Source organism: Elgaria multicarinata, chromosome 2 (assembly GCF_023053635.1).
Source record: "Elgaria multicarinata webbii isolate HBS135686 ecotype San Diego chromosome 2, rElgMul1.1.pri, whole genome shotgun sequence".
NCBI classification, from domain to species: domain Eukaryota; kingdom Metazoa; phylum Chordata; class Lepidosauria; order Squamata; family Anguidae; genus Elgaria; species Elgaria multicarinata.
This window is the reverse complement of record NC_086172.1, coordinates 177042333-177155699: the sequence shown is the minus strand read 5'-3', so window position 1 is coordinate 177155699 and position 113367 is coordinate 177042333. Positions and strand designations below refer to the sequence as shown.

Genomic DNA, 113367 nt, shown 5'->3' with positions numbered 1-113367 from the left:
TATTCATCTGAGCATGTGAAAAGAGCCTCTGTGCATTCAAGTTTCCATGTACAGGGTGCACTCTCTGTGTAGCTGGAACTCTGCTTTTACAAATGAAGTGCGTAAGTGAAATGCGGTTGTTGCTTTTCCAGGCTGCCCAGTTACACAGAGATCCTTGCTCCACATATACGCGTGAGGGCTCTCTTCATGCGTTCGAATCATGCATAGTGTGGAGAATGTGGAAAGGGAGACATTTGCCTCCCTCTCCCATAATATTAGAACCCAATACAGTATCCCATGAAGCTGATGGGTGGGAGATTCAAGACAGATCAAAAGGAAGCACTTCTTTACACAGCGCAGAGTTAAATTATGGAACTCACCACCACAAGATGTGGTGATGGCCACCAATTTGGATGGCTTTAAAAGAGGGTTGGATAAATTCCTGGAGGAGAAGGCTAGCAATGGCTTCTAGTCCTGCTGGTTGTGTGCTGTCTCCAGAATTCGAGACAGTAAGCCTGTGTGCCCCAGTTGCTGGGGAACATGGGTGGGAGGGTGCTGTTGCACCATGTCTTGCTTGTTGGCCCCTGGCTGGCTATCTCCAGTATCAGAGACACTATGCTATGAACACCTGTTGCTGGGGAACATGGGAGAGAGGGTGCTGTTGCACTTGTGTCCTGCTTATGGGTTTTATTTATTTATTACATTTATATACCGCCCCATAGCCGAAGCTCTCTGGGCTAAGTTTCCCATGGGCAGCTGGTTGGCCACTGTGTGAACAGAGTACTGAACTAACTGGACCCAGCATAGCAATTCTTATGTATATGGGTTGTGGGTGTGCAACCTATTGCTGTGATCTCCCTCCTGGCCTGATATTTATTTTAATCTGTGAAAAAGGAGTCACGTTTGCTCCATCATGCCATGGAAAAACTTCATTGACCGATCTTTGCATATCAAGCCTGTGTTAGAGTTCCGGGAACAGGCCAGGCCTGCTTTCTTAGACTGCAACTTATTCAGCAAAAACTTGTTTCGCATCTCACAACTTCTCTTTGATACAGGATCATCTAATTCGATGACTTTTTTCGTGATAATTTATTTGTCCCAGTCTTCAGGGCTGTAGTAATGCACATTATCACATCTTGGACTGCGCCCTTATCTGGACAGAGATAGCCTAGCTACAGTTATGCTCTGATAACCTGTCATTTGGATTACTGCAATGCGTTATATGTGGGGCTGCCTTTGAAAATGGTCCGGAAGCTTCAGCTGGTACAAAACAGGGCAGCCCGTTTACTAACAGGGACTGGCCGACGAGACCACATCACGCCAGTCCTTTTCCAGCTTCATCGGCTGCCAGTCCAGGTCCGGGCCCGATTCAAAGTGCTGGTATTGACATTTAAAGCCCTAAACAGTTTGGGGCCAGGCTATCTGAAGGAATGCCTCCTCCCATATGTACCTGCCCGGACCCTAAGGTCATCCTCAGGGGTCCTTCTCTGTGAGTCCCTGCCAAAGAAAGTGAGGCAGGGGGCTACCAGGAGGAGAGCCTTCTCTACTGTGGCACCCCGGCTGTGGAATGAGCTCCCTAAGGAGGTTCGCTTGGCACCTACATGATATGCTTTTAGACACCAGGTGAAGACCTTTTTATTCTCCCAGCATTTTAACAGTCTATAAATAAATTTTAACTCGGTGTTTTAAATTTGTAATTTTGCATTGCTGCTGTTTTTATCTGGTTGAGCTTTTACATTGTATTTTATATTATGGTTTTATACTGTTTGTTTTATACTTTGAATGGTTTTAATTTTTGTGAACCGCCCAGAGCTCCGGAAATGTAATAAATAAATAAATAAATTGGACAAAACTTTCTTGGTGAATTATTGTTTGCATCATTATTTGCCCATGTTTAAATACCTAAATGAAAATGGTTCTCCACTTCTGTCTTCATAGAATAGCAGAGTTGGAAGGGGCCTACAAGGCCAGAGTCCAACCCCCTGCTCAATGCAGGAATCCACCCTAAAGCATCCCTGACAGATGGTTGTCCAGCTGCCTCTTGAAGGCCTCTAGTGTGGGAGAGCCCACAACCTCCCTAGGTAACTGGTTCCATTGTTGTACTGCTCTAAGAGTCAGGAAGTTTTTCCTGATGTCCAGCTGGAGTCTTGGCTGCCTTCTGTCAGGGGAGGCATCGGTCTCCTCCCTCTACTTCCAGTCACGGAGGAATTGGCATGGAACATGATGGATGTGGCCACGGCGTTGGTGAAGTTGGCTGAACGTGGCAAAGGCTGCCCACGCCAATCTTAAGAAGGCAGCTGTTTCCTTCCGACTCTTAACGCAAGAAGGCCGGGGGGTCGTTTTACAGAATTCAAATGGAAAAACACACTTAAGGTTATGGAGATTTGTTTTTAATGTTTTAAGCGACGACTAATGTGACATAAAACGTAACATTGATTCAGGAAGAGAAAGTTGCATGTGCGGTTTTAGGTTCCAAGCAAGGTTTTTTAAACTATATCTAAATACTTTAAACAATAATAAAGGTTTTATTGGGCGCTCATCTTGCAATTCCTGTACATATAAATAAGTGTATCGTTGGGGTATCATCTTGTAGCCGACCCAAGGGAATAAAAGCAGCCAAAAGGTTGCGCCAGAATTCAATCTTGAGGGTCTGCCTGACAATCTGAATTTGGCTCCATCACAGTCCACACATCAGGAAAAGGAGTAAGGAAGGGGAGATGTGAACAAACTCCTGTCGCAGGCAGGCTCCTATTTCTCGGTGGAAAAGGCCCTTTTCATCAGAGGCGGAGGCGTTTTTCCTACATCAAACATCATTTCCAAAGGAGGGTTACTGAGGCAACACCAGTCAGGGATGCGGCCAGTCTGGCTGTAGTATTCCTTCGATACCGAACGACTTCCAAGGATGTCCTGGAGGGCTCCAAAAACGGCTCCTGTTAGTGTGGAACAAAACACAGGTTGGTTGGTTTTTTCCCCTCTTGGGACAACAAACAGGACAGTGGCAAGAGATAAAATACAACTACCTCACTGGGCTTTTGTGAGGATAAAGGGTGCTGGGGGCAGGCAGGCAGGAACGCCATGTATGCTACTCTAAGCTCTTTGAAGGAAAGAGAGCTTCGGCTATTGGGCGGTATAGAAATGCAATAAATAAATAAAAGGAAAAGGGAAGGGGGGGATGCAATCAAATCCATCAATAAAATTAAAATAGGAGGCTTCTCTTGGTCACCCAAGGCTAAGCGAGAAGGTTACATGGCCTGGAATTGTTCAGCTTGGAAAACGAAGGCTGAGGGGAGACATGATAGAGGTGTACAAAATTATGCACGGTGCGGAGAATGTGAATAGGGAGATTTTTCTCCCGGTCTCAAAATACTAGAACCCAAATGGGGTCATCCCATGAAGTTGATGGGTGGGAGATTCTGGACAGATAAAAGGAAGGACTTCTTCACACAGCACATAGTTAAACTATGGAATTCGCTACCACAAGATGTGGTGATGGCCACCAATATGGATGGCTTTCAAAGGGGGGTGGATAAATTCCTTGAGAAGGGTACCAATAGCTGCTAGTCCTGATGGCTATGTGCTACCTCCAGTATCCGAGGCAGTAAGCCTGTGTGCACCAGTTGCTGGGGAACATGGGTGGGAGGGTGCTGTAGCACTTGTGAGGTTCCCATGGGCAGAATGCTAGACTAGATGGATCCTTGGTGTGATTTAGCATGGCTCTTTTTATTCTCCCAGCATTTTAACAGTCTAGAAATTAATTTTGACTTTGCTGTTTTAAATTGGTATTTAAAATCTGTAATTTTGCATTGCTGCTGATTTTTATCTTGGTTGTGCTTTTATCTTGTATTTTATATTATGGTTTTATACTGTTGTTTTAGACTTTGAATGGTCTTAATTTTTGTGAACCGCCCAGAGAGCTTTGGCTGTTGGGCGGTGCAGAAATGCAATCAATCAATCAATCAATTCCAGCTGGACATCAGGAAAAACTTCCTGACTGTTAGAGCAGTGCGACAATGGAATCAGTTACCTAGGGAGGTGGTGGGCTCTCCCACACTAGAGGCCTTCAAGAGGCAGCTGGACAAGCATCTGTTGGGGATGCTTTAGGGTGGATTCCTGCATTGAGCAGGGGGTTGGACTCGATGGCCTTGTAGGCCCCTTCCAACTCTGCTATTCAATGATTCTGTGAAATGTTCATCTGAACACAGAGCATGTGACGCCTCTGTATTTATCTTCATATAGGTTCATTTCAGGGCTGGAGTTATGATCCCCCTGTAGAATTAATCTCCACATTAATCTGCAGGTATTTCAGACTCACCTCCCAACCAGGCCACGCAGTTAGGCTTGGCAGGTGGCGTGTGCACTCGGAAGGTCTTGGAGGCCAGCGTCTCCTTGTACTTCGGCTTCTCCACCAGGTATCTTATTTCCGCCATTAACCTGTGCAGGAATCCTGGCAACATGGCGGTGCCGCCCATCACCACCAAATTCTCAGCCAACTGCTTTCTGGTATCTATCGGGCACTGGAAGAAGGAAGAGGAGGAGATGGCAGATAAAAGCAGTTCAGCAGTTCACTCCAGCCACAAACTAAACAAGATCCATTGTCTATGAGACTAGGAGGCAGGTTTGCCGGACTGCCGTGAAAAGGGAAGTTGGCTTCCTGTTCTAACGGTTCACGGGTCAACTAACTCACCGTTCTTCACCTGGTACAGGGCCCTGCCAGTTTCCTTCCTTAGTAACAGGTATGGAATTTACCAAACTCTTGAGGCTAGAAGCAATGGTTGAGGATCCGAGTGGAGCGCCTACTGCTGTCAGGGCAACGTAGGCACAGTTGGCAACTGGAATTAGAAGCCTTCTCTGGCTCCCTTTGTATCTTAATGGATTATTGGGCTTTTTAAGACCAAAGGAACTCAGAGCCACACACAATGCCCAACGTGGCTGCAGCAGTAGGAGAATCACTTGCTCCATTTGTCTTCCTAAGTGCTGTTGGGTGAATATATAGGAAAGGTAGGGGATGTTTCCAGCTCAAGGGTCAAATTCCAATCTGGGAAATAATAATAATAATAACAATAACAACAACAATAATAAATTTCTTACCCGCCTCTCCGATTGGATCGAGGCGGGGAGCAACACTAAGCGTAAAATACATAAAATACTGATTAAAAACATGGTCTACACTGTTTAAAAACATCCTAAAAACATACTAAAATATCCTAAAATTCTATTGGATAGGCCTGACGGAAGAGATAGTCTTGACAGGGGCTATCCTTCTTGAATGCTAAAAGACTGTCAAGCTGACGAGTCTCCTCCGGCAGGCCATTCCACAGTCTGGGAGCGGCAGAAGAGAAGGTCCTCTGGGTTATGGTTGGCAGCCTAGTTTTGGCTGGCTGAAGTAGATTCTTCTCAGAGGACCTGAGTGTGCAGGGCGGATTGTACGTGAGAAGGCGATCCCACAGGTAACCTGGACCCAAACCAGGTAGGGCTTTAAAGGTGATAACCAACACTTTATACTTTGCCTGGAAACTAATTGGCAGCCAGTGAAGAGATTTTAAGACTGGTGTAATGTGGTCACCCCTAGATGTTCCAGTGACCAACCTGGCTGCCATATTTTGAACTAGTTGAAGTTTCCAGACTAGGCACAAAGGTAGCCCTATGTACAGCGCATTGCAGAAGTCAAGCCTTGAAGTTACCAGCGCGTGCACTACCAAGGACTCAAGAGCTGTATTCCATCTGTTGGTAAGTCCAAAGGCAAATGGAGCGGCCAAAGGCAGAGAGGGTGGGGCGAAAATGTGATTCTTGCTGATTTTAAACCGACTCAGAAGTAAGGAGGACTGACTCAGCCAGCAGCACTTTATACTCAGAAGTAAGGAGGACAGGCTTCTGCATGTCTACTCACAAGCAAGCAGGAGAGAATCACTCAGCAGTTCCCTCCCCAAGGCCCAGCCCCTCTCCCCAACAGGAAAAAGCTCATACTGCCAATCAGCAGATAATGGAAAACAAGGGCTTTCCCTGCTGGAAGAGGGGGCAGAGTGTAGGGGAGAAACTGGCGGGCTGGATGGGGAAGACCCACATAGGCTGCATTCACAGGACGATATATAGTGATTGCTCTCTTCCCCGCCTTCACCAGGATTCACTTGCCCAGAGAAGGTGGAGGGAAGCAAATCAGAATAGGGAATGGGCACCCACCCTCATGGAAACCGCATGGATGCCTGGAGGTTCATTGTGACCGTTAGCAATGCAAGAGCAGCAGACGGAAGGAGCAGCTGTTTTGGTGGATATGCATGCTTGTCAATATTACGATGGGTTTAGGGGAAGGAATTTATTTTTGGTGGAGCTGGACAGGCAAAAGAGAAGCAAAATGCCCACCAATACAACTTCTACAAGTTAGAAATGTAATAAATACATCATCATCATCATCGTCATCATCATCATACCTCAACAAGAGAGTCCAGTATTAAAGTAGCCACTGATTTCTCCTCGTTATCCTGCTCAAAGAGTATTTCGACAACAGAATCTCTGTTGGCAAGAAACAAAAGGCGGCTTTGAGTAATCCAAAAGGAGAATAAAGCACCGTTTCTATTCAAGAAATTAGAGGACACCACCCATCCCCTTGCAGCTGGGTGAAGGAGAAGGCTATCAATGGCTACTATCCCTGATGGCTAATTTATTTATTTATATTTATTTATTTATTTATTCATTACGTTTCTATACCACCCAATAGCCGGAGCTCTCTGGGCGGTTCACAAAAATTAAAACCATTCAAAGTATAAAACAACAGTAAAAAAAACCATACTATAAAATACAATATAAAAGCTCAACCAGATAAAACAGCAGCAATGCAAAATCACAAATTTAAAACACCAAGTTAAAATTTATTTATAGACTGTTAAAATGCTGGGAGAATAAAAAGGTCTTCACCTGGCATCTAAAAGCATATCATGTAGGTGCCAAGCGAACCTCCTCAGGGAGCTCATTCCACAGCCAGGGTGCCACAGCAGAGAAGGCCCTCCTCCTGGTAGCCACCTGCCTCACTTCCTTTGGCAGGGGCTCGCGGAGAAGGACCCCTGAGGATGACCTTAGGGTCCGGGCAGGTACATACGGGAGAAGGCGTTCCTTCAGATAACCTGGCCCCAAGCCGTTTAGGGCTTTAAATGTTAATACCAGCACTTTGAATCGCGCCCGGACCTGGACTGGCAGCCATTGAAGCTGGAAAAGGACTGGCGTGATGTGGTCTCGTCGGCCAGTCCCTGTTAGTAACCGTGCTGCCCTGTTTTGTACCAGTTGAAGTTTCCGGACCATTTTCAAAGGCAGCCCCACATACAATGCATTTCAGTAATCCAAACGAGAGGTTATCAGAGCATGGATCACTGTAGCTAGGCTATCTCCGACCAGATAAGGGCGCAGTTGGTATATCAGCCTAAGCTAATAAAAGGTGCAGTAAGCCTGTACACACTAGTTGCTGGGGAATATGGGCTGGAGGCTGCTGTATGCATCATGTCCTGCCTTGTTGATCTATGGCCGACGGCTGGTTGGCCCCTGTGTGAACAGAGTGCTGGACTAGATGGACCCTTGGTCTGATCCAGCAGGGACCTTCTTGCGTTCTTGCTTATCCAACTGTTCTGAAAGGAACTAAACTAACTTTAGGGCACACTGACAGGATCAGATACGTTGCATCCACCAGGGTTCCCCAGCCTTTTTGGGCTGGCGGGCACATCTGGACTTTGTGAGCGCTCTCACAAAATGGCTACCCTGGTAAGTGTGGCCAGTCACAAGACCCTTATTAAGGCAAACTGGTGAGGCTAATAGAGAAGTACGTTGTCCAACAAACCTAAGTACAAGGTAGAAGTGGGGTTTGAGCTCTAAAACACACACACACACACACACACACACACACTCTCACACACTTTTGGAACTAAATAAAGATGGCAGTGGGTAGTGCTTCACTTTGCAGTATGGCAGCCTCCCATTTAAAAATAATAATTAAAACAATCATTTGTCCTTGCACAACGAGGAGGCACTGCACAGATGTCGCCTGGTACAAATCTTGCCCCAAAGCGATATATTGCTGAATGACTTCCAAGGATGAAAGCGTGGGGTAACTTCAGCCCTATTAGAGTGGAGCTGTTCACACAACACACTAACCCCACCCTCAATGGTGGAGTATGGGCTGTTTCGAACAGCGGGTTGTTTGTAGAAACGTGGGTTAGCGTGTTTAACCTGTTGGTTGTTTTATTATGGTTTTAATTTTTTGTTGAACCGCCCAGAGAGCTTCAGCTATTGGGCGGTATAAACATGCAATAAATAAATAGATAAATAAATAAATTGTCTGAATGCAGACCCAACATCAAACCCCGGGTTCTCAAGGCAGCTTGAGAAAATAAGCCACACTGCATGGTGAAGGGGGCACAAACAGAGTTCCAGAAGGAGAAAAGTTCTGGCAATAACCCAACACCTGCTGCGTTCAGACAACATGCTAACTTACAGTTCAACAAACAGTCCATGGTTCAAACAACCTACCCTCCACCACTGAGTGTGGGTTAGTGCACGGCGTGAACAGCCTCTCTAATGCAAAAAATCTGCTGCATTTCTAACCTTATTGCTCCATTCACATGCAAAATCTTCTCTCCATCCAGTGGATAATCTACATCTGGGGGTGGAGCTGGACGCTAGAACAAACGGTAACAGAAAGTGAAAAGTTAAAAACAAACATACAATGACTTTCTTCTTCTGAATTGGAAATTCAGTTTACCCCTCCCCTACCTCGGCGGTGCCGTCCATATTGAACTTCGCTGCCTGAATTTTCAGCCCCCGCTGGAGATCGCTCACAAAACAAGTGCGGACTTCAGAGAAAGAAAAAGGTCTTTAGATTAACCTCCATTGTTATTTCTATTTATTTATTATTTATTTATTTAGAATATTTATATACCGCTCCCCATTGAAAAATTTCGGAACGGTGTACAAGGTAATAAAATGAAAATAAAAACAGAATAAAACAGTTAAAACAAAATTGAAAAAGAAGCAAAAATCAGAAATCCAAGGCTGCATGTTAAAGAAAGGCTTCTTCGAATAAAGATGTTTTCAGGAGGCGCCGAAAGGAGTACAAGGTTGGAGCCTTGTATTTCTATCGCCGTCTTAATGTGCAAAGTGCTTTACAAACCTCCACCCTGATCCAGTGACCAGTTCTGGATGTGGGAGTTTCCAGTGCGTGTGTGAATTGCACAGAGCCCTCATTCACTTCAATGGAGGAAGTTGTGGGAATAGATCTCCTCCCTTCATTGGAATGGACTGTGGAACCTCCACAAGTGCAGGAGACTGTCAGACGGGGTGCAGGTCTTTAAAAATGCCACGTGAGATTTACCAGGGGGGGGGGGAATCAATTTCCTAGGGGCGTCCGGCTCCCTGTAAAAGCTGTGGGTCATATTTGCTTGCCGGAACATTCCCCAGTGAAGCTCCCCCGGCCCTCTTCTCAAAGACTGAGAAACTATGGAATTCACGACCACAGGATGTAGTGACGGCCACAAATTTGGATGGCTTTAAAGGGGGTTGGATCAATCCCTGGAGGAGAAGGCTATCCATGGCTACTAGCCCTGATGGTTGTGTGCTATCTCCAGTATTCGAGGCAGTAAGCCTGTGTGCCCCAGTTGCTGGGGAACATGGGTGGGAGGGTGCTGTTGCACCATGTCCTGCTTGTTCATCCCTGGCCGATGGTTGGTTGGCCACTGTGTGAACAGAGTGCTGGACTAGATGGACCCTTGGTCTGATCCAGCATCAACACTCTTTCTCATGTTCTTATGAGTTAGGAATAAAGCCTTGGATATATTCTCCAGCTATACAGAACCTTTTTCAGCCCAAGGTCCAAATTCAATTTCAGAGGTGCTCTCGGGGGCTGCATGGTGGGGCGGAATCAACTCCCCAAAATATCAAAAACACCAGCATACTTCAGCTTAAAGCTCTCGCTGCTTTTCTCATGTAACTAAGCCTAAAGAAAGGCATTTTAATCTTTTAGAATGGGGGAAAATGCACAAGGCTAGGAGACCACAAAATGGTTGGTAATTGGGGGTGGGGGTGGGTGGGAAGGGATGGGGCCATGGTCCTAATGGGCCAAATTGAGACACCCCCCACCCCAGAGGGCTGCAAACGGCCCACTCTAATTTTGGGTTCTGCATGTAAAGTTCAAACTGCTTTGCAAGATTCCAAGCGGGAAAACTAAAACATTACTCCACGTTACAGAACGTCTGAGGCTGCAACATTAACTGCTGCTATTCAACTCAAGTGGACTTCAAGAAAGCCATCCAGCCATTTTGTGACTAATGAGGAGGAAAGCTAAGATTTGTGTGAAGAAATCATACCTTTTATGTCTTCTACAATGTCTTCTGGAACAGAACCTAAAATACAGGAAATCGTTTAGTCCAACACGTGTGGAATTAGCAGCCACAGAACCCAAACACAAGCACACTAAGAATTTGGTACCAATAAGCAGGAAAGTGCCGTTGCAATAGAAGTTTAAAACACACACACACACACACACCAGTCTAACAGAACTGCAGGGTCTGAAACTTTGCATTTAAAGATTCCCACGCAACCACCAGATTGTGCGACAGAAGGATAATGTTTTATCTGGGAATACATTGAAATCAAGTGCATTGCAAATTCTCCACCCTTTCTCAAATTAACAAACATGTCTATTGTTGGAAGTAAGATTTTTTTTGGGGGGGGATTTATTGGCCCGTTGCTATTGGCCAATAAGTCTTCATGAATAATATTTGTACAGGTTTTCATGGAGATGGGATGGGAGGTGGCCTGCTAATCATATTTTACTAATGCTGATCAGCGAGACGAGGAAGAAAGAGGGTTTATGTAATCCATCCTCCCTCCCAAAACAGAACAAATGAGAAGCATCCCTCTCGTATCAGTAAGGATAAGTTACCCATCACGGAGGGCAGGCTCTGTCCTTTGGTGGTTCCTGTATCCACAGTGCTCTGCTCCAGCAGCTGGTACACCAGCTCTCTAAAGGATTGGACAGTAGGCATTAGTTTAACGAAGAGTTGACATTGCTTCTCTAGTATTTGTCCAACATGACGCACTTGTACAACAGCTCATTCCCAGCTTTATGCTGTATATGAGACACATATCCGTTACCAGCCGGCTTTTGTAAATATTTCACAAAGGGCGACGTGGCAACTTGAGCATACGCGCAGTGATGGTTCAGACAGAACAGTTTCAATCCTCCCAACCAAGGATTGAGGTAATGCTCCATCTTATGAATTTCAGCCTCCCACTCCCTGGGGCTTGCAGGCATGGTTCGGAGTACCCAGTCCTACAGATTACGTTTGGGCGGATTGGAAATGTAACATCATAAGAACATCAGGAGTGCCACGCTGGATCAGACCAAGGGTCCATCTAGTCCAGCACTCTGTTCACACAGTGGCCAACCAGCTGTTGACCAGGGACTCACAAAGCAGGACACGGTGCAACAGCATCCTCCCACCCATGTTCCCCAGCAACTGGGGCACACAGGCTTACTGCCTATGATACTGGATGTAGCACATAGCTCTCAGGGCTAGTAGCCATTGATTTATTATTTATTTATTTATTTATTTATTTAAGGATTTCTATGCCGCCATTCAGCCAAAAAAGGCTCTCATGGCGGCTTACAAAAGTATTTCTTGACAGTCCCTGCCCACAGGCTTACAATCTAAAAGACATGACACAAAAGGAAAGGGGATTGGGAGGGAGGAGGAGGAGGGGGAAAAGGAAAGCAAATTCAGGCACTACAATCTTAGTTGGAAAGTTCAGCAGTTACAAGTGACAGCAGGAGGGAGGGGGCTCTCAGCTGGAGCTGGACCCAGGCACGGTGGAGAGGTGCCTGGCTGCTGCTTCCTCCCTCACTGGTGGCCTCTGCAGAGACAGTTGGTAGCAGGAGGGAGGGGGCTCTCAGCTGGAGCTGGACCCAGGCACGGTGGAGAGGTGCCTCGCTGCTGCTTCCTCCCTCACTGGTGGCCTCTTCAGAGACAGTTGGTGGCAGGAGGGAGGGGGCTCTCAGCTGGAGCTGGACCCAGGCACGGTGGAGTGGTGCCTGGCTGCTGCTTCCTCCCTCACTGGTGGCCTCCATTGATAGCCTTCTCCTCCAGGAATTTATCCAACCCTCTTTTAAAGCCATCCAAATTGGTGGCCATCTCTATATCTTGTGGTAGTGAGTTCCATAATTTAACTATGGGCTGTGTGAAGAAGTCCTTCCTTTTGTCCCTAATCTTCCACCCATCAGCTTCATGGGAGGACTCCACTGGGTTCTAGCATTTTGAGAGAGGGAGAAAAATGTCTCCCTATCCACATTCTCCACACCAAAAACTCAAAATCAAATCCCTGCGGTATGGATGCTTTGACAAAGCACTTGGTGCCAACTTACTTGTGAATGGCTTTTCCTCCCAATGGAAGGGCGCCCCAGCAGTTGAGAACTGGAATTCCTTCATAAATCTGCATGCAGCTAAGGATGTTTCATTGATTGTATTTATGATTTCAACAAAGCCAGATACAAGCACCACATACCATACACCCACTTTTGCAAATAACAGCCTAACCACAGGAGAAAATCCACTTTGAAGGAATGGTTATGTTTTTTTTAGTTAATCAAGAGAGCTTTTACTCTCAAAATTAACACCTGCATCCTGATCTTTACGCTGTGGGGAAATGGGGGGGGGGGGGGGCGGGGGGAAAGAAAAAGATACAGGTAGGACCAGACTTTCTGTATAGCCACAATCCAAGACCATAGCAGAGTTAATCCCAAGGGTCAGGAGAGACATCAGGTGGCTTGGAGCGAAAAGCACCGAAGGGACCTACAGGGAACACAGAGTGACAAAGTTACACACCGCGCAGCATGGCCTTGTCAACAATAGGTCACGTGAGGCAAATTTTGTCTCCTTCTTTGACAGGGTAACTACTCTAGTGGACCAGGGGGATTTCAGCAAAGCTTTTGGCAAGTTTCCACATGACATTCTCATTGACTGGAAACTTCAATTAGTCCAAAATATGGCAGCCAGGCTGATCACCGGTACACATAGGGGTGACCACATTACACCAGTTTTGAAATCTCTTCACAGGCTGCCAATTATTTTCTGGGCAAAGTACAAAGTGATGGTTATCACCTTTAAAGCCCTACATGGTTTGGGTCCAGGCTACCTGCAGGATCTCCTTCTCCTGTACAATCTGCCTCCCACACTCAGGTCCTCTGGGAAGGATCTACTTCAGTCAGTCAAAACTAGGCTGACAGGTATTACCCAGAGGACCTTCTCTTCTGCTGCTCCCAGACTGTGTAATGGCCTGCCGGAAGATATTCGTCAACTTGACAGTCTTTTCGCATTTAAAAAAGCAATAAATACTGATCTCTTCTGGCAGGCCTATCCAGTGGAATTTTAGGATGTTTTTAGGATGTTTTAATCATGTATACTATGTTTTAATCAGTTTTTATATGTTTTATATTCACTGTTATTCCCCGCCTCGATCCAAGTTGGGAGGTGGGTAAGAAATAAATTTATTATTATTATTATTATGGACCAGCTGGTAAAGTTTGGCTTGGATGGCACCACAGTGAGGTGGGCCCACAAGTAGTTGGCTAACCGCACTCAGAGAGTCGCCATTAATGGCTCTATACCAAGATGGAGAGCAGTAACCAGTGGTGAACCACAGGATTCTGTCTTGGGGCCAGTATTATTCCATTTTTTAAAAAATTAATGTCTTGGATGATGGGATTGATGAGTTTATCGAATTTGCAGATGATACAAAACGTTATCTTTTTGATGCCAGGTCAAGACTTTTCTTTTTTCCCAGGCATTTAGCAATATGTGATGAGGTTAACCGATCCCGGATTTGTTTTTAGGTTTGGCAAACAACTTATAGTTGTTCTTAGATGCACATTCTTGTGTGTACTGTATGTTTTTATGGGTTTAAATTTTGTATATCATTTTTAATTGTTTTAGTCTTATGTAAACCACCCAGAGAGCTTTGGCTGTGTGGTGGCATAGAAATGTAAATCATCATCATCATTTTCAGCTATAGCAGATGCTTGAAATGCATTACCTCAAAGTACTTGAATAGAACCTTTGTGAGTGTCTCTCTAAAATGGGAAGGGCACAGCACGGATTCCACAATCACAACACGACGGTCACGGGGGTTCACCAGCAAATGCCTGAAAAGTTAACAAATGAGACCAGAGAGTTGAATCAAATCCGGTACCTGTTCTTCCACATTTTCATGTAAAAAGTTATTTCTTACTCGGATTCCAGGAGACAGCGGTTTCTAAATGTAGCTGCAAACCTATGCACAATTACATGGGAGTAAATCCCCTGTAACACAATGGGACTTCCTTCTGAGTAGACATGCACAGGACTGCACTGTTAATCCACAAACCGAAGGAGACCACAGAGAATGTGAGCAGAGTCACAGGTTGGAACGGCGTCTCTTGGCACAGAGAAACATTTGGATCACGTTCTTCCTGTCAAATGACAGATTGCATTGGGGTGGTGGGGTAGAGCAACTTGGGGTCCTCCAGATGTTTTCGATTACAACCTGGACAATGTTGAGAAATAATGGGAGTTGTAATTCAAAACATCTGGAGGGCACCAGGTTGTCAGGTTAGAGGGCAGCCTTCCTCAATCTGGGGCGCTCCAGATGTGTTGGACTGCATCTCCCAGAATGCCCCAGCCAGCTGGCTGGGGCATTCTGGGAGTTGTAGTCCAACACATCTGGAGCGCCCCAGGTTGAGGAAGGCTGGGTTAGAGAGAGATTGTAGCTCAGTGGTAGATCACGTGCTTTGTATGTAGAAGGTCCCAGGGTTAATACCTGGTATCTCCACGTAGGACTAGGAAGGAATCCTTTCTGAAACGCTGGAGAGCAGCTGCCAGTCCGTGTCCACAATACTGGGCTAGATGGATCAATGGTCAGTATAAGGCAGCTTCCTATGTTCCTAACTCCGTATTACATTGTTTCCGGACACTTCTTTAGTGCTGTTGTTATGGCTGTGACCTTCTGAGAAAGGACACTTCCCTTACTACAGTATATCAGATGGTAACTCATCCTAACCTAGCCTAGCTCATGAGACACAGCACGGAAGTGACACAATTCCTGTGTCTTGGGGCTCATCTACACCAAGCAGGATATTCCACTATGAAAGCAGTATGAAAGTGGTATATAAAAGGCAGGGACCACACGGCTGCTTCATAGCGGTATTGAAGTGTACTGACAACTGTTGGGGCCCATAGACACAGACCATATACCACTTTCATACCATTTTCATAGTGCTATATCCTAGCCTAATCTACACCAAGCAGGATATTGCACTATGAAGGCAGTATATAAAAGGCAGGAGCCACACGACTTTATATGGCTTGGGTCCAGGTTATTTGAAAGAATGTATTCTCCCTTATGAGCCTGCCCATGCTTTAAGATCTTCTGGAGAGGGCCTTCTTTCAGTCCCACCATCTTCACAGGCGCGCTTGGTGGGAACATGGGAGAGGGCCTTCTCGGTGGCTGCTCCAGTCCTCTGGAACTCTCTTCCCGGGGAAGCTAGGCTGGCTCCCTCCTTAATGGGCTTTCGGAAGCAGGCTAAAACTTTTTTGTTCCAGCAGGCCTTTGGAGAATAATCTGGCCCTCCATCTATGTTAATATCTTATAATTTTGTTGTGTATTTTAAACGTTTATGGTTTTGTTCCCCCCCCCCAATGTATGTTTTAAACTTTGTAAGGCCGCCTTGAGGCCCAGCATTGGGCAAAAGGCAGGATACAAATAAATATAATCCATCTGAGAGCCCCCTCCCTCCTGCTACCAACTGTCTCTGCAGAGGCCACCAGTGAGGGAGGAAGCAGCAGCCAGGTACCTCTTCACCGTGCCTGGGTCCAGCTCCAGCTGAGAGCCCCCTCCCTCCTGCTGTCAACTGTAACTGCTGAACTTTACAACTATGATTATAGTGCCTGAATTTGCTTTCCTTTCCCCCCTCCTCCTCCTCCCTCCCAATCCCCTTTCCTTTTGTGTCATGTCTTTTAGATTGTAAGCCTGTGGGCAGGGACTGTCAAGAAATACTTTTGTAAGCCGCCGTGAGAGCCTTTTTTGGCTGAATGGTGGCATAAAAATCCTTAAATAAATAAATAATAATAATAATAATATAATAATAATTTATAGAGGTACTGAAATACACTGACAACTGTTGGGGCCCATTGACACATACCATAGACTGCTTCCATACCACTTTCATAGTGTTATATCCTGTGTGGTGTAGATGTGTCAATGGGCCCCAACAGTTGTCAGGGCACTTCAGTGCCACTGTAAAGCAGTAGTGTAGATCCCGCAGTGCGCTTCAATACCGCTATAAAGCAGTCGTGTGGCTCCTGCCTTTTATGTACCACTTTCATAGTGGAATATCCTGCTTGGTGTAGATGAGCTCTTGGGCTAGAGTTCAGAGAACGGTTCAGGCCCGAATGTCTTCCACACTGTGAAAATACAGGCTTCCGCTGGCCTCAGGGCAGGCGAGGAACGGGAGGAAGCCTCCGCCTTTGACGTAAACAAGTGTGGCTCCGTGCGAAGACACTTTGAAGCCTCTACTCAGATGCCGTACCAAAGCCTGTGCAATCCAAATGGAACGGGAAACTTCGCCAGGCTTAGTACAAACATTACGGTATTTTATTGCAACGTGGTACCTAAGCAATCTCTTTTCTAGTGAGTCCTTCAGCTCAGTGCAGCATCACTTACCTGAAATAAAGCATGTGGATAAACTCCTTCAGATATGAATACAACTCTTCTGTATTAATGTTGCATTGAACAACTTTGATGGGCTGTGAAAGGAAAAAAAGTCCACCTGAAGCAATTTTGATTTAATACTGTCACACAGATATTGTACTTGCTACTTAAATAATAGGTTTAGAACTAGGTTTGTTCAAATGAGAATATCATGAATTTTTGCTGCACACGGCTACTTTGGGCTGCATTAATAGAAGTACAGCTTGCAAATTGCGCAAGGTACTGGTTCCCCTCTATTCGGCACTGGTTAGGCCTCATCTTGAGTACTGTGTTCAGTTCTGGGCGCCACAATTCAAAAAGGACGCAGACAAGCTGCAGCGTGTTCAGAGGGCAACCAGGATGATTAGGGGTCTGGAAACAAAGCTCTATGAGAAGAGTCTGTAATAACTGGGCCTGAGGGGAGACATGATAGCACTCTTCCAAGGACTTGAAAGGTTGTCACACAGAAGATGGCCAGGATCTCTTCTCCATCATCCCGGAGTGCAGGTCACAGAATAATGGGCTCAAGTGACAGGAAGCCAGATTCCGGCTTGACATCAGGAAAAACTTCCTGACTGTTAGAGCAGTATGACAATGGAACCAATTCCCTAGGGAGGTCATGGGCTCTCCCACACTCGAGGCCTTCAAGAGGCAGCTGGACAACCATCTGTCAGGTATGGTTTAGGGTGGATTCCTGCATTGAGCGCGGGGGGGGGGGGGTTGGACTCGATGGCCTTATAGGCCCCTTTCAACTCTACTATTCTATGATTCTAAGACTCAAGTTAAGCAACCAAACCAGTTTGATGTCCTCCTCTGCTATGGAATCCCCCTTGGGGCCCATCTGTACTTCTACGCTATAAGATTTTCATGGCTGTTAACGATGCAAACAACCCGACACACACACAGTCCAAAGTCATCCTGTGAGCTTCACGGCTGTATGGGACACTAGAACCCAGACCTTCTGAATCTGAGTTCAAGCCTCTAATCACTATACATCACTGGCTCTCTTAACCTTCCAACAAGCGTTTAACACATATCAAATTGAGGCCTACCTTTGCAATGCCAGGTTTCTTTATTTCACTAGGAATAATGCATCTTGGTCCCGTTTCTCCCGCAAAGCCACATCTGGAAAATTAAGGTTACATGATTAATGCATACATTTACTATAGTTGATAGCTGTGTGCTATCTCCAGCATTCAAGGCGGTAAGCCTGTGTGCATCAGTTGCTGGGGAACATGGGTGGGAGGGTGCTGTTGCATCATATCCTGCTTTGTTGGTCCCTGGCCAGTGGCTGCTTGGCCACTGTGTGAACAGAGTGCTGGGCTAGATGGACCCATGGTCTGACTCTGCCTAAGGCAGCTTCCTGTGTTCCTAAGGATGGAAACAGGAGTGTGTTTCAGCTGGGGCTTAATCTCAGAGCCAGTCTCAACTACTTCATGGCCAGGACAAATGAAGCAGTAATGAAGAAGAGAGTGATCTAAATCAAAATCTAGAGCTTCATCTAGAGTATTGCGTCCAGTTCTGGGCTCCACAATTCAAGAAGGACGCAGACAAGCTGGAGCGTGTTCAGAGGAGGGCAACCAGGATGATCAGGGGTCTGGAAACAAAGCCCTATGAAGAGAGACTGAAGGAACTGGGCATGTTTAGCCTGGAGAAGAGAAGGCTGAGATGAGACATGATAGCACTCTTCAAATCCTTGAAAGGTTGTCACACAGAGGAGGGCCAGGATCTCTTATCGATCCTCCCAGAGTGCAGGACATGGAATAACGGGCTCAAGTTAAAGGAAGCCAGATTCCAGCTGGACATCAGGAAAAACTTCCTGACTGTTAGAGCAGTACGACAATGGAATCAGTTGCCTGGTGAGGTTGTGGCCTCTCCCACACTAGAGGCCTTCAAGAGGCAGCTGGACAACCATCTGCTTTAGGGTGGATTCCTGCACTGAGCAGGGGGTTGGACTCGATGGCCTTGTAGGCCCCTTCCAACTCTGCTATTCTATGATTCTATGAAAAGAGGCAGCTTTGGCAGGCCCAACGACCTACACATGCTTTCCCTCTCTCTCTCTCTTTTGCATTTCCCCCCAGAAGATACCCTGCCATTGCACATTTTAGGGAGAGGCATATGGCTTCTATAGCTAAAAATGGTATCAAGCAGCAGAGCTGTGAAAGACCACTTTCCGCTTGAGGGCCATTGGCAGTCAGATAAGACAAGACTGGGCTATGAACAGATGGGCTTCACAATCTGTACTAGGCTGACAATCTGCTGCGGACTGATGGAATATCAGAAGCCACATTTTAAGTCCCTCTGTTTAAAAAGCAACTTGACATTTAGAAGGGAACTTTGCAGGGTTGGTAGGTGTCCAGATGACATGGTCTTCCACTCCTAACCTTCCCGTGTTTTCCCACTTCTTTCGTCTTTTTACTTACTGCAAAAAAAATACGTTAAGGAGGAAAAGACAGAAGAGCTTTACAATGTCTTCTAATTGCTAGCGCTAGGACCCCTCCATCTGGAAGCACCCCAGGGCCTGGACGGGCTGCCTCCCCTCCCCTGCCCACTCATTAACCACTAGGCATTCAAACCCCCTGAAGGAATGAGGAAAAGCTGCAGGGAAAAAAATGACACCCCCACCCCAGCTTCCCATTTGTTTCCAAGAGGACTTCCAAGCAGACAACAGTTCCTAGTGCTACCAATCAAAAGACATTGTACAGCTCTTCCATTTCCCCCTCCTCAACAGACTTTCTGCAACAAGACAAAAAAGGCAGAACTATTAATAAATGGAGGGTGGGAGTTGAAATCCAATGTTAGTCCTACTTAAAGTAGACAAACTGAAATGAACCTTGTTAAATATGGCCCTTTCATATCATTGCATTCAGCCCCTGGATCACCCAAAAAATTATATATGAATGATGCAATATCTCAAGCATCCCAGGAATTTCTGGGAAACGGGGGGGGGGGACTTTTCCAGGTTTTCCCCCACACCCACAGTTCCCCCCTAGGGTGACCTTATGAAAAGGAGGACAGGGCTGCTGTACTTTTAACAGTTTCATGGAAAAAGGAATTTCAGCAGGGGTCATTTGCATGCATGCAGCATCTGCTGAAATCCCCTCTTCATCGCAAGTTAAAGCTGCAAGAGCCCTGCCCTGTAGCTAAAACGACCAGATACAAAAGAGGGCAGGGCTCCTGCAGCTTTAACTGTTGTGATGAAGAAGAGGGGATTTCACCCGGTGCTGCATGCATACCAATGACACCAGCTGAAATTCCCTTTTCAATAGCACTGTGAAAGATACAGAAGCCCTGTCCTCCTTTCCATAGGGTCACTCTATCCCCCCCAACACACCCATAATAAGTCTTCACAACTCTATTAACCACAACCAGCACCATCTTCCATCTTTAGGGTGACCCTATGAAAAGGAGGACAGGGCTCCTGTATCTTTAACAGCTCTATTGAAAAAAAAATTTCAGCAGGTGTCATTTGTATATATGGAGAACCTGGTGAAATTTCCTCTTCATCACAACAGTTAAAGCTGCAGGTGCCCTGCCCTCTTTTAAATCTGGTCACTCTAGTATAGCTCCTGCAGCTTTAACTGTAGTGATGAAGAGGGAATTTCACCAGGTTCTCCATATATACAAATGACACCTGCTGAAATTCCCTTTTCTATGCAACTGTTAAAGATACAGGAGCCCTGTCCTCCTTTTCATATGGTCACCCTAGTTTATACAACACATGCAGATGGGCGGTGCGATCCCAGACATGCCTCCTCAGAGGTAAACCCCAGTGAGTTCAATGGGGATTGCTCCTTCCTAAAGTGACCCTATGGAAAGGAGGACAGGGCTCCTGTATCTTCAACAGTTGTATTGAAAAGGGAATTTCAGCAGGTGTCATTTGTATATATGGAGAACCTGGGGAAATTTCCTCTTCATCACAGCAGTTGAAGCTGCAGGAGCCCTGCCCTCTTTTAAATCTGGTCACTCTAGTATAGCTCCTGCAGCTTTAACTGTAGTGATGAAGAGGGAATTTCACCAGGTTCTCCATATATACAAATGACACCTGCTGAAATTCCCTTTTCTATGCAACTGTTAAAGATACAGGAGCCCTGTCCTCCTTTTCATATGGTCATCCTAATTTAACTAATAATAAACGAAGAAATGGGCGGGGGGGGGCAGCCCCAGAGCCCTGGGAACCCCACAGCAGGGAGGGGCGGAGGGGCCGAGGCCTCTTACTTGGTGAAGGCCGCGCCCAGGTCGATCACCACCGCGGTTTTCTCGCCGCCGCTCCCGAGGCCCTCGTAAAGCGGCATCGCATCGGCTCCCTCAGAAAGAAGGAGGAATCCGAGCCCCCAATGTAGTGAGGGTGGGAAGGGAAGGAGGGGCTTCCCTGACTGCCGGCGCGCGGAGCTGATTGGCCGAGAGAGGGCGGCGGGGTCCTTCCATCAGCGACGGCGCGGACCTCCCTCATCACGAGGGCTGCCCCACCTCCCGCCTGGCCACAGGAATTATTTTTTTGTTTGTTTTTGCGGGAATGAATTGCCGTTTTTAAGACCCTGACGTGTTTTTTGTTTCTTTAAATTACGTGTTTTATTCATGTGCGCTGCCCTGAAAGGCGGCCAGGGAATGTTTTAAATAAATAAAAATATTATGAGCTCTCTGCTGCAACTTCCTTAATTTCTTGCAGAGCATCTTCTCAGGGAGTGGTACAGAGCTCTCCTTATCAAGCATTCTTTGGCTCCTTCCCCCAATCCCATTTCTTCCCATGCCATGCATGCTGCTGACAAGCGGACACCAAATTATTTAAGGTGGTTGTTAAAACACAAAGGGATTGTGAAGAGCTCCAAAGGGATCTCTCCAAGCAAGGAGAGTGGGCCTCCAAATGGCAGATGCGGTTCAATGGAAGCGAGTGTAAGGTGATGCACATTGGGGCAAAACAACTCAACTTCAAGTATAACCTAATGTAGGGTGACCATATGAAAAGGAGGACAGGGCTCCTGTATCTTTAACAGTTGCACAGAAAAGGAAATTTCAGCAGGTGTCATTTGTATATATGGAGAACCTGGTGAAATCCCCTCTTCATCACCACAGTTAAAGCTGAAGGAGCTATACTAGAGTGACCAGAATTAAAAGAGGGCAGGGCTCATTTTACCGACTTCGGAAGGATGGAAGGCTGAGTCGACCTGAGCTGGCTGCCTGAGAACCAGCTTCCGCTGGGATCGAACTCAGGCCATGGAGAGAGTTTCAGCTGCAGTAACTGCCGCTTACCAAACAGCCAGTATCATACTGCCTTTATACAAATCTATGGTGCAATTTCACTTAGAATACTGTGTACAGTTCTGGTCACCACACATAAAAAAGGATATTATAGAGCTGGAAAAAGTGCAGAAAAGGGCAACTAAAATGATTAAGGGGCTGGAGCATCTCCCCTATGAGGGAAGGTTGCATCAGCTGGGATTGTTCAGCTTGGTTCTACACCTTAAACCAGAGTAGTCAAGAACCAAAGAGGAAAGCCTGGCTCTCCATTCCAAATTCTATTTTTGAAGTACAGCGAGCACCTTTTCACATGACTCTGGGCTCACTAGTAATGGCTTACCCAGCTGTTTGGCCTCCCCGCTCTCACCTCTATCAGCCTGAGCTGAAAGAGAATGATGTCCACAATGTGTTGTGGAGTGTGCCCAGTGTGGGCTTACATGTGATCGTGACCATCCAGGAAGTCTAGTCTTTTCTGTTCCCTTCTTCTAAAACTGTCACTTGAGGCACAGGTGAACTCAGTGGCAAAGAGCACCTTTTATCAGCTTAGGTTGATATACCAACTGCGCCCTTATCTGGACAGAGATAGCCTAGCTACAGTTATCCATGCTCTGATAACCTCTCGTTTGGATTACTGCAAGGCGTTATACGTGGGGCTGCCTTTGAAAACAGTCCGGAAACTTCAACTGGTACAAAACAGGGCAGCACGGTTACTAACAGATTGGGCCTCCAAATGGCAGATGCGGTTCAATGGAAGCAAGTGTAAGGTGAGGCACATTGGCAAACTCACATGTGCATCCAGTGAACCCAGAATAACGGGGGCATTTTGCAGAGGTGTGGAGTGTACATGGCAGGCTTTACATTTCAACAAACGGTGGAAATGAGCTTGATAGCTCAAACACAGAAGCTTTATTGATATAATGTTTACAGAACGAACCCATGGATGGGAACAGAGAAAAGATGGAGGTGGTGAATTAAAGAGCAGCGCAGGCACTAGGGAAAGCGTAAACGGGGAACTCTTGGTGTTAGTGGCAAAGCCTGGGCCACGCAAAGGACACTGGTTAGACTTCGGGCATGTCTACACCAGGGGAGGGAAGGGGGAGGATCTCTGGTACGCTGATCGCGAGGTCCTCCCCCTGGGTTCACACGCGGTGCGCGATGTCCAGGGAGGAAGCAGGATATTGCCCCCGCCATTTTTTTAAAAAAGACAGGAGCTGGAGTGCACTTGCGCTCCAGCGAAAAAGTAAGTTAAAAAAGAAAAAGCCCCGATCCCACTCCCCACCCACCCCTGAGGGACCTGGATTCCCCCCAGCTCGGCTCCTTCCTTCTGACAACCACCGCTACTTACGGGGAGAAGGGAAGAAGCCAGGATGGCTGTGTAAGGGTTAACCGGACCTTGGGACTGGCATGTCTTTTAATTTGTGAATTTTATGGTTCCATAGGAAGGGAGATAAGAACCAGGCAGCTGTATGGGGGAGAAGACTGGAGCCAAGCCGACTGTAACTGTCCGCTTGTCCTTGAGTAATTAACCGTCCCGGGCAGAGGTGTGAAGAGACTCCACGCATCAAAGCTGAAGGGAGGGGGGAAGGAGTGAAAAGAATAGTATAAAAGACATCCCTGTGGAGGGAACAGGGAGGTGTCGGCTGAGTTCGGTCTGGGTGACGTATGAATTGTAGTTTTAGTTTTTAGCTTGCTTGCTCTAGGTTCTTACATATATATGCATGCTTTTATAGTTTTATTCTGCTAATCCCAGGTATTCCTACCCTTTTCCTAATAAATGGTCTTAAACCTCATTTTGTGTGAGCCGTGAGTGTCTGTGCCTGGGGATCCGTGCTAAATCCAGTCAAGAAGCCAGAAGGTTGCTGGGCGCTCTTCCTTTACAGGCTGCCCACACCACCTGCGGTCCTCGGGATCATCCCAGGACCACAGGAAAAATCGGGCTAAAATGGCCTGCCGATATCCCGGGGATATGGAGGGATCATCCCTCCCTTCTCCCGGAATCCCCCAGGCGTCATGTGGACGCCCAAAGATGATCCTGCGATGATCCTCAGGATATCGACTGGTGTAGACATGCCCTCCAAAGACAGGAGGAAGAAATAAAGTGACCAAGTAGGTTTAGCTTGTTTTATTTATTTAGTTAGTTATTAATTATTTCTATACTGCCCAATAGCCGGAGCTCTCTGGGCGGTTCACAAAAATTAAAACCATTCAAAGTATAAAACAACAGTATAAAACCATAATATAAAACACAATATAAAAGCTCAACCAGATCAAAACAGCAGCAATGCAAAATTACAAATTTAAAACACCAAGTTAAAATTCATTTATAGACTGTTAAAATGCTGGGAGAATAAAAAGGTCTTCACCTGGCCTCTAAAAGCATATAATGTAGGTGCCAAGCGAACCTCCTTAGGGAGCTCATTCCACAGCCGGGGTGCCACAGCAGAGAAGGCCCTCCTCCTGGTAGCCACCTGCCTCACTTCCTTTGGCAGGGGCTCGCGGAGAAGGACCTGAGGATGACCTTAGGGTCCGGGCAGGTACATACGGGAGGAGGCATTCCTTCAGATAGCTTGGCCCCAAGCCGTTTAGGGCTTTAAATGTTAATACCAGCACTTTGAATCGGGCCCGGACCTGGACTGGCAGCCAATGAAGCTGGAAAAGGACTGGTGTGATGTGATCTCGTCGGCCAGTACCTGTTAGTAACCGTGCTGCCCTGTTTTGTACCAGTTGAAGTTTCCGGACCGTTTTCAAAGGCAGCCCCACGTATAACGCCTTGCAGTAATCCAAACGAGAGGTTATCAGAGCATGGATAACTGTAGCTAGGCTATCTCTGTCCAGATAAGGGCGCAGTTGGTATATCAGCCTAAGCTGATAAAAGGTGCTCTTTGCCACTGAGTTCACCTGTGCCTCAAGTGACAGTTTTAGAAGAAGGGAACATAAAAGACTAGATTTCCTGGATGGTCACGATCACATGTAAGCCCACACTGGGCACACTCCACAACACATTGTGGACATCATTCTCTTTCAGCTCAGGCTGATAGAGGTGAGAGCGGGGAGGCCAAACAGCTGGGTAAGCCATTACTAGTGAGCCCAGAGTCATGTGAAAAGGTGCTCGCTGTACTTCAAAAATAGAATTTGGAATGGAGAGCCAGGGATTCCTCTTTGGTTCTTGACTCCTCTGGTTTAAGGTGTCTTCTCAACGGGTCCTGTGTGTGATTGGGCTTGGCTTGAGACCCTGAAACCCTAGGCCAGTGGTTCCCAAAGTGGGCGGTACTGCCCCCTTGGGGGCAGTGGGATTGCATAGGGGGCGTTAAGAGGCGGGGGGGGCAGAGGGGTGCTCGAGGTGGTCTTTTCTGTACCAGGAGTTTTGGTTACAGAAGGAAATTTCTGACTGCTATCCTGCATTATGGAGAGCGGTTCAGAAGCTCCTGGTTGCATTTCTAACATCATATTTGGTGGAATGTGGTTTTAGTGTGGTCTGCCTACTTCTCTCCAAGCAAAGAAATCGACTCCAGATCACTAAACGTGGCGATTTAAGACTCATGTTAAGTGACTTTAAACCAGAAACTGGTATCACTTCATCAAGCCCAGCCATCACATTAAGAATTTACAGAATAGTGAGGTACTCTACCCTAGTTACTAAATGTGATATCTAATATTCTTGCTAAATGACTATCAGACTTTGAAAAGATGATATCACTGGATCAAGTTCATCAATTATGTTTAATTGAATAAACTAAAAACATGTAATTGGATTTTGAATAAATATTCAATTCATTGTTACTGTTTTGAATTTTATTGTTACTATCTTCCTTAATGTGTTGTTGAAAACCGCTATTCTGAATAATGATTTTTATAGTGTAGGGTAGGGGGTGCTGGGCATGAGTTTGTGGAACCAAGGGGGCGGTGACCTGAAAAAGTTTGGGAACCACTGCCCTAGGCTGACTGAGGCCCTAGGCTATATCCACTGGAAAAATACATAAAGCAAATCATAACGGTAACACTGCTTTCTCTCCCAATGTGAGGCATGGCTCCCTGAGATTCTAAGAGGCCCACAAAAGGTCAGCGACCCCTAGTAGTCGCGTATCCAGTACAGAATCTGTCCCAGGCAGAGCGTTTGCGCTTGCAGTGCGACTGGGTTGCAGGAAAGGAATGGAAGCTACCGGAAAGTGTTCCTCACATGCTTTGGAGAGCTCCTTTGGAGTTCTGATTAAACCCGGAGCGGATTCACCGCCCCACTGACATCAAAGCCACCAGCCCCCACTGATGTCCTCATGTCCTGCTTTGGGAATTCCCAGAGGCTTCTTGTTGGCTACCCTGGCAAACAGGCTAGTGGACATATTAAGAACGTAAGAAGAGCCATGCTGGGATCAGACCAAAGGTCCATCTCGTCCAGATCGGCCTGCTGTCTGATCCAGCAGGGCTCTTCTGATAGTATTTATATGTTCAGTCTGACATTTTGTTCGTTGGCTTTAGGGAATGGCTGTGGAACAGTGGGACTGTTTTACTCTGTACAGCACCATGTACATTGATGGTGCTATATAAATAAATAAATAAATAAATTAATAATAATAATAAGTAAGCTTCTAAAGCTTACTTGCCTTAATGGGTTCTCCCTTACTTGTTTTTACAATACCTTGCTTGGCTAATTTTACAACTCAGTAAGTAGGACAGAAGAGGAAAAAATAACTCAGAACTACAGAGAATGGACAGATGGTGGCATAATTTTAAGCTCAGATTCTGTACGTGTGTGCGTGTGTGTGTGTGTGTGTGAGAGAGAGAGAGGAGAGTCTTCAGTGGTTTACTTCTGGGACAATTTTCTTTATCTCTGGTCACTTATTTACTCCATTGATTTTATATACCCTTTAAACTCTGCTTATCGCCACTCAGCCCAGGAAGCCAGAGACGTTTCATTTTAGGCTTTCGTCCCAGAACTTCAGCATTACTTGTGTGACCTTGGGCAGGACGGAGAAGTGCTGGGGAGTTTTTTTTTTTACTCAGCAGTTCTGTTTCCCAGGTCATGTCTGCTGTATAGAAGTAAAAGATTTTCTGCTCCTACCGTCAGCAATGTAGAGCCAATGTAGCCGAGGAGGAAAACTGGAATTTAATTTTTTTTGTGATCAACAAACATTGAAATCGTAAGAACATCAGCTGCTGTGTTTCAAGGGGATGATAGAGGCAGAGCTGGAGGCATAAACTGGCTTGCAGGTTCTGCTTTGTTGGCTGGGGATAATGGGAGTTGCAGTCTAACATGTATGCAGGGCACCAGGTTGGGAAGGCTTGTGTAGTGGTTAGTGTTGGACAGGAAACCTTCTCCAAATTGGTGTCCTCCAGATGTTTTGGACTACAGCTCCCAGAATTCCTGACTATTGGCTATGCTGGCTGGGGCTGATGGGAGTTGAAGTCCAAAACATCTTTAGGATACCAGTTTGGGGAAGGCTGCATTGCGTTCCTTGGAGGAAAGGTGGGATATAAATAAAATAAATAAATACTCTAGTGGCTAAGAGTGTAAGCTGTGAGCAAGCCTCGAGTTCAAATCTCAACCTTGAGCAAACCACAATTAACCCCTCAGTATGGGTCTAATAATACTGGTTTAACTCGAGAGCTCTGTTCTAAGGATTAACTGTGGAAATGCCAAGTATTTAATACGTATTAAGAATATATAGCAGACGGGGAGTTTATGAAAATCACTACAAAATATTATTTGATGTATTACTCTACATGTTTACCCTGGAGAAGAGAAGATTGTGGGGAGACACGACAGCACTCTTCAAATACTTAAAAGGTTGTCACACAGAGGAGGGCCAGGATCTCTTCTCAATCCTCCCAGAGTGCAGGACACAGAATAACGGGCTCAAGTTACAGGAAGCCAGATTCCGGCTGGACATCAGGAAAAACTTCCTGACTGTTAGAGCAGTACAACAATGGAACCAGTTACCTAGGGAGGTTGTGGGCTCCCCCACACTAGAGGCCTTCAAGAGGCAGCTGGACAATCATCTGTCAGGTATGCTTTAAGGTGGATTCCTGCACTGAGCAGGGGGTTGGACTTGATGGCCTTATAGGCCCCTTCCAACTCTACTATTCTATGATTCTACACGTAAAATGCTGGAAAATCCCTACTAAGTGTTCCCCAAGAGTTAAGGATGAGCCTCGTGTGGCGCAGAGCAGTAAAGCAGCAGTTTCTGCAGATGAAACTCTCCCCACGGCCTGAGTTCGAACCCAGCGGAAGCTGGTTTCAGGCAGCCGGCTCGGGTCGACTCAGCCTTCCATCCTCCCGAGGTCGGTAAAATGAGTACCCAGTTAGCTGGGGGAAAGGTAATGACGGCCGGGGAAGGCAATGGCAAACCACCCCGCTATAAGGCCTGCCAAGGAAGCGTCAGCGAAAGCTGGCGTCCCTCCAAGAGTCAATAATGACTCAGTGCTTGCACGAGAGGTTCCTTTCCTTTCCTTCCAAGAGTTAGGGAACAGAGGGCCGGACATGTTCAGGATGTGTATGTGTGTGTACTTCTGTCTGCATTTATCTGTGTATGTTTCTTAATAAATGTTGGGACAGTGATGTTAACGAACTATTCACCGGACTGACTCAGTCTGTGACAGCTCCGGCTTTTCTAATTAGACTAATGAGGTGAGAGTGCGTCCAGAGCAAAAGATCTCACATTGCACCAAGTCCTGCTGGGGTAAAGAAACAGCGGATGCGTTCTCATTGAAAATATGAATCTGTTTCTGAAGTTAATAGGAACCCACCGGTCCCTGGGAAGGCAGAGAACAGGACTAAGGCAGAAACTTGGCAGCCCTTATATTTGCAAAGCCAGAGATGAATGACTGGGATAGCTAACATACTACAACAGTTTTTCCCAACCTGGTGCCCACCAGGTGTTTGACTGCAATTCCCATCAGTCTCAGCCAGCATGGCTATTGGCCATGTATCCTACTTTACAGAGGAACCTCTCTATTTCAAGGCCAGTCCTCTGTTTGAAGGAGTGCTCTGTTTGAAGGACTATCCAGTACCAGGACTTGTCTATACGCTCTATATTCCCCCATCATGGCTGTGCAGTTGCGCCCTGTTGCTGATATGACGCAGCAGCCAACTCTCAGCCACATTGTGCTATTTCCCGCAAAACTGCGCTTTTCCGATGTCTTGTTTTATCGTGACTTTTTACATTGCTCCTATGTCACCACATGGTGGCTTCAGTTCGGATTAAGAGAGTAGGCGTAAATTAGGGGCGGACCCCAGTGCAGGGTAGGCGCAGGAATGCAGGGCAGGGGTGCAGGTGTGACAAGCCTAGTAATTGCCAGCTTAACTATGCGCTCTCTGAAGGAGGACTTCCTTTTATCAAATAACTCGAAAACAAGGCAAGGGTGATGACACCACGCAGAACGCCACAGGCCCCATGCTGCAAAACTATGTACGCTTTCCTCTTCCCTCCCCAGCATCCTTTCCTTGCATGTTGTGCCTTTTTTATGCTGCAAGCCTGTGAGGGGGGAAGAGTCTTGTTTAACCAATTGCACCTAAGCCACTCCAGGAGTCTTTTCAGCTGAGAATAGAGATGTGAAGGCTTGGGGAAAAAACTTTTTTTTCCTGGTTTTTCTGAAGCCTTTTTTGGTTTTGGTTTTCTGAAAAACTGAAAAAAATGGAAAAAAATGAAGACAAAACGGATTACGGGATGTTTTATTTTAGCATGATGAATAAAATGCTTAATTCAAGGTGTTCAGATATTTACTTCTCCAAATGATTTCTAAAAACTGTACAGTATCAGATTATTACAATTTCTGTACATTAAGGACAAGCAAGGCCTAGGTTGTAAACTGAGACTACAACTCTCAAATGCAAGAGCGAGATGCATTTCTGCCTCTAAGGGGCACTGCCACTATTAGCGGAAACTAATAGTGATAGCTATTGGTCAGGAAATGAGTCTGATTAAATGTCATGCATATTCGCTGAATCTTGGTTGGTCTTCCCTCCTTTTTCTCAGTTCTTTTTATGGGAATGAGGGCTTTATGTCTTGACACTGGAGGACTAGCGGAGACATAAATAATTTCCTTTGTTACTAATGTTGGTGGGTTCTTCTGTTGTTTTTTAAAATTGTTTTTTGCCTGCTCTTCATAAACTGGCAGATCCAAAGAGGTTCCTTACAGTTCAGGTGTTCCTAACAGTTCAGGAGCTTGGAGCTCCATTTGTTACCCCAAAACTGTTAAAGATACAGTTTAGGGTGGATTCCTGCACTGAGCGAGGGGTTAGACTTGATGGCCTTACAGGCCCCTTCCAACTCTACTCTTCCAGGATTCTATGACCCATTGCCTTCTTCAAGATGGACAGCACCATTTAGACTTCATAGTAAGAGTTCTAGCCCTATAGACACTGAGACACGGGGGGGGGGGGAATAAATTGGACTTACTGGGATGGTTTTTTGTCAAATGAAGGCTAGAAGGGGTGGGACGCAGATGACGTCATGAGAGAGGGACCCGCAAAAATCCATGAGTGCCCAGTAACGAATGTCCAATAAAACACTCGTCTAATGGAGCTCTTACTTACCTTCAGTAAGGAGGCAGCATTTAGGATGACATGAAAAGGAGGACAGGGCTCCTGTATCTTTAACAGTTGTAAAGAAAAAGAAATTTCAGCAGGTGTCCTTGGTATGCATGCAGCACCTGGTGAAATTCCCTCTACTTCATCACAACAGTTAAAGCTGCAGGAGCCCTGCCCTCATGACCAGATACAAAAGAGGGTGGGGCTCCTGCAGTTTTGACTGTTGTGATGAAGTAGGGGGAATTTCACCAGGTGCTGCGTGCATAAAAAGGACACCTGCTGAATTTCCCTTTGCTCTACAACTGTTAAAGCTGCAGGAGCCTGGTCTTCCTTTTCATATGGTCACCCTAGCATCATGTTCCATCAGACCATGCCCTGGCTGCACATAAAGCATTGGGCTGTACAACTGGGCTCTGAACTCACTTCAAGTGAAGTGAAGTGGTTTATAGGCTCGGAAGAGCAACACAAATAACAACAACAACAACAACAACAACAACAACAACAATAATAATTCTTTCGAGCCAGTTACCTAGGGAGGTTGTGGCCTCTACCACATGAGAAGCATTCAAGAGGCAGCAGGACAGCCATCCGTCAGGTATGCTCTAGGGTGGATTCCTGCACTGAGCAGGGGGTTGGACTCGATGGCCTTGTAGGCCCCTTCCAACTCTTCTTCTTCTTCTTCTTCTTCTTCTTCTTCTTCTTCTTCTTCTTCTTCTTCTTCTCCTTCTCCTTCTCCTTCTCCTTCTCCTTCTCCTTCTCCTCCTCCTCCTCCTCCTCCTCCCCTTCCTCTTCCTCCTCCTCCTCTATTAAAGGCCTTTTAACAGACACTAAGGATGCAATCCTATGCAAGTTCAGTCAGAAACCCACCCACCCCTATAACTTCCAGCATTTCCCAGCCAGAAACACTGGCTAACAAATGCTGGGAGTTGTAGGACTCCCCCCCATCCCATCTAAACATGAATAGGATTGCACCCTAAAATAGGATGACCCTATGGAAAGGAGGACAGGGCTCCTGTATCTTTAAGAGTTGTATAGAGAAGGGAATTTCAGCAGGTGTCCTTGGTATGCATGCAGCACCTGGTGAAATTCCCTCTTCATCACATATATACAAATGACACCCGCTGAAATTTCCTTTTCTCCCAGACTGTGGAATGGCCTGCTGGAGGACATTCGTCAACTTGACAGTCTTTTAGAATTTAAAAAAGCAATAAAGACTAATCTATTCCAGCAGGCCTATCCAGTAAAATTTTAGAATGTTTTCAGGATGTTTTAATCATGTATGGTACATTTTAATCCGTTTTAATGTGTTTTTATATCATGTTTTTATACTGTTTGTTTTATATTTTGAATGGTTTTAGTTTTTGTGAACCGCATGGGGAGCTTCGGCTATTGGGCGGTATAAAAATGCAATAATAATAATAATAATAATAATAATAATAATAATAATATGTTAAAAATACAGGAGCCCTGTCCTCCTTTTCATAGGGTCACCCTATAGCCTAAAACATGAAAACATTTAAAATAATTTTAAACAGCTAGAAAACAACCAAGGCCCTATCATTATTTGCCATCAAACGCTATGTTGTTGTTTGTACTGGAGAAACAGCTGGGCTATGTCTCTCCACCAACTCCTCCATCACAAAGCGGAGCTAGAAGTGAGCAGGTTGAGGAGGGCATCTTTATTTATTTTTTGCGGGGTGGTGTATCGTACTGCTGTCTCTGCCCAATCTGTGAGCCAGGGAAGGAGCGTCTCATGAATATGAAAAGCAGCCGAGCGCCCGCCTTCCCTTCTGCCCCTGCCTGCCTGCCTGCCTTTTCTCCTCCCAGTCTCCTGGCCATGAAGGCAGCAGCAGAGCAGCTGAGAGCAGGCTGCTGAGGGCCACCAGGGATCTCGTCCTGGGTACCAGCAGGATGCTGCCCAGCTAAAGGGATGCTGGCCGCCCAGGTAAGGCAAGGGCTTGGACATCTTGGCTGTTTTTGCCAGCCAGGGAAGGTAGCCCGCAGGACCCAGGGCCCAGGGGGAGAACTTGGCTGTCGCTTTGCCCATCCTCAGCTAGGAGCCAAGAGACAATGAATGAGGCGATGAGCGTCTGGGTCTGGTTGGGGGTGCAGGGGGCTGGGGTGTGTGTGGCTGAGCCAGCAGGCCTCTCTGGGGGGAGGCAGGGTTGCTCTCTCCCACCCCCCACCCCGGCCCCTCTTCATCAGCCTTGAATGCCACAAGAATCTTGGATGTTCTTCTTTGTGCCACAGGAGCAAATGGATGTGTCCACAGACTTGGCTGTAGCTGCCTGCCTGCCTGCCTGCCTTTTGTTGGGGGATTTGCCTCCCTCCTCCTGCCACCTCCCCCCACCTCCTCTTTCTTGTGCAAAGCTCGAATTTCCCTCAATTCACCCGCTTTGATTTCATTCATTTCTCTCTGGGTCAGCACCCTTGTGGAATTCCATGGCTAAACGGTTGCAAGCATGTGCAAAGGCAACCTGAGAATCTAAACCCCCTCTCTCTCCCTCCCTCCCTCCCTCCCTCTTCCTTTTCTTTGGGTTATTATTTTTTTTAAAAAAAACTTTTTGTATATTGCAGAAATAGGATTGAAGGTTACTGCTCTTGACTGCTGGTGTCTCTCTCTCCAGAGCCACAGTTTTTGTGCGTGAAAGAAAAATGCTTGATTTGTAACGGTCGAGGGATTGATCGAAACAGCCGTCCGTCCGTGTGATGGGGTGGATGTTGGGACAAAACTTGATACTATTTGCCGTTTGCCTTTTGTGCGGAGAGGGCCAGGTTCCTCGCTACATCCCACTTCGAAAATAACATAAGGTGGCACTCTGGCGCAACGCTATGCTATATAACGCGAGGCACATGTTCTGTTCTGTTGCTGTCGCGATGCTTTGGAATAAAGGGTGGTCTTTTGTTGGGAAAGGCAAAACTGTGCACCAGGAATTCTGGGGGTTATTTGTTGACCTGCAGCCTGAAGACCAGCCTTTTACGTTGTTTACTGCTGGGTGAGGCTATTCCTGCAACAAATACAAATCACCAGATTTTCAAGAAGGGAGGAGGATGAGGTGTCCATGCCTAGAGGTAGCCGGTTTGTAGCCGGTTTAAAAATATTTGTGCCCCTGAGCCCACCCCAGGCTGGATATCTTTGGTGCAGAGATGCTATTCGAAATGGTCCTGTCACAGTTCCAATCTGTTCGCAAGATTGAATGCAAATCCCCTAACCATCCCTCTCCGTTATAAATAGTTTTTGTATATTTATTTATCACATCGGTGTGACACCTTTTCTCCAAGCATTCTGGATCAGTATATGTGGGCGGGAATGTGTGTTTGTGCATTGGTGTCCTGCTTTATTTTCACAACAACCCTGTGAGGTAGGCTATGACAGTAATTTTGCCTAATGTCACCCAGGGAGCATTACAGCTGTGTAGGGATTGGAGCTCAGGCCTCCCTGGTCCATGCTGGATACTCTTATCTGCCACTGTGCAAAGGTGCACTTAGTATTTTACCTGACAAGGTTTCTTGGTGAATGAAGTAGGTCTCCTTAGGTTGGCGTAGATAGTTATCCAGGGTGATCTGGTGTTGTGCCTCCGTTTGGGATGGAGGACGACACAGAGCAGCTGAGGCTGAGAGTGTTTTGGCAGGAGCCCAGAGTGCAGGACACGGAATAACGGGCTCAATTTTCAGGAAGCCAGATTCCGGCAGGACATCAGGAAAAACTTCTTGACTGTTAGAGCAGTACGACAATGGAACCAGTGACCTAGGGAGGTGGTGGGCTCTCCCACACTAGAGGCCTTCAAGAGGAAGCTGGACAACCATCTGTCAGGGATACTTTAAGGTGGATTCCTGCATTGAGCAGGGGGTTGGACTCGATGGCCTTGTAGGCCCCTTCCAACTCTACTATTCTGTGATTCTATGATCCTATAAGCAAGCAGAAGATAGCTTTAGCTTGTCCCAGGTGGCCTCACTCATCCATCAGCCTGGGCATAAAGTCAGGCCTCAAACCCAGTTCAAATGCTGGAAGCATTTGTTGTTTCTGCTTATCCATAGCAGTAGCATTCCTGCCAGCTCCTGGACTCAGCTTGGACTATTCTTGAACCCGGAACAACTTCAACTATTCTTCGGCGTGTCCCTAGACCTGGTTTTGTTTTCCTTGGCTTCAGACGGATATCTTTGGCTTATTGACCTTGGACTGTTTAATGACCCACTCAAGCAGCTGCTGATCTTTCAACTCCCATGATTCATGACACCTGGCCTAGACCTAACCCAGAATTCCCCAATTTGGTGCTCTTAAGGTACGTTGGACTGCAAAACCTCTGCCGGGTGCCAGCTTGGAGAATCCTGTTCTAACCTTCTCTCTCCGACTAGCCCTGCATGTGGCTCATTGGCCCTGGGAAGCCAAGTCCCAACAGTGGGGATGCATGTATTGTGTTAAACCTGTCCTGTTTGTGTTTCACGGATTGCCAGATGTCTGTCATTCTATTGTCGGCTCATTGACAGAATTGGATTTTTCTTAGGCGAACGTTGTTTGTTCACAAATGCACACTTGTGCGTTAGCGCAAATCCCGCCCCCTCAAGTAAAAACCTGGTCTGCAAGTTCGCAGAATCTGTGAAACTTGGAAAAAAGCGGAATCCGCAGGTCAGATTTGCAGAAATCCAGTCTCATTTGAACCCATTGCAAAATTCTCCAACATTCCTACCCAAAACACAATCCTTCTCCATGCCCCAGTAAACAGGAGACTGCATGGCCTGCCCTGGTATTGACTATCAGGGACTGAGCAGGAAGGAACCTTCTGTCCTTGCAAGTATTTTGCTTCCTTAGGGTGCAAACACTCAAATGCATGTAAGGCCCTGGGCAAAAGCCCCAGCATCTCCAGGTAGGGACAAGGAAAGACCCCTGCCTGAAACCCTGGACAGTCATTGCTGCCACTCAGTGTTGATGATATTAGGGTAGATGCACCGAGCGTCTGATGGTATAAAGCAGGTTCCTCATTTCCTGTACTCAACTGATACAAGTTGTGAAGGCTGCTGTCTTAGATGATTTTGAGAATGGGTTCGGACGACACAATAACCTATGGTGTTATTATTATTATTATTATTATTATTATTATTATTATTATTATTTATTTATATAGCACCATCAATGTACATGGTGCTGTACAGATAACACAGTAAATAGCAAGACCCTGCCGCATAGGCTTACAATCTAATAAGTTGTAGTAAACAATAAAGAGGGAAGGAGAATGCAAACAGGCACAGGGAAGTGTAAACAGGCACCGGGTAGGGAGAAGCTAACAGTATAGAGTCAGAACAAACTCAATATTTGAAGGCTATAGGGAAAAGAAAAGTTTTTAGCTGAGTTTTAAAAGCAGTGATTGAGTTTGTAGTTCTCAAGTGTTCTGGAAGAGCGTTCCAGGCGTAAGGGGCAGCAGAAGAAAAAGGACAAAGCCGAGTAAGGGAAGTGGAGGTCCTAGGGCAGGCGAGAAGCATGGCATCAGAGGAGCGGAGAGCACGAGCGGGGCGATAGTGTGAGATGAGAGAGGAGAGATAGGCAGGAGCTAGACCGTGAAGAGCTTTGAAGGTCAGCAGGAGAAGTTTATATTGGATTCTGGAGTGAATTGGAAGCCAATGAAGAGATTTCAGAAGTGGAGTGACATGGTCAGAGCGGCGGGCCAAGAAGATGATCTTAGCGGCAGAGTGTGGACAGAGACCAGCGGACTGATGTGAGACGAAGGAAGGCCAGACAGAAGAAGGTTGCAGTAGTCCAACCGAGAGATAACCAGTGCGTGAACAAGAGTCTTGGCAGAAGAGACAAACGGTTGGTTATTGTGTTGTCTGTCAGGGCTTTTTCACACCATGATTGGTTATTTGGCCAAAATAACCAACGCTGCACAGAGTTGATTATTTGAACAATCATTGGTTATTGCAGTGTGCGTCAGGCATTGTTGACTCTTTCGTTGCACGGTTGGTTATTTTCGGCGACTACAGAGTCCCCTGGCAAGAGCAACCAAAACGGCGGCTGTCACGCTCGTCCAGCCAGCAGAACTCACAATAGCTGATGGGATACCAGCAGGAGGACTGAGTGGGGGAGAGAGGGTGGGGAATGTGTCAACCAAACACACCGTTGACCAATAGTCAACTCAATGCTGGCCTTAATCCACACCACGGTTGATTATTATCATATTGTGTGGGGAGTACCCCCTTGATAATTAACCATAGAGTTGACTATTAACCCAACATTGACTATCGTGTTGTCTGAATGCAGCCTGAAACTTCAGATTCAAGGAGGAGGAGAAAGCTAAGATGGTGGCCCTATCACAGCCTTCGCCAACCTAGTGCCCTCCAGATAAATTCATAGGAATACAAGAAGCTGCCTAGCTCCATATTGTCTCCACCAGCCGTCTTCAACTTGGCACCTTCTAGAAATGTTGGACTACAAGTTCCACCATCCTCAGCCAGCATGGCCATTTGTAAGGCTGGTGGATACTGACTGCCAGTGAGTGGCTCTCCAGGGTTTCAGGCAGGGTCCTTTCCCAGGCCTACCTGAGGACGCTGGGGCTTGAACCCAGGACCTTACATGTATTTGAGTGTTTGCATCCCATCCCGAACTCTGTGGAGGAAAGGAAACTCCATAAAATAATTGAATCTAGCCCGGAGTTGTGTGGCCATTTTAGTAAAGGCATTCACTAGTGTTCTCCCCATGACAGTCTCCTGCCACTCACAAAAATGTAAATGATCCATCCAACTTTCCCTCTCTCATAATACTAGAACCCAATGGGGTCATCCCATTTATTTATTTATTTATTTATTTATTCCCTTTTTATACCGCCCAATAGCCGAAGCTCTCTGGGCGGTTCACAAAAATTAAAACCACAATAAAACACCCAACAGGTTAAAAACACAATTACGAAATACAGTATAAAAAGCGCAACCAGGATAAAACCACGCAGCAAAATTGATATAAGATTAAAATACAGAGTTAAAACAGTAAAATTTAAATTTAAGTTAAAATTAAGTGTTAAAATACTGAGTGAATAAAAAGGTCTTCAGCTGGCGACGAAAGCAGTACAGCGTAGGCGCCAGGCGGACCTCTCTGGGGAGCTCATTCCACAACCGGGGTGCCACAGCGGAGAAAGCCCTGCTCCTAGTAGCCACCTGCCTCACTTCCTTCGGCAGGGGCTCACGGAGAAGGGCCCCTGTAGATGATCTTAAGGTCCGGTCAGGCACATATGGGAGGAGGCGTTCCTTCAAATAATCTGGCCCCAAACCTTTTAGGGCTTTAAATGTCAATACCAGCACTTTGAATCGGGCCCGGACCTGGACTGGCAGCCAATGAAGTTGTAAAAGGACTGGCGTAATGTGATCTCGCCGGCCAGTCCCTGTTAGTAAATGGGCTGCCCTGTTTTGTACTGAAGCTTCCGGACCGTTTTCAAAGGCAGCCCCACGTATAACGCATTGCAGTAATCCAAGCGAGAGGTTATCAGAGCATGGATCACTGTAGCTAGGCTATCTCTGTCCAGATAAGGGCGTAGTTGGTATATCAGCCTAAGCTGATAAAAGGTGCTCTTTGCCACTGAGTTCACCTGTGCCTCAAGTGACAGTTCTGGATCCAAGAGCACCCCCAAACTACGGACCCGATCCTTTAGGGAGAGTGCAACCCCGTCCAGGACAGGGCAAACATCACCTCGCCGGACAGATGAACCACCCGCTAACAGCACCTCCGCCAACAGTACCTCCCATGAAGCTGATTGGTGGGAGATTCAGGACAGATAAAAGGAAAGGACTTCTTCACACAACGAAGAGTTACACTGTGGAATTGACTACCACAAATGTAGCGATGGCCACCCATTTGGATGGCTCTAAAAGGAGATTGGACAGATTCCTGGAGGAGAAGGCTACCAATGACTACCAGTCCTGATGGCTACATGCTTCCTCTAGTATCAGAGGCAGTAGGCCTACGTACACCAATTGATGGGGAACACGAACAAGATAATGCTATTGCACACATGTCCTGCTTGTGGGTTTTCCACAGGCCGCCGGTTGGCCACTGTGTGAACTGAATGCTGGCCTAGGGAGCGCCATGGGCTGATCCAACATAGCTAAAGAACATAAGAACATGAGAAGAGCCTTGCTGGATCACACCAAGGGTCCATCTAGTCCAGCACTGTGTTCACACAGTGGCCAACCAGCCATCAGCCAGGGATGAAGAAGCAGGACACGGGTGCAACAGCACCCTCCCGCCCATGTTCCCCATCTGTCAGGGATGCTTTAGGGTGGATTCCTGCATTGAGCAGGGGGTTGGACTCGATGGCCTTGTAGGCCCCTTCCAACTCTACTATTCTACAATTATGTGATGCCCAACACACACACACACATGGACAAATATAGTCCTTAGCTAGAAGTTTTTCCTGATGTCCAGCTGGAATCTGGCTTCCTTTAACTTGAACCCGTTATTCCGTGTCCTGCAGGACACGGAATAACGGGCTCAAGTTAAAGGAAGCCAGATTCCAGCTGGACATCAGGAAAAACTTCCTGACTGTTAGAGCAGTACAACAATGGAATCAGTTGCCTGGTGAGGTTGTGGGCTCTCCCACACTCGAGGCCTTCAAGAAGCAGCTGGACAACCATCTGTCAGGGATGCTTTAGGGTGGATTCCTGCATTGAGCAGGGGGTTGGACTCGATGGCCTTGTAGGCCCCCTTCCAACTCTGCTATTCTATGATTCTATAACTGGTGCACACAGGCTTATTGCTCTTCTTACGTTCTTAACTTGCTTCTCTAGAATCTAGGTACTCTAAAACAAACCTTGTGTTTGGAGATTAATGGGGCCTGGTGGCTCACTTAGGCCTAATCTACACCCAGCAGGATATTGCACTATGAAAGCGGTCTATAAAAGGCAGGAGCCACACCAAGCAGGATATAGCACTATGAAAGGGGTCTACGGTACGTGTCAATGGGCCTCAACAGTTATCAGTGCACTTCAATACTGCTATAAAGCATTCGTGTGGCTCCTGCCTCTTATAGATCGCTTTCATATTGCAATATCCTGCTTGGTGTAGATTTGGCCTTAGAAAGACATCCTGCTTCCTCCTCCTCCTCCTCCTCGTCTGCCTTCCTTTGCAGACTCCACCTAAACAGTCTTAATTGGGAAGTGCTAAATAGGGCAGGAGAAGTGTGGAAATGTTCTGCCTTCCTCGAGGAAAGGCGGACGTGTGACGTTGGGTATTATCGATCTGCTAATTTATGCAATATACTTGCCTCCATCTTTTTCCAATTAGGAATTGCTAAGGAGGAAGATTCGCAAGACGAGCTGACATTCGTAACCCCCTGCTTATTAGAGACCTGAGAGATTTTGGATTATTTTAAATCGATATGGGCAATTCAGCCCTCTTTTTCTTCTTCTGCCTCTCTTCTTTGCAAAAGGACATGGCTCATCCCCGTCTGTGCGCCCTGTAAAAGAGTTATACCCATGTTCCCCATGCTCCTTCAGCCTTCCCCCATCTGCCACGTACCTCATCTTCACAGCATCCCTGCAGCACACAGTCCTTCCAGCCCATGATATTTTCTCTCGCTCACGTTAATCAAACTGACCTTCCACTTCCCTCAGAGCAGTTGAGCTGATCGCCAATATTCCAAACCTGACCCTAGCAGTTAGAACACAGGTCTCCCTGAGCAGATGGGATGAATGTGAACATTCTGTGACATCACAACCATCCAGCCAGTGGCAGGGCCGGCTCCAGAGGGTGGCAAGGTTAGGCCTTTGGCAGGGCTCCAAGACCATTAGAGGGCCCACGGCCCAAATGTGCCATCATCATTTCCACTTTGCACAGAGTATTCAAGCAGTTCTGATGCAGCCTAGGAGAACTCTCAGCTAGCATGTCGTGCATTTTCCAGGTTGGGGGCTGTCTCACTGGGGATCCCATTCCCCAGAGCCCCCAGAATTGTGGGGCTGGCTCTGGTCAGTGGCTTTGGGGGCCATGGCCTAATCTACAACAAGCAGGATATTGCACTATGAAAGCAGTATGAAAGCGGCATATAAAAGGCAGGAGCCGCACCAAGCAGGATATAGCAGTATGAAAGCGGTATATGGTATGTGTCAGTGGGCCCCAACAGTTGTCAGTGCACTTCAATACCGCTATAAAGCAGTCATAGAATCATAGAATCATAGAATAGCAGAGTTGGAAGGGGCCTACAAGGCCATCGAGTCCAACCCCCTGCGCAATGCAGTCGTGTGGCTCCTGCCTTTTACACACCGCTTTCATACTGCTTTCATAGTGAAATATCCTGCTTGGTGTAGATTAAGCCTAAGTCATATGATTCAGGCTTCAAGCTGAAAAAAGTGGCATGCTGCAGCCCTCGTTGGTCTGTACTAATTCAAAATGCAGGAGGACCAATTTGAGAGCTTCCTCAAGTAGAACCCCCCCTCCCAATGTGCAGAAAGCTAGCCTTTCAAGGAGAAGTACCCTAACCTTGCCTTCTCTCTGATGTCTGAGGTTTTTTTTAATATGTTCAGGGAGATTATTGTTTTCTTTTTTATAGAGACATGTCTTAGAATTATAGAATAGTAGAGTTGGAAGGGGCCTGTAAGGCCATTGAGTCCAACCCCCTGCTCAATGCAGGAATCCACCCTAAAGAATCCCTGACAGATGGTTTGTTTGTTTGTTTATTTATTACACTTGTATACCGCCGCCATAGCCAGGGCTCTCTGGGCAGTTTAAAGAAATTCTAAAATTAAGATAAAAACGAGTATACAAAATTTAAAATTCTAAAACACAGAACATACACACATAAAGCATTAAAACTGTTAAAAAACTAAACATGTGGGTGATTAAGATGTGCTGCCATATGCGTGGGCAAAGAGGAAAGTCTTAACCTGGCGCCGGAAAGATAGCAGCGTTGGTTGTCCAGCTGCCTCATTCAAGAGATCAGATCATAGAATCATAGAATCATAGAATCGCAGAGTTGGAAGGGGCCTACAAGGCCATCGAGTCCAACCCCCTGCTCAATGCAGGAATCCACCCTAAAGCATCCCTGACAGATGGTTGTCCAGCTGCCTCTTGAAGGCCTCTAGTGTGGGAGAGGCCACCACCTCCCTAGGTAACTGATTTCATTGTTGTACTGCTCTAACAGTCAGGAAGTTTTTCCTGATGTCCAGCTGGAATCTGGCTTCCTTTATCTTGAGCAAGATAATCTTTATCTTTAACATAGCAAGAGGTTTTTTAAAGGATTGCCGTTCTTTTGTCTTCTAAGCCGTGCTTAAATTTAAATTTCTTCCCACCTTCCGCCCCTCTTCAGATCGGCCTTCCCCAGATTAAAAGTGAAAGTGCTCTGACGAGGCACAGAATTAGATATTTTAAGTGCCGCACCGACGGGTGTTTTTGACGGAGCCTGCTGCCAGCGGGCGGCATGCGGAGAGATGGCAGCTGACAGCTGCCTGTCGTCCTCTCCGGCACCACGAGCCAACGGAATGTCATGTTCCTTGAGCCGCAGGGATAAAGGTGTTTACGGCGAACATATCGACGCAGCTCCGTTCACTAAGGGACGAATTTGGGCGCTGGTGGTGTCATGGCTCCGGTTGCAGCAGCTCAATCCTTTCCCTAAATCCCATTTTGTAGTCATTCTGCTCCATATTGGAACTGTATTGGGGGTGGGTTAAGCAATGCTGGGAGAATTTATGATGCCAGAAAGCCAACATTCCTTCCTCCCCTATTTTATCCTATTTATTTATTCAGTCAGTCGATCGATCAATCAATCCAATCAATAACTGTGCCTCCTTAATCTGTGAAGGAGAAACAGGCAGAATAGCTGCACAAGACCCTTGTCGTTGGTAGCACTAGGAGCCCTCTGTCTGAAAAGACGCCCCAGATGGTTTCTCTTGTGAGATGCACGTGCTGTCATAGAATCATAGAATAGTAGAGTTGGAAGGAGCCTACAAGGCCATCGAGTCCAGCCCCCTGCTCAATGCAGGAATCCACCCTAAAGCATCCCTGACAGATGGTTGTCCAGCTGCCTCTTGAAGGCCTCTAGTGTGGGAGAGCCCACCACCTCCCTAGGTAACTGATTCCATTGTCGTACTGCTCTAACAGTCAGGAAGTTTTTCCTGATGTCCAGCTGGAATCTGGCTTCCTTTAACTTGAGCCCATTATTCCGTGTCCTGCACTCTGGGAGGATCAAGAAGAGATCCTGGCCCTCCTCTGTGTGACAACCTTTTAAGTATTTGAAGAGTGCTATCCTGTCTCCCCTCAATCTTCTCTTCTCCAGGCTAAACATGCCCAGTTCTTTCAGTCTCTCTTCATAGGGCTGTCCTGTTTCTCCAAACCTCCCGCCTACTTGGGAGACAATAACGAGGCCTGCTAAGTAATCCACAAAGCTTTACTCAAGCAATAAACATCTCTTCCCACCTGAAGAGAGTCTAATCTCCAAGAACTTTCCCACTAAGCAAAACCATGCAAACCAAGCAAGACAACTGTCCTTTCAAGAAGAATGGAAAGTCGTTTCCCAAGACGCGTTAACTTCAGAGAGACTAGTTCTGAGGCAGCTTCTGACGGGATGCCAGCAGGGCAGACTTTCTCTCGCCTTCCTTTAGCTCTGCCTGTTTTAGTCTGCGGCATACTCTCGGATCGGCTAACCTCTCCGTGATCTCTCCCTCGGAAGAATGTTGGCTTTCCACTGACTGTGTATCGGTTGTTATTGAGGAGATAAGCTCTGGAAAGTGTTCACTCCCAGCTGGTGAAGTGCCCATGAGCACTTTCTCCCCCACTGGGATAGCCTGGCCTGTGTATGGCACCAACTCCTCTACTTCAGTGTCTGATTCTGACTGATCACCTGAAATACCTTCTTCCAACCCAGGGGGAGCAGGGCCAGACATGACATGTGCAACAAGCCAAAGTTTAAACGGCTTCCCGCTGCCCTCTTGAGCCTATCTTATTTTATTAATTTAAAATAGTGCTATGGCATTAAAAAAAAAGTATCCTAGGCAGTGTACAAAAAACAACTTCCTAGAAAAAAATGCATAATTTAGATGATAATCATTTGAACAATTCAAAAATCAAAGCAGCAGCAATAAAACCATAAAATTACAAATCATAAAGTCCATTAAAACCTTTTCTGAGCATGTTGGTTTTAACTGGTTTCCTGAGTGAGAGTAAGCATAAGAATCTGCCTGATCATGGATCAAGTAATTAATCCATCTAGCCCAGTATTGTCGACACTGACTGGCAGCAACGGTTCTCCAGGGTTTCAGGCGGGATTCCTTTCCTAGCCTTACTTGAAGGAGCCGGAGATTGAACCTGGGATCTTTTGCATCCGAAGGTCCAAACACTGATGCCTCCTTGATTTCTCACAGAGAGGGTGCCACCATGGAGAAGGCCCCGTCTTCATCTGATTTTGCTTTGCACAGAAGAAGGCCCCTGAAACCTTTTTCAAATGCCAGAAAAAGCCAACAGCTTTTTGGGTGGGGAAAAATAGGATGTTTAATGCAATAAAAGAACTCCTGTGCGTTTCGGACCCTTAGGACCTCCCTCAGGATAATCTAAAAAAACCCAATATATAATATTTACATATGTCCATCATTATATATCACATAAATCATATAAATGTACATCATCATATATAATTATAAAAGAGGAACACATCAAGAATGAGCGGCTCAAAACACAGATGCACACTTGTATGAGTTATGTGATACATAATGATGGACATTTTGAGTGTATAAATATTTTGTATTGTCTTTTTAGATTCCACTGAGCCCAGCAGGGTTCCCTCCCAAGTAAACATGCATCGTATTGGGCTGCACATAAAGAACCATGTAAAAGTCAGGGGATAGGGTTAACCTAGCCACAGTAATACATGCACTGGTAACTTCCCGATTAGACTACTGCAATGTACTCTACGTGGGGCTGCCCTTGAAGACGACCCGGAAGTTGCAACTAGTGCAAAATGCAGCAGCTAGATTTCTGACTGGAACATCTCATAGAGACTGTATAACGCCAGTCTTAAAAGAATTGCACTGGCTGCCAATATGTTTCCGGTCGGAATTCAAGGTGTTGGTAATGACGTTTAAAGCCCTGAACAGCTTGGGACCTTGATACTTGAGGGAGTGTTTCTCCCTATATCTGCCTGCCCGAGACCTGAGATCTGTCGGAGGACCCCTTCTCCATGCCCCACCAACATGACATAGATGCTATTGTGGGGCATGGGAGAGGGCTTTCTCTGTGGTGGTACCCCTGCTGTCAAATAACCTCCCCCTGGAAGCCCAACTGGTGCCGGTACTGGCTTTATTTTGGTGCCAGGTTAGGACATGGGTTTTTAACAGAGCCTTTGATGGCTAAATCCACCAGCCTGCACACTGTCTTGTTTTAATTGGATTTTACTGTTTTAAAATTTCATATTGGTTTTAATATATTAATGGTTTAATTTGTTTTAGAATTGTAGATTTATTGTTCTGTTTTATCTGTATGATTTTATCTGTACACCACCCTGAGATCCTTGTGATATAGGGCGGGATGTAAATGTTTTAATAAATAAATAAATAAATAAAAGAGCTTTCTTAAAACAAGCTCTGCTCAATTTTTCTCCCTCTCTCAAAATACTAGAACCCGGGGGTCATCCCATGAAGCTGATTGGTGGGAGATCCAAGACAAATAAAAGGAAGTACTTCACACAGCGCATAGTTAAGTTATGGAACTCACTACCACAAGATGTAGTGATGGCCACCAATTTGGATGGCTCTAAAAGGGGGTCGGATAAATTCCTGGAGGAGGAGAAGGCTATCAATGGCTGTTAGCCCTGATGGCTGTGTGCTATCTCCAGTATTCGAGGCAGTAAGCCTGTGTGCCCCAGTTGCTGGGGAACATGGGTGGGAGGGTGCTGTTGCACCATGTCATAGAATCATAGAATCGCAGAGTTGGAAGGGGCCTACAAGGCCATCGAGTCCAACCCCCTGCTCAATGCAGGAATCCACCCTAAAGCATCCCTGACAGAGGGTTGTCCAGCTGCCTCTTGAAGGCCTCGAGTGTGGGAGAGCCCACCACCTCACCAGGCAACTGATTCCATTGTTGTACTGCTCTAACAGTCTGGAAGTTTTTCCTGATGTCCAGCTGGAATCTGGCTTCCTTTAACTTGAGCCCGTTATTCCGTGTCCTGCAGGACACGGAATAACGGGCTCAAGTTAAAGGAAGCCAGATTCCAGCTGGACATCAGGAAAAACTTCTAGCTAAGGACTATATTTGTCCATGTGTGTGTGTGTGTTGGGCATCACATAATCGTAGAATAGTAGAGTTGGAAGGGGCCTACAAGGCCATCGAGTCCAACCCCCTGCTCAATGCAGGAATCCACCCTAAAGCATCCCCGACAGATGCTTGTCCAGCTGCCTCTTGAAGGCCTCTAGGGTGGGAGAGCCCACAACCTCCCTAGGGAACTGATTCCATTGTCATACTGCTCTAACAGTACGTCCTGCTTGTTCATCCCTGGCTGATGGCTGGTTGGCCACTGTGTGAACAGAGTGCTGGACTAGATGGACCCTTGGTCTGATCCAGCAGTGCACTTCTCTTGCAGCCCGTCTCTTGAAAAACGGGTCCTCCTGCTTATCCAGTGAAGAAATGCTTCCGATGAAACTGCCCAGAGCAAAAGGATCCCACCCGGTTGACTTCCCCACATGGTTGGGAGGGGGCTGTTGCTGGTAGGGCCATATCGGGGAGTTTAATTAAACACGCTAATGTGCAAAGAGACACAGAAATGAGAGCTCTGGTTTGTTGTTTCTCGTTCCTAGGGCTGGTCCGCCTGCACCATTTGGTCTGCTCGTATCCATGCAAGTGCTTCCTCCAATATGAGCCGTCTGACGGGGTTTCCCGCGTGCCTCGCCATCTGCCTTGTTCTGCTCAGCTCCGGCAGCCTGCCGTGCCTCGCTTTCCGAAACACGGAGGGGAGGTACGTCGGGCAACTGCAGCAGGCCTCGCCCTCCGGGAGCAGCGTAGAAGGCATCGCAAACGCGAGCGCATCAAACCCAGAAAGTAACTTCAGTTCGCCCGCGCAAGCCGCCTCCGAAAGCCTGGATGGCGCCGCCGTGGAGCCACCTGGGAGGTCGTTAAACACCGCCACCACTGTTAAAGCAACGCTACAATCCATCCCGGGCGTTCACAGCCTCGCAGGAGACCAGAGTTTGGATGTTTACACCAGTGCAGCCCCAGGGGTCAGTGAAAGCGAAAGGCGGGTTGGTTCCAGCGGGCCCAATAAAGAGCTGGATCGGAACGGTCCACGTGAGGCTGTGCTCGCCGCGGTCGTGACGGCCCCAGACCCTAGCGTCACGGGCGGTGTACTGAGCAGCACCGCAAGAGAGGCGCCGCAGGGAGACCGCGGTACAACTGGGCCTCTTTCTACAGAGAATTGGGAAGGGGATGTTTTTACGGCTGGTTACCTGGATGGAGGAAATGGGGTCGGCTATTCAGGTACGCCCCAACTGCCCACGCAAGAAAGGGTGTCAAGTCTTCCTGGTATGACCGCAAGTGACCACACCGCCAGTCCCTTCCCTCCAGCCGGTCAGTCATTCGATTCTGAGCAGGGGCCAAATGGAGACGGCCCCTTGATATGGACAGGCACGGGGACGTCTGCCACCCTCCCATTATTTCCCGCTGATGCCGCCTTCCATTTGGAAGTGGAAAACTCCAATGATCGGGGGCTTTTGAGAGGTACCCCCAACACCGCCACAAGTGCGGCCACCACCTTGCCGCAAAGTGACGACTGGGATGATACAAAACTGGACCCCGCCGGTCAGGCGAGAGCCATGTGGCCCGCGGTGGAGAATGAGCACTGGACGGTCACGGAACTATCTCTGCCTGTGGGAGGAGAGGAAGAGGAAGATGATGTGAAAAAGGGGCCACCGCCGAGGTTATTGCCAACCGCGGCGAAAGGAAGCAAAGATGATCAGCCCTGGTCAGGCCGAGCGCCTGTGCCGGGCGAAGACCTGACCGCACTTTCCGCAAGCCCCAACCCCGGCCATGCCACTAATCCGCCAGCACAGGATGAAGACCCTGCTGGAAGCTCAGTAGAAAACGCCGGCCTGGCTGTGACGAACCATTCCCAATGGTTTCCAGAGACTGCAACTACAACAGATGTGACCAAATCAGGTGTCTTCCAAACCCCGAGATATCCACAAAGAGGTAATTCTGTCCTCATCTCTCCTCCTGGGATTTTCTTCTTTTTAGAGAACGCTTAGATAGGGTGGCCCTATGGAAAGGAGGACCGGGCGTCTGTATCTGTAACAGTTGTATAGAAAAGGGGATTTCAGCAGGTGTCGTTTGTATATGTGGAGAACCTGGTGAAATTCCCTCTTCATCACTGCAGTTCAAGCTGCAGGAGCCCTGCCTAGCTTGACCGGATACAGGAGTGCACGGGATGCAGACAACATCATGAGAGTGACCTGCGAAAATCCATGAGTGCCCAGTAATGAGTGTCCAATAAAACACTCATCAGTAAGGAGGCAGCATTTAGGGTGACCCTATGGAAAGGAGGACAGGACTCCTGTATCTTTAACAGTTGTATAGAAAAAGGGAAATTCAGCAGGTGTCATTTGAATGCATGCAGCACCTGGCAAAATGCCCTCTTCTTCATCACAACAGTGAAAGCAGCAGGAGCCCTGCCCTCTTGACCAGCTACGGAAGAGGGCAGGGCTCCTGAAGCTTTAACTGTTGTGATGAAGAGGGGATTTCACCAGATGCTGCATGCATATAAATGACACCTGCTGAAATTCCCCTTTCAATACAACTGTTAAAGATACAGGAGCCCAGTCCTCCTTTCCATAGGGTCACCCTAGCTTAGAGCAGCCTTCCCCAACCTGCTAACCCCCCCCCCCAGATGTGATGGACTCTTCAATCCCCTCATTCCCAGGCAGCACGGTCCTTGGCCCAAGGGAATTTGGCCTTTCTTGCAAGCTATCTCTGTGCTGGTGGCAGCTGGTGGCTCTGATGTCAGTGGGGCAGTAAATCTGCTCTGGGTTTCAGTCAGAACTCTAAAGGAGCTCTCCAACGTGCTCCAAGATCCCGTGCCCCACTGACATCGCAGCCACCAGCCTCCATTGCATAATCTTCCTTCCTTCCTTCCATGGCCTCGATCTGTCCAAACTGTTCAGAAGGAATTTGATGTAAATGTGTCAGATCCTCTCCTTATGTGTACTGCTCTTGGTTTCATTCCCTTAGAAGACATTTGGCACCAGGTAAACCAAGGCCCTCCAGCAAAGGAGATCGTTACCTTGTCGTGGTGCCGGAGCTTGAGCACCTCAAGGATGCCATGAGCTAAACCGTGAAGGGACACCCAAGACAGGAAGGTCATGGTAGAGAGGTCAGACTAAATACGATCCCTGGGGAAGGTCATGGCAACCCACCCCAGTATTCTTGCCGTAAAAACTAAATGGATTGGTACAACAGCCAAAGTTTTCAGAGGAATTCTATCACAGAGGGTTTCTGTGTGCAATGCGGATTCCTTTGGTTATAGGATGTGACCTCGCAAGGTGAGACTAGATACTACATGGATTGGGACACAAACATGGGGGGTAGGGATACGTTAACCTTTTAATGCCTTCCATGAATCCAAATGTTTCCTTGGTCAGCAAAGATACACCAGTCCTTTATTGCCTTATGAAGCACCTAGTAGAGGTCTCCCTACCAGTGTTTAACCGTAGGGTGACCACATGAAAAAGAGGACAGGGCTCCTGTATCTTTAACAGTAGTGATGGAAGAGGGAATTTCAGCAGGTGTCCTTTGTAGGCATGCAACACCTGGTGAAATTTCTTCATCATAACAGTTAAAGCTGCAGGAACCCTGCCCTATACTAGAGTGACCAGATACAAAAGAGGGCAGAGCTCCTGCAGCTTTAACTGTTGTGATGAAGAGGGGATTTCACCAGGTTCTGTATATACAGGGTGACCATATGAAAAGGAGGACAGGGCTCCTGTATCTTTAACAGTTGTATTGAAAGGGGAATTTCAGCTGGTGTCATTTGTATATATGGGGAACCTGGTGAAATTTCCTCTTCATCACGACAGTGATACAGGTGCCCTGCCCTCTTTTAAATCTGGTCACTCTAGTATAGCTCCTGCTGCTTTAACTGCTGTGATGAAGAGGGAATTTTACCAGGTTCTCCATATATACAAATGACACCTGCTGAAATTCCCTTTTCTGTGCAACTATTAAAGATACAGGAGCCCCGTCCTCCTTTTCATAGGGTCACCCTATGTATATATTCAAATGACTCGCAGGAAAAACATGTTGTGTACCAGGATTATCATTACCAAACTACTCCTTTAATTTAATGATATGTATGAATCGGAAAAAGTCAACATTTGTCCGAAAGGCATTATATCTTGGGATGGGCACAAAATTCAAACCCAAATTCAGAACGCTTCTTCCATCTTGTGTTAATATCCGATCTGAAAGGTTAACAACTAAGTCCTGTTGCATCCCCTGTGTTGGGGGCGGAATGCAGCTTTAACTGTTGTGATGAAGAGGGGATTTCACCAGGTGCTGCATGCCTACCAATGACACCTGCTGAAATTCCCTTTTCTATGCAACTGTTAAAGATACAGGAGCCCTGTCCTCCTTTCCTTAGGGTTACCCTAGATTTATGCAGAGGGGACAGAGCAAGCTAAAGACGTCGTACCTGTATCTTTTCCTACTTAGCTGTTTCATTAACCTAGTTCTCACGGCACTGTATCGGCTCTTCTCACCCTCGCTAAAGAGATGGCAAGAAAAGGGATAGGCCGGTCACTCCTTCTCCAGTCATTAAACCTAGGGTGACCATATGAAAAGGAGGACAGGGCTCCTGTATCTTTAACAGTTGCATAGAACAGGGAATTTCAGCAGGTGTCATTTGTATATATGAAGAACCTGATGAAATTCCCTCTTCATCACAACAGTTAAAGTTGTAGGTGCCCTGCCCTCTTTTAAATCTGGTCACTCTAGTATAGCTCCTGCAGCTTTAAGTGCTGTGATGAAGACAGAATTTCACCAGGTTCCTCATATATACAAATTACACTTGCTGGAATTCCCTTTTCTATGCAACTGTTAAAGATACAGGAGCCCTGTCCTCCTTTTCATATGGTCACCCTATTAAACCGGCCATGCAGAACCTGTTGCAGCCCACGGGCCAGATTCCATTCTGAGAAGCTCTCGGGGGCCACATTGCAGTGGTGGGTGTGGCTAAAGGCAAAAGGGGGTGGGACCAAAGATACTAGTCTGTTGCTCTGACTGCTATTAACTCAGCCTTAGGAAAGGCATTTCAAGTGTTTATAATGCGGGAAGGAACGGGATGCAAGCCCCCCCCCCCAAAAAAAACCCTGGGTGGTTGTGGGGAAATGGGTGTGTGTGTCAGCAGTAGAGGGTGAGAATGTCTAGTGAATCCCAGAATAGGCTGACCATATGAAAAGGAGGACAGGGCTCCTGTATCTTTAACAGTAGTGATGAAGAGGGAATTTCAGCAGGTGTCCTTTGTAGGCATGCAGCACCTGGTGAAATTCCGTCTTCATCTCAACAGTTGAAGCTGCAGGAGCTATACTAGAGTGACCAGATACAAAAGAGGGCAGGGCTCCTGCAGCTTTAACTGTTGTGATGAAGAGGGGATTTCCCCAGATGCTGCATGCGTATAAATGACACCTGCTGAAATTCCCTTTTCAATACAACTGTTAAAGATACAGGAGCCCTGTCCTCCTTTTCATAGGGTCACCCTATTTAACCCATCCTGCCGTCTTAATGGGTTTGCTTATTATTGTTTTTCCTTTAATGCAATTCTTGCATTAAAGGAATACTAGGTCAAAATTATGGACTCAGGCCATTACAGCATAATCCTATTTATGCCTACTCAAAAGTAGGTCTCACTTTATTAGTGATTGTAAGCTGCCTTGAGTGCCATTTTTGATAGAAATCAATTAAATAAATTAATAAATACTGCTTTAAGCAATGAATTGGCATGAGTCAACTCATTGGCCCTGTTCAGACAACACGCTAAACCAAGCAGCTTAACCACAAAATGGTTAACGGAATGCATTCACCTTAATGCATTCCATTAACCATTTTGTGGTTATGCAGCGTGGTTTAGTGTGTTGTCTGAATACGGCCATTGGGGGATTCCTCCAATGAAACAGTTAGGGTCAGTTGTTTCATAAGGCAATACAGGGCCAGGACAACAGAGGGATCTTTGCTGGTCCCAGGCCCTCCATCCTCCCTACTGGGATTTGGGCCTGAAGCACCAAGGAAAAGTGTGGTTTCATGGAGGGCAAGTTGTAAGCAAACTCCATTTCTGACATTGCACAACATTGTCCCTGATTAGGGCGACCCTATGAAAAGGAGGACAGGGCTCCTGTATCTTTAACAGCTGCATAGAAAAGGGAATTTCAGAAGGTGCCATTTGTATATACGGAGAACCTGGTGAAATTCCCTCTTCATCATTTCAGTTAAAGGTGCAGGAGCTATACTAGAGTGACCAGATTTAAAAGAGGAAAGTGCACCTGCAGCTTTAACTGCTGTGATGAAGAGGAAATTTCTCCAGATTCCCCATATATACAAATGACACCTGCTGAAACTCCCTTTTCTATGCAACTGCTAAAGATACAGGAGCCCTGTCCTCCTTTTCATAGGGTCACCCTATCCCTGATCACGGGGCCTTAGTGTCCCAATTTCTTGGCTTTGTGGAGCTTGAGCAAGTTGTAATGCGTAGATTTCTGCTTCCTCTATGTTTCAGTCCCCCACCCACCCCAAAGTGTCCAGGGTAGGGGACGGAGCTGTTTCCCATGCCGTAAAACATTCTGGGGATTTTACATCTCTAGCTGGATACCACCCTGACAGCATGGAGAGAGGAGAAACGTTTGACCTTCAGGATTGGCTTTCCGGAGCAATTACTGCTGATGTCGTGGGGCTTGTGCAGACAGCTCAAAGTTCTGCAGCCTGGCTCCAATGTCGTGGAGTGGTTGCTGTTTTTTTGGTTGGTTTTATTATTTTTTTGCCGTTCAGGCACTGCAGGTCCTGGCGATAGCCGCTTGGAGCAAAGTAGATGCGAGTAAAGGAATGGTTAAAAGTAGCCCATCAGGAGGGGTGCCTGAGTCCTGACGGGCCGCTGAGATGGAAATTCGCTCTGCTCTGGTGTGGCGATTCTGGAGCGTAAGATACACAGAGCCGTGAAGGGAAACAGATTGGTGCATTCTAGAACTGTCCTTCTGCAGTGGGGGGGGGGGGGGGCTGCAGCAACGGGGATCTTTCGTCAGCGTTTACTGCGATGAGAAACAACACGCAAGGGCCAAAATTAGGGTGACCCTATGGAAAGGAGGACCGGGCTCCTGTATCTTTAACAGCTGCATAGAAAAGGGAATTTCAGGAGGTGTCATATGGGGATATATGGGGAACCTGGTGAAATTTCCTCTTCATTACAACAGTTAAAGCTGTTTTAACATTTTCCATATGCACTCTCACATGGTGATGGCTGTTTGGCTAGTGTTGTATAATTCCTAGAATTTATAATTTTGCACATGTCTTTTTCTGGAAACTGGTCATATTTCTTGGGACGATCGACTTCTCGCTTCTTTCTGCAATCTTGACAGCAGCTCAACCGTCACCAGACCATCAAGGCAAGACACATAAATAGGGGAGCCGCTCATAGAATCATAGAACAGTAGAGTTGGAAGGGGCCTATAAGGCCATCAAGTCCAACCGCCCGCCCCACCCCCACTCAATGCACCACCAAAAAAAGAGGACAAAAGAGGACATCGATTTGCATAACATTTACATATGCAAATTGATGTGTATAGGTGCAAATTTAGAAAGAGCAACTGTAATTTAAATGAAAATGCAATACATCTCACCTTCATGGAGAAGATTGGCTCAGCGAACGGTGGATGGACAACTGCAAGGCCCAGGTTGCTTTCTGGCTGCATGGTTCTTTGAGTTTAAAGCCGACAGCCCTTCATATACAGAACTGCCTTCTGCCAGCTCTGCAAAATGGAGGACTGCCCTCTGCAAAGTAGGACACCTGGCCACCCTATGAAGATCCAAAGAATATTTTAGCACAACAATCCTAGCCTCGAACCCATATCTGCTGCAGGAGGAATGGAGGAAGAAAAATCACCTTTTCTTTCAAGTGAAGCAGAATTAGGAGTTTCAACCTGTTTCTTCCATCTCTCTCTCCCCCACCATCACTACACTTGAAGAAAACGAGTGCTTCCTCGCTGGCCCAAAGAGGTAGGCACCTACCTTGGGGAAGAGGACGAGGAATCAGGGGGTGAAGGGCTCACACTGACCCACTTAGAAAACAACACGGCCCATGATCCCTGGCAGGAAAGGACCTCCGTGTGCCGTCTGCAGCCCAGGAAAAGCTTTTCAGACTCCTCCTTGCCTGGCGTGTCCTCTAGTGTTTCGTCCCCAAAATAAGGCTTTCCCCCTCTTTTCCGCTGGCTAAGGTTGGGTGAATAACGTCAAGTAGTTTGAACCCGAGCACCTGTGTTGAATGCAGAAGCTCTTAGGTTCAATCCTGGGCATCTCCCAGGTCAGGCTGGGAAAGATTCCTGTCTGAATCCCTGGAGAGCTGCTGACAGTTGGGCAATGTGAGGAAGTGTCCTGGGTACCACCCCAAAATGGCTGCCATGGGAGGCGCGGCGAGTCCCAATGGGAAGTCATCTGATCAAAAGATGGAGCATGAAGTAGGCTGAGTTCGGATGACACTTTAGGCAACGGAGGGGGCGGGGAATAATCGACTGACCGTGTGTCATTGCGCATGTGCTCCTCACACGACATGTTGCCCAGCTGCCATTGCGCGGCTGAGGCTCCCCGCAGCAGTTGAATGACATTCCAACTCTCCCTCCCTCAGCCCTCCCGGCCCTATCCTATCAACCATTGCAAGTTCTGCCGACTGTAGCGGAGCGGCTGGGGCGCTTTCGGCCTCTCCTGCCGGAGAACTCTGCGTGCTCCCGAAATAGCGCACTCAACGCGTTAAATTTGACAACGGGGCCCGCCACGTGACATGTTAAGCCACGGGTTTCCGGATAAGCGACGGTGCGGAAGCATCTTTGATGGTTCCTTGAGAGTTCTGACTGGGCCCCCGTCTATACGACAACGGGGTGGCTCCTCATTAAATATTAATCATTAATCATTAAATTAATAAATTAATCATTAATCATTAAATTAAGTAGGTTCAGAGGAGGGCAACCAGGATGATCAGGAGTCTGGAAACATGAAGAGAGACTGAAAGAACTGGGCATGTTTAGCCTGGAGAAGAGAAGATGGAGGGCAGACGTGATAGCACTCTTCAAATACTTAAAAGGTTGTCACACAGAGGAGGGCCAGGATCTCTTCTCGATCCTCCCACAGTGCAGGACACGGAATAACGGGCTCCAGTTACAGGAAGCCAGATTCTGGCTGGACATCAGGAAAAACTTCCTGACTGTTAGAGCAGTACGACAATGGAATCAGTTACCTAGGGAGGTGGTGGGCTCTCCCACCCTAGAGGCCTTCAAGAGGCAGCTGGACAGTCATCTGTCAGGGATGCTTTAGGGTGGATTCTTGCATTGAGCAGGGGGTTGAACTCGATGGCCTTGTAGGCCCCTTCCAACTCTGCTATTCTATAATTCTATAAACCTGAATTTTCGCTGATTCGAATGTAGGTAAAGAGCGTCACGCTGCAGCAGCAACAGCGATTTATTTCCCGATTTTTTTTAATAGTGCAGTTATAAATGTGCGCATATACGATGGTACAACGCTATGGAGTAGAGACGATGGAAGCTATAACTTTTATATGCGGAGCTCCGCAGATTCATATAACAGAGAAACTGGGAGTGGGGTGGGGGGAGAGAAAGGAACGAGGCAGCAGAATCGGAAAAGTCAAACTAAAAACGGTGCGAAGGAACGAGGCAGCTGATAGGTGGGAAATCGGCCAATCACGTTGTCCTACCCTCAAAGCTCCGCCCACATGTCAAAATGCGATTTAACTCCCCCAAAGACTAGGGTGACCATATGAAAAGGAGGACAGGGCTCCTGTATCTTTAAGAGTTGCACAGAAAAGGAAATTTCAGCAGGTGTCATTTGTATATAAGGAGAACCTGGTGAAATCCCCTCTTCATCACCACAGTTAAAGCTGCAGGAGCTATACTAGAGTGACCAGAATTAAAAGAGGGCAGGGCTCCTGCAGCTTTAACTGTGGTGATGAAGAGCGAATTTCACCAGGTTCTCTATATATACAAATGACACCTGCTGAAATTCCTTTTTCAATACAACTGTTAAAGATACAGAAGCCCTGTCCTCCTTTTCATATGGTCACCCTACCAAAGACACATAACCATAATGCAGTGCAAACTCAGACGTGATAGAAAAGTCGTGGTAAATCACAAATGTGAATATGCACATAGAATCATAGAATAGCAGAGTTGGAAGGGGCCTACAAGGCCATCGAGTCCAACCCCCTGCTCAATGCAGGAATCCACCCTAAAGCATCCCTGACAGATGCTTGTCCAGCTGCCTCTTGAAGGCCTCTAGTGTGGGAGAGCCCACAATCTCCCTAGGGAACTGGTTCCATTGTCGTACTGCTCTAACAGTCAGGAAGTTTTTCCTGATGTCCAGCTGAAATCTGGCTTCCTTTAACTTGAGCCCGTTATTCTGTGTCCTGCACTCTGGGAGGATCGAGAAGAGATCCTGGCCCTCCTCTGTGTGACAACCTTTCAAGTATTTGAAGAGTGCTCTCATGTCTCCCCTCCATCTTCTCTTCTCCAGGCTAAACATGCCCAGTTCTTTCAGTCTTTCTTCATAGGGCTTTGTTTCCAGACCCCTGATTATCCTGGTTGCCCTCCTCTGAACCTGCTCCAGCTTGTCTGCGTCCTTCTTGAATTGTGGAGCCCAGAACTGGATGCAATACTCTAGATGAGGCCTAACCAGGGCCGAATAGACAGGAACCAGTACCTCACACGATTTGGAAGCTATACTTCTGTTAACGCAGCCCAAAATAGCATTTGCCTTTCTTGCAGCCATATCGCACTGTTGGCTCATATTCAACTTGCAATCTACAACAATTCCAAGATCCTTCTCGTGTGTAGTATTGCTGAGCCAAGTATCCCCCATCTTGAAACTGTGCCTTATCATGTTAAAAAATCACGTTAAAAAAACTGGCGCTATGGCGAATGGAGGGCTGCGTCATGTGTCCTGGAAATGTGAATATGCGCATTTAAATCGGGGTAAACAAGCCGTATAGACAAGCCCTGGTTTTGACTGAAACCCGGTGTGGGTTCCTTGCTCCACTGTCATTGGAGTCACCAGCTTCCACTGGATCTAAGATCCGAGGTAACAGTGAGGATTCCTCCAAGGAGGCTCAGCAGGGCAGGTGTGGAACCTCAGCAAACTGGATTAGACTCTGTATTCCTGCTCTAAACCATGTTTTTTTTTTCTGTTATGTGCAAGTGGATCAATGTTTTTGGATGGAAAAATGCAGTGGCTGCATTCCCCAGCCTTTTTGCAGAGAACGTGTTCCACAGCCGCCCTCCCAAGCCTATATTTCAGACCATAACACTCAACCTTCTCCATGCAGGACGTGATGCGGCTTTCAGCCAATTTCAGTTCGTAATACATATCCGCTTCTTCCACACTGTTCCTTTTCCGATGGGAAGCTCGATGCAGCTTTAAGCTAACGACAGAGATTTGCATTTTCAAAGTGCCCGTGAGCCTCCAGTTACCCGTTTCAAAAAGACCTCTTCCTTCATAACCCAGATCTGCAGAAATCAGCATGAGGATACAAACCAGGGCACGAAGAGCCACAGATATGAGGCGCGTGTGGAGGAAGGTGGGCATTTCCTAGAAAGATAAAGAGAGAGATTTTGCACAGCCCTCCTTCACAAGTGCACGCATCGCCTCCCACGATATGTGCTAATTAATATAAGGGTTGAGTTAGCATTGCAAATAGCCAATTCTCACCACTGTGTTGTTTTCAGAAATACTCCACTATTAGGTAGGGGGACCATATGAAAAGGAGGACAAGGCTCCTGTATCTTTAACAGTTGTATTGAAAAGGGAATTTCAGCAGGTGTCATTTGCATATATGGGGAACCTGGTGAAATTCCCTCTTCATCACAACAGTTAAAGCTGCAGGAGCCCTGCCCTCTTTTAAATCTGGTCACTCTAGTATAGCTCCTGCAGCGTTAACTGTTGTGATGAAGAGGGAATTTCACCAGGTTCCTCATATATACAAACGGCACCTGCTGAAATTCCCTTTTCTATGCAACTGTTAAAGATACAGGAGCCCTGTCCTCCTTTTCATAGGGTCATCTTACTATTAGGTCACATAGCTGGGTTTTTTGCCGCATGCAACCTTGTTTGCTCCGAGATCTTCCGCGTTTCCCACACGATGAAGAGTTCTGTGAAATGCAGGTTCTTGCGCCACCCCTAAATGTGCCCTATAACAGATATTTTATCTTCTTTTGTTATCCTTCTTTTTATATTGTATTTTGTATTTGGGTTTTTCGCTTGTTGGATGTTTTATGATGTTCCTAATGGTTTTAATTTTTGTGAACCGCCCAGAGAGCTTTGGCTATTGGGCAGTATAAAAATGTAATAAATAAATAAATAAATAAATAAATAAATAAATAAAAATATCCCACCCCACCCCCAGGCATTACTCAAAGACCTGCCACAGCCTTCGATGAAATTGGTGTTGTGCTCCCAGCTGTGACCCAGGCGGAGTTCACTCCCCAGCAGGCTACAGGACAACAGAGGGTGATGGAAGAAGAAAGGAAGTTGGCAACCGAAATACCAACAGGTTCCAGCGTGGCCCAGCTGCTGAGGAAGTCGGAAAACTCTGTGATTACTGCGTCCCCCCTTGCTGGCTCTTTCTCTGTTGTAAAGACCCTGGATGCAGAAGGTTGGTTGATAGTTCGTCACGTTTTTCTTTGCTTTTATTTTTACTTTATTCATTTATGGTAGGGTGACCGTATGGAAAGGAGTCTTTAACAGTGGTATTGAAAGGGGAATTTCAGCAGGTGTCATTTGTAGGCATGCAGCACCTGGTGAAATCCCCTCTTCATCATAACAGTTAAAGCTGCAGGAGCCCTGCTCTATACTAGAGTGACCAGATACAAAACAGGGCAGAGCTCCTGCAGCTTTAACTGTTGTCACGAAGAGGGTTGGGTGTGGGGTGTTATGAAAGGTAAATTATTATTATTATTATTATTATTATTATTATTATTATTATTATTATTATTATTATTAATATAGCACCATCAGTGTACATTAAGTTTTCATTAATTCTCAGTGTATTTAAAGAGAGAAGGTCAAGAAAGGGAGATAGATCAGTAGCAGATTTACTAAGAAGGAAAGAAGAAAGACAAAGAAGGTTTTTCTACTTGTCATAAAATAGGGTGGCCTTATGGAAAGGAGGACTGGGCTCCTGTATCTTTAACAGTTGTATTGAAAGGGGAATTTCAGCAGGTGTCATTTGTATGCATGCAGCACTTGGTGAAATCCCCTCTTCATCACAACAGTGAAAGCTGCAGGTGCCCTGCCCTCTTTTGTATCGCGTCACTCTAGTATAGCTCCTGCAGCTTTCACTGTTGTGATGAAGAGGGAATTCCACCAGGTGCTACGTGCCTACAAATGATACCTGCTGAAATTTCCTTTCCTATACAACTGTTAAAGATGCAGGAGCCCTGTCCTCCTTTTCATATAGTCGCACCTTTTATGGGCCAGAGGCAGGGCACCCGCTTTGCATGGATAAGGTGACCGGTTCAATCCCCAACAGCTCCAATTCAGAGGATCAGGTGGCAGCTGGGGGCCAAGGTCCTTCTCAGAGACTCTTGGCAACTGCAACCAGGCAGAATCGCCCGTTCTGCGCTGGATGAATCCGTAGTCCTACCTAGTAGAAGGCAATGTTTGTTACCCACCCGGAAAGAGGTGCACGGTTTGTTCCTGAAAGGATGCCCACTCCTGGATCAAGCTCTCAAATATTAAGACTTTCCACTGACAGCCCCACCACCTTTTCAGGTAACCACCCCTCCTCCTCGCTGGGCTCAACTACACCAAGCAGGATATTCCACTATGAAAATGGTATGAAAGCGGTATATAAGAGGCAGGAGCCACACGACTGCTTTATAGCGGTATTGAAGTGCACTGCAGGATTTACACTACTGCTTTACAGTGGTGCTGAAGTAGGGTGACCACATGAAAAGGAGGACAGGGCTCCTGTATCTTTAACAGTTGTATTGAAAAGGAAATTTCTGCAGGCGTCACTTGTATATACAGAGAACCTGGTGAAATTTCCTCTTCATCACAATAGTTAAAGCTGCAGAAGCCCTGCCCTCTTGAACAGATACAAAAGAGGGCAGGGCTTCTGCAGCTTTAACTGTTCTGATGAAGAGGAAATTTCACCAGGTCTCCATATACACAAATGACACCTGCTGAAATTCCCTTTTCAATACAACTGTTAAAGATACAGGAGCTCTGTCCTCCTTTTCATATGGTCACCCTAGCTGAAGTGTACTGACAACTGTTGGGGCCCATCGACACATCTACACCGAGCAGGACATAGCACTATGAAAGCGGTATGAAAGTGGTTTATGGTATGTGCCAGTGGGCCCCAACAGTTGTCAGTGCACTTCAATACCGCTACAAAGCAGTCGTGTGGCTCCTGCCTCTTACATACTGCTTTCATACCACTTTCATAGTGGAATATCCTTCTTGGTGTAGATGAGCCCGCTGTCAAGCAGGGAGTGATAAGGGAGGTGATGGTTTTGCAACTCCCTTCCCAAACAGGCCCACAAAGTAGGGTGCCTCTCATTTCCTCTCATTGAGCAGGGGGTTGGACTTGATGGCCTTATAGCCCCCTTCCAACTCTACTATTCTATGATTCTATGAACTATTAGAGGCTGGGGTGTAAGAAACTGGGTCTTTCACATCAGCCTACACTACGGTGACCGTATGGAATGGAGGAGAGGGCTCCTGTATCTTTAACAATTGTATAGAAAAAGGAATTTTATTTATTTATTTATTTATTTATCACATATGCATACCAACAGCTGAAGCTCTCTGGGCGGTTCACAAAAAGTAAAACCATGAAAACCATTCAAAATATAAAGCAAACAACAGTATAAACAGTATAAAATATAATTTAAAAGCACAACCAGGGTAGAACCGCGCAGCAATGCAGACAGATTTAAAATACAGATTTAAAACAGCGAAGTTAAAAATCAAGTTGATCCACTGTTTAAATACTGAGAAAATAGAAAGTCACCTGGCATCTAAAAGAGTATAATGTAGGTGCCAGGCAAAGCTTTCTCATTCCATAGCCGGGGTGCCACAGCAGAGAAGGCCCTCCTCCTGGTAGCCACCTGCCTCACTTCCTTTGGCAGGGGCTCACGGAGAAGGATGACCTTAGGGTCCGGGCAGGTACATACGGGAGGAGGCGTTCCTTCAGATAGCCTGGCCCCAAGCCGTTTAGGGCTTTGAATGTTTATACCAGTGTAAAAAAATAAATTCTTTCATAGGGGAGATGCTCCAGCCCCTTGATCGTTTTAGTTGCATTTTTCCAGCTCTACAATATCTTTCTTTTAGGTGTTGTGACCAGAACTGAACACAGTATTCTCTGTGTAGTCCCAGACATCAAGAGAGCCCCAAGTTGGGGGAGGCTGTTGAAGGGTAACCCCATACTTTGAGACTAGAAGCGGATCTACACAGTTATTATTATTATTATTATTATTATTATTATTATTATTTATTTATTTATATAGCACCATCAATGTACATGGTGCTGTACAGATTATACACAGTAAATAGCAAGACCCTGCCGCATAGGCTTACAATCTAATAAAGTTGCAGTAAACAATAAGGAGGAAAAGAGAATGCAAACAGGCACAGGGAAGTGCAAACAGGCACCGGGCAGGGCGAAGCCAACAGTACAGAGTCAGAACAAACCCAACACCTAAAAGCTATAGGGAAAAGAAAAGTCTCCAGTGTCCTCCGTGAAGGCGTCCTGAAGGCGCTTGCGTGCGCCTCCAGGGCGCCCCGAAAGTCTTTGGGTAGATGCTGCCTACCTGCTGGACAGAAGAGGCAGAGGAGGAGGCAGCCCCGCATCGCCCCTCGCGGGGACGGGGCGAAAAGTTCCCGGGCTCGGCGGCTTCGCTGGGGAGTCCTTGCCGCCACCTCCCACCTCCCCGCTGGCCTCCTGCTGCCGGCGAAAGAGCTCGGCGGAAAAAGGCAGACCCGGGTGGCTCTTTCGCCGGCAGCAGGAGGCCAGCGGGGAGGTGGGTGGTGGTGGCAAGGACTCCCCAGCGAAGCCGCTGAGCCCTGGAACTTTTCGCCCCGTCACCGCGAGGGGCGATGCAGGGCTGCCGCTGCCTCCTCCTCCTCCGCCTCTTCTGTCCAGCAGGTAGGCAGCATCTACACAAAGACTTTCGGGGCGCCCTGGAGGCGCACGCAAGCGCCTTCAGGACGCCTTCACGGCGCTGTGTAGATGATCTCCTGGTAAAGGCTATTGCCCCAGGGAAAGAGGGATTTTAATTTGCAAACCCTGGATAAACTGGGTGTGTAAGTGTCTTGAATGTCTCATTTATGCTGAATGTCTCATTTATACTTTCCCAGGGATGTGGCGTGAGCTACGCCAAGGGTCATTCGCTATCAAATGACTGCCAGCTCCCTAATGCAATTAGTTTTGCTCCTAGCAAGCTCAATTATAAATGCATCCCCTTTAATATTTTAGCAGTGTGGTGGGAACGGTGCTCCTCTTGGCTTGAAAATGTGTGTTTCCAAACAGGTCTGATTTAGCACCAGATGAACGAGGAGCACCGCAAAAGGGATTTTGTAGAGCTGGAAGGCATGCGGAAAAGGGCAAGCGACATTATTAAGGGACTGGAGGCTGTGTCTCTCTGAAAAACACGTGCTGGGGCTATGACATAGAATCATAGAATCATACAATAGCAGAGTTGAAAGGGGCCTACAAGGCCATCGAGTCCAACCCCCTGCTCAATGCAGGAATCCACCCTAAAGCTTCCCTGACAGATGGTTGTCCAGCTGCCTCTTGAAGGCCTCTAGTGTGGGAGAGCCCACAACCTCCTTAGGTCATTGGTTCCATTGTTGTACTGCTCTAACAGTCAGGAAGTTTTTCCTGATGTCCAGCTGGAATCTGGCTTCCTTTAACTTGAGCCCATTATTCCATGTCCTGCACTCTGGGAGGATCGAGAAGAGATCCTGGCCCTCCTCTGTGGGAAAACCTTTTAAGTATTTGAAGAGTGCTATCATGTCTCTCCTCAATCTTCTCTTCTCTAGGCTAAACATGCCCAGTTCTTTCAGTCTTTCTTCATAGGGCCTTGTTTCCAGACCTCTGATCATCCTGGTTGCCCTCCAGCTTGTCTGCGTCTTTCTTGAATTGTGGAGCCCAGAACTGGACGCAATACTCTAGATGAGGCCTAACCAGGGCCAAATAGAGAGGAACCAGTACCTCACGCGATTTGGAAGCTATACTTCTATTAATGCAGCCCAAAATAGCATTTGCCTTTCTTGCAGCCATATTGCACCGTTGGCTCATATTCAGTTTGTGATCTACAACGATTCCAAGATCCTTCTCGTTTGTAGTATATTGCCATAACCTTTTTTTGCATATTTTACCACGGTCCCGGGACGATCCAGAGGACCACGGGTGGTGTTGTACCCATCCCAGCTTCTTCCCTCTTCCCCACAAGTAGTGGGGGGTCACCAGAGGGGAGGAGCCAGGACAGGGGCAATCCAGGGCCCTCAGGGGTGGGTGGGGAGTGGGGTTGGGGCTTTTTTCAAAAAATCTTTTTGAGTGGGCGTGACGACCTCCTTCCTCCCTGGACGTCGCGTGCCGCGTGTGAACCCAGGGGGAGGATCTCGCAATCAGCATATCGTGACATCCTCCCCTGGTGTAGACCTGTCCAAAGTCAACATTCCTTCTTCACTGCTTGCAAGTAATACTGCAAGGCTGGGCTGGTGAGCCATGTGGGCATCAGGCAGACAGCAGTTTCCTGTTTCCTGTTCACCTTGCAGGGCCCGTCACTGCCCTGGGAAAGGAAGGAGGCCCTCCCATGACCGACGCGCCCGCAACTCTGGCGGAACTAAGGATGCGGGCAGAAGAGATCCTTGCCACCACTAAAGCCACGGCGGCTCCACCTTCTTTGGCGTCTCCCACAAGGAGAACCGTGGTCCCAGCGGCCCGCCGGATTACCACGGCTGCAACCTACGAACTGGACAGGCTAGAATCTGAAGGTACCTGAATCTGTATGGTGTGGAGAATGTGGATCGGGAGACATTTTTCTCCCTCTCTCCAAATACTAGGACCCAATGGGGTCATCCCATGAAGCTGATGGGTGGGAGGTTCAGGACGGAGAAAAGGACGGACTTCTTCACACAGCACATGGTTGAACTATGGAATTCGCTACCACAAGATGTAGTGAGGGCCACCAATTAGGATGGCTTTCAAAGGGGGTTGGATAAATTCCTGGAGGAGAAGGCCATCAATGGCTACTTAGTCCTGATGGCTCTGTGCTACCTCCAGTATCAGAGGCAGTAAGCCTGTGTGCACCAGTTGCTGGGGAACATGGACGGGAGAGTGCTGTTGCACCATGTGAACAGAGTGCTGGACTAGATGGACCCTTGGTCTGATCCAGCAGGGCTCTTCTTATTTATTTATTTATTTATTTATTACATTTCTATACCGCCCAATAGCCGGAGCTCTCTGGGCGGTTCTGATGTTCTTACCTACGTTTCATAATCTAAAGCAAGGCTCCTTAAAGTGTGTTGCCTCTCACTTACCTAACAATTAGAGGCTGGGGTGTAAGAAGCTGGGTTTTTCACATCAGCCTATGCTAGGGTGACCCTATGGAAAGGAGGACTGGGCTCCTGTATCTTTAACAGTTGCGTAGAAAATTTAATTTTTTGCAGGTGTCATTGGTAGGCATGCAGCCCCTGGTGAAATTCCCTCTTCATCACAACAGTTAAAGGTTCAGGAACTATACTAGAGTGGCCAGATACAAAACAGGGCAGGGCTCCTGCAGCTTTAACTGTTGTGATGAAGTGGGAATTTCACCAGGGGCTGCATGCCTACCAATGACACCTGCTAAAATTACCTTTTCTACGCAACTGTTAAAGATACAGGAGCCCAGTCCTCCTTTCCATAGGGTCACCCTAGCGTAGGCTGATGTGAAAAACCCAGCTTCTTACACCCCAGCCTCTAAAACTTGGCACAGTGATAGCTCTTAAGGAGGGCTTTAGCCCTGCCAAGTTTGAGTCAGATCAGTTCATGCTTTGATTTTTAGGAATATTTTACAATGGAAATTAACAAAAATGCTTACATCATCGTATTTTTATAAAGAGATGAAACTTGGCAAGGTGATAGCTGTTAAGGAGGGCTTTAGTCCCACCAAGTTTGAATCAGATCCATTCATGCTTTAGTTTTAAAGGATTTTTTTTTTTAAAAAAAGCACCACTCCAGCATTCTCCAACCTGGTGCCCTCCAGTTCTATTGGACAGACACTCCCCACCCCCTGCCCTGGAAGCCACTAAAAGGAGCCTGCTGATGCCTGATTCAGGTGGTAGAAGCTTTCTCACTCATGATGCCAGCCAGCCCAGCAGCACTTTCACATTGTGGAAATGTGGATGACTGACTTCTATGACTCCAAGCAGAAATGTGCTCACTTTCCCCGCACCCCCTGCCACAGGCAGAATCAGCAACCAGTTAGTGTTTCCCACTCCCCCAATCACTGTGATAGGAGGAAAACACAGTCAGGGACAGTGCTGTGGCAATTCCTAATTGGTTAGCCACAGATGTCAATATCAAAGCTACTCCTCACCCCACTCAGAGTCTTCCAGATAAGGAGATATTCAGTTCACACACACACACACACACCATTACGCCTGAAAAACAGTCAGATAATTTCGGAGACTTTAGAAGCTCCGACTGGGCATGTCTCTGCTCAGATATTAACCAATGGGTTTGGAACCTTCTCCCAAGGAATCCAGGGCCAGCCACATGGGGTTATTCCATTTTAACCTCCCAACAACGCTGCGAGGTCGGGTAGGGTGAGAGAGAAAGAGTGAATGGGCTGAGGACTCCCAATGATTCAGCAGGGTTTGGAATCCACAGCCGCAAAGCAAAGTAGATTTTTAAAGTGTGAATCAATGTATTTAAGGAGACAATCCTACAATCCTATGCATGTTTAGTCAGAAAAAAGGGCTACAACTCCCAATATGCTCCAGATGGGAAATGCTGGCTGGAGAATGCTTTGGAGTTTTAGGCTGTTTTTCTGTCTAAACATGCATAGGAATCTCCTTAAATCTGTTTTGCTGTACATTGCATTGCACGCCATACCTTTCCTGTTTCAGTCCAGCTGTCTGTGTGTGTTGGGAAGGTGCAGATACCGTGGTAGAAGTTTCATTTAAGAGGTACTGCAGTTTTTAATTTGGATGTGCCATCAGGCTATATGAATCTATTTATCTATCTATCATCTGCTGGAGCGTGTTCAGAGGAGGGCAACCAGGATGATTGGGGGTCTGGAAACAAAGCCCTATGAAGAGAGACTGAAAGAACTGGGCATGTTTAGCCTGGAGAAGAGAAGATTGAGGGGAGACATGATAGCACTCTTCAAATCCTTAAAAAGTTGTCACACAGAGGAGGGCCAGGATCTCTTCTTGATCCTCCCAGAGTGCAGGACACGGAATAACGGGCTCAAGTTAAAGGAAGCCAGATTCCAGCTGGACATCAGGAAAAACTTCCTGACTGTTAGAACAGTACGACAATGGAATCAGTTACCTAGGGAGGTGGTGGGCTCTCCCACACTAGAGGCCTTCAAGAGGCAGCTGGACAACCATCTGTCAGGGATGCTTTAGGGTGGATTCCTGCATTGAGCAGGGGGTTGGACTCGATGGCCTTGTAGGCCCCTTCCAACTCTGCTATTCTATGATTCTATGATCTCTATCTATCTATCTATCTATCTATCTATCTATCTATCTATCTAATCTAATCAGGTTCTATCCAAGTTTTGTCCTATTTAGAGTAGACCCACTGAAATGAACGGGACTTAAGTTAGAGTAATATTGGATACCTTATTTGATAGAGTCTTTAATCCCATTGAATTTGACCGTGACATTTATATATTTATTTATTGCATTGTCTCCTGCGTTTATGTGACTTCTCATTGCTGCATTTACCAAATAAATAAATAAATCTCATCCTACAACCTTCTTGAAGACGCCACTGCCTCCCAGAGACCAGCAGATGGCAGTGTTTCCTTCTGTTTCTAACACTGAGAAATGTTCTAACTAGCCGTGCAGCGTTATGGCAAAATGCTTTCCAGAAAGACACGGCGATTCCACATATTATGTTGCCACGGAAGGTCTACTGACCTGGAGCTGCAGCTAACCCCAGAATTTAGCTGTGCGATGTGCACCTGTGTATTGCATTTGCAATTTTGCATGTTTTGGTCCAGAAAGGTGGAAAGCGATTCGGCCCTCGCCCTAATGACTTGACATGGGATGTGTAGGGTGGCCATATGAAAAGGAGGACAGGGAGTCAGACCACGGGCCCACCAAATTCAGTATTGTCACATAGGGTGATCATATGGAAAGTTGGACAGGGCTCCTGTACCGTGTCTGGAGCTGTTCCTGCACTGGCTGCCTATTCGCTACCTGGCCAGGTTGAAGGTTCTTCTACTAGTGTACAAAGCCCTAAACAACTTGGGACCAGGATACCCGAGAGAGCACCTTTTCTCCTACCAACCTGCCCAGTCACGGAGGTCATTTTTGGCCATGCTCCTGGTGGTTCCACATAGACCCATCCTCCGACTGGAGTCCACCAGGGGAAGAGCCTTCAGCATAGTGGCCCCCCTCCTATGGAACTCCCTGCCCCTGGAGGTCAGGCAGGTGCCAACTTTGTATTCCTTACGGCGCCTCCTGAAAACGTCCTTATTCCAGGAAGCCTTTCCTTAATGACCAGCCACGGTTCAATGTACATTTTGCTTCTTTTAAAACCTATTTTAATGTGTTTTATTCTGTTTGTATTTTATTTTATCTTGGACAGTGCTCCGAAATTTTGAATGGGGAGCGGTGATATACATATTGTAAATAAGTAAATAAAATAATAAACAGTTGCATAGAAAAGCGAATTTCAGCAGAACCTGGTGAAATCCCCTCTTCAGCACAACAGTTAAAGCTGCAGGAGCAATACTAGTGTGACCAGATACAAAAGAGGGCAGGGCTCCTGCAGCTTTAACACCTGCTGAAATGCCCTTTTCTACACAACTGTTAAAGATACAGGAGCCCTGTCCTCCTTTCCATAGGGTCACCCTAAGTGACAATACTGAATTTGGTGGGCTGGTGGTCTGACTGAGAAAAAGGCTGCTTCTTACGGTCTTAAACATCTCCCATTGGGCAAGTTGATGCTCAATGCGTCACCTGGAGTTGTGTGTTCCCTTCCTGTAAATAGCAAGCACTGGGTCTCTCGATCAAGATTGGGGCCACATTGTGTGAGATGGCGGGAGGGGTTAATGTCCGTCCCCCCGTCCCGTCCCCCGCACCATGGTCCCAACAAAAATGGACATCCCCACAAACCGTTATCAGTCCTGGGAATGGAAACTTCCTCCTGGGATTAATGCCAGTTTGAGTGGCGGTGGGTGCAGGAATCTTCATCAGTTTAACCTCTCCACTCCTTGCCTGCCATGGTCCTGATCCTGACTTAGCCTGTGATAGTTGAACTCTGTGTATGTCCTGGAATGTCTTGAGTATGTGGGTAAAGAAAGAGGTTTATGCAAGCAAGCTTGAGATAAGCTATGACATAGAATCATAGAATCATACAATAGCAGAGTTGAAAGGGGCCTACAAGGCCATCGAGTCCAACCCCCTGCTCAATGCAAGAATCCACCCTAAAGCATCCCTGACAGATGGTTGTCCAGCTGCCTCTTGAAGGCCTCTAGGGTGGGAGAGCCCACAACCTCCCTAGGTAACTGATTCCATTGTCGTACTGCTGTAACAGTCAGGAAGTTTTTCCTGATGTCCAGCTGGAATCTGGCTTCCTTTAACTTGAGCCCGTTATTCCGTGTCCTGCACTCTGGGAGGATCGAGAAGAGATCCTGGCCCTCCTCTGTGTGACAAGTATTTGAAGAGTGCTATCATGTCTCCCCTCAATCTTCTCTTGTCTCTGGCTCTACGTTTCTTGGTAAATAACCCTGTACCTGATTTTGTCTCCCTTTTTTCCAAGCTAAACAGCCCCAGTTGATATAACCTGATGTTTGCCCTGTCCTGGACGGGGTTGCACTCCCCCTAAAGGATTGGGTCCATAGTTTGGGGGTGCTCTTGGATCCGGAACTGTCACTTGAGGCACAGGTGAACTCAGTGGCAAAGAGCACCTTTTATCAGCTTAGGCTGATATATGAAATACGCCCTTATCTGGACAGAGATAGCCTAGCTACAGTGATCCATGCTCTGATAACCTCTTGTTTGGATTACTGCAAGGCGTTATACGTGGGGCTGCCTTTGAAAACGGTCCGGAAACTTCAACTGGTACAAAACAGCGCAGCGCGGTTGCTAACAGGGACTGGCCGATGAGACCACATCACGCCAGTCCTTTTCCAGCTTCATTGGCTGCCAGTCCAGGTCTGGGCCAGATTCAAAGTGCTGGTATTAACATTTAAAGCCCTAAACGGCTTGGGGCCAGGCTATCTGAAGGAACGCCTCCTCCCGTATGTACCTGCCAGGTCATCCTCAGGGGTCCTTCTCCGCGAGCCCCTGCCAAAGGAAGTGAGGCAGGGGGCTACCAGGAGGAGGGCCTTCTCTGCTGTGGCACCCCGGCTGTGGAATGAGCTCCCTAAGGAGGTTCGCTTGGCACCTACATTATATGCTTTTAGACGCCAGGTGAAGACCTTTTTATTCCCCCAGCATTTTAACAGTCTATAAATGAATTTTAACTTGGTGTTTTAAATTTGTAGTTTTGCATTGCTGCCGTTTTTATCTGGTTGAGCTTTTAAATTGTGTTTTATATTATGGTTTTATACTGTTGTTTTATACTTTGAATGTTTTTAATTTTTGTGAACCGCCCAGAGAGCTCCGGCTATTGGGCGGTATAGAAATGTAATAAATAAATAAATAAATAAATAAATAACCTTCCCTCGTAGGGGAGATGCTCCAGCCTCTTCATCGTTTTAGTTGCCCTTTTCTGCACTTTCTCCAACTCTATAATATCTTTTCTTGAGTGTGGTGACCAAAACTGCACACAGTATTCTAAATGTGGTTGCACCATAGAGTTGTGTAAAGGCAATTGTTGTGAAGGAGGCTGTACCAATCTAATCCACAGACTCGCTTGGTGATACATGTGAGTAATATCGTTTGTGTCTTTGCTGCCCGTCTAGAGGAAGAGGAGGGGGAGGAAGAGGAGGAGGACGAGGACGAAGAGGAACTGGATGAGGATGAGGATGAGGATGATGAAGATGACGATAATGAGGATGACAGAGACCCAGACTCAATGGATGAGAGCTTGGATGGAGACGCCGACCTGTCTAGTTTTACAGTTCCCGGAGAGGCCTTGCAGGAGCCCTTAGAAGAGCTGGAGAATCCCGCTGGGGACCTCTCGGGCGTATCCTACCAGGTGCCAAGCGCAATTGAATGGGAGGAGCAGAACCAAGGGCTAGGTAAGCAAAACCCGTTTTCTGCAGCCTGTGGGGTTTTTTTGGGCAGGGAAAGATCCCCGTCTTATTAACAAGCAAACCATCCACATTCTTGCAGTGAAAAATAAAATAAAAATCAATTACAGATAACAGATGCAATTTGCTAAGGGATAGATCAGATTAACTGGAAATGGTCCCCAGTAATGATCATTTATTTATTTATTTATTTAATTTATTTATTACATTTTTATACCGCCCAATAGCCGAAGCTCTCTGGGCGGTTCACTACATAGCATTGCTCACAGCAATCTTTACTCCAAAGCTAGATCTAGTGTGAGGCCGTTGGTGTTTAGATGGCATTAAGGGTGTCAAACTAGCACCAGGCTATGGGGCCCCAAATAGCATTTGCCTTTCTTGCAGCCCTATCGCACTGTTGGCTCCTATTCAGCTTGCGATCTACAACAATTCCAAGATCCTTCTCGTTTGTAGTATTGCTGAGCCAAGTATCCCCCATCTTGTAACTGTGCATTCGGTTTCTATTTCTTAAATGTAGAACTTGGCATTTATCCCTATAAAATTTCATAATCCACTTCTCTCTACCCCACTTCTGCCATTCACTTCACGGAATCCTAAACCACACTGGCCTGGTTCAGACAACACGCTAAACGTTTAACACGGTTTAGGGTGTTGTCTGAACCAAGCCACTGTCTCCTATCCTACTCCTTACTTCACTGTCTTCCCAGACTCTCTATATAAAGGGCTACATTTCTCCAACTCCTCCCACTCTCACACAGCCAATCAGCATGAGAAGGAATTCATAGAATCATAGAATCATAGAATAGCAGAGTTGGAAGGGGCCTACAAGGCCATCGAGTCCAACCCCCTGCTCAATGCAGGAATCCACCCTAAAGCATCCCTGACAGATGGTTGTCCAGCTGCCTCTTGAATGCCTCTAGTGTGGGAGAGCCCACAACCTCCCTAGGTAGCTGATTCCACTGTCGCACTGCTCTAACAGTCAGGAAGTTTTTCCTGATGTCCAGCCGGAATCTGGCTTCCTTTAACTTGAGCCCGTTATTCCGTGTCCTGCACTCTGGGAGAATCGAGAAGAGATCCTGGCCCTCCTCTGTGTGACAACCTTTTAAGTATTTGAAGAGTGTTATCATGTCTCCCCTCAATCTTCTCTTCTCCAGGCTAAACATGCCCAGTTCTTTCAGTCTCTCTTCATAGGGCTTTGTTTCTAGACCTCTGATCATCCTCGTTGCCTTCACCATGCAGGTATGGCATGTGGGGTATGGCATAATCAAATAACTGAAGAATCTCAGCTTTAATTAAATACAGAAAGCAAGACAACAACAACAAAAGAATTCATGTTTCTAGCCCCTGAGGTGACTGAGAAAAGTTGGAAACGTGTAGCTGTGCCTAAGGAGAGAGTTGAGCAGAGTTTCCAGTAGGCAGAAGGTGGGACCTCCATGCCCTGGAAATATTCAGCCGCCCTGGAAACACTCTGATTGAAGGGTGATCGAGGGAGCTTTAAAACAAACAAATAAATAAAATTGCTAAAGCTGCATGAGCGTTATTAGAGAATAAGGTCCTTTGGCAGCCTTCGCTCCTTGTTCCCAGAGCAGACCAGTAAAATCATGAGAGGAGGGCAGCGTGTATGATGTAAATGTCATGACGGATTTATTTTTAATTTTTATTTATTTTATTTATTGCATTTATATCCCGCCTTTTTTCCTCCAAGGAACCCAAGGCAGCGTACATAATCCTCCTCTTCTCCATTTTATCCTCACAACAACAACCCTGTGAGGTGGGTTGGGCTGAGAGTCTGTGACTGGCCCAAAGTCACCCAGTGGGTTTCCATAGTAGAGTGGGGACTAGAACCCGGATCTTCTGACTCCCAGTCCAACACTTTAGCCACTACACCACACTGGCTGTATAACCTTAACCTCCACCCCCTACACACACACACACACATACACACACACAGAATCATAGAATCATAGAATAGCAGAGTTGGAAGGGGCCTACAAGGCCATCAAGTCCAACCCCCTGCTCAATGCAGGAATCCACCCTAAAGCATCCCGGACAGATGGTTGTCCAGCTGCCTCTTGAAGGCCTCTAGTGTGGGTGGTATAAAGATGTAATAAATAAATAAATAGGTAACTGATTCCATTGTCGTACTGCTCTAACAGTCAGGAAGTTTTTCCTGATGTCCAGCTGGAATCTGGCTTCCTTTAACTTGAGCCTGTTATTCTGTGCCCTGCACTCTGGGAGGATCGAGAAGAGATCCTGGCCCTCCTCTGTGTGACAACCTTTTAAGTATTTAAAAGGTTGTCACCATCATTTCCACTATTATAGCCCCACTGCATGGAACCTTCCTTTTTCTCTGGAGAAGCCTGAAAGAAAGAAAAAAGACTCTTAAATACAAGGCAAATCAGAGCTCCTGCAGAAGCGTTCTCCTTTAGTAAACAAATAAATCACATATTTTGCTTTGGGATCCAGAGAACCATCCATTAGAAACAACTTATATGTATGTATATCAGTTTAGTTATTCTCAGTTTCCAATTACAGCATAATTGCTTTCAACCTCAAGCAACTGTTCTTTTCCAGAACTTTGAAATCAGTATGCGTCTCCAAGGAGGATCAATAGAATGGATATTGTTTGAAATGTCTTTCTGGCTTTCATTCTTGCTAAATAACCGTTAACCTCTTCATAATTTAGAAGTGTTCAAGGCACTACTGTTAACAACATCTCCATGGTAACGAGATCTACTAATCCACAGTGATCCTAGTGATTATTATTTTTCTCCTCCCCGTCTTTTACTCTTTCTGGGCCCATTTCCTGCCTAGGTAGAGACAGGACACGCAGACGCTGCTTAAAGAAAATGAAGGATTTATTGAAAGATGCCTAGGCCCCATTCAGAAGACACCTTAAACCATGGCTTTAACCACAGTAGTTAAGCCAGAAAGCCGGGCTGTGTTCAGAAGACATCTTAAACCACGGCTTTAACCATGGTGACCAAGGGCTCATCTACACCAAGCAGGATATTCCACTATGAAAGTGGTATGAAAGCAGTATATAAAAGGCAGGAGCCACACGACTGCTTTATAGCGGGATTGACGTGCACTGACAACTGTTGGGGCCCATTGACACATACCAGATACCGCTTTCATACCACTTTCACAGTGTTATATCCTGCTTGGTGTAGATGTGTCCTGGGCCCCAACAGTTGTCAGTGCACTTCAGTACCACTAGAAAGCAGTAGTGCAGATCCTGCAGTGCACTTCAATACCGCTATAAAGCAGTCGTGTGGCTCCTGCCTTTTATATACCACTTTCATACTGCTTTCATAGTGGGATATCCAGCTTGGTGTAGATGAGCCCTAAGGCAAAAAGCCTTATTCACCATGGTTGAAGCCATGGTTTAAGGTGTCTTCTGAACATGGCCTGGCTTTCTGGCTTAACTGCCGTGGTTAAAGGCGAGGTTTAAGGTGTCTTCTGAACGGGGCCCTAGTGAACTAACACGACCCCAAATGCAGGGGATAGAGATTGGTCCAATGACCCCCCAAAGAGACTAATAATAGCCAACTAGTCTCTGCTGGTTATACAGCACCTCCAGGGAGCTGCCTTTGCAATCTCCTGGTGTCATAGACCCCACTGGAGAGACTGACAGCATCCTAATAACTCCCTGACTTCTCTCAAGGTTGTTTCAACAACCATAAATATTGCTATTGTAACATCTACTGATGCTTCCTCCTTTGGGTTGTCTTTCCTCCATCTTTCCTGACACCGATACACACATACCTTTGCACCCCCATATGGCCTTCGTGTGGATAAAAGCAATCCCACCCACCCCCCGGCCGCCTTTCAGGAGATTGACAGTCTGACACTAGATTGTTTCGAAAGTAATAGCCCAACCCGGACTTTGCCGTTTCTGTTACATTGAAGAGGCAGCCTTTACATTTTGTTACGACTGTGACGCCTCAATACCGATGAACAGGGATCATGAGTTCACGGCGGTGTCTGACCACGACAAGATTACCTCCTCGAAAGGAAGGGCGTGAGTGGAAAAGGGAGGTCATAGGGGGAGGCAGCCTTTCTTGGAAGCAAGCAAGTAAAGATTGAACCAAGAAAAGGAAACAAAATAGTAATAAGAGCACTAAATATATCTATATAAAAATAGCAGAACGTATTTGTTATAGGGGCACGGCTAAATATTTAAGGGAAATATACATAGCTAGTGGGGCATTAAAAGAAAGTAGCATGCAAGAATAGAATATTGCTAAATGCCTGGGAGAACAGACTTTTCTGTTCTCCCAGGCATTTAGTAATATGTAATGAGCCTGGGTCTGTTTTCTGGCTCATCATTTGTAAAGTAGCTATAGTGGTTTTAAATGTATGTGCATTTTGCATGTGTTTCTGGTTTTTAATTTTTGTATATTGTTTTTAAGTGTTTTTATCTGATGTGAACCGCCCAGAGAGCTTTGGCTATGGGGCTGTTAGGGAAATTCCCCTAACCTGGTAGGAAAGGGACGACTTCACAACCGGTCCAGAAACAGAGACTCTTTATTATACTGTGCACACAGGAGAGAAGCCCCTTCCTTCGTACAAACTGATGGCAGAGACTCTCTAACCATCTGCCACATCAGCATACATTTATACTTCATCAAAGTGGCTCTGAAGAAGTCATACTTTTTCCCTCCTCCCTCCTGTGACTGATCACAAGTCCCAATCCATGTTCCATAAACAGAAACCCATTCTTACACAAACAATGCCATATTTTGGCAGCCTATGACTGGTACAAAACGTTGCATTCTGTTCCGTGATAAGCATCTCAAGGAGAGATAGGAATTCCAGAAATTGGAAGGTTCAAGGGGTTTATGTCTGGTGACTCTTACATCATCATCATCATCATCATTATTATTATTATTATTATTATTATTATATCCCACCTTTTGCCCAATACTTTAAGAACTTCTGCCACCAGCTGCCTCCACCTCCTCTCCTCCTGCACAACTTTGATGCACTGTTAAAACACTCTGCGTGGCAAGCCAGCCTCAGGGCCAAGCTACAGGTGCATCTGGGTTGCCTTCAGCCTCTCTCTGCCTTATACCAGCCAACCAGCCAACATCTCCACCCTCAAATAATCCCCCCCCTCTCTCTGCCAAAGTCTCCCAATGGTCCAGCTAGGCTGCACACTTGTGGCTTGGGATATTGCTTATTGCAGGTTATTGCTTGGTCATGTCTGGTGACTCTTACATCATTATTATTATTATTATTATTATTATTATTATTATTATTATATCCCACCTTTTGCCCAATACTTTAAGAACTTCTGCCACCAGCTGCCTCCACCTCCTCTCCTCTTGCACAACTTTGATGCACTCTTAAAACACTCTGCGTGGCAAGCCAGCCTCAGGGCCAAGCTACAGGTGCATCTGGGTTGCCTTCAGCCTCTCTCTGCCTTATACCAGCCAGCCAACATCTCCACCCTCAAATAATCCCCCACCCACCTCTCTCTCTGCCAAAGTCTCCCAACGGTCCAGCCAGGCTGTGCACTTGTACCCTGTGGCTGGGGGTAGGGCAACAGCTTATGGCTTGGTTGCATCCGGTGACTCTTGGGTTTTTTTTTAAAAAAAACCTCCACCACCAGCCACTCTGGACTCTATGTGGTACAGCAGCCTCTCAGGGCTCAGCTACAACCATGTCTGAGTTGTGTCTTCAGTCTAACTCTGTCTCTAAGAGATATGCCAGCCAGCCAAAGCCACAAATCTATCTATTTTTCTCTGGTATGCACTTCAAATGTTCTGCATTCATCCCAGCAGTGCAGTCAGAGCCTGGCTCACAAGTGTACAAAGTGAAGTGGAAGGGAAGTGGTAGCGAAGCAAAGCAATGATATACCAGGTTCCAACATTCACAGCAACAAGGCATCCACAAAGAAGAGAGCCTCTCTCTCGACTGGCACCTTACTGTTGGTCATGAGAGTTTTTCTCTAAAGATGACCCTTCATCGCCCATGATGTGGAAATTTGAGAAAAAGGCCTCTGGCCCATTCTGTTTTGCCCTGTGGGCTGCTTTGACTGACCTCTCCTTTCCCACATTTTGATTTGTGGATGCCTTGGCTCTGCTAAGCTCCAGGTACCTGACTGCCCACCAAATCTGCAACAGGAAAGGTGCCCTGCTTCTTACTTAAAGACTGGAGATCCCCTTAATGCCAAGGGCTGAAACTGCTCAGTGTGCAACACTCCAAAGAAGAGGTTTGACAACCTGAGTTTGAAGGATATGGCTCCAGCAGTTTTAAAAAACAATAATGTTAAAATTTTGAACTTTTAAAAAATCCTAAAAAAAAATGGATGAACAGATCTGATTCAAACTTGGCATGGCTAAATCTCTCCTTAAGAGCTATCACAGTGCCAACTTTCAGCCCTTTATCTTTAAAAATGTCATTTTTAAAAAATAATAATTTTAAAACCTCAAACTTTTTAAAAAAATCCTAAAACTCAATGCTGTTTCAAACCTGGCATAGCTAAAGTCTTTATTAAGAGCAATCATGGTGCAAAGTTTCATCTCTTTATCTTTAAAAATAAAAATTTAAAATAATAATAATTTTAAATCCTCAAATTTTTAAAAAAATCCTAAAAATCTATGGATAAATGGATCTGTTTCAAAGCTCTACCTAAAAGCTATCATGGTGCCAAATTTCAGCTCTTTATCTTTAAAAATGATGATTTTAAAAATAATTTTAAAACCTCAATTTTTAAAAAATTCCTAAAAAATCAATGAATGAACGGATCTGTTTCAAATTTGGTATGACTATACCCCTACCTATGCGCTACCAGCATGCCACGTTTCATGTCTTTATCTTTAAAAATGACAGAGTTATAAGCATTTTTGTTAATTCCCATTAGAGCTGCTCTTTGGCTGGGGAAGATTAGAAAAATCCGGATTTCCCCTCCCCCTCCTAGATTTGGCAACAAAACCCCAGACAAATCTGGGTAAATCAGGTCATATGGTCACCCTAAAAGTAATTATCTCCTGTGACGTGAACCTACCTGTACACTACGCTCAACATCTAAGGTCCTCCTCTGGGTGCCTACAGAAGCTCAGAGGATGGCAACAAGGGAGAGGGCCTTCTCTGTGGTGGCTCCCCAATTATGGAATGATCTTCCTGATGAGGGCCACCTGACACCAACACTGTTATCTTTTCGCTGCCAGGTCAAGACTTTTCTTTGCTCCCAGGCATTTAACAGCATATATATATTTGAAAGAACATATTCTCCCTTATGAGCCTGCCCGTGCTTTGAGATCTTCTGGAGAGGCCCTTCTTTCAGTCCCGCCATCTTCACAGGCGCGCTTGGTGGGAACATGGGAGAGGGCCTTCTCGGTGGCTGCTCCGGTGCTCTGGAACTCTCTAGGCTGGCTCCCTCCCTGATGGGCTTTCGGAAGCAGGCAAAAACTTCTTTGTTCCAGCAGGCCTTTGGAGAATAATCTGGCCCTCCATCTATGTTAATGTCTTATAATTTTGTTGTGTATTTTAAATGTTTATGGTTTTGTTTCCACCACCCCCATGTATATTTTAAACTTTGTAAGGCCACCTTGAGGCCCAGCATTGGGCAAAAGGCGGGATACAAATAATAATAATAATAATAATAATAATAATAATAATAATAATAAGAAGAAGAAGAAGAAGAAGAAGAAGAAGAAGAAGAAGAAGAAGAAGAAGTTGTCAACTGTCTTTGGCCTGGTTGAGAGTTTAAAAATTGTTTTAAATGTTAGCTGTTTTTATATTTTTATGGTTTTAACTTTTGTATATTGATTTTTAATGTCCAGTCTTTTAATTTTTGTAAACTGCCCAGAGAGCTTCGGGGGTAGCGCGGTGTATAAATGCAATAAATAAATAAAATAAATAAAATACCTTGTGCGAGGGACAGTGCGCAAACCAGCCGGAGTGGCCAGACCATAAAAACGGCTTCACTTTGAACTGATATGAATGGCTGGGAATGCAAGGTCATTTCCTGGAGTCCGCTGGCCAGCTAGGTCACCGAAGAAGCCACTGACCGTCATTAGCCTCAGTTAACCGATCATTTCTAGGGCAGCAGCAGCCAGACATTTAGATTCCGCAGTGATTACTGGTGGGTTGGAAATATCAGCACTCGTTGGAGAGGTTTTTGCACCTGAAGCCAGAATGTTAAAATGACTTATGATTTGGCTGCACATTTTTTAAAGCAGGTCAGAACGAGATGGAAGTCAGAGGCAAGAAAAACAGCAACTCTCTTTCGAATACAAAGAAACTGTCTGTACTTCAGCAAAAGTTCCTAACAGAGCACTAAACCTGTCCAGGGCCTGCTGCCACTTCCTACACCTGCAGGGCTCTAGGGGAGGTTTTCGTGGGAGAACAGCTTCAAATTCCGAAGGGGGTTCTTATTCTAGGGTCAGTTCATTTTGTTCAGAGAAAGGGAGGTCTTCTTCTTGAAGATAAGGCGGCCAAACGGCTGTGACACTAGCTGTTAGGGTGGTTCTGCCTTCGCCCCCGTCTTCTGCCTTTAACAGCCACTTGCTATGATTGCACGGGTACAATCATAATATAGGCTTACCTGCGAGCAAGTCCCATTGAAGTCAATGGAGCACCCTTCTGAGTAAATACATATAGGATGTTGCTTAGGGTGACCCTATGAAAAGGAGGACAGGGCTCCTGTATCTTTAACAGTTGAATTGAAAAGGGAATTTCAGTAGGGGTCATTTGTATATATGGGGAACCTGGTGAAATTTCCTCTTCATCACAAAAGTTAAAGCTGCAGGTGCCCTGCCCTCTTTTAAATATGGTCACAGTATAGCTGCGGTATAGCTCCTGCAGCTTTAACTGTTGTGATGAAGAGGAAATTTCACCAGGTGCGATATGCATACAACATCTGCTGAAATTCCCTTTTCTATGCAACTGTTAAAGATACAGGAGCCCTGTCCTCCTTTTCATATGGTCACCCTAAAGGAGGTGAAAATTTTCATGGGATAGAGATAAGCATGAACAGCCAATCATGGTGGGGGATAGAACTGTTCTTAGGCCATTCTAGCCTAAGAAGTAGCCGGACATAGAATAGCAGAGTTGGAAGGGGCCTATAAGGCCATCGAGTCCAACCCCCTGCTCAATGCAGGAATCCACCCTAAAGCATACTGGACAGATGGTTGTCCAGCTGCCTCTTGAATGCCTCTAGTGCGGGAGAGCCCACAACCTCCCTAGGTAACTGATTCCATTGTCGTACTGCTCTAACAGTCAGGAAGTTTTTCCTGATGTCCAGCTGGAATCTGGCTTCCTGTAACTTGAGCCCGTTATTCTGTGTCCTGCACTCTGGGAGGATTGAGAAGAGATATTGGCCCTCCTCTGTGTGACAACCTTTTAAGTATTTGAAGAGTGCTATTTAGAACAGTAGTGTGAGGTTGTACCTAGGGAGGTCGTGGGCTCTCCCACCCTAGAGGCCTTCAAGAGGCAGCTGGACAACCATCTGTCAGGGATGCTTTAGGGTAGATTCCTGCATTGAGCAGGGGGTTGGACTCGATGGCCTTGTAGGCCCCTTCCAACTCTGCTATTCTATGATTGTGTGGCTACAGTGTGATGTGGCTGCAAAAAAGGCGATTTTAGGCTGCATTAATGGTCACAAGAAGTAAAATTTCCACTTTATTCTGCACTAGTCAGATCTCACCTCGAATATGGCGTCCAGCTCTGGACACCAGATTTTAAGAAAAATGTAGACCCTGGGTGAGGAATTTGGATGTTTTAGACTACAGGTCCCATAATCCTTGACTATTCAGCATGCTCTATGGAGTTTATTGGAGTTGCAATCCAAAGCACCATGTTGCTTAGCTCTGTGCAATGAAGCAAACCTTAGGGCCAAATCACCCGTGATGCAATTCATAGGATCTGTTCAGATGACACTTCAGGGAGTGTGGTTCTCTGGGGTTAGCACTAACCACAAGCCATGCTGTTGCATGCAACACTTTAAGCCACGGCTAGAATTGCTAATCCTGCCGCAGATGGTCTGACTGGGGTTAGAAAGTGACCAGGGTTTAGCAAAATGTATTGTTCACAACATAAACGAAAGCCTTAACTAGTTCAGCAGGGTTTAAGGTGTCTTCTGAACAGGCCCATAGTATTTCTGAAACCCTTGTATAAACTGGCCGCTTTTATTCTGAAGAAAAAATACCAGTGACCCCACAATCTGGAAGGTGCTCCCCAAACCCCCAAATTAGCCGCTATTCCCATCCATTGCCGCCTGGCTGCACCCTCTCCCTGCTGCTTCATTGTAGGGCCGGGTCGGGCCGGGCCGGCTCCCAGTCAAGGAGAATTGGCCATTTGGGGCTTGTTGAAAAACATTCCTTTTCACATTGGGAACACTTAGCCCAGCCTTCTCCTACCGGATGCCCTCCGTATGTATTGAACTACAACTCCTAGCATGGCCATGCTGGCTAGGAATGATGGGGTTTGCAATCCAACACATATTGAGGGTACCAGGTTTGAGAACGTTTCCTTAGGAACGGGAACGCGAGGTTTTCAGCCAGGGCCAAGTCCCTTTTTCCTTCCCGCACTTCTTTAAACTCACTTCTAGTTCATTATCCCCCATTATCCCCTTGAATGTTAATGAGCGGGCTGCAGTTCTTTTAATTACAGCATCGGTGAGAAATGGCACGTTAACACCATTCCGTGTTTACAAAGCCCTGGTGTTTCTCCGAATGGAGAGGTGGCATAATTATTGCTTTGATGCAGCTGCCTGACTAATAGTTTACAAGAAAGCCCTCCTTCTCCAGAGAGAGAATGCTGGTGCTAGCGGTTCTCCTTTGCTTAAGGAAGACCTTAATCTTAACATTCTGCATCAGGAAAACTTAAGGCACAGAGAAATCAACAGGAAGACTTCCATCCCTCCCTCTTTCATAATAGCTTCTTTGTTTTATCTGAGGCCGGGGGGGTCATACCTGCGAATTCTCCCAACCACACACAAGAGACCTTTGAAGGTTAAGGGCACCGTTGCAGATCATAAAATCATAGAACCATAGAATAGCAGAGTTGGAAGGGGCCTACAAGGCCATCGAGTCCAACCCCCTGCTCAATGCAGGAATCCACCCTAAAGCATCCCTGACAGATGGTTGTCCAGCTGCCTCTTAAAGGCTTCTAGGGTGGGAGAGCCCACCACCTCCCTAGGTAACTGGTTCCATTGTCGTACTGCTCTAACAGTAAGGAAGTTTTTCCTGATGTCCAGCTGGAATCTGGCTTCTTTTAACTTGAGCCCGTTATTCCGTGTCCTGCACTCTGGGAGGAACGAGAATAGATCCTGGCCCTCCTCTGTGTGACAAACTTTCAAGTATTTGAAGAGTGCTATCATGTCTCCCCTCCATCTTCTCTTCTCCAAGCTAAACCTGCCGAGTTTTTTCAGTCTCTCTTCATAGGGCTTTGTTTCCAGACCCCTGATCATCCTGGTTGCCCTCCTCTGAACACGCTCCAGCTTATCTGCATCCTTCTTGAATTGTGGAGCCCAGAACTGGACACAATACTCTAGATGATGCCTAACCAGGGCCGAATAAAGAGGAACCAGTACCTCACGTGATTTGGAAGCTATACTTCTATTAATGCAGCCCAAATAGCATTTGCCTTTCTTGCAGCCATATCGCACTGTTGGCTCATATTCAGCTTGTGATCTACAGCAATTCCAAGATCTTTCTTGGAAATGCAATTCCAAGATATTGCATTGCAGCAAAGATTTCAGAAGCATGTTTTAGAGGCCCGTTCAGATTATAAACTGGCCATTGCCTTTCGGATAAGCAGGGCTATACATCCAGTCAGCTTGAATCAAGTGTGATGTGGCTGCAAAAAAAGCAAATGCTAATTTGGGCTGTGTTAATAGAAACATAGCGTCCAAATCACGTGAAGTACTGGTTAGGGTGACCATATGAAAAGGAGGACAGGGCTCCTGTATCTTTAACAGTTGCATAGAAAAGGGAATTTCAGAAGGTGTCATTTGTATGTACGGAGAACCTGGTGAAATTCTCTCTTCATCATAACAGTTAAAGCTGCAGGAGCTATGCTAGAGTGACCAGATTCAAAAGAGGGCAGGGCTCCTGCAGCTTCAACTGCTGTGATGAAGAGGACATTTCATCAGGTTCCCCATATGTACGAATGACACATGCTGAGATTCCCTTTTCAATACAACTGTTAAAGATACAGGAGCCCTGTCCTCCTTTTCATATGTTCACCCTAGTACTGGTACTGGTTCTCCTCTATTTGGCACTGGTGAGGCCTCATCTTGAGTATTGCATCCAGTTTGGGGCACCACACTTCAAGAAGAATGCAGATAAGCTGGAGGGGGTTCAGAGGAGGGCAACGAGGATGATCAGGGATCTGGAAACAAAGCCCTATGAGGAGAGACTGAAACAACTGGGCGTGTTTGGGAGGACTGAGGGAGACATGATAGCACTCTTCACACAGGGGAGGGCCAGGATCCCTTCTAGATCCTCCCAGAGTACAGGGCATGGAATAATGGGCTCAAGTTACAGGAAGCCAGATTCCGGCTTGACATCAGGAAAAACATCCTGACTGTTAGAGCAGTATGACAATGGAACCAGTTACCTAGGGAGGTGGTGGGCTCTCCCACACTAGAGGCCTTCGAGAGGCAGCTGGACAACCATCTGTCACGGATGCTTTAAGGAGGATTCCTGCATTGAGCAGGGGTTGGACTCGATGGCCTTAAAGGCCCCTTCCAACTCTACTATTCTATGATTGTATGATTCTATGAAGGGTGGTTGGCTTACAGCTACCATCTGTAGCATAGCCAGGAGTGAAGAAAACTGAGACTGTAGGCGAAAATATCTGAAAGACCACAAATTGCTGATGCCTGTCTTCAATCAATCCATCACTCAATCAGATTACCTCTCCAGTACCTAAAAGGGACACCTTTCATGGATGATCCCAGTTGAGTTCCTAAAGGAAGCACTTTATCTTCTTCCATGCCATATCTTTTATCACTGGTAGGTTTAGCACTGTTTTTTTCCCCTTTGATTTATAAATGCTGACAGGAAGTAGTTCTTGTAGGATAGTTACTGAATGCAACCCCACCCTCCACCCCACAAAAGGGAAATACATCACCAAAAAGGGGACAGAGATTTGCTTATAATATGTGCTAATTTATATCTAAAAATGCAAATTTAGAAAGAATTACTTTACTTTAAATAGAAAAGGTAGAGGACAGGGTAAGGACAGGGATCTTTCGTCAGCGTTTACTGCGATGAGAAACAACGCACAAGGGCCAAAATTAAGGTGACCCTATGGAAAGGAGAACAGGGCTCCTGTATCTTTAACAGTTGTATCGAAAAGAGGAATTCAGCAGGTGTCATTTGTAGGCATGCAAGAGCCCTGGTGAAATTCTCTCTTCATCATAACAGTTAAAGCTGCAGGAACCCTGTCCTCTTTTATATGTGGTCATTTAGGGCAGGGCTCCTGCAGCTTTAACTGTTGTGATGGGGACTTTACCTGGTGCTGCATGCATACAAAGGACACCTACTGAATTTCCCTTTTCTCTCCAACTGTTAAAGATACAGGAGCCCTGTCCTCATTTCCATATGGCCACCTTCGGATAGGGAGACATTTTTCTCTCTTTCCCATAGTGCTAGGACCCAATGGGGGGTCATCCCATGAAGCTGATGGGTGGGAGATCCAGGACAGAAAAAAGGATTCCAGCTGGACATCAGGAAAAACTTCCTGACTGTTAGAGCAGTACGACAATGGAATCAGTTACTTAGGGAGGTTGTGGGCTCTCCCACACTAGAGGCCTTCAAGAGGCAGCTGGACAACCATCTGTCAGGGATGCTTTAGGGTGGATTCCTGCATTGAGCAGGGGGTTGGACTTGATGGCCTTGTAGGCCCCTTCCAACTCTGCTATTCTATGATTCTAAGAACTTCTTCACTCAGATGTTAGGAAAAATGCTTTAATTTACATGGACATTAGCAGTCAGCATTACCCATACACCCAGTCAAGGGCAAATGAGATAACAAAGGAGTTATTAATACATGCTAGACAAATTTCATATTCTCGGCAAAACACTCCTAGACTTCTTATCGAAGCTTCACCGCCCCAATACGGATCTCTTCGTCTTTCAACACCCTTAGAACAAAACAGCCACAGGCATTCCTCCTCCTTCTGCTCCTCCCTTCTTGCTTCCTGCCTCAGGGCTGTAGCTTAAATGCACACCTGGTCACGCGTTGCATGGTCTAAATAGGCATGTGAAAAACAACAACACCCATATCTTAATGTGACAAGCTTAGTGTTACAAAACCGACAATTAGAGAGAAACGCAGGCTGTATGGATACATTATTAATTGTTATAAAGTCGCAGTGGATGCAAAGACACCCTTTCCCAACGTACACAATAGTGGAGTTATTTTCTTTGAATCACATTAAAAGAACAATTAGAAATGTTTACAAGTCTTGGAGAAGGAAAGGAAAGGAAAGGAACCTCTCGTGCAAGTACTGAATTATTACTGACTCTTGGAGGGACGCCAGCTTTCGTTGACATTTTCTTGGCAGGCCTTATAGCGGGGTGGTTTGCCGTTGCCTTCCCCGGCTGTTATTACCTTTCCCCCAGCTAGCTGGGTACTCATTTTACTGACCTTGGAAGGCTGAGTTGACCCGAGCCGGCTGCCTGAAACCAGCTTCCGCTGGGATCGAACTCAGGCCGTGGGGAGAGTTTCAGCTGCAGAAACTGCTCTGCGCCACCGAGAAGAACAACTATTATTTTCACATTTTTGTATCTTTTTACACTACTGGGTATAACGTAGTGTCTCCTTAAGGGCGGCTTGCTCACGACTGCAATTAACATTTCTGTTGTTGGTTTTCTAGTGAGAAGCTGGATGGAGAAGCTGAAAGATAAGGTAAGGGGGCTCTTCTCTTCGTTCTTTTTTGATTTTTCAGGAATATGAAAAGGTGACATTTTGATGCATGGTTTCTGGTAAGACTCAAATGCATCTTCTACAGAGGGAAAGCCATTCATGTCTTTGATGGTTGCTTCAGGGTCCTGGCGGCCCTGCCCTCTGGCCAGTCACACCCTGATGGGGCCTCTTCCAGGCTACCCATAGCTAGGGTGACCATATGGAAAGGAGGACAGGGCTCCTGTATCTTTAACAGTTGCACTTTTATTGATTCATTGTCCCGCTTGACGCTAACATAAATAAGTACAGTGCCCATGGATCCAGTCCTCAAGATGAACACTATCTTTATAGTCAAATTTTCAATTTTCTTTTGTTTGTTTGTTTTTAAGGAAGTTTTGAAGGGTTGCTGTGTGTTCTTTCCCCCAGAAGTGTTGCTTGAAATTGTTCTCCCTCGCCCACCACCCCTTTTGACCACTAAAAAAAAAACATCCAAAGAAGTCTCCAAGACTCACTGGTATCCCAAAGTGGATGCTGTTGTCAGTCTTTGCCCATAGAGCGCGTATGGGGAGTAATAGGGTCCCGTGGCCACAGGGACAGGCACTGGGGCTCCGGGGGTGGGCAGAGGGCTCTTGGAATACAGGTGGTAGTGGTGTCAGCAGAAGCACCTCCATTTTCTAAAGGAGGCTGTAAAGTATCCATCACACGCCAGGCGAAATGTCACATACCGAGGCCGTCTTCAAAGGTGTCTTCTTGTAACTGTCTTATCTAACTAAAACAATAGCTTCTCGGCTCCAGGCAGAAAGTTAACTTGCAGTAACTTACTGTTACAAAGGGATTGTTTTGCACAAGATAAGAAAGCTCTGGTGTTACGTTCTGATTGGTTAATATTGCTATGGGGCACTGCCCCTTTCAGGCTTGAAAAGCTGTGCTGAATTTCCAATTCTTTGTCTGACTGTTGCTTTCAAGACTCTCAGATCTTGATTATACCGTATTACTTCGATTCTAAGACGCCATCGATTCTAAGGTGCACCCCATTTTTAGAGATGTTAATTTGGGGGAAAAAGGGCATCTTAGAATCAAAGAAATACTTCCCTCACTGCCCAGCCAACCTCCTCCCCACCCCTCCGCATTTTCTTCTAATGGTTGTGTCCTTTTCTTTTTTCCCTCTGTGAGAGAAGAAACTGCCGTTTGCGCGGGAAGAAGGGGGGGGGCATTGAAACAAAGAGTAAACTTAACTCTCCAGTCCCGCTCTTTACTTGTCTCTGCACCAGGGGGCGACGACACGCGAGTAAGTCCCATGGAAATCGATGGGACTTACGGATAAATTTGCCTAACAAAAAACCAGGCGCTTACCCAACCAGCTCCTCCTTGCTCGCATGGCTCAAGGCTGCAGCAGGAGCTTCCTCTTTTCCTCTTACCGTATTGCTTCGATTCTAAGACGCCATCGATTCTAAGACGCACTCCATTTTTAGAGCTGTTAATTTAGGGAAAAAAGTGCGTCTTAGAATCGAAGAAATACGGTAATCAATAAAGCGCTTTTGGACCCTCTGTCGCTGAAAGTGTGGAGTCGTGCTTGGGGGCTGAATTGGATCTCGTCCCTAAGGGCAAAGAACTTGTATAACAGCGGCTCCTGAATCCCAAGGCGTGGTGCGGGCTGCGCAAAGCCAGGGTGCGTGGTGGGGATGTGCATGTGGCACGCCATGGCCGCCACGGCCGCGCTGGCTGAGGAGGTGGAGCTGGGGTAGCTGAAGAGCAGTTTCTCGGTGCCCGGGAAGGCGGTGTGAGTCCGCAAGTGGCTGAACGGTTCCTCGGACGTGGCAAAGCGCTTGTCGCATGGCCCGTTGGCCGACACCCAGTTGCAGATGTGGGGCTGGGGGTCGTTGGGCAGCATGAAGCCGTACGGGTACAAGGGGTGGCTGGCAAGCGAGGGCAGGGTGGCGCCGCCGAGCAAGGAGTGGACCGTGTGCAGTGGCAGTGGAAATGTCATGTACACCAGCAGGTAGCCGGACTTGAGCGCCTGGTCATGGGTGCACGAGCCGCTGGTGGCGCCGGCCAGGTGGCTGGTGCAGTGGTAGCTCAGCCAGTATGGGTCACGGCACAGGCTGGCCGTCATGACGGAGGGTGGCGAGGCGCCCGCCAGGGTACTCAAGCCTGCCGCCTTGCTGCAGCCCAGGCTGCCCACCAGCTGCGCGCCCACCAGGCTGCTGGACTTGGTGGGGTTGAGCGCCACGCTGTGCGGCAGGAACTGCGGCGGGTAGCCCGCGTAGGCGCCGGCCAGCGCACCCGGGTAGCTCATGCCGGCCGGCGGCAGCGGGAACACCGTCTGCCCGGGCTTGTAGAGGGACACAGGCCTTTAACAGTTGTACAGAAAAGGGAATTTCAGCAGGGGTCACTTGTAGGCATTCAGCACTTGGTGAAATTCCCTCTTCATCGCAACAGTTGAAACTGTAGGAGCCCTGCCCTCTTTTGTATCTGAGCAAGAGGGCAAGGCTCCTGCAGCTTTAACTATTGTGTTGAAGAGGGAATTCCACCAGGTGCTGCATGCCTACAGATGACCCCTGCTGAAATATTCCCTTTCCAATACAACTGTTAAAGATACAGGAGTCCTGTCCTCTTCTCTATATGGTCACCCTACCCATAGCATCCCTTTGCTGAGAGTCCCTAGATTCGCCCTTCCTCTTCAAGAGCTTGGACAGGCAGAGAGGGGTGTGTGTGTGTCCCAAATCCACTATTTGTCACGGTGACCACTGCTAGTCCAAATGGGCCATGCCTGCTGGGGGAGCCGTAGTCCAGCCCAACTTGGGGGTGCCTGGTTGGGTGATTGCCTTGATGCCCTCCTGCTCGTAGGCTTCCCAGAGTCATCTAGTTGGCTACTGGCAAAGGATTATGGGAATTCTAGTCCAAAACATTTAGCGAGAACTGGTTGCCTGAGGGGAGGCTTGTGGCTCCAGTGGCAGCGGAGTGATGAATCCGCTCCTGGCTTTCCATCAGAACCAGACAGAACTCAAAAGGAGCTATTCCGCCACTCGGACAGCTCCTTCTGTATGCTGACCGAAACCGGAAGCAGATTCGTCGCCCCACTGGCCTCAGAGCCACCAGCCTCCACTGAGCTGTCTGCGCGTGAACCAAAAGGACTGATCCAACAGGGCTCCTGTCAAGTTCTTTATGGTTTTAGGTCCTTTGTAGATGTGAAGCGATTGAGGCTGCCTGTTCCGTTGTGCCGGCCCTTTCCTCGTGTTTTCAATCCTGGCAGATCGCAGGCAGTTTGCGTAGGCTGTAAGAGGACGCTTAGCAGCTACTGATCTAGATCCAGGGCTTTTAGCATCTCTTTATGGAGCTTTGGCTTTTCAGTCTGCGTGAGAGAATTGGGAAGGGGAAGGGGGAAAGCGGCAGAGCTGAGGATCTTTTCATGGGTCCCTAACGCATCTCCAGCTTGTAAATGTAACCCAAGTCTTACCACTTAACCCCACACCATCAGTCTTACTCACACACCCAAACGAGGGCAAATTGGTTAACAAAGGAGTTATTAATACGTACTAGACAAATGTCCAGGCCTGACCCAAGGCAGGTTACCGCCTGAAGCAGGGATCCACTCTACCTCCCCACCCACCCTGATGTGTGCACCTGCCCACTGCTAGGAAGTTTACTTTCCCTGGCATGGGCATGCAGGCCTGCATTGCCCGTACGCTGCCTGTAAGGTCTTTCTGCCTTCAGGAGCTGCACGTCGCCGGCACGTCTGGCAAAGTACAGCAAGAAATCCAGGAACTTCCTGGCCTTCTCGCGATTTCCCCAATCTTGCACGGCTCCTGAAGGCAGAAAGACCTTACAGGCGATGGGGGCGCATATATCTATGCCAGGGAAAGTAAGCCAGCAAGGTTCGGAGGCACACAAGTGGTGTGGGGTAGGTGCACGCATGGGAGGCGTGCGGGTGAGCGAGCGGCTTCTTCTTGGTTCTTGCAGCTGCCTGCATGGTTGGCCATGCAGGACCAAGAAGCAGCAGACCCTTTGGAGGGGGAGAGCGCCGCTTTTCCCATACTCCTCCGCCTGCTGTGCTCGCTTCCTATCGCTTCATGGTAGGGCCGGCCCTTGAACTACCCCACTCCCAACAAGGTCTCCTCCTTCCGCGATAAGTCCTCATGACACCCCTCCTAGACTCCTTACCGAAGCCTCCCAGCCTGCTCTGTCCGTGAATCTCCTCTTCGTTTAACGCCCTTGTTGAACAAGGCAGCTGCAGGAATGCCTCCTCCTCTCTGGCTTCCTGCCTCAGGGCTTTAGCTTCAATGCACCCCCTGGGGGCTGCCTTTACGGTACGGCTGGCACCTGTTGGTGGCGAGAAACGTTCATGAAGGGAGGCGGCGCCGGCTTTCTGGCAGTCATTAGGGTCGCTGGGCCCGTCCTCTGCCCCAGCGGATGGTGACCCATCAGGCCTCACCATCCGCCTGGCCACACCTCCGCTGCGACTCCAGAGTATGGATAGATGGAGGATGTGCCGTACTTGCCTCGCTCCGGTGAAAAAGAATCCGGGTAAATCCCTGATTTCTTTTCTCTGCAGCTTTGCCGGAAAGCCCTGGGGTGGCTGCTGCATCGTATAATCGACGCAGCGCCACCGCGCACCCACCGCCGAGGCTTTCCGTGTGTTTAGGCAGTAGCCTGGTCTGTAAATGAGCTGGTTTCCAGAAAGGGAGAGGTCAGCAAAGAAAACGTTATGCATTTTGAAGTGAAGATAGTTCTCCTCCGCTTCCGCTTCATGAAAACCAAAGAACCCCATAACAGTCTGATAACCTTGTTCCTCCTGCCGCTCCGTTTCTCCTTGGCATCAGGTGTTCCCAACGTCGCAATAAAGCTACAGAAGTAAAGGAGCTGATGGTCCATGGTGAACAGTGGCGAAAAATCAAATCTAAGCCAAATGCCTGCTTTGTATTCTTGCCCAGATAGTCCAGGTAGATAGCCAGGAGTGCCTAATATCAGCTTCGGCTGATTAGGGTGACCCTATGAAAAGGAGGACAGGGTTCCTGTATCTTTAACAGTTGCATTGAAAAGGAAGTTTCAGCAGGTGTCATTTGTATATTTGGGGAACCTGGTGAAATTCCCTCTTCATCACAACAGTTAAAGCTGCAGGTGCCCTGCCTTCTTTTAAATCTGGTCACTCTAGTATAGCTCCTGCACCTTTAACTGTGGTGATGAAGACGGAATTTCATCAGGTTCTTCATATATACAAATAACACCTGCTGAAATTCCCTTTTCTATGCAACTGTTAAAGATACAGGAGCCCTGTCCTCCTTTTCATAGGGTCACCCTACGGCTGATACGCCAGCTGCGCCCCTTCCTAGGGTTGGAAGACCTAAAGACGGCAGTGCACGTGCTGGTAACTTCGAGGCTAGACTTCTGCAATGCACTCTACATAGGGCTACCTTTGTGCCTTGTCCAGAAACTTCAACTAGCTTAAAATAGGGCAGCCAGGTCGGTCACCGGTACATCTAAGGGTGACCACATCACACCAGTCTTAAAATCTCTTCACTGGCTGCCAATTAGTTTCCGGGCGAAATATAAAGTGTGTGTTATCACCTTTAAAGCCCTACATGGTTTGGGTCCAGGTTACCTGTGGGATCGCCTTCTCCCGTACAATCCGCCCCGCACACTCAGGTCCTCTGGGAAGAATTTACTCCAGCCAACAAAAACAAGGCTGACAACTATTACCCAGAGGACCTTTTCTTCTGCCTCTCCCCGTTTGTGAAATGGCTCGCCGGGAGAGATTCGTCAACTTAGCAGTCTTCCGCAATTTAAAAAAGCCATCTCTTCCGGCAGGCCTACCCAGTTGAATTTTAAGATGCCTTTTTAATAATGTGCTGCTTTTAATAATGTATTAGTTTTAAATGTTTTAATTAGTTATATGTATTTTATGGTGTTTGCATTTGTGTTGTACCCCGCCTCGATCCGAGAGGAAGAGGCGGGTGACAAATATTTTTTTTAAATTATTATTATTATTGTTATTATTTGCACCTTTCTTTCTCTCTGTCTCTCTTCCTTGCAGGCCGGTTACATGTCTGGAATGCTGGTGCCAGTAGGGGTGGGCATCGCCGGGGCCCTTTTCATCCTAGGTGCCCTTTACAGCATCAAGATTATGAATCGCCGGCGCAGGAATGGCTTCAATAGACACAAGCGAAAGGTAAAATGCCCAGCCTCAAAGCCGGTGGAGGTGCTCCGGACCCCACCTGGACACCTGTGGCTCATCAAATGTGCCACCTTTTCGTTCAAATCAACACACTGGTGCTTGGCTTATTTATGCACGGGGCCATGAACATGCATTATTTTAATGCAGCCATCCCCAACATGGCGCCCTCCATTGGCCTGCAAATCCCATAATCCCCAGCCAGCGTAGCTCTCACCCCCAGTGAGTCCTGTAAATTAGGCCACCTGAAAAAATGTCCAAAAACAATATTGTTTTTCCACTTAATGCATTCTAGTTTTTTTAAAACCAAAAAACCAAAAAATGGTTTCGTGTGATTTACTTACCTGGAGAAATCCCTGTTGAACTTTGAGTGGACATGCAGAGGGCTGGCCTTGCTAATCTTGAGGAGGGCAGAGAAGGAGCCAGTTGTGGCATCAAAGCCCCAAACTCTGACCCATGGAAACATTCTTCCCAATGAGATTTCTGCAGATGTGGTCCAATCACTTCTAAAGAGATCTTTTCCAGCCATAAGGCCCAGAAACTTAAGAAAAAGAAAGATGTGATTTTGCACTAGCTTAGCATTATGGCCCCAGAACTGGGCCTTTTCCAGCCCTGTCCAATGGACAGGACGGAAATGATTTTATTTATTTATTTATTCATTATTGCATTTTTATCCCGCCTTTTTTCCCTGCAAGGAACCCAGGGCGGCGTACATAATCCTTCTCCTCTCCACTTTATCCTCACAACAACCCTGTGAGGTGGGTTGGGCTGAGAGTCTGTGACTGGGCCAAAGTCACCTAGTAGGTTTCCATGGCTGAGTGGGGACTAGAACCCGGATCTCCTGACTCCCAGTCTGACACTCTAGCCACTACACCACACTGTCCCTCTCAGATTTTGCAAATAGGAAAGGTGAATTCTGTTGAATAATGGCAGAATTCTATATGACTTTGCTCCGAGGTAAGCACAGCTGTGTACGATTGGACTTACTCCGGAGTAAGTGTGTTTAGACCAGCAGTCTAAGGCCAGATCTACACCAAGTAGGATATAGCACTATGAAAGCAGTATGGAAGTGGCATGTAAGAGACAGGAGCCACACCAAGCAGTATGAAAGCGGTATGAAAGCGGTCTATGGTCTGTGTCAATGGGGCCCATCATCCTGGTTGCCCTCCTCTGAACACGCTCCAGCTTGTCTGCGTCCTTCGCAGACAAGCTGGAGCGTGTTCAGAGGAGGGCAACCAGGATGATCAGGGGTCTGGAAACAAAGCCCTATGAAGAGAGACTGAAAGAACTGGGCATGTTTAGCCTGGTGAAGAGAAGACTGAGGGGAGACATGAGAGCACTCTTCAAATACTTCAAAGGTTGTCCCACAGAGGAGGGCCAGGATCTCTTCTCGATCCTCCCAGAGTGCAGGACACAGAATAACAGGCTCAAGTTAAAGGAAGCCAAATTCCGGCAGGACATCAGGAAAAACTTCTTGACTGTTAGAGCAGTATGACAATGGAATCAGTTACCTAGGGAGGTGGTGGGCTCTCCCACACTAGAGGCCTTCAAGAGGCAGCTGGACAAGCATCTGTCAGGGATGCTTTAGGGTGGATTCCTGCATTGAGCAGGGGGTTGGACTTGATGGCCTTGTAGGTCCCTTCCAACTCTGTTATTCTATGATTCTATGTCCGTGCACTTTGATACCGCTATAAAGCAGTAGTGTGGCTCTTGCCTTTTATATACCGCTTTCATACCGCTATATCCTGCTTGGTGTAGATCTGGTCTATATCAGTCAGTTTAAGCTAGTTTGCATAATTAGCACTTTAATTGATTTGCTGCTTCTGCCAGCCGTCAGGGTGGGACAAGGAGTTACCCTCTTTGGGCCTCTGGAAGTCTTGATACCCCATCCTCTGCCCTGCCAAACCTCAACCCAATTTCTCACCTGCCTCCTTTAGAAATGAAATGCACCGATGCTCTTAGGAGGGGAAGAAAGAAATGAGGTTTTATGCCCTGTAGGCTGAATTCTCTCCCTCTCTCTTCCTTCTCTCCGTTTGTCTTTCATTCTCCCATTCTTCATCTCACCCTCCCCTCCTCCCCAGCAGAGGGAATTTAACAGCATGCAAGACCGAGTGATGCTTTTAGCGGACAGCTCCGAAGATGAATTTTGAAACAGCCTGCAGTGTGCCGCGTCGTGCTCTCCAGTGACATCCCCGCGCCCCCCCACTCCTGCACATCCTTTTTTCATATATATATATTTTGCAAAGGGAGGTGTGCGAGTAGAAACTGTATCTGCTGCATCACAGCTGCCGGCTGCGTTGTGCATTGGCGCTTGACACAACCTGTTCCCCCAAAGGAAGACATGCACACACACACACACACACACACACACACACACACACATACACACACCGCTCAGAGCATGCTGCAGCCCCAAGTGTAATGCACAACTATGTGTTGTTGTTTTAAAGAATAAGAATGTTCATGCACCACCTGTCATTCAAAGGTAACATAGACAAGAATTCGGGGGCGGGACACGACCACAATAGTCCAAAGGTTTAAATTTACATTTCAGCCGACAGCAATCAAGATGTCATCATTCTTGTTTCAGTCTTTGGGGAGGGCCGTCTTCAACCCAGATAAATTCTGTCTCTCTCTCTCTCTCTCTTGCTGGGAAGCTTCTTCTACAAATGTGGCATTACCTGAGCCGGTTTCTAAAATTAGCAGCCCCCGCTTAATTAATGAAATGCCAGCATGAAGCAGACCATCTCACCGGCTGGGTAGGAACTACGTAGAGTACAGTCAATGGACGTAACAATACGTATCGTCCATTGCGCTTAAGGACAAGCTAGGCAGTTACATAGGAGAGTGTTTCGTTTCTAAATGGCAAAACAGGTTTGGTGGCAGGGATTGGGAGCAGAAAAGAGGTGGAAGGCCAGGGGGTGGCTTGATCCCTTACCTTCCTGCCAGTTTTCTGTTCCCCCATCCTTCAGCTGCATTCTCCCCTATGATGGGCAAGATATGGGGTACCTGCATCTTTTCCCTGCTAGGAGAAAAGCAGCTGGTGGTGGGGAGAGATTATGATTTTATTGGACAAACAGTGGAAGGAGAAAGGGTCAAGCATTCCGGGGTCGTCCCAAGAAGCCGATTGGTGGGAGATTCAGGAGAGATAAAAGAGAGGACTTCTTCACACACCGTGGAGTTAAACTATGGAACTCACGACCACAAGATGTAGTGATGGCCACCCATTTGGATGGCTTTAAAAGAGGGCTGGTTAATTGCTGGAGGGGAAGGCCATCCATGGCTACTAGCCCTGATGGTTCTGTGCTACCTCCAGTGTCTGAGGCAGTAAGCCTGTGTGCACCAGTTGCTGGGGAACATGGGTGGGAGGGTGCTGTAGCACCACATCCTGCTTTGTTGGTCCCTGGTTGACAGCTGGTTGGCTCTGTGTGAACAGAGTGCTGGACTAGATGGAGCCTTGGTCTGATCCAGCAGGGCTCTTCTGATGTTCTTTCATTCTAAGAGTGCAAGGTAGGTGCCAGGCAAACTTCTCTAGGGAGTTCATTTTCTCTCTTTCCCATATTTCTAGAACTCAGTGGGGTCACCGCATGAAGCTGATTGGTGGGAGATTCCGGACAGATAAAAGGGAGGACTTCTTCACACAGCGCAGAGTTAAACTATGGAACTCACTACCACAAGATGTAGCGATGGCCACCAATTTGGACGGCTTTCAAAGGGGGGTTGGATCAATTCCCAGAGGAGAAGGCTATCAAAGGCTATCAAAGGCTACTAGCCCTGATGGCTGTGTGCTACCTCCAGTATCAGACGCAGTAAGCATAAATACACCAGTTGCTGGGGAACATGGGCAGGAGGGTGCTGTGGGTCCCTGGTCAACTGCTGTGTGAATAGAGTGCTGGACTAGATGGACCCTTAGCCTGATCCATCAGGGCTCTTCTTACGTTCTTAATTCCTCCACCTGCCACTATTCCTTTGCTCAACCTCCCGCAACTGCTTTTCCGTTAACGAACAACCGGAAAACTGTTCATGCATTTCCCACATGACATCTGGTTTGGCCTTCAAAGCACACTGGTTTGTGATGGAGATCTGATTCTCATAATTGCCATAGACTAGGGTTGGAATCCTTGGCGTGCTGATTGGGCGGAAGTCTTTTTCCGCTTGATGAGATGAGTAAAGGATTAGGGCGTTGCATGGGTGTGTGTCTCTTGGTTACTATTCTGCCCTTGCAGCTGAGAAGGTCTGACTTGTCTCCGTTGTGGCATTCTATGGTGAAATGGAAGGTTTGGGCAATGTTTTTGATCTCCATGGGTTCGTCAGTACATTCAAGTCATCCCTTGACGCTGTGGTCCATCAAGTGATGAAGATGCATGTATGCACCAGCTCTGGATCTATGGCAGTGGTTTCCAAACCTCTGGCACCTGGTCCACAGGTTTGCTTTTTTCCTGGATTAAAATTGGGAGTTGGGAGCGGATCTACACAGAGTACTGAAGGCGCTTGCATGCGCCCCCAGTGCGCCCCCAAAGCGATTGTGTAGATACCGCCCTGGAAGAGACGGAGGAAGAGGCGGGGGAGGCGGCGGCTGGGGAATCCGGCCGCGTCCTTGCCGCCACCCACCTCCCCGCCAGCCTCCTGCTGCCAGCGAAAGAGCCAGCTGGGTCGGAGAGCTTCTTCCGCTCTCCGCCCTGCCTTCTTCCGCCGAGCTCTCCGACCCGGCCGGCGGCGGCAAGGATGCAGCCGGATTCCCCAGCCCCCTCCTCCTCCGCCTCTTCCTCCGTCTCTTCCAGGGCGGTATCTACACAATAGCTTTGGGGGCGCATGCAAGCGCCTTCAGTACTCTGTGTAGATTTGCCCTGGGTTCCCTTTTGTAGTCTGAAAAACAGACGTGTGTTTTGTCTTCAGGGTTTGAGACATGAGACCTTCTCAGCCCTACCTGGAGATGGGGAGGATTGAACCTGCACAGAGCTATGGCCTTTCTCCTTATCATTGTCCTTATAGTAGTAGAGGGAGGAAGATAGCAATGGAATTTCAGGACTTCCTTGCCCTGATGGGGATAATGTGATGGATGCCTCTGAGCTGGTGGTTTAATGTGCAATCCTACGCATGTTTAGACAGGGTGAAAAACAACAACAACACCCTTCAACTCCCAGCATGCCGCAGCTAGCATGTTCACACCAGAATTGTTCCCCAAAGGGATGGGAGCGAACTGAGCAAACGGCTTGCTTACAGGAACATAGGAAGCTACTGTGGATGTAGTGGAGGCTGGTGGCTCCGATGTCAATGGGGCGGTGAATCCGCTCCGGGTTTCAATCAGAACTCTGAAAGCGCTACCCAAGGCATGGAGCAGGCGATGTGAAGCACCTCTTTGCATAGCTCCTTTGGGGTTCTGACTGGAACCCGGAGCAGATTCACTGCCCCACTGACACCGGAGCCACCAGCCTCCACTGCTTGTACCAGCTCAAACGATTTGTCCATCCAGCCGTCCATCAGTAGCTCTCGGTGTCTCAGGCCCGAGCTCTTTAACTCAGGGGTATTGAAGCTCAGCCCTATGGGCCAAGTCCCAATCCAACCCTTCCAAGCTTCTCAAATGGCTATGTCCCCATGCCTCGGGCCTCCCCTACCCTGCAACTGGCGATTGCTTGGTGTATTCCTGGATTTTACACAGTTCCCCTCTCCCCATTCTAAAAGGCTCAATTGCCCGTCCTACGGCTTAGTTACTGGCCGGAAGAACATTAAAGTAAAAGGTGCTGGATATTTTGACTTTGCCCCTATGCCTTTGGCCACGCCCACCCTGGAATGCGGCCCCCCGAGAGCATCTCCGGAATGGAACGCGGCCCTCGGGCTGGAAGAGGTTGGACACGCCGGCTTTAACGAGAGCTGCCCGGGATTGTACTTTGCACCTGCTCTTCCACCAAGGTTCGGTCCCTCCTGCACCCCTTCACCCGTAAGAAATCAGTCGGGCCGCGAACATCCGAAGCACCACCTGCGTCTCAAAAGGGGCACCTCTGAACGTTGTTGCCGTGGGGCATGGGAGCAAACGGTTTGAAATGTGATAGCGAACGTACATTCTAACCAACGTAGGTTTTTACATTTGAGTTATGCCCGTAGGGGAAAGGAATATGTATTTTTAGTAGATAAAGGTTTCATCTCGTGCCAGGGGGGTGGGGAGGCCTGGATTCGAGTCCTGTCACTGGCACGGAATCTCCATCAGGCCTTGGACACCTCCGTTTGTCTGGCCGACTCGGTTCCTCACCGGTATGACGGGAATAGTAGTGACCTACCTCACAGGGTTGTTGTGAGGGCAAACAATAAAGCTTGAAAAGCACTTGGCAAAATAGAAGTGTAACATAAAAAATGCGCGTTCTCTCTCTCTCTCTCTCTCTCTCTCTCTCTTTCTCTCTGATTTAATTGTTGCTTGTAGAAATGGCCCAAGACAGGAATGGTTCCTTTGACTGTCCAATTTAAAGGTGATAGATTTTATTTATTTATTTGTTTATTTTATTTGTGACATTTATATACCGCCCCATAGCCGAAGCTCTCTGGGCGGTTTACAAAAGTTTAAAACAGTAAACATTAAAAGTATACAAAGTTTAAAAACATAAAAACAACAATATAAAAACAGTGTCCATTTAAAAACAACAGTTCTGGGGGGGGTCCGTTAAAAAACAAACTTAGCGTTGTTAAATGGTGTTAAATGCCTGGGAGAAGAGAAAAGTCTTGACCTGGCGCCCAAAAGATAACAGTGTTGGGGCCAGGCGAGCCTCACTGGGGAGATCCTTCCACAGTCGGGGGGCCACCACTGAAAAGGCCCTCTCCCTTGTTGCCATCCTCTGAGCATCCCTCGGAGTAGGCACTCGGAGGAGGACCTTAGATGTTGAGCGCAGTGTATGGGTAGGTTCATGTCGGGAGAGGCGTTCCATCAGGTATTGTGGTCCCAAGCCATGTAGAACTTTATAGGTCAAACCAGCACCTTGAATTGGGCTCAGAAATGTATAGGCAGCCTATGCAAGCGGGTCAGAATAGGTGTTATATAGATCTGTTAGCAGCTCTGTGGGCATAAGTGACTAGCAACAAATGGCTCTGGTGAGTGGGTAACAGATGTGCAGGAGAACCAGTAGAGTCACCAACCTCCCCTGAAGAGAACAAATAACAGACTGGAACCTGGAGCGGATTCGCAGCCCCACTGGTATTGGAGCCACCAGCCTCCACTGCTTGTCCCAGGTCAAAGGATTTGCCCATCCAGTAGCAGCTCTCAGGATCTCAGGCTGGGAAAGCCCATTTGCCTTGACAAAAGTGGGCATGTTAAATGCAAAGATGCATTTAACGCTTCTTCTCATTCCTCCTCAAATTCAGTGTTTCCCATCTATTTGGCCCTGGTTAGGCCTCATCTTAAGTATTGTGTCCAGTTTTGGGCACCACAATTCAAGAAGGACGCAGACAAGCTGGAGTGTGTTCAGAGGAGGGCAACCAGGATGATCAGGGGTCTGGAAACAAATGCCTATCAGGAGACACTGAAAGACATGTTTAGCCTGGAGAAGAGAAGACTGAGGGGAGACATGATAGCACTCTTCAAATACTTAAAAGGTTGTCACACAGAGGAGGGCCAGGATCTCTTCTCCATCATCCCAGAGTGCAGGACACGGAATAATGGGCTCAAGTTACAGGAAGCTGGATTCTGGCTGGACATCAGGAAAAACTTCCTGGCTGTTAGAGCAGCACGACAAAACATCAGGAAAAACTTCCTGACTGTTAGAGCAGCACAACAATGGAACCAATGATGTAGGGAGGTGGTGGGCTCTCCCACACTAGAGGCCTTCAAGATGCAGCCAGACGGCTATCTGTCGGGTATGCTTTGAGGTGGATTCCTGCATTGAGCTGGGGGTTGGACTTGATGGCCTTAGAGGTCCCTTCCAACTCTACTATTCTATGATCCTATTTATGCTCTGTGACAGCACATGGATGGCCAGAAGGTGATGCTAGTCATGTGACTTAATTCAACCAGGAAGGGAGGAGGTAGAACTCTGCAGAGAGCCAGGCAATGGGTGGGTGTGCATGCTCTTAACGTGAAGGGTGTGTGCTGGCCAGTTCCCCAGACCTAGGGGCTCAGGACAACGTTCATAGTTCTCTCTCCCTTCTAGTTGTTCTCACAACAACCCTGTGAGGTAGATTAGGGTGAATGGCCCAAATTCACACGGTGGGCTTTATGGCTGAGTGGGGATTCAAACCTGGGTTCTCCTAGCCCTGTACTGCACTGCTTCCATTGCAGACTGCTGTGCTTCAGTTTTCCAAGCTGGAGAAACCGCTTTCTCAGCCAACCCCCCCCCCCCCCTTTGCAGGGAATCAAGGCTGTTTTTAAAACACAACAATTAGCTGGCAAGGCAGACTTAATCAAATAAAGTGAGGCTGCTTTCTTAGCGGTGTAAATCCCTCTGCATCTGTTGGTGGCACGAAAGATAAAAGGACTGAGAATCTATAAGGGAGAGGATTGCATTCTTCCTAAAGGTGAAAAGGGCTGGCCAGTAGCCAAGAAAAGAGCAGGGAGAGACACTGCAATGCGGGGAATCTGAAACTCAAGGAGCAACCCTAGACTACGGTGACCCTATGGAAAGGAGGACAGGGCTCCTGTATCTTTAACAGTTGCATAGAAAAGGGAATTTCAGCAGGGGTCATTTGTATATATGGAGAACCCGGTGAAATCCCTTCTTCATCACAACAGATAAAGGTGCAGGAGCTATACTAGAGTAACCAGATTTAAAAGAGGGCAGGGCTCCTGCAGCTTTAACTGTTGTGATGAAGAGGAAATCCATTCCGGCCTTGGACTTCCCTAACACTGAGTAATAAGCATGCATAGGAGGATTACACTGTAAGGGTAACAGAGGATGAGAAATTGGGATTAAAGGAGTCATCCTGCCCTCAGGTGATTAGAAGAGGGGTTGCAATTGTAGGGTGACCATATGAAAAGGAGGACAGGGCTCCTGTATCTTTAACAGTTGCATAGAAAAGGGAATTTCAGCAGGGGTCATTTGTATGCATGTCGCACCTGGTGGAAGGAAGCCAGATTCCAGCTGGACATCAGGAAAAACTTCCTGACTGTTAGAGCAGTGCGACAATGGAACCAGTGACCTAGGGAGGTTGTGGGCTCTCCCACACTAGAGGCCTTCAAGAGGCAGCTGGACAACCACCTGTCAGGGATGCTTTAGGGTGGATTCCTGCCTTGAGCAGGGGGTTGGACTCGATGGCCTTGTAGGCCCCTTCCAACTCTGCTATTCTATGATTCTATGGTTCCTCTTCATCACAACACTTAAAGCTGCAGGAGCTATACTGCAGCTATACTGTGACCAGATTTAAAAGAGGGCAGGGCACCTGCAGCTTTAACTGTTCTGAAGAAGAGGAAATTTCACCAGGTTCCCCATCTATACAAATGACACATATATACAAATGACAAAATTCCCTTTTCAATACAACTGTTAAAGGTACAGGAGCCCTGTCCTCTTTTTCATACGGTCACCTAATTGCATATCAAAGCACTTCCCAACCAGACTGTCACACAATTGGGGCTCTAACGGCCGGCCTCCCTGCCCCCAGCGATGTGGTTCTCCAAGCCCCCTCAACAACTTCCCTCTCCTGCCTGTCTGCTGTTTCCCTTCAGTGGACGGCCACTAGCCTGTTAACATCCTGATAAAATAGAGTACAATGAAAGAACGTGGTATTTAAACATACTTCTTCAAATGGGTTAATTAAGCACAGTGCCACAGGGGCCTATGCATACATATTGGCATTAACAATCTTTTAAACATGACGGAGTGCCACTACGGCGCACTGCACAGGGTGCATCGATATTAATATTTTAAAAATCTTGTAAATCTGCCCTATGGCCAAAACACAAGTCCGTACTTAAACTAGAAGGAAGTGTCTGCAGAATTTCTTCCAGTAAAACGATTGTCTCCTATATTAATCTTTTTGCGACGGATTTTATCATAATTGCATGGAAATAATTGGCTGAGCCCAGAAAAAAATGGACGGAGAATATAAGAATGAATTTGAGTATTAAATGAATTTAAATACTTAAAAGGTTGTCACACAGAGGAGGGCCAGGATCTCTTCTCCATCGTTCCAGAGTGCAGGACACGGAATAACGGGCTGAAGTTACAGGAAGTCAGATTCCGCCTGGACATCAGGAAAAACTTCCTGACTGTTAGAGCAGTACGACAATGGAACCAGTTACCTAGGGAAGTTGTAGGCTCTCCCACACTAGAGGCCTTCAAGAGGCAGCTGGACAACCATCTGTCAGGGATGCTTTAAGGTGGATTCCTGCACTGAGCGGGGGGTTGGACTCGATGGCCTCAGAGACCCCTTCCAACTCTGCTATTCTATGATTCTATGAAATCCATGTCCTCTTTTTTTTTGGTGATGCATAAGCAGCCACCCTCTCTTCCTCGCGCCCAGGATGTTCTGAGAATCATTGGGCCGTTGTTCTGCTTAAGCCTTACCACAGAAGACGAAACGGGTTGGCAGTGAGTCCAGATGCAGGGGTGTGCAAAAAGGAGCAGTACGACAATGGAACCAGTTACCTAGGGAGGTGGTGGGCTCTCCCACCCTAGAGGCCTTCAAGAGACAGCTGGACAACCATCTGTCAGGGATGCTTTAAGGTGGATTCCTGCACTGAGCGGGGGGTTGGACTCGATGGCCTCAGAGGCCCCTTTCAACTCTGCTATTGTATGATTCTATGATTCTATGTCATAGCTTATCTCAAGCTTGCTTGCATAAACCTCTTTCTTTACCCACATACTCAAGACATTCCAGGACATACACAGAGTTCAACTATCACAGGCTAAGTCAGGATCAGGACCATGGCAGGCAAGGAGTGGAGAGGTTAAACTGATGAAGATTCCTGCACCCACCGCCACTCAAACTGGCATTAATCCCAGGAGGAAGTTTCCATTCCCAGGACTGATAACGGTTTGTGGGGATGTCCATTTTTGTTGGGACCATGGTGCGGGGGACGGGACGGGACGTGGGGACGGACATTAACCCCTCCCCCCATCTCACACAATGTGGCCCCAATCTTGATCGAGAGACCCAGTGCTTGCTATTTACAGGAAGGGAACACACAACTCCAGGTGACGCATTGAGCATCAACTTGCCCAATGGGAGATGTTTAAGACCATAGAGGCCTTAGAGGCCCCTTCCAACTCTACTCTTCTATGATTCTATGATATCCGAATCCTAAGCTGAGGCTTCTACAGCTCTAGAGAGAATATGAAGCTGAGAAAGGACGAAGGAGGACATGAAGCCACGCGGATGCTTCTAGTCACCCAGATCTGGTTTGGCATCCTGTCTGAACTGAAGATTGATCAGCGGCGAAGGACCAGTGTCCGTGGTGAATGATAAGTGGCTTCCATATTGCGGGTTGGGGGCAGAGGCAGCACCTGGCTCCTGGGATTCCATTTGCACCAGGGACATCTTTTAAGGGTCATCTCAGGGATACAGAGATGTTGCTAAAATGCCATTGTGGGTGATGAGGAAAAAAAATCAAAACCAGGGAGGTCTCCCACGAAGTGGCAGGTCCCTTCCTGACCTCAGCACCATTTCTGAAGAGGATGGCAGTGCTGCTGCTGTGCTAATCATCCCCTGACTTACAAAAGGTGTGTCCGTTATTTATTGGCTGCTCCGCTTGGCATTTTCTTCTCCTGTCAAGCCTGGGCTGAGTGTCGAGACGGAGAATGAATTTCGGCCAGGTGACGGCTGTCCTCCGAAGAGAGAAAGATGCCTGCTTGTGTCAAGGTATTTTGACACCCCCCCCCAAAAAAACGCCCTTTGCTGTCAAGCCCCTGATTTCCAAAACGTCTCAAAGACCAGATCCTCACCTGCATTTCGGGATTGGCTCGGACGGTGTTGCTCTCATTCACAGCTGTCGAGATGCTTCGTTTTTTAAAAACGTAAACAAAAGAAATCCAGATTGAAGCATATCTTGGACGCTAAACTATGGGGAAAAAAAAGCTAATTTGGCCGTGGGGCTACAGAGCTGGTCACAGACCAGGGCAGTGGAGGCTGGTGGCTCTGTTGTTAGTGGGGCTGAGAATCTGCTCTGGGTTTCAGTAAGAGCTCTAAAGACGCGATCCAAGGTGCTGAACCCTATCCTCAAAGTGGGTTCAGTACCTTGTATATCTCTTTTAGGGTTGTGAATGGTTCTAGATTGTAAGCCTATGCGGCAGGGCCTTGCTATTTACTGTTTTACTCTGTACAGCACCATGTACATTGATGGTGCTATATAAATTAATAATAATAATAATAATAATAATAATAATAATAATAATAATAACGGAAAACCACAGCGGATTCATAGTCCCACTGAAATCAGAGCCACCAGCCTCCACAAGTTCATGGCTGTTGAGCCTCGGCGGGTTAAATCCAGCCCACCTGGAATCCCAGAGGGCCACGCCCCCTTTCTGCTGGCCCCACCCCTTTTGCCCCAGCCACCAATCAGGTGGTGCCTTCCTGGCTTGGGCAGTTTCTACCCATCCTAAAAGGCTGAAATGCCTCCTCTAAAAGCTTCTTCCCACGTATCTGCTTCCCTCGGATTATCCCCGTAGCACTAAGCTTTCCCCGTTGTTGTTTTTGCTACCGGGCGACAGCGATCCTTTGCATGCCAGGAAGTGAGTTTAAGAGGGGAAATGGAAAAAAATCATTAAAAAAATTAATGGATGACCCAATCCAATTCAATTTTGGTATGCTTAAAGCTCTCCCTAATATCTATTCCTGTGCCAATTTCGGTGTCTTTATCTTTAAAGCTTACGCAGATGTAAGCATTTCTTTAAAATCCTGCTCTTGCGCCCCAGCGGTGGCTTGGAAGATACGCTCAACAAGTAGGGGCTAAATAGGGCGAATCTTTTGCTTTATTGCACAATTAAGCCAGATTCCAGCTGGACATCAGGAAAAACGTCCTGACTGTTAGAGCAGTACGACAATGGAATCAGTTCCCTAGGGAGGTTGTGGGCTGTCCCACACTAGAAGCCTTCAAGAGGCAGCTGGACAACCATCTGTCAGGGATGCTTTAGGGTGGATTCCTGCATTGAGCAGGGGGTTGGACTCGATCGCCTTGTAGGCCCCTTCCAACTCTGTGATTCTATGATTCTATGATTCTAAGGCAGGATGCCTAGGAGTACTTCACAATCAAAGCAGATTATAAAGTGGAAAACTTCTGAGTCCTTTGCATGCAATTCGCAGTGATTGCACAGTATAACGCTCGTGTGATAAGGCTCAGTCTCAGTTACTGGCAGAAAGAGCCTGGGGGCACGAGCCAAATTCATTTTGTTTATGTGAAGTATTTTTATGCCGCTCTTCAACCCCAAAGGCCCCCATTTTCGGTCCCTGTGTGTTGTGTCTTTTCAGATTGTAAGCCAGCGGGCAGGCCGGGACGCTCTTGTTTAACTGGTTATATCTAGGCCATGGTGGGAGAGATTTTGGTTGAAGAGTGGTGTAGGAGAGCCAGTGTGGTGTAGTGGCTAAAGTGTTGGACTGGGAGTCGGGAGATCCGGGTTCTAGTCCCCACTAAGCCATGGAAACCCACTGGGTGACTTTGGGCCAGTCACAGACTCTCAGGCCAACCTGCCTCACAGGGTTGTTGTTGTGAGGATTAAATGGAGAGGAGGAGGATTATGTATGCCGCTTTGGGTTCCTTAAGGAGGAAAAAAGTTAGGATATTTATTTATTTATTTATTTATTTATTTATTTATTTATTAATTAAATTTATATACTGCCCCATAGCCGAAGCTGTCTGGGAGGTTTACGAGTGGATATCTGGTCTGCTTTTCTTGAAACTTATGTATAACTCCCCCCCCCCTTTTTTTGAATGAACGGTACATATATGAAAAATGATGATATTCCTATAAAAAGAACAACAACGACAACAACAACAACAAATTGTTCATTGTTTATTACATATTTATACTGCCCGACAGCCTAAGCTCTCTGGGCAGTTTACAACTCGAACCATAAAATCCAGATTAAAACTTTAAAATCCCATAAAACCAGAATTAATTACAGTCCAGGGAAGGCTTGTTTAAAAAGATACATTTTTAGGAGGCATTTAAAAGTTATTCCATTTTCAAAACGGGATAAGACAGGGCAGGAGATGTCCTGGCTGTTCATGATGTCATGTAATTGACCCGTAAACATCAATGAGTGGCTAGTAACAAGCGTGCTATATATCGCTTGTTTAGAGAAGCTCTTTGTCTAATCGGGGGTGGGGGGGGCGGGGGGGGGCAGTGGCAGAGGTGGGATGAGGCAGCTTTAGACATCTCTCTATATACTTCAGTTACGAAGCATACAACTGACATTTCTCTCTCTGCCGCCCCGACTGCCATTCCTTGCATTAAAATGGTTATAAGGATAAACTTTGTACTGAAACAATCTGTAATATGAAACAGCGTGCAAGGCCTCCTAAATTACCTACCGGCTTCTTCGAAGTTAACACAAAGTCAACGCAGATGGATCTTCAGGGCCCTTACAACAACAGCCAAAAAACTTATCCTATCACGTTGGAAGGGCAAATGCTCACCTCCCATAAAGCAATGGACTGAGGACTATCAACTTTTTAACAGGTGTTATATAGGCGTAACTTGAGAGTGGATAAATACCTGGATATCTGGTCTGCTTTTCTTCAAACGTATGTATAACTCTCCCCCCTTTTCTTTTTGAATGAACGGTACACACGATGAAAAATGATGTTATTCCTATAAATGTAATGTGGGTTTTTTCTTTTTCCACGATGTATTTTCTGTTCTGTTTAGTTGCTATTCACAATAAAAGGGGGAAAAATGGCTCCTACATTCTCGTAGAACAACTAAAATAACATTCTTTGTCAACCCTAATTAAAAATTATAATGATACTCTGAGTATGTGCAGTTTTGTTTTTAAGATGCACTCAGATTATATCATTATGACTACTGGAATAAAATGGAATTTGCTTCTGCATCTGCTCATCTCTGGAGGGCTCATTTGGATGGGCGGGTGGGTTGTGCGTACGGGGCAGCCAGGTGGCAAAATGGGCCACTACCCTCCCTTACTTTGTTGGATGGGCTATGAGCCATTTTTAAGGGTTGCTCACTCTTCCACAAGCCAAGGTTTAACATTGCTGGGACACCTCTGGCTGCAAGCGCACTGATGTGCAATGTTCCGAACATCCGATAACCACTAGAGCATACACCTGGATTATACACCACTATGGGTTGCAAAATTTGATTTCTGAACACCGTACCGTAACCCCACCTCATGCACACAAAACAAGCCTAGCATCCCAAAATAGATGCATCTGCCTGGGTGTGGGAATTGAGAGAAGTCATCCAGAAGAACTTGGGCACAATTGCGCCAGCTGTTTTCAGAGGAAATAACAGCAGCCACAAATATGTAGCATTTTGAGAGAGTTGTAAGTTGTACATATGGCCATGCTGGGAGTTGGGGGTCGACTGCGTTACCTGGATGCAGAAATGGGAAGTGGTAAATTTAGCCAGAGATGGGGCAGAAGAGGGTGGGGGTGCTACTTCACCTCAGTGAAGGCCATGCTTCCAGTCAAAATTGTCCCCTATGTGCAGGGGGAAAGATACTGGGAAATCGGTCTGGTCACTGTGGGAAACAGGTAGCAACGAATGCTCAGCTACTTCTTCACACAGTGCATAATTAAATTATGGAACTCACTACCACAAGATGTAGTGATGGCCACCAATCTGGATGGCTTTAAAAGGGGGGTGGATAAATTCCTGGAGGAGAAGGCTATCAATGGCTACTAGCCCTGATGGTTGTGTGCTATCTCCAGTATTCAAGGCAATAAGCTTGTGTGCACCAGTTGCTGGGGAACATGGGCGGGAGAGTGCTGTTGCGCCATGTCCTGCTTGTTCATCCCTGGCCGACGGCTGGTAGGCCACTATGCGAACAGAGTGCTGGACTAGATGGACCCTTGGTCTGATCCAGCATCAGGGCTTTTCTGATGTTCTTATGACGGGTCCTACAGGATTCTTTTTGTGAGTTGTGCAGGAATGCTCACCGCATTGGCTCGATGGTAACAGCCACGGCTTTTAATACAGGATGTTGTTGCTACCCAGAGACTCTTTTATTAGAATATGAGCTAAAGATTGTTTGACAGTGTGCGTTACTTTGTCATCTTATACACTATCTTAATGAAATATTGATAGGGATCGCTCCCCAGGCAGTGCTAACAGTGCTTCAGAGGTAGTTCTGTTGGCAGATCCAATACAGCAGAACTGTGCTTTACGACAAGGAATGGAGTTGGCGGAGAAAACACAGGAAGGGCATAAGCCAAGGCTGGGTTAGATTGGGGATCTACTGTAGATCACTGGAAGTTCTGCTGCAGGAACTTAAGAAGAGCCCTGATGCTGGATCAGACCAAGGGTCCATCTAGTCCAGCACTCTGTTCACACAGTGGCCAACCAGCTGTCGATCAGGGACCCACAAGCAGGACGCGGTGCAACAGCACCCTCCCACCCATGTTCCCCAGCAACTGATGTATATCGGCTTACTGCCTATATACCGGCAAGCGTTTCTGATTCCAAATTGTATAACAATAGCAACAATGAAAAGGGGTTGCTTTTGTTTTTCCAGCTAGACTGTTAGAATCCCAGAACTGTTGTAGCTCAGATGTAAATTTGGGTCTGGCTATGAAGCCATATCACAGAATCATAGGAAAGCAGAGTTGGAAGGGACCTACAAGGCCATCAAGTCCAACCCCCTGCTCAATGCAGGAATCCACCTTAAAGCATCTCTGACAGATGGTTGTCCAGCTTGCTTCTTGAAGGCCTCTAGTGTGGGAGAGCCCACAACCTCACCAGGCAACTGATTCCATTGTCGTACTGCTCTAACAGTCAGGAAGTTTTTCCTGATGTCCAGCTGGAATCTGGCTTCCTTTAACTTGAGCCCGTTATTCCATGTCCTGCACTCTGGGAGGATCGAGAAGAGAAGAAGAAGAGATTCGAACCTGGGACTTCTTGACTGGCAGATCTGTAGCTTTGCCTCTACCCACTAGGCCCCTGGAAAATCTGCTCCTGGGGCCCCGGGACCCATTTATTTATTTATTTATTTATTTATTTATTATTTATTACATTTTTATACCGCCCAATAGCCGAAGCTCTCTGGGCGGTTCACAAAAATTAAAACCATCATAAAACAACCAACAGGTTAAAAACACAAATACAAAATACAGTATAAAAAGCACAACCAGGATAAAACCACGCAGCAAAATTGATATAAGGTTAAAATACAGAGTTAAAACAGTATAATTTAAATTTAAGTTAAAATTAAGTGTTAAAATACTGAGTGAATAAGAAGGTCTTCAGCTGGCAACGAAAGGAGTACAGTGTAGGCGCTAGGTGGACATCTCTGGGGAGCTCATTCCACAACCGGGGTGCCACAGCGGAGAAAGCCCTCCTCCTAGTAGCCACCTGCCTCACTTCCTTTGGCAGGGGCTTGGCAATGACCCTTGGCAATGGTGTGGCTTATGGTGCAGTGGAAAGCTGATGGAGGGGTTTTTTTTTTGCCCCAAATTGCCCCCCTTACATAAACCGAGTATCCAAGCCAATGATTAGATAGTGCTTGCAGCTGGCCGTTCAAGAGCGTTCCAAACTTCAGTCTTTGAGCTTCTTGAAGAGAATGTTTTATAGCATGCTCATGATTGGCTACTCTCTGATGTTCGCAGGTCATTTTGATGATGCAGTGATCCTCCTGCGGGTCTCCCCCTCCATTTCCCAGTTGCAGCAATTTAAAACAAGGCTCAGAAAACCCGACTCTTCTGGAAAATGTTGGTATTTATCGATATTTCCTGCTGTGTGCAGAAGAAGTTGTGCTATGAAATGCCCAGTATAGGGCGCTGTACAGCCTCATTGAGGCTGTACAAGCCACGTGGTCGTTGCTCTCTTCCTGCTCGCTTCCTCATGTAATTACAGCTCATTGCAGAAACGGAAGAGATGCAGGGAGCAGAGCCACGGTAAGGGAATGTGATTCCCCCCTTCTGAAGGAGCTCTTTTTCTACAGGCAGAAATACTTCCCCCAGTGTGGTGTAGTGGTCAGAGAGTTGGGATGGGAATTGGGAGACTGGGTTCTAGTCCTCACTCAGCCATGGAAACCCACTAGGTGACTTTGGGCCAGTCACACCCTCCCAGTCCAACCTACCTCACAGGGTGGATGTTGTTGTTAGGATTAAATGGAGAGGAGGAGGATTATGTATGCTGCCTTGGGTTCCATAAGGAGGAAAAAAGGCAGGGATGTACATGTAATAATTAATCAAAACCCATCTACCTCTCTACTACACCATATTGCAGTGGTGTTCAACCTCAGGTTTGTGGGCCAAAAGCGGCCCACGGGGCATTTTTGGCTACACCTGTTTGGCCTTTGGTCCTGCCCGCCACTGGAACGCGGCCTCCGAGAGCTTCTCTGAAAAGGGAGAGGGTCCATACTGGCTCTGACGCCCAAGATCCCCCCCTTGTGAAATGCCTCAACTGATGATTTATGCCCTAATTAAATCCCCGGTAAGGTGATAATTTGTTATCAACTCTGCCGTGTCGGCATCGATATAACTGAGTTATTGCCTGGTGATTTACAAGAACAAATCTGTCCCCGCAATGATAGGGGAGCGCATTGTGCAGAGAGACCGCAGTAACGGGAATCTTGATTAAAATGTCTCAGAGGGAGAAGAAGAAGAAGAAAAAGATTAAGCCCAGCAGCCACGGGAAGCTTTAAATCGTCGCCAAAGATCCCCCACGGCCTGGCAGTAAAGGAATCCCAATGAACATCATTAAATTCCTCTAATGCAGTTTCCTCTTTCCGGATAAGAGCCGGCGGTAGCCATTCATAGAATCATAGAATCATAGAATAGCAGAGTTGGAAGGGGCCTACAAGGCCATCGAGTCCAACCCCCTGCTCAATGCAGGAATCCACCCTAAAGCATCCCTGACAGAGGGTTGTCCAGCTGCCTCTTGAAGGCCTCTAGTGTGGGAGAGCCCACAACCTCCCTAGGTAACTGGTTCCATTGTCATACTGCTCTAACAGTCAGGAAGCTTTTCCTGATGTCCAGCTGGAATCTGGCTTCCTTTAACTTGAGCCCGTTATTCCGTGTCCTGCACTCTGGGAGGATCGAGAAGAGATCCTGGCCCTCCTCTGTGTGACAACCTTTCAAGTATTTGAAGAGTGCTATCATGTCTCCCCTCCATCTTCTCTTCTCCAGGCTAAACATGCCCAGTTCTTTCAGTCTCTCTTCATAGGGCTTTGTTTCCATTCAACCACAGATAAGAAGTAACAACATCCCTGCTACACCAGGGTGAAGACTTATAGGATTTAGGGACACAAGAAGCTGTCAGAATAGGACTGCTTTCCCCAGCTTTGCGCCCTCCAGTTGTCTTGGACTACTACTCCTATCAGCCCCAGCAGCCAGCAGCCCCTCCGCTTACGGCTGCTGTCCTGCAAGTCCGGATGAAGGGCTCCGATCACTAACACACCAACGGCACTGGAGAGCTCTCCGGTCTTTTCTTCCTTAATGGATTGTTTTTTTCCTGGTAAGAAAAAAGATGGAAGGAGGCGGTGGGAATAATAATAATAATAATAATAATAATAATAATAATAATAATAATAATAATAATAATAATAATAATATAATATTTATTACCCGCCTCTCCCTCCAGATCGAGGCAGGGTACAAAACAAATGCAAACGCCATCGAATACACATAATTAAAACATTTAAAACTAATACATTATTAAAAGGCATCTTAAAATGCAGGTTGGTTACAAATGGAAGATGTCATTGTTTGGACAACAACTGCCCCCCCCCCGACATGAAATTACATGAATGGGGCAGGGGTGATTGCATAATAAAGCCTCATCTGGACCCCCCCCCCTTCTGACGCTGCTGTGCGGTGGAGAATCCTCATCCTTTTGAGTTCATGAACGCATCCTGGCTACACAAGGCCGAATCCCGGTTAGTTAGTCTTGCTTGTTAATTGATGCAGGGAGCTGAAGCCGGTTTAGCACAGGTAAACGTTTCGCCACCAGGAGGAGCAGGACGGCAGTTTTTCTACGCATCTCTAGAAACCAAATAGAATAAACTTTATTGCATATTAGCCGCATGGGCCATTCGCAAACAGATGAGACAATAATATACCCGCCGCGAGCTTGCCACTAGCCAGCAAAAGTGCTACAAAAAAGAGAGTTACTAGGATAACAATCATCCAGGTTATAATTACAATGAGAGGCAAGAGTAAGAGGAGAGACCAACCTGAGTCCCCAACATTTCCTTTCTGAAAGCAATTAAAAATTGACAATTTCTTGCCCGACAATCCTAGCTCCCCCACGTTCCCCATTTTAACTACAAACCAGTTTGCAGTCTTGGCCACCCCAACGGGACAAAATGATGAGCATCAAGGGAGAGAAAAAGAGGATTGTGAGTTGGGAATAAATGAGGAAGAGCAAGTAGTAACTGGTTCACACCCTGGGAATGTAAAAGAAACAATCATTGACGAAATGGTGGACCAGAGCTTTTTAATTGCCAAAACTCTAACTAACATTTTTGGGACTATAAATGATAAATTATCCCCCATTGCTAAAGGCGTAAAACAACTTGATGAGATACTCCAGCTTCTTAAGGATCTGCGGACCAGAACAGAGCAAGATGTAAATCTAATTCAAGTAGGGTGACCATATTTTGGAAACCAAAAAGGAGGACAACATGGTCGACATGTTAAAATTATTTAAAAAATAATAATTTTAAAACCTCAAACTTTTTAAAAAAATCCTAAAACTCAATGGATGGACAGATCTGTTCCAAACTTGGCATAGCTAAAGTCCTTGTTAAGGGCAATCATGGTGCCAAGTTTCATCTCTTTATCTTTAAAAATAACATTAAAAAATGTTATAGCTATACTAGAGCTATACTAGAATGACCAGATTTAAAAGAGGGCAGGGCACCTGCAGCTTTAACTGTTGTGATGAAGAGGGAATTTCATCAGGTTCCCCATATATACAAATGACACCTGCTGAAATCTCCTTTTCTATGCAACTGTTAAAGATACAGGAGCTCTGTCCTCCTTTTCATATGGTCACCCTATTGTAGGCCTTTTCTCCTGTGCTCCTAGGCAAGCAGTTGGAGACCATGTGACCTCACCCTTTCCAAACAACATTCAGATAGAACTCTTGGGCTGCTGCATTTTCAAGGGGCGCTTTTAAAAATATAAAACAATTGAAAGAAGAAAGGAACAACTGCTTAAACTTCAAAAGGTGGAAAACCTGTCCCTTTTCATACAGTAGGGTGACCGTATGAAAAGGAGGACAGGGCTCCTGTATCTTTAACAGTTGTACTGAAAAGGAAATTTCAGTAAGTGTCATTTGTATATATGGGGAATCTGGTGAAATTCCCTCTTCATCACAACAGTTAATGCTGCAGGAGCCCTGCCCTCTTTAAAATCTGGTCACTCTAATATAGCTCCTGCAGCTTTAACTGTGGTGATGAAGAGGAAATTTCACCAGGTTCCCCATTTATACAAATGCCACCTGCTAAAATTCCCTTTTCTATGCAACTGTTAAAGATACAGGAGCCCTGTCTTCCTTTTCATACGGTCACCCTAGCCTACAACTCCCAGCATAGGCCTCTTCTCCCTAAACTTGATTGGATTGTGCGGCTGGGATCTTCCAAGTGTCGAGGGGTGGTTTACAAACAAACAAACAAACTAGACTCCTCCACAGTCGTCTACAAAACTATTAATTGTTTGTGTCTGTGTTCCTTTCATTGAATATGCATTTTTTTTTAGTCCAGAGACAGAACTAAAAAAACGCAAACTCGTCCTGCCTAAGCCTAAATTTTGGTCCATTAACACATGGGAGGCATAGGTCATAAGATTTTTCACAAGGGAGGTGTGACACCAAAAAGGTTAAGCACTACTGGTGTAGTATGTTGTCAGAACGACATGATACGGAGACTATCCGACACTGGTTGAAAATGTGGTTACGTGATGGTGCCCCAGTGCCTAAGGAGGTTGTAATAGATATGTCAACTGCACTCATGTCAGCATGCATACAGACATTCACACATTTTCCATCACTGTCAGACTACCTCCGTGAGTGTGCCAAGATTTTGAACTCAAATCTTGAATCTCTAAATTTGCCTGCTTGCTATATCAGGAACGACGTCGCACACACAATCAGTTTAGTGGCCA

General features: G+C 46.8%; 2 protein-coding genes and 1 pseudogene across 2 annotated transcripts; 1 reads left to right on the top strand and 2 right to left on the bottom strand.

The window, feature by feature from the left end:
* Window positions 1-2347: 2347 nt before the first annotated feature.
* ACTR10 (actin related protein 10) lies at window positions 2348-21100 on the bottom strand. Its single transcript, XM_063118207.1, has 13 exons — window positions 20953-21100; window positions 17787-17859; window positions 16708-16790; window positions 14044-14152; window positions 12696-12803; window positions 12377-12444; window positions 10898-10977; window positions 10320-10355; window positions 8731-8810; window positions 8563-8636; window positions 6405-6486; window positions 4292-4493; window positions 2348-2909 (listed from the first exon to the last, which is right to left on the bottom strand). The coding sequence occupies exons 1-13, from the start codon at window positions 21027-21029 to the stop codon at window positions 2728-2730; spliced, it is 1254 nt and encodes a 417-aa protein (XP_062974277.1). The 5' UTR covers window positions 21030-21100; the 3' UTR covers window positions 2348-2727.
* Window positions 21101-32393: 11293 nt separating this feature from the next.
* On the top strand, window positions 32394-93366 carry ARMH4 (armadillo like helical domain containing 4). The gene is made up of 8 exons (XM_063118503.1): window positions 32394-32441; window positions 46253-47639; window positions 58105-58353; window positions 63486-63704; window positions 69836-70114; window positions 84966-84997; window positions 91026-91160; window positions 93245-93366. Exons 1-8 carry the CDS (start codon window positions 32427-32429, stop codon window positions 93311-93313), a joined length of 2385 nt encoding a protein of 794 aa, XP_062974573.1. The 5' UTR covers window positions 32394-32426; the 3' UTR covers window positions 93314-93366.
* Window positions 85503-89429, bottom strand: LOC134391918 (zinc finger protein 503-like; annotated as a pseudogene).
* Window positions 93367-113367: the final 20001 nt, after the last annotated feature.

Coding starts and splice junctions, on each gene's coding strand:
- ACTR10 (XM_063118207.1), bottom strand. CDS start 21,029: ATGCCGCTTTACGAGGGCCTCGGGAGCGGCGGCGAGAAAACCGCGGTG. Junction 8,637..8,730: donor ATATGGACGGCACCGCCGAG/GTAGGGGAGGGG, acceptor CGTTTGTTCTAG/CGTCCAGCTCCACCCCCAGA. Junction 4,494..6,404: donor TACTGGACTCTCTTGTTGAG/GTATGATGATGA, acceptor TCCTTCTTCCAG/TGCCCGATAGATACCAGAAA.
- ARMH4 (XM_063118503.1), top strand. Junction 47,640..58,104: donor CCCGAGATATCCACAAAGAG/GTAATTCTGTCC, acceptor CCCCACCCCCAG/GCATTACTCAAAGACCTGCC. Junction 84,998..91,025: donor TGGAGAAGCTGAAAGATAAG/GTAAGGGGGCTC, acceptor TCTTCCTTGCAG/GCCGGTTACATGTCTGGAAT.